We start from the raw sequence: 144,179 nt of genomic DNA, 5'->3' as shown, positions 1-144,179 counted from the left end.
TATGAGATATATTCTCTACTACATGAGAGATTATTATGTGATATACATAATGAGAGTGATATTCATTACAAGGTCATTCAATGACTCTTTTCCTTCTAGGATATGCTCTTCTTGAGACTTCAATATTCATACAGAAATATATATTCTACTTTAGACTTCCTAATACTTAGTATAAGATTGATTTTTATATGTTACGATTTCTTTTCTTTAGGAACTATATGGATTTTCTGAATCAACTTACTAACTGCATATTTCATATTTATTCATTTTATTTGTGAGAGATATTGCAGAACATTTATTTCTTCTTAGTAGGAGATTCATCCTCAATTGCTTTCTTTGTTGACCCGATATAATCGCTTCAAGCGACTTTGTCATGGACTTTGTTTTTTGGATCCTGGTTCTCATAAGAGAAATATTTACAATTATAGAGGCAGCATTGTCGACAACTATTATTTTCTCCCAATACTCTTACAATGTGAGATTATCCTATCTCTTTGTTATTTTCTAAACAGAAGATAATTTATTGTTTCGTATACCAACACTATGATACTCTTCATGAGGTGCCTAATCTTCTTCATGAGGTATTCTCTTGGTGAGAATGGAAGAGTTTATTCTAATTTTATTTAATAAGTATACACCAAACTAGAACCCACAAGCGTCCTTGTAGATTTTAGCTTCATAGTATACATACTTAGTTTACTACTATTAAACACAACTTCTTATTTATAACTTCAAATTACTCCTCTCATTTTCAAAAATATCTGGCATATACTCTGCTTCATGCTTCATAAGAGCATTAGTCAAACTATTGTTTGATTTAGTGCGTGATACTATCATGTGGAGTCCAACAAAATTGAATTTTCTATTTTATTATTTTTCTATGATTTATTATGTTTTTTCAAACATTTTGCAGAAATAAATAAAAAGATAAAACAACCGGTTTTGGAAAGTTTGAGGGGTAGAAAATCATGTTTTATAGTTCAAGGGGTAAGCTAGTGCAACATGTATAGTTGAGGGGGTTATGTAACTTTTTCCTATAGAATATATTCTAGAGAAATATCATATTAAGTCAATTTGTATTTTGAATTAGAAAACCAAGACAAACTAATTATATTTTATTTATAAATCTCATTGCATAAACATTAATCATATTAATATTTAACTTATAGAATTTATTCATAATATTTGACGTGTTATACATCGTTAGGATCATAGGGACACAAGAATCATGCAGAAAATAATTGCAATATTTGAACAGAGATTTAATTGTAAAGAAAATTAAACTGTGGCCTGATTAATTATTTTCTAATTAATAAAGCACTATGCCGACATGATATTTGAAGAGCTTTAGAATTATTAGACCAAGAAACGTTTATTTTATTCATACAAAACTAGACGCTGAATGACTACTTAAGAATGATGTATGCGTCACATCTGCAAAATATTTAGCCAATTGAATAATGTGTTATACCATTTATCATTGCAAGATGTGGCTAACTTGATCACGTACGTGCTTTCTCGGTCAACATCAATCCATCAGCCACAGAGGAAGAACGATGACATGCTCGATTTGCATTGGACAAGATATATGGTGCGTCACGTAGAATGGCTCCTCTCCTCTCCTGCCCGCCGATCAGTATCCGATTGAAGAGGACGGAGAGGCAGCAGACCATGAGCATGTTGCTCCAGGCTTCAGCAGAGAAAAATATTATTATTTACTAGCAAATATACTCGTGCGTTGTAACGAGAGAAAAATATCAAATAAATGTTACATATCTATTTATATTTATCCTTTTTATCAAATTTGAAGTCTATAATTTATTTTATTGATAACTATGACATCTATGGTATTAGATAGTTAATATTTAAAATAATAGGTAGCTCAGAGACATATTTATTTAATAATAATAATAATAATAATAATAATAATAGAAATTAATCAAACCTTATCTTACTCTAATATTACCTCTTAATATACCTTAGTATTATATTAAAACATAAGAAGTTTGTTGCTAGCTTTATTTTTTTGTTTAGATTAGGATTTCTATAAAATATGATATATCAGTTAAATGTATGTAGATTATGAACATATGAGCTTATGAAGTGTTCATATGACATAACAACACATCGTGCAAAGATAGTGGAAGCATCATCAAGTACAAATTTAGGTAAATTAGTAAATCAGTGAGATATGAAGGAATGGTGCTAAAACTTTTACCACAAATCAAGCATCACATTAAATAGGCTACCACAAAATTTTCGTAAAAATTAGAGCAAATAACTATAATTTCAGTTTTACACTAAAAAGCATAGGCAAACATCTCTAGTAAAAAAATATACTACAATTTATGATATTTTTTATTTACTGCATAGATCTACATATGTGGAGCTGAACAAAATTTGTTTTGTAACTTTTAGATTTTTCTATGAATTACTACGCATTTATCAATTTTGAACCGATCAATTTTACACTAAAAAACATAGGCAAGCATCTCCAGCAAAAAAATATACTAAAATTTGTGATATTTTTTTGTTTAGTGTGTTGGAAGTGGCTAGAACACCTCCGAGGGCGATGGTCAGTCGAGCCCGCTCGCTCGCTGCAGCGAGAGGCTTGAATATGACAGCAGTTAAGCTCGAAACCCTAGAACGAACAACATATCAATAAATTGATTTCAACTAACTCCCGAAAGAGCATTTACAGCCCCTTTTTTAAGGCGTGGATCCAAACCGGGGTCTGTTACAAAAATATCCTATGACGATGGAGGAATATTCCAGCATATTCTACCGCCATAGTCTACAACCCTCAGGGCTACTTGACTAGATTCGAACTGCAAGCTCTTAAAAAATATCTTGTAGCTTGAAGCTTCGCATATTCTTCGCCGAGGCTCATGGTTCCTCCGCGGCACGGCCGCCGAAAGATCCCCGATCGCCCCGCAAGGGTTCTTCGGCTCGCCCTTGGTCGTGGGCAGCACATCCTTTGTCAGGCGAGGGCCAAAGGATAGGCCCTTCCCAGTGATCCTCCGCTTGAAGTCGGTTCCTGCACACATGTCTCACTAAACCGTTCTGCATCAGTGTTTAAACTTTCTTGGAAACTTCATCCCTTAATGTCCAAAGGTTGGGAGCATGAAGGTTCAGTCGTCGCGGTCGAGTTACTTCCTTTCTCTCTGACGCGGCTAGGGGGAAGGCGTGATTGAGTTCCCAATAGTTTCCCCCCTTATGAGCATGGGGCCACATCTACGGCCATATGCTCAAAAGCTCGGACCTTTCCCCGTTGCTGTTGGTGCGGCGAAGGTCGCGCCTTCCCCCTGGTGCGCAGGATGTGGCTACTGGGATTTGACCATTTATCCGTTTCTTTGTTTCCTTAAAGATTAGTTGTGTTTTCACCGCTTATGACGCTGTTAAGCCTGGACGAAAAACTCGAAACTCGGTAGCTCGCTCGACTCGCTCGTTAATGGCTCGGCTCGAGCCGACTCGTTTCTTAACAAGCCAGCTTGTTTTATAATGAGCTAGCTCGTTTTATAACGAGCCAGCTCGAGCTAGCTCGCGAGCAGCTCGTTAGCTCGTATGAGCTAGTAAATTCACAAGCCAAAACTCAAATTAGCTTGGTCCATATGGCCATATGGTCGTGCATCCCATGCTCCATGCGGTGACCTTGGCTCAGCCCAATCTTTGATGAATTTTGTATGGATGATAAATTATGTAATGGTCTTGGACTTGTGGTGGGCAGTGGGCTGGCTTTAAACTTTACAAATTGTGGATCAATGGATGGTTTGATATATTCTTAGCTTGTTTGTTGTCTACCAGTTAAATTGTGGATCGTTTATTTTTTTCTTGGCTTGTTGCTCAGTTGCATCTTGCTGTAATGTGTTTTTGATGTTTGGCTCACGAGCCAAAACGAGCTGCTCGAGCTACTTAGCGAGCCGAGCCAAGCTGCTGTTCTAGCTCGTTAGTGTAACGAGCCGAGCCGAGCCAGAATACTAACGAGCCGAGCTATAACGAGCCGAGCTGTAACGAGCCGAGCTGGCTCGATATCCAGGCCTAGACGCTGTTGACACCGTTTTTGAGCACGTGTCCAGGATGGCAGGATAAGGTGGCAGTATACTATTTACAAAGATGAATTGCCGATGAGGATGGTTGCCGATGAAGGAGAGGTCGGATGTGACTAAGTCTGTAGGCAGTAGTGTGTTTATGTCGATGGCTATAATGGGGAAGTCTGCCGATGACCATGGCCAGAAATCTGGCGATGACCATGGCAAGGAGTCTGCCGATGATATGGAGGAGGAGTCCGGAAACCACTGATCGGTTTAATGGAAGAATTTTAGTTCGTTACGGAGGATAGCTTTGTTATTTCCTTATTTATTTAAGTCGTTTTGTATACGGATTCCGTGTAATTTGGAATTCGAATTCTAGTCGTGTTTAGTTGTAGCTCTTTGAGCAGGGTATAAATATGAACCCTAGGGCCTTGTAATGAGACATCTATCAATCAATCAAACACACGTTTTTACTCATATTCCAGCATCTACTTTTTGACGACTTCGTCATATTTTTTTTCTTTTACTACGAGTTCTTAGGAATTCGTCGACTTAAGCTCGGCGTATTCTCGAGTTCCGCGTGAGTACCTCTTAGCCGTGACATCCGGGCGCATCGCTGTTGTCAGGACTAAAGTATTCGAGTTATCACCTTTGCCGATAGCAAGGTCAAATCGGCTGGCACGCTTTAACGTTTAAATCGGGTATTAGCCCTTTGTGTTTGCAGATCAGACTTTGCATCAACACATCTTTTGGCACGCCCAGTGGGACCAGATTCAAGATCAAGATCAACATGTCGATCTCTGACCTCGATCAGGAGAACGTCATCCCCGTGACGGAGGCCAATCTCAAGGATGAGCAGAAGCAGGCTATTGCCCAAGCCATGGAAGAGTTCAAGCTGCAATGCCTGAGGTCTTTCAGCATAAGCAGGAGCGGCGAGGTAATCCAGAAAGATGCACTGCCGGCACCACGGAAGGTTACCTTCGAAGCCAATCCTGGCAAGCTTCAAGATATGGTTGACAGTGCTATCAACCGAGCTTTGATCAACCAAGCCGGTGTACTGTCTAATACGGTTTTTAATGCCGTGGCAAGAACTTTCAAGGAAGGACAAATCCCACCAGATTATGTGGGCCCCTCTCATCATCAGCCAACAGCACCAGAGGTCACGGCTCCATCGGCTACTTTGACGGTTGCAAGTGCACAATCTGTCGTCCCTCCAAGTACATCGAGAGCTACTGGTGCACTATCTGTGCCGATGACAACCAACCCACAGACTTCAAGTGGGCAGAATAAACTGACAACAGACATGTTGGCATCGGCAATGTCAGGGTTGACTCTTCCTCCTAATTGGTGGGGTTATGGTATGCCTCCAGAATTGACGCCAGGTACATCGCAGATAACCGACATGAGGGGCAAGACTCCTATGACATCGGCGCTTCCCAATGCGCCGTTGAACCAGAGTCCCCGGTATACGACAACTACTACTGCAAGGCCTCACACTGGGAATCCTCAAGATTCAATGTTCCAGATGCCTAATGCATCGGTAGATTCAATGCTGATGCAATAGAGGTCTATGGCCCAGTCAGGGTATGTCAATCCAATGATGGTACCCAATTACCAATCATCGGCAGCGCCTATGCCGATGAACGCTAATAATGGATGGCTTGGACAGCAAGTCTTTCCACAATCGCCCCAACAAAGTTACCAGGCTACGGGGTTCCAGCAAGGACAGATCTATCTCGGATTCCAAAGTCAGGGGATCTCCAGCCAGCCAATGAATATTGGACAGCAACTCGGAGCACAGCAAGTCGGTGGACAACAGTTTGGTGGTCCGCAGATTGGGGGACAGATGATTAATCCGTTGCTCCGTGCAGATCACGTCCCGAACAGACACGTGGAGGTTCGCCACCAAGTGCCGGACCCGCAGCCGCCTCATCGGCAGGATGCCGATGCATATTGGGCCGATAAAATTGCTGAAGTAATGAGGGAACAATTTGGGATAAAACCCAAAGTCAACACTTACTCTTATCGGACACCGTATCCTCCTGCATATGATTTGATCCCGCTTCCACATCGGTACAAGGTACCAGATTTTACCAAATTTTCCGGGCAGGACGACACGTCAACCATGGAACATGTCAACAGGTTCATCATTCAATGCGGAGAAGCTGGTAACAGGGACGAATTGAGGGTTCGTTTATTTTCATCATCATTGTCTGGATCGGCCTTTACCTGGTTCATATCATTACCTCCTAATTCAGTGATTACTTGGGCCGATCTAGAGAAACAATTCCACAAGTACTTCTTTTCTGGAGTTCACGAGAAAAAGATCACCAATTTGGTCAAATTGAGACAGCGCAATGATGAATCGGTTGAGGGTTTCGTACAGAGGATACAGGAGGTTAAGAATAAATGTTACAGTCTGGTTCTGGATGATCGGCAGCTAGCCGATTTGGCCTTCCAAGGTTTATTGCCACATATCAGGGATAAGTATGCCTCTCAGGAGTTTGAAAGTTTAAGTCATCTAGTGCAGAGAATTTCTGATCAAGACATCAAACCTTTCGATCCCAAAAGAGCATGGAATAAGAAAGTGTCATTTGTCGATGAAGCGTCAAGCTCAGATTCTGACGAGGAACCAGTCATCGGCTTAGCAGAATGGGTAAAAAACAAGAAGCCGATGTCTTGCCCTTTTGGGCAGAAGGAACCAGAGAAGTTTGCTTTTGACACCGCTAAGGCCGATAAGATATTTGATTTTCTACTCCAGGAAGGTCAGATCAAGTTGTCTCCTAATCACGTGATCCCATCGGCAGAGGAGTTGAAGAGGATGAGATATTGCAAGTGGCATAATGCAACTTCTCATGACACTAATGAATGCAAAGTTTTCAGACAGCAGCTGCAATCGGCAATAGAGTCTGGGAGGATTAAGTTTGACAGTTCCAAGACCCAGAAGCCGATGAAGATAGACCAACATCCTTTCCCGACAAACATGTTGGATGCCAAAGGGAAGGCCAAGGTCTTAACATCGGAAACAGCCGAGAAAAGTGCATCGGTAGATCCTCAGCATCAAGTTACTACTGCCGATGCAAAAAGTAAGGGTTTAGTCCACGAAGGAACCAGTTCGGGTAGGCCCCCTCGGTCTGGTATCGTTATAACTCATAGAAGACCTCGAGAGAACTGGCAGCAACGGGAAGATCGGTATCGGCGCCAGCAAGAAGATTATCGACGGGAGGAAGAAAGACGCCGACAGGAGTGGAATCGGCATAGAGATCATTGGAACTGCCCGTTCTTCATCCATTGTTGGGAGGAAAATATTAAGCTTCCTACTGTCAGAGACTGCCCTGAGTGCAATGGTTATGATCGGTACGACAGGACTGATCGGCGTTATCATGATGACAATCGGCGATTTGATGGGCCGATCAGAGGAAGAGCATCGGTTCATGATCAGCTGGGGGCAGGCTTAGCGTGCACGATAGGCTTGGTAATCATGTCCAATATTTTCCCAGGAACCAGGAAGAGCTCGAGGAAATGGCTAATGCGCGAGTTCCCGATGAGTTTATATTTTGCAGGGATGCTAACACGTATCGTATGGAGTCAGGGGAGAACCGACGCCCGGCAGTAAGGCAAAAGCCACTCCCTCCATGGTGTCCTGAAGGGTTGACCAAGACGCAGAAAAGGAGATTGCAGCGTGAAAGGCAAGAGGAGCTAAACAAGGGCGAAAATTCTGGTCAGCCTGGAGATCAGCAGCAATCAGATCCTAAGAAAGGAGGTCCATCGGCAGGAGTTAACATGGTCTTTATGTTACCGATGGAGTTTCTTGCACCATCCAGTGATGATGAGTTGGAATTTTCTGATCAGATAGCCCAGCTGGCTTTGGATCTGATGACGGCTATCTTTGAGAAACCTGCCGATGACGAGAGACAGCATCTCAAAGCTCTGTTCGTCAAAGGAAGGGTTGATGGGCAGCCAATGACCAAGATCCTAGTTGATGGTGGAGCTGCTATTAATATCATGCCGTATGCAGTATATCGGAAGCTTGGGAAAGGGGATCAGGATTTGACCAAGACCGACATGATGCTCAAAGACTTTGAAGGAAACGTGTCTCCAGTCAAGGGGGCAATATGTGTGGAATTGACCATCGGCAGTAAAACCTTGCCGACAACTTTTTTCGTGATCAGTGGAAAGGGTGCTTACAATTTATTGTTGGGAAGAGATTGGATTCATGCCAATTGTGGCATCCCGTCTACAATGCACCAATGCCTGGTTCAGTGGGTAGGCGACAAAATTGAGATTGTCCCAGGAGATTCTTCTTATGTTATTGCATCAGCAGAGGCGGATACCTATGAGAGGACTAGGTGCATTTCAAGGGAAGTTTGGGAGAAGGATTTTCTCAAAGTTGCCGATTACGAGATTCCACCGATCCAAGCAGTCGGTTCTGACGACGGTTTTTAATGGATAGGTTCGCCGATGATGGAAAATTGGGCCAGGGATTCACATCGGCCGATGATTTGGTAGAAGTAGATATAGGTAGTGTTGATAAGCCTAGACCTACTTTTATTAGTGCTAAATTAGATCCTGAGTGTAAGCAACAATTAACTGATTTGTTAAAGGAATATAAAGATTGCTTTACTTGGGATTACACAGAGATGCCTGGTTTAGACCGATCAATTGTTGAACATCGGTTACCCATCAAGTCTGGATTTCGGCCACATCAGCAACCAGCTCGCCGATGTAATCCTAACATTCTACCTGATGTTAAGGCCGAAATCACCAAACTCATTGAAGCTAAGTTTATTCGACAGTGTCGGTATGCCGAATGGATTTCCAATGTTGTTCCAGTTTACAAGAAAAACGGAAAGCTTCGGGTGTGCATTGATTTCAGGAATCTCAATAAAGCTACGCCGATGGATGGATACCCAATGCCTGTTGCCGATCTATTGGTTGACGTTGCGGCTGGTCATCGGGTCATCAGCTTTATGGACGGCAATGCAGGATACAATCAAATATTCATGGCAGAGGAAGATATTCCAAAAACCGCATTTAGGTGTCCTGGTCATGTTGGGTTATTTGAATGGATAGTTATGACCTTTGGGTTGAAGAATGCTGGTGCTACTTATCAAAGAGCCATGAATTTTATATTTCATGAGTTCATCGGCAAGCTGGTGGAGATCTATATTGATGATGTGGTGGTTAAGTCTGGGGATTTCTCAAAGCATCTTGCCGACTTACAAAAGGTGTTAGAGTGCACAAGGAAGCATGGGTTGAAGATGAATCCCAATAAGTGTGCATTTGGTGTATCGGCAGGGCAGTTTCTTGGTTTCATGGTACATCAAAGGGGGATTGAAATTAGTCGAAGATCTATTGATGCCATCAATAAAATAGTGGCCCCTACCAACAAGACTGAGCTCCAGTCCTTGATCGGCGAGGTAAATTTTATCAGGAGATTTATATCTAATCTGTCTGGTAAGATTCGTGCTTTCAGTCCTCTCCTTAAGTTGAAATCCGATCAAGAGTTTATTTGGGGAAAAGAGCAGCAATTGGCTTTGGATGAAATCAAGAAATATCTAGTGAATCCTCCAGTTCTAGTTCCACCTCAGCAGGGAAAGCCCTTCAGATTGTATGTGTCTACCGATGGGACGGTTATCGGTTCGGCTTTGATTCAAGAATTTGAAGGGAAAGAGCGTGTAATTTATTACTTAAGCAGGAGATTAATTGATGCTGAGACCAGGTATTCGGCCATTGAGAAGTTATGCTTATGCTTATATTTTTCGTGTATTAAATTGAGGCACTATTTATTATCGGCCGAATGCACTGTTGTTTGCAAAGATGATGTGGTCCGATACATGCTATCGATGCCGATTATGAGTGGCAGGATCGGTAAATGGATTTTAGCACTGTCAGAGTTCGATCTGCGTTACGAATCGGCTAAGACAGTTAAAGGACAGATTATGGCCGATTTTGTGACTCAGCATTGCGGTGTAGTGGAGGCCTTGGAAATTGTGCCCTGGACACTGTTCTTTGATGGATCTACATGTGACCGGGGGGCAGGAATCGGCATTGTATTAGTTTCCCCTAAGAGGAGGAAGTATGAGTTTTCCTTACCGATTGTTGCTACGTCAACAAATAATCAGGCTGAGTATCAAGCTCTGATCAAGGGATTGGAGTTGTTAAGAGAAGTTCGTGCTGATGCTGTTGAAATCTTCGGGGATTCTATGTTGGTCATAAATCAATTGGCCGGGAGCTATGAATGCCGAAGTGAAGTTCTCATAACTTATTTCGAGAAAAGCATGCAACTGTTAAAGGAATTCAAGGATTTCCGATTAGAGCATGTTCCCCGATTGCATAATGAAGACGCCAATCGGTTAGCTCAGCATGCCTCGGGATATCAGCCTATAATTAATGCAATATCGGCGATCGGTGCCGATGATTGGAGGAAAGAAATTATTGACTATCTAAAAGATCCATCCAAAAAAGTTGAAAGACGGGTTCAATTCCAAGCAACCAAGTATGTGCTCCTTGAGGATGAATTGTATTATCGAACTATTGACGGAATTCTTCTCGATGCTTGGGTGATGATGAGGCTAGAAGTTTGATGGGAGAGATCCATGAAGGAGTGTGCGGAGCGCAGCAGTCAGCTTTTAAGATGAAGTGGATGATTCGAAGGAATGGATATTTTTGGCCGACCATACTTGAAGATTGTTTTAAATATTTCAAGGGGTGTCAAGGTTGTCAAAAGTTTGGTAACATTCAAAGAGCACCCGCATCGGCTATGAATCCTATAATAAAGCCTTGGCCGTTCCGGGGATAGGCTATCGATCTGATCGGCCAGATTTATCCACCATCTAGCAAAGGGCATAAGTTCATTCTGGTTGCCACTGATTATTTCACTAAGTGGGTTGAAGCTATTCCTTTGAAGAAAGTCACATCGGCCACTATGATTGATTTTGTGAAGGAGCACATTATTTATCGATTTGGGATCCCTCAAACAATTACTACCGATCAGGGCACTATGTTTACATCGGGGGAGTTTGATGAATTCGCAATCGGTATGGGGATTAAAGTGTTGAATTCTTCTCCTTATTATGCTCAAGCCAATGGGCAGGCTGAGGCGTCTAACAAAGGAATTATCAAGCTTATTAAATGAAAGATTGAAGAAAATCCTAAGCGGTGGCATACATTATTAAATGAAGCATTGTGGTCTTATCGGATGGCTTGTCATGGATCAACCAAGGTGTCACCCTATCAATTGGTGTATGGAGATGATGCAGTGTTGCCTTGGGAAATTAAGGCTGGATCTAGGCGATTATCTTTTCAAGATCAATTAACTGCCGATGATTATGCCACTTTGATGACCGATGAATTGGATGATCTAGCAGTGCATCGGTTAAAAGCTTTAATGAGTATAGAAGAAAATAAGAAGAGAGTTGCTAGATGGTATGATAAGAAAGTGAAGGCTAAGGAGTTTGCCGATGGGGATTTGGTATGGAAATTAATTTTGCCAGTCGGGAATAAAAGTTCGAAGTTTGGAAAGTGGTCTCCTAATTGGGAAGGTCCTTATCGGATAAGTCGATCGGCTCCTGGTAATGCCTATATTCTAGAAACTCTCGAAGGAGTTGAATTTTCCAGAGCATTAAACGGCAAGTATTTAAAGAAGTACCACCCTAGCATATGGGTCGATGCATGAAAGTTTAAATGCCGATAACGTTCCTATCGGCTGGATTAAAGTGTATCTGGGGATGGATTTAATGTTTCAAAGGATGCCGATAACAATCCTATCGGCTAGACTAAAAGCTGAGGAAGCAGGAAAGTACAGATATAATACCGATGAAAACTTTATGTGTTAAGCAACGCCTGGATTGCTGATATAGCGCGTAGCCGAATTTGGTTGGCTGATTCTATCTCCTTGATGTCATCATCGGCAGAACCTTCTATCGGCTTCAGCTTCTTCTTCAGTTGAAGTGCCTTGCGACCATGAACATTTCGCTCGTGCTCAAGAAGCCTGATGGTCTCTGGCAGTTGGCTCTCTTCCTGTTGGGCTTGGGATAAGGCGTTCTCCACTTCCTTGAGTTCTGCCAACAGGGATTCTCTTCTTGCCGATAGATCAGATATCTTCTGCTTCAGCGCATCTCCTGAAGATTTCAGGATACCGATGTTCTTGTGCTTCTCATCGGTCAGGAGTTTCTCTTTCCTCATTTCATCGGAAAGCTGAGTATGAGCGGCTCTATCGGCAAGACGCCGAGAAGCTCTCTGGTACTGCAGCTGGCGACTCTCCAAATGAGCGGCTTGGAATAGAATTTCTTCGACGTCGGCTGGGATTTGGCCTCTGAGAGTTCTGAACAGAGTCTTAGTGGAGTCGGAGTCATCGACCAACTGCGCTGTGTCCTGGTGAAGGAGAGCTGACAATTCTTCCAGCCTGGCCTTGATCTCTGCCGATGTAATGCCAACTGTCTGAGAAGAGCTTGCTTCTTCGCCTTCTTCTTCAGAGAAATCGATGGCGAAGGAGAACAGGCTATCGGGAGAATCTTGTTCCTGGGAGGGAGAGCAAGGTTAGCTCATACTTAGAAAATTGGCAAATAATGCTGACAGTAAACGATGACTTACTTGCTTCAAGGCGAGCTCTTGCCTTTGACTGAGAGGTGCTGACGGAGCTGCAGATGCCGATGGAACTACAGGTTGATCGGCTAAGGTTGCCGATGGAACGATATCGACTGAAAGAAGACAAGAAGGGTTGTGAGACTAAATAAGAGTAAGTTCATCGGCAACGGTATTTTTAAAGTATGTTACCTGGAGGAGGAACAACAGTTGTTTGGATCGGGGGAACCGCCGATGATATAATTGGACCCACCGGACCAGTTGTTTGTTCACCCACATCAGCTGATGTACCTTCTGTTTGAGGTTCTTCCTGCTGGGGTTCTTCCATCTGTGGTGCTTCCTGCATTAGTTGGGGAGATGGTGCTTGCTGTGTCTGGACGTCTGGAGAAGAAGGGGAAGACTCCACCGGAATTGGAGATACCGGAGGAGGAGGGGGAGTTGCCACTTTCTGGCGTTTCGTTTCGGCCCTAGTACTCTTGGCGCCCTTCCTCTTTGGCTGGTTGGACTGGGGGGCATCGGCACCTTGGCGTGTGGCTTTTGCCGATGCACTGGTTTGCTGCAATGACAAGAAAAGTTTATGAGTATAAATGCAGTCGATATAAGAATGATCGGTATAAATAAAAATGGGTTGACAAATTGCCTTGAAAGCTTGTGCCAAAGTGGAAGCGGCTACCGTTGATGATGTTTGAGTCCTCTTGGTGGTAACTTTCTTGAGGCGCACACCCCGGTGCACGATGGCAGCCAGAGTGGGAGCGTTACGGCCGATTGAGGAAATTGGACCTGATGGAAACAGGTCAATCGGCTTACCACTTCTGCTGACCGATGGAGGGATGTCGTCGACCTGCAAAGGGGATACGAAGGTGAGTTACCGATAAAAAAAATGGAATATCGGTTTGGAATACTTACAGTGTCATCGGGAACTTGGTACTCAGGATCAATCATGCCGCGATACGAGGAGGCTGATTTGCAGAACAGATGCTCCTTCCATTCTGCCCACCACAGTTTGTACGCCTGGGTAATGAAGGCGGCCGGAACCCACTCTGACAAGTCTGCATCTGTATCGGCATTTGGTGGTAGATGGGCTACTCGGATCCACTCGAGAAAGTTGGCGATGGGCTCCCTGGGTTTTATCACATTGGCATAAGGAAGTGCAATCGGCAACTGGCCGAAAGCTAGCAGACGGGCTAAGGCCGATGGATTGTAAAATTCATAGGTTTGGGGAGAGGTTTTTGTGCTACCAAAGAAATTCACTGGTATGGCTCTGGGAGTCACAATTGCCATCATCACCTCATTATCCCTATCAAGGGCTTCATCGAATGGATTGAAGGTTAGAGGGAGCATGCTGTCTGGGTCATCATAAGCCAACCATGGTCGTTCATCTCTGGCTAAACCCTCATACAGAGTCTGGAAAAACTGGCCAATCTGATCCGGATTACTCCCTGAACCAGGTAGAACTATGGCAGCTTCGCCAAAGTTCAGGGGGGCACGTGTTGCCGATTCCTCTTCGCCCAACACGTGATTTTCGGCTATATCTCTTGGGAAATGCTGTGTGAACAAGTTGAAGTCAAGGCGCTTATGCAAGTGCAGATTAAGCCACATGTTAATAAACCACCAGGGACCTCCCAAGTTGCCGATAGACTGACCAAGCAGGAGTTTCTGAGCTACCTGATGGAGAAGATGGTAAGCAGCGCCAAGCAAGTATCGGCCAAGAGGAAATTGGCCACCGTTAGCCAGTCTCTCTGCTGCCGATAGATAGACAGAAGTCGGTCCTGCCGATCGACCACAGAATACGAACTTGTCCAGCCACATGTTCAGAAAGGTGGTTTGTTCCTTTATGGTGACAGGCCCCTTCCCACGGTACTTCTGAATGTACCCCGACCAACCGCCGATAGCGCGAGTCTCCACTTTGGCACTAGGGGCGGTATCAAAGAAGTGGGTGCTATCGGCAGAAGAGACGTCTAGACCAGTGAGCATAGCTACATCGGCAAGAGTGGGAGAAACAGGGCCGTGGCCAAAGACGAAAGCATTAAGGGTATCTGACCAAAAATAAGACGCAGCTATCAACAGTGACTCATTCTTGTGCATATTGGCAATAGATAGCCTGATGCATTGGGCTAGTTTCCTTTCACCCCACTGGACTTCATTCGAGTTGCTGACTCTCAAGAACCAGTCTTTCCACCCTACAGTAGGGCTGGGCCAAGAGCGAAAGGTGTCTTTCCACAGATCTAAAGAAAAATTTTCGGCTCTAAAGGAAATCCTGTTGGTTTCTGCATTGATAAGGTCAGTTGGATCTGGATCCCCTAGAGGGCCGAGACATTGGAGGTGTGGTTGATCGGTGGGGATGACAATTTTATTGGACAATTTTATATAACTTGTTGGAAACCTATCACATAAGATCGTTTAGCTATTGGCATGGACAAGATACATATATCAGATAAAGAAAACTAACAATTTTTTTTCTCGAAAACGCAGGAGAGCTCCGCTTCATTATATTAAGAAGAGAGTAAAGAGCAAGAGCCCAAACAACGCTACAACACACACACAAACTCTGACACACACACACACTCACACCCCACCTGTTTCTAGAAAACTAACAATTTTGTTCCATCCTAGTCAATCCATCACTATCCACATCAAACGAACAAGGCCTCAAAGGATACATATTCATCCTTTTGTACAATGATGTCTCTTTTTTCCCTTTATAAATTAGGCAGTTACTTAAGTATGTGCAATCTAGAATTTCAGCAAGAATGTGCGTATCTCCATGGGTCCGAGTTCAATGACAAGAGCTTGACTGTCAACTGGACCACCTTTCAGTGGAATGGGATCACTTTTATTGTTCTCGATTATTCTCCAGTTGAGTTTTTTCATCTCTGACTTCTTTTGATTGGCAGAAAGGTTAGTCTCAGCTAATTCCTTGATCTGTATATTGGAACAGCGTATAGTACTACTATATAATTATTTTGCACAAGAAATATGCATCCAAAGGAATGAACTGCAACAATAATTTTACTTACGGTTCTCTTTCCAAACACCTTTTTTAATTCCACTTTTGCTATCACTGAATACTCAGGGTCCTCTGTAGCCTGGAGGCTCGATAAAGATTAATTATGTACTCATTACATAGTAGAAATAAAAAGAAAACACTATTTTATAAAATACTAAGGCACCTGAAAGAGATGGGCCAAGCGGAGTAATGTGGTGCCATCATCTAGATTCTGAAAAGTTCAATTCTCTCTATTAATGTTTTTATGTCATTAATATGATGTATGGCAAAATCTACTCTATGAGTTAAGTGTGAATGAAGAGCATTATGATACCTGCAAGGTAATAATTGCAACATTATCAGGAAGACTGTAATTCTCATCCATCGTGCTTTCTTTGGCAACATTATAGGATTTCCATCTTGTCTCATCCTGTGATAACAAGAATGATTACCTGTGGAACAACATAAAAGCATCATATAGACATAGTAAAAGCCATATACCTCATGTGTAAAAGCAATAAGATAGGGTGAATAGACTTGTTGGCCATATGTTCTTCGCCAGTAAGCTCCATGCCCTAGCTTGTCAACTTTGACATAGTATGTTCCCCTCACCTGTCATTTTTTGAAATCAGATAGTTTCAGTAAGAATTGTCAAATAAATAGTTTGGTGTTAGTGGAAAATACAAAAGCAACATCAATATCATCACTAAATTTATACTGTGAGCCCCTTGCAACTTCCATCCATGCAAACAACTTCACCAAGTGGCTCATTAAGACCTTTGCCATCATCTCTCAGTATACGCCTGATATATATTGACAACATTCATGATTAGAGAGTTTCAAAATGTGCAAAAGATATGTAAAACATAATACACAAATTTAAGATTGAATTCAAGAGGTCGCAACCAATATGTTTGTAACACAGTTATGCTCCAAAATAAAGCAGTTTCAAAATTTCTTGGTCCATTTGACACAAAGGATCGTAAACCTTTCATTAGCCCTTTCTAAACCTTAACTTATGGCCTTCATCTACAAAACATATAACAACATCATATTAAGATAGAAACAAAATGCAATTATATTGTTATAGGGTTGATTTTGGATATTTATAATGTGTTAAAAAACTTGGTTCCAGGTAAGAGCTAACACCAAGTCCTATACTTGGAGAATGGCTCCAAGAAAAAAACCAAGAGATGAGGCCAGGCTTAAGATGCAATTATAGGAAATAATTACTAATAGTCTATTTAGACAGTTCAACTCTTCTACTTCTCTAGTGTCTACACATCATCTGCTAAAAAATGTTTACCATCACCCCTTTCTAAATACAATGCATCATCTACCAATAATGCACTACTACACAAATGATTTTACGAGGCGGTGCCCTTTTATTAACCAAGGTGTTTACAAAATCTTACCGCCTTGGTTAATGTCTGGTGATTAATGGAGGCGTTCATTTTAATTAAATGACGTGGTCACAATTAACCGCCTCACAAAATTAATTTACAAAGGCGTTCCTAAAATCTATTTACGGCCTCAGAAAATGCCTCCATTTTCGGAGGCGTGCCTCTTAAAAAAGCTCGCCCCTATGTGGCTGAGGCCCAGCCAAAGCCAATAACCACATCACCTAATAGGTGTATATAAATAGCAGAGTTAGGGCTCCCTCGACCACGCATTTCTCCCTTGGGCTCACCCTCCACACCAGCACTCTCTCCCTCCCTTCCTGAGCACGGTAGCCGATGATGGTGCCCCTCCCGTCTCTGTGATGCTGCACCCCTTCCTCCTTTGCCTCCCTCTCTCTCAGGCCGCTCCCAAATCCTGAATCTAGCTGGCGTGGGCGAGGAGGAGCCCGGTTCCGCTGGTGCAGGCGTGGGCAAGGCGGGCCAGGCGGTGCTCCTGCTCTGACATTAGCTCCCTAGGCGGCGGTGCTCCTCCACCTTGCGTCAACTCTAGCATTGGAAGGCCGGATTTGGTGGCGCGGAGCCCGGATCCAGCGGAGGTGGCCCATGGATGGGCTCGCTAGCCTTGTCCACGGGTTTTCTTATTTTGTTTTTATTTGATTTACTGAGACAGGCATTTAAACTGCCTCAGGAAAGATTGATTTAGCTTGCCCTTTGGACCGAGGCTGTTCTAATGCCCGCCTTAGTTAATTCATTATGCCTGCCTCCAAAAAAGTTTATGTAGCAGTATTGCTCAATTTTGACCCTCAACCTGTTTTTGTGGCTTTCAACTAATGTGCAGGCTTTTCCTGCAATAATGAACTCATCCTGTGAAATTCGTGTACAATTCCTACATTCTAAACATTGTCATCACTCTTTCTATTGTCCTTTCTTTATTCCATGGAAAAGCAAAGTGGCTAGCCATGGAAATATAGCAAAAAGATAATACAATGCTAGCCATGTTGGCAAAAACAAATCTAAGAACTTGGAGGATATACACTGTCATTTCACTCCAAAACAACAAAACATGAGCCCAATGGTCATTGTCACTAATTGTTGGACTGCTAGCTTTAGATGGTATTGGAGTTGAGGAATAAAAAATAGAATTATTTTCAACAAAAATACTTAGTTCCTTCTCCTCTTTCTTCTCTCTCTTGGACTAGATCCATTCTTAGAATCTCTCTAAAACCATGCCTGGTGTTTAACTTTTATAAGATCTAGTAGGGGTCTAGATTAGGACCAAGATTGATCCTATAAGAACTATCCAGATTTTTTGTATAGGATCATGGAGCCATTTCTTTTAGAAGACCAATAAACCTAGAACTGACTCAGGTGGCTCAGCTAGTACCTGTGTAGCATAATCTCTAGCTGACCATCCTGAATACTTGATGCTCCAACAGCGCGGTCCACAAGTACAGATAGCTCATATTTTCCATCAGCTACATACGTGCCTAGATTGACCTGAAAAGTTGATGTGCAAGAAATATGCTATAAAGTCATAATCCAGTAATAAAAGTAGAATTCTACTACCTTAATATTTCTGATCATCCCATTTTCATTTTGGATACATTGTTGCATGATACAAAAATACATCTATACATGGAAAAAATCATATAGATAGCATGCTATGAACTGAAATTCCATCATCATGTCTAACAACCCGAATATGGTTCACTTAGAAAAATGTGAATATTGTGATTACCGGGTAGTAATTTCCTGCAACTGGTTCTGTCACTTCAAGATCCCAATCTTCCCTATAGTTCCTAACCTGCAAATGAAATTCAATCCAAATGTGTATGTAAAAGGAGACTATATATGCAAACTAGCATACTCAATTTAGAAAGGCTCACAGTTTTGAAACAAAGTTGACCCATGGGGTAAAGCCCACCCCCACGGAATTACACTAATGGGACCGAGGGATGGACCATCAAGGAACATGGTAAAAGGAAATGTAATAATGGGAGACATCTCATTCTAGTGGCTTTGGGATATATGGAAAGATGTGAATGATTGTTTCTTTAATGGCACAAGCCTGAGTGTTATTGCTGCACTGCAGGCTATTATAAATAAATCCATCTTAATTATGGTGCTCCACTAGAGAAAAAGCACTCCAGGAGCTGCTGGTTAGGTCGTTTGCTGGGGGGTAATAGCTCGAACCTGTCAACTGATTCTTGAATATGACATTTTGTTTTTAGCTTTTCTCTATTTGTAGTGCGGTGGGCTAAGTGTGAGTTTTGGGTGTGTGTTTTCCGGAACTTAGTCCCTCTTGTATACTCTCTTCTATTTTGATGTCATGATACACATCTCTTGCTTCTGTACATATCTCTTGCTTGCTTCTACACCATCAGATCCACTTACCACCATTACTACTGGATGTAAAACATGCATCTGGACATAAAAGTTCAGGACCCCATGGACAGATGAGATCCCCTGCCACTTATAGTCCCTCGCCGATCCTTTATGTTACCGCTCATTTATTTCACCATTTGTATTCTCATTATGTACTCTCCGTGGGAGCAAACCATCCACATACACCTTCCATTCGTACTCAAAATGGTGCATGAGTTCATAAAGATGAAGCCATGCAGAAGGCAGGTCGTGCTAGAAGCAATGCTACTGGAGCAGTCTTGTCTTTACAAACTTTCTTCTAACACCTTCAAAATGCAGTTGCTCCTACACTAGGGATGCAGGGCTCCTTGCTAGGGATCATTAGGATGAAGAATGTAAGAATGTCCATTCCACTCTCCATATTATGCTCCACTAAAGCTGGCATAACCTATTTATTATAAGGTTGTGGTGGATGTAGTTGGATCCAACGAATAACTACTCATGAGTGTAGCATGGGTTGGTGCATCCAATGGTGCAAAAATTAAAACAAATATGTATATCATGCAAGACCACTGCCTGGTCATGGAAGAACTGACAATCATGCCTGCTCAACACTGTCGTGTCAAAGAATGACTCGGCAGTGATGCTCAAGCATCACAGCAAATTTCCATTTGAACCGGTAGTGATGCCTGTTTCACATTGTTGGGTTTTCTATTCACCCCAGCAGTGAAGCCCCTACCCTATATACTGAAAATATTTATTCCTCACTAGACATTTTCTACCATGAACCAACATCTAATCTCCAACATGTAGTTGCGCCACTGCCATTCTCTACCACCCCGGCCCATCCCAATCCATGTTGCCTCCTGCCTGAGGAGCGCTACCACCCCATCTTCATTGGCTTCGACCTGGAAGGATTGCCCCCAGCCTATCCCCTGTAGCCTAAGAACTGTCGCCTCGTGGAGTGCCCATCCCAGTCCCATGTGGCCCGTGAACCGCTGCCCTGAGGAGCACCTGCCCCCATCCCCTTCGACCTAATAAGTTGCACCCCCACCAGTCCCATACCATGTGGCCCCAAGGAGAGCCCACCTCCATTCTCGTCCCCTCTTTCCCGGGTTGCACTATCGCCCATCCAGCCTGTGGCCTACCCGAGGGGTGCCAACGCCACCATCCACATCCTCTCCTTCAACCCACAATGAGCCACCCAAACTACACTGTTAATCTATCGAAACAAGACTACTATTTTATCTTATCTGTTTAAACAGGACATCCTTCTTGCATACTGATGAATAATGCTTTGGTTTGTTGAAGAATTACAATACTTTAGTTTACCATCAAGAATGGAGATATATGGATATGTTTTTGTCTAAGGTTTCCTGAAGATATTTTTTTTGTAATTCATATGATATTTCCAATATTTCTTTTTAATGACAGTGATTCTTTGCAAATTAAGTGCAATAAAACTCTAAGCTTCAACTTGGGCATACAACAGTTATGCAAGTACCTCCACCTCGACCCGAGGCACCTTGATCTATGTTGTTTCGACCAACTTTGGAACGGGCACAATTTTAGATTATACTCGTAGTAAGGAATCTTATATTCAATTCAATTTATGTTTTTTAGACTTAGTTACATGTTACCATCCTGTTGAAATTTACTGTAGAAAATTAAGCTAATCTGATGGCTCGAAGATGCATTATGGTTCCTTGGAGTCCAGTGAATTAATAATGTGGCAACCAATTTCCATGATGGAGGGTCGTATCATTGTCATATCAATTTTATTATTTGTGCTATAGGCGCTAACCCTAGAGACATTGTACACACTTCTATAGCGCACCCTATCAAAGAACTAGCGAGAAAAATGTTGTGAAAGCATGTATGAAGGCACTTGCAGACAATGGATACAATATGACTTTCTTCCCATTTGTTTGGCTACAAGTTTTATATGAGGCAATGTGGTACCCACTAGTGAAGGGATTGCTTAACACAACCAGAATGACATGGTATAGTGAAAGTGGTGCTCACGATGTTTATATTTATTATGTTTGTATTCATGGTTCACATATTCCATTTGTTGACACCACTTACAGATTTCGTATCATGATTCGATGTATGTTTAGTGTACCTTCCATGCTTTTCTAAGTCAAGCAGTGGAGCATACTATGTAGGTTCAAGGCCCACATCGCTTAGATTGCAAGGTCATATGCATTTTGCTTTGCATTCTAGCCCATTTGCAATGTCTCCAATTTATTTAATCTTTCATAGAGCATACGTTCGTGAAGCAAAAGAGTGCTTAATTCATGCATTGATGTACTTAAATGACATGCTCGGTTATAGAATTGGGGATGTTCACTATACAGAAGATGTCATGGCACATAATAACGATTAGTGGTAGTAGTGGGTGTACTCCAATTCTTTTGTAATAATAAGACTTTGGTTTGTAATAATTACTTCATCTTTATCTATTAGGTATGTATATATGGTTTTGTAATTATGATCTATTCATTATCAAATCTTGTCAGAAATATGATGGCATCAGTAATATTGAATGTAAATCTTTTAGACAGAAAGCTCTATTTAAATGTAATAATAAATTACATAGAAAATAGGAAAATCATGGTCACTGCCGTTTGAAGCCACTGAAACAGTAGTGAACCAAGTATATCAATGTCAGGTAAGGCAGACTCGACAATGATCACTTATTCTGTTACTGCAGGGTCTATCCTTTGAACCGATAGTGATATGATACTATCGCTTTTGGGAGGAGAATCGGATCACTAATCATTGTCCTCTGCCGGACCCATTTCTGGCAGTGATGTTGCATTTCAAACAGACAATGAGTGCTAGATTTATAGTAGTGATCTATTAGGCCAATCTCAGTGGGAATTTCATGTCTTAATTTACAAGACTTCCATGGGGTAGAAACAATATAGATAAGTTTCATCTCTATGAAACTCATTTCATCCCATAAAACTTTTATCATCTTTCTCTTCATCTATATTATGTCATGTTAGCTTATTTAATATCCATGATACTTCCACTAAAACTTACTCCCTCCGTCCCAAAAAAGTGATGTTTTTGACTTTGAGACATCGTGTTTGACCGTTCATCTTATTCAAAAATTTTATATAAATTACAAAATAAATTAATCATGAGCAAAGTATCTCTAATGATAAAATAAGCCTTAACAAAATATATAATATTTATATCAAAATTTTGAATAAGACGAATGGTCAAATAAGATGTCTGAAGTTCTAAAACGACACTTTTTTTGGGATGGAGGGAGTACCTTACAATATATTATACACATGTCTCATATTGAAAGAAGTAACCATACTCCAACAAATCAATCATATCAAATATCCAAAGGAAACCTAGATTGATTGTTACCCTTTTGAGAAAATCTCTTCCATTAGAGTCCGTATAAAATGTACTATTTGTGACCATGTCTGTTGTCAACCGGGTGATGATCTCCTTCCCAACATCATCATCAATAGGGATTGGCCCAATCTTTTGCAAATTTTGGAACAAAAATCATTAGTTCAGTTTTGTATAATATTTTTCCTTGTACATGCTAGCATAGCAGGAATAGCATATTCTTCATAAACATAAATCCTATGGAAACATATTTTTCCAAAGTTGAAAGTAGTCACTAACCGTGTATTCAACTTCAGCATGCTCCTTGTTCTTGTAGAGTCGAGTAATCTATTTAATGAAGAGAGATCAGTGAAATGCTCATATTTTAGGCTCCACTAATCATGTAATATTTATTAAATTTAACTGTCATGGGTCCTCAAGTGGAATAAATTTAAATCTTACCTGATAAATCCAAGGGCCGAATTGTTGATGAACTTCATGAACCAGAGGTCCATGGATAACGCTGAGCAGCACCTAAAAGGAAATGAAAATGATCGACCCACTGAAAGAAAAACTGCACATGAAGTTCTTAATTACTAGATAATGGACAATCCATAGTTATTTTTAAAACAGCCATGACACAGAAGAACTTGTGGGCTGCTCTCTTTGATCTATAAAAGCTATTCGAGAGATACAACTATTTCCGTGAATATAACCAGAATATTACACTATGTTAACCTATGCCCTCTTTTATATTTAACATTTATAGAATGCATGAAATGAAATATTCAAGTCAAGAGTCTAACAACAAATTTCAAAGGAACTTTTGTTCAAAAACTAGAATTTACCATTCTGATATGAGATAGACAAACTACATCTGCCAGACCGTGAGGAATCAACTGTATTAAATAATGATAATAGAGGAGAATATACCTAATAATTCAAGTGATGAATTCCACATAGATGCCATAATTTCATAGAAACAGTTGAAAAGGATTTGAAAAAGAACACTATGCCATTTTAGTCGATATATTTTCAAGTCCTTTGGTGTTAGAATGCAATAAAAAATATTACACCAACTGTTAGGAAGAATGACCTCACACTCATCCAATGATTCTAGGGTTATAGTATATACAAGTATGGGCCAAAATGAGCCATAAGGCCTACATGGGCCAGAAAGAGAGAAGACAAAGAAAAGCACATATAACTATACTTCTTAACAACCCCCTTCAAACTAAAGGTGGTTGAGAATAATCTAAGTCAGGGGGAGTGTGTGTGTGTGTGTGTGTGTGTGTGTGTGTGTGTTGTAGCGTTGTTTGGGCTCTTTCCCTTTACTCTCTTCTTAATATAATGAAGCACAACTCTCCTGCGTTTTCGAGAAAAAAAAGAATAATCTAAGTCAGACACATTTAGTCTGAGTATATGAGATTGATGCTGAGCTCGAGTTTGGGCCTTGGTGAAGAAATCTCTGAAGTTTAGAAGTTGTGTACTAAAGATCAATAGCAGATGGTTGGCAATGGGAGCATATAAAGGAGGCATCAACGTCAATGTGCTTAGTGAGCTCATGCTTGACAAGATTGTTGGCAATTTGAATAGCACTAGTGTTGTAACAGCGGAGAATAGGTTGTTCAGCACAAGTAACCCCAAAATCAGCAAGCAGCCAGCGGAGCCAAATAATTTCTGTTGTTGTAGCAAGAGCTCTTAGTTCAGCTTCTGCACTAGATCGAGAAACTGCAAATTGCTGGTTAGACTTCCATGCAATGGGCGAGCCATCATGAAAGATACCATGTCCAATAATGCAAAGATGAGGCCCATGTAGCATCAGAATAAGCATGAAGCATCGGCTGACTAGATGTAGCATAAAAGAGTTATCATGAGATTGTCCCCCTCAAATAGTGCATAGTGAACTGTAGTGGGTGCATGAAAAGTTGACTGAGTATGAACTGCATAGGCAATTCCTAGTCTGGTACCAGTGAGATAGACAAGACTACAAACAAGATGGTACCATGTCGGATCCACAAGAGGAAGACCATCCATGGGCCTCGAGTGAAGATTAAGCTCCATATAGTGGTTGCGGCAGTCTGGGTGTTGGTGAGACCAGAATGAGCAATAAGTTCTTGAATATACTTTGAATCTTTAATTGAGAAATAATAGCCATAAACAATGGAGGCAATCTCCATGCCTAGAAGATAGCTTAAGGATCCCAAATCAGACATCATTAATTGTTCACAGCGGCGCTCTTTAACAAAGGTGCGACCATGTGAAAAGTTGTGAATAAACAGAAACCGAGCTTGGGGTGCTTGCATGAGGTCATAAAGAGCACGCCGAGGTTGGGCAAATATAGCTAGGTGGAACCTCAACTCCTGGCGGTGGGTGCAAACAAATGTCCTCTTTCAGATCACCATGCAAAAAAGCATTCTTAACATCCATTTGAGAGTAGTTAAAGAATGAATGGCAGCAACAACAATTAGAGGTCGGACTATGATCATGTGAGCAACAAGAGCAAAAGTATCCACATAATCATGACCATAGGATTGTCTGAAACCCCGAGCAACTAGAAAAGCTTTATACCTCTCAATAGAGCCATCAACTTTGGGTTTAACCTTGTACACTCACTTGCATGTGATGGGGACAACATCAGGCAATGGAACAACCTCTCAAGTACCAGTATGTCGTAAAGCATGTAGTTCACCTTACATGTCATCTTGCCAAACAGGAATGTTGACAGCTTCCTAATTAGAAGTGTAGAAAGGCATGGGAATCACACCACACCCAATGTGGGGGGTGCTTGTCATATATATAGTCATAGTCAAGTGGTATAAGGAAGGTACTACAACACAACGAAGCTAGGGTATGATTGTTTCTAATGGGTCCTATTCTAATATATGGATCCTTTCCTAATACAAGTGATCCCGATGGATCCTTTCTTCATACAAGTCATCCTAATGGATCCTTTCTTAATACAAGTCATCCTAATGGATCCTTTCCTAATACCTACCGACAGTCATAGAGGTAGGAGGATCAAGGATGCATAAGGCATATGCAGGACCAAAAGTCAGTGCACAACTATAGAGGGAGATCCTTGGTCGTGATGTCTGTGAATTGGTGTGCCCAAGGAACGTTGAGGATGGGAACCTATCCTAGGGCCACCTTCTCACGAATGAAGTTGATGTCGATCTTGATACGCTTGGTGCGACGGTGGTGGATTGAATTAGCAGTCATGTAGATGGTGCTAACATTGTCATAGTACACCACTACGGTATTCAGCCACAACACTAGAGCGGGAGACCATGGTCTAGTATTTGGAGTACCAAGACATCAGATTGTCACCAAGTAAGACACAAAAGTCAGAGGTGGAGCAGTGGGTGTACGAGCAGCCTACTCGGTCAACATCGGTGTAGGCAATGATCTTGTCAACGTGGCCGGTGCCCAGGTGAAAGCCAGCGAAGAGTGTGCCCTTCAAATAGTGCAAGATGCAGTTGGTCAGTGCTAAATGTGGTGCAGACAGTCATGCATGGCAAAGTCGGACGACGAGGTTCTGGTAGTCGAAGGGGTCGGTGACCGAGGCACAGCATGGTCTGTGCATCAGCTAGCATGGCAGTGGGGTGGCACTCTAACCTGCAAGCCCGCTAGAGGAGATTGATAGCATGCAGGCACTTGTTAAGGAATAGGCTGGAGTGGTCCCATATTAGAGCAATCTCGAAGAAATGGTGGAGGTTGCCGAGATCCATCATGGCAAGCTATGAGTGGAGGCATGCTATGATGTGCCGGAGCAACTCAGGAAGCAATGCCATGAGGATGATGTCATCGACGTAGAGGAGCAAGTAGGTGACGCGGTCGCCATTTTTGTACACAAAGAGAGAGGCATTGGACTTGGACCCAGTGAAGCCAATGATGCAGATGTATTTGGTGAACCGCTGGTTCCAAGCTCGGCTCACCTACTTGAGTCTATTCATGGACTTCTGCAGCTGGCAGACGTAGTCAGACGACATGTCCTGCTACTGCTGAAGATAGTGAAGATTCTGACAAATTGAATGGCAGACAGCTGAGATGCTTTGTTGGTAGCGAGCTTTCAAGTGATCCCGCATTTCCTTCGCGTACTGTGATCCTCAAGACGCACTAGAGCGCAAAGGAGAGCCGCACCAGAGCGCCACCTCAATCGACAATGCAGAGGAGTGGGGCCCCTACTCACCAGGAGGAGCAAGCTGCAGAGGGAGAAGAGGGGAGGGGCACGGAAGGAAGGTCGACGCTGCTGGATGAGGTCAGTCGCCTACATCCATCAGTGGAGGGGTGTTGGCTGCAGGGAGGCTGGGAGCAACTAGCTTTGTTACAATGTCAGGAAGAATGACTTGACACCCATCCATTAAGTGTAAGGTTCCAGTATATACAAGTATAGGCTAAAATGGGTCATAGGGCCTACATAGGCCAACAAGAGAGAAGACATAGGAAAGCACGTACAACAACTCTAGTTTGTGCAATATTATTATGGGGAAATACTAACAAATGAAGTTACCTTTAATACAAACATTACTATTACAAAATATAAAATAAAATCAAAAGTAAGAGACAATGGAATTATGAATCAGAAATAAATAAAGACAAGCTGCAGGGTATTACCGATGATGATACAGCAATTGGTGTAGTACCATTGGGTCTAAATATATACGCTCCAGATTCCTAGTACAAACCATTAAATAAACATATATATACACATCACAACCATCAAATATTTACTGGCCAGATTTTATCTAACTGAGAAAAATCTAAGTTCCTTAGTCAAACCTGTGAATCCACGATGTCACCTTCGTTTGAACTATACCAAAAAAAGTTTTGTTGAATTGGCAGATCCACCTGAAGCCATTTACGTACACAAATTTGGATACATCAGTATTACGCTGTATTAGTCAACATACATGGTAGGTTAGCGCTCCAAAAAATAGCAACACTTTAGACACGTGGTGATCTCTAACCATGGTGATCTAATGTCCAAAATTATTTCGTGAGAGCAATCATATACTTGACATGAAAAACTGTAGGTATGCATATCTTCTTCATGGAAACATTGTTATATACATCTATTTTTTCAAGATGTAATATTATGTTAAACAGAATGTTAACAACATGGTAATGACAAGATGGGAAATTATATACAAATTGAGTACCTACATGTGCATTACTCATATTGTGAAACTGAGAGATCAGTATCATACTTGCATGCACTTACGTCATCCTTTGTGGATGACACACTAGTATATAAATCGTGAGCAAAAGGATCGGAGTATAAGTATTATAATAAACATCATACTGTACATTAAGCCAAGTGTTGTGTCAACTACTAGGAATGTATAACCACTGACAAAACCATTTATTATGATACTTAGAAAATGCAGCTATCATGACACACTAGTATATAAATCATGAGCAAAAGGATCGGAGTATAAGTATCATAATAAACATCATACTATACATTAAGCCAAGTGTTGTGTCAACTACTAGGAATGCATAACCGCTGACAAAACCATTTATTATGATACTTACGGAATGCAGCTCTCATGCGTTTTCAAAAAAAAACTACTTCGAATGCATAATCAATTCTAAGATATTGCAGATCATCATATGATAGGTCAAATAGAAGCATGTATAAGTTGAAAAGGTGGTTTGTCCAATCCTATGTTACAGATATGTATTTTTGACAATTTTCAATTTAATTGTGTGAAATACATTTCTATCAACTCATTTTAACAAAAGAATAAAATTTTGTAGATCAACTCATTTGTAAAAGACTCACTCCTGAGACAGAATTGAATATTCTCTTCAGTTGTCCAGATGCTGATGAAAAGGAAAGTTTTAGAGATCCTGGTCCAACTTCAACCATGTCATTCCTTGGAGAAACCATGGTTGCAACATAGCCAGTGCTGTTGTATCCTACATAGATTTTAGGAAAACTGTCAATTTAAACATAAGAAACTCGATGAAACGAATAAATTAATAGGGTATTTTGGAATGGCCTAACAATGAATATTACTATTATTCCTAACCATACTGTATTTGCATGTGACTAAAGCAAACGTTGGTCAAAATAATTGCCATACAACAGGGTTTTGATATATCCCATTTATGTTTAATATTCACTAGTGAAGTAACTTTGAAACATGCTGTATGCCATTTCTTCATATCATAAAGAAAATAGTGAGGACATATGACCAGGCAAGCTGGCTTATTGTTTTCTTTTGTTATGTGATATCCTCCTACGCAATTTAGCAAACCCTCCCCCCCCCCCCCAAAAAAAAATAATGCTGCTCACCTATTTATGGATCAATATTTAAACATGGAAATGACAATTAACTAGGAATACAATCATGTTGCTGTTCAATTAGATTTTAGATGAGATAATTATTTACATATACCTATGGATCTCGAAATGTAGTAAGAATTCCATCCCATTGGCGGCACAGAAGCTTGAAAAACTAACCAATACATTGGTGGTTTGGTTGTCGTGATTCCAAGATAAGCTTTTACATAAACTTTCCTTAAATTTCTTGTCACATTATCAACCTCAACTAGTTGTGAATCAACGATAGTGCCATCAGAGCTTTTTACAACAAGATTTTCATCATTGACCTGAAAATGTTAAAAGAAATCATGTAACAGTAGGACTAAAAGAGGGACAGGACTCCACCAAATTTCTACCAGTATGGATGCAAATTTGGTGTGTAATAGAGCCATAATCTAAGATGTTCTTTTTGTTGGCAATGGATGAGGTAGGAAACACATACATACTAGAATTTCTAAGTTATTAAGCAGGCAAGGTGCCCATACTCTACAATTACTACATCAACTACTCTATTGTTGTTGCACTCGTACCTATATCAATTAAAAGAGAAAAGGAGTGACCTATATGAAAGCAACAACTACTAATCCTAGTGAGGATGGTGAACACAGGGACTACACATCTATCAATTCTCCATGTAATCCCTATGTCATTGGTTGGGACTAATCTTAACCATTTCAATCTTTGCACACGATTCTTGGAACTTGAATCACGCAGTGAGTTGGTTAGTATGCCAACAAAATTGGTCACTACTGATGTTGTAGCTGGCACTAGTGCTTCCTTCTTCCACGCAGTCCGTAATAAGGTGAGAATGTTGATCAATGAGCTTTCTTCTATAAAGGAAGGCTAGATTCCTTGCAAGTGCCATGGCAGACTTGATGTACACCTTGAAATCCACAACCTCAGGACATGAAGATTGCTTGAGCTGCAATGCGGTAGCTGCAACATACTATATGCTTCACATGAAGACAGAGCCACCACACACTACTTGAATGGTAAGTTGACTCATCAAGCAGTCATCAAGGAAGAATAGGATGGCACTGGTGCTCGTCCTCGTGTCGATGTGGCCAGCCAAATCACAGTCGTAGTAGCTGATTAGTCATGTCACTCCGGTCCACCAACCATAGCGCAGACCGAGATGGAAGGACCTGGAGATGTAGTACAAAATGTGCTTCACCGCCTGCAGGTGTTCCTATGTGGGGTTTTCCATGAAACAGCTTGCAAACCGGATGGTGAATGCTAGGTCCTGCCATGTATGGACGACATAGTGGAGGCTCCTGATGATCTGCTGGCAGTTTGTCGCATCAACCTCCTTAACCTTGCACTCCAAGCAAAACTTGAGCCTCTTCTCCATTGGTTTGTGAGCCAGGTTGTGGCTCGCCATGCCTACCAGTTCCAAGATGTGCTCAGGGTAGCATCTCTGGTACAATGTTATGCTGTCGTCACCTTGGCACACCTCAATGCTCTGTTAGAAGCAATCCAAGCCAATGTCACTCAAGTAAAATGGTGCCCTCATCTCGGCATTGAACTTCTCCACTCCTTTATCCAATGGGCCAGTGATGATAAGATCGTCGATGTATACAACAGCGAGGAGGACTGAATTGTCATTTTTATGCCAATACTTTGTGCTCTCATGTTCTCTTTAGTTGAAGCTGAGGTTTTTGATCTTGTAATTGAGCTTCATGTTCTAGGCATGGCATGCTTGAAACAGGCTGCAAAGTGCCTTGTGCATACAACATCCCTCCTTCATCTTCATCAATGATAAACCCTGGCGATACACCTCCTCCTACAGGTCCCCAATGAGGAACATGGACTTCATATTGATGTGGTGGACAGGTCAGCCCTACTAGGCAACCAAAATTAGTAGCAGCCTAGCAGATGTATAGACTCCATGTGGATGACCACTATGAACACTTATTCAAAGTTGACACTGGCCTGCTAGATGAAGCCACGAGCCACCAATCTCACCTTGTTCATATCAAGGTTGTTATACTGAGTGAAGTTGTCATGGGGTGTTGCGTTTTGTAAAGTTGCTAGACACTTACAGGAACCCGTATGAAGTCACTACGTTCCATTCCAAGAGGATTGTAAACAACTACAACCTGCAAAGGATCATGTTAGTATATAAAAAATTTAATTTGTATAAACATAGTTTAATAGATAATACTTACTAAATTCTTTGCCGCTGAAACTGTCTCCTCAGTTGAAGGGCAGTAGCTTATATTGAGAAGTGGGCACTTGAAATTGTCAATAAGAGAAACAGTATGGTCAGATAAATAAATCTGTTTAAGAACCATAAGGACCATTTAAAAGTCTATATCAAGTTAATATAGAGAGTATAAAACAGTAACGTTTCTATGCTCAAACATTGCCAAAACAATGATGGTCCCCTTTTCTCATTTTGGTAAGAATATTTTAATACCCATGGGCAAGAATATAAATGGATCAAGTGAACTAGGCTTGCACTACTACAACAAGACTACATTTCGAGGAAATTACACCACAAAGTAATTATATAATTTCTTGTTTCTTACCTGACTAAATTTTAGTACTGAAGGCACACATGTTCCATTGGAACTTAGTAAACAGGTCAGAGCAATATTAACACCTTTCTCAACCTGAAATATATAAAAATACTAGTGCATCATACTTTCATAGGGAAATGGAAGAAAATTGTAACATGAGTATTTTGAAGGGAAAAACATGTACCTTAGATGCTCCAAGAGCAAGGCGTTTCGAGTAGTCATCTGTTGTGTGTTGTTTCGCTGTACCTGAGACCGCATCATGATGCTGGGCAATTCCCATTGGGTCTTCCAAGCTGGTCGTGAACAGTCCTAAAGAACTCCTACCCACTAAAAATTCTATTTGACGTGCAGCCTGTAAACAAATACCAGTTTCCCAATTTTTTCCAAGTTTCTCCATATATAATATAATGTGTAAACATCATATGAATCATGTAGCTGTAGAGGGAATATCATACCAGGTAATAACCACTCTGCACTCGAACATATCGTTTGAAAGTTGGACGGCTTGTATAATACCCAGTCCAGTATGAATTTTTTGAATCAGCATAGCTGCAATTTGCAGTAGAGCAAGGGCATCATGTTTTTTAGCATAAAATTTTTCATGCTGTTTAAATTAAATGAATTCGAGGACTCACGGGAAATAATCATCATATTTTACTGGCCAAGATTCATTTGACAAATGTTTTGCATCTGTGTAAATAGATGGAGTAGAATACAGCGCATGCACTCGGCCATCCTGCAGCATTCTGGGCATTATTTTCTAATTTATTGGTTTGATGGTATGAATTAACCATGTCATATTACACATGACTAATATGATTGGGCAGCCTCTTACAGAAAAATGTCGTACATAGTAGTATCACTGCAGAAAGGTAAATTAAAATGATGGCAGAACATGAAAAATGTGTATCAAAACTTGAGAGATTCAAGTCATGCTTGCTAGATCAGCAATACCTTGTTCACGTGATAGATAAGTTTGTCCATATTCCGGAACCAAGATTCTGCATACTGATAACTAAAATCATCTCCCATGGTCCACATTATGTGGTTTGTACGCGTAACATTTGCCTGGTTAAATCCAAGTTTTTAGTTTGAAACGAAGCTAATTAATTGCTCTAGTGAACTAAGGCCTGTGGCACCAATATTGGAAGTTACCTGTGCTATGGCTGCAGCAACAAAATCATTAACTCGTTCTTCCACATTATAGTCAAACATCAGCATGTCATCCTAGAAATTTGAAACTCAGATATATGTAAGGTTCAAGGAGCAACAAAATGCTTGTGTACGTATACCTGGACAGGCAAGATATTTTCATCCAAAACTTCGAAGCCAAAGCCATTTGGAGGGCCATAATTGACAGGAAATACATTTGTAAATATCTGAAATTTAACCGTACAGTTAAATTCCCTTCACAAAAATCAAAATTTGATCCATTGTGCTAATATGGAATAGGCAAAACTAAATATAGGGAAAGAACAATAAGAACCTGTGAGGATGAACCAAAAGTTCTTGAGCCACGCCATATAACCTCTAAGCCTTTATCAGATTTACGCTTGTCCCTGTCTTGGTAATCTATTCTTGCAAAATGCAAAGAATCGAAGCCGAGCTGCAATTGCAATATTACTATGGAAATGCTATATTATATGCTTTGCACAGTAACATGTTGATTGTCAAGAAAAAAATGTATAGAGAGAATTAAACCCTCGAAAATCACTAAGGCATATCATTTGCATCCACCATACAAATATAACATTAATTAGTTACCTCTGCTCCAAGCAAATAAGCTTGAACTGCAGAATGTCCAAAAGGATCAATTTGCCAGCCAGCTCTTGGAGTCTTGTTGAATTGTTTCTTGATCATCCGGTGACCAAGCGTGGTCTGATCAATCATGTCAATATAATGGACAGCAGCTTCATCATGCATGCACCATCCACCGTTTCTGAATCATGTTATCCATCAGTTACTTTTGAAAGGAAAACAGTATGAAGACAAAGCAAAAGAGAATAAGGAAAATCACATTCCATACATGAAATCTAGCTGACCCGAATCAACCAGCTTGCGGACTATTGCCTGAATGTTTGGGTTTTTCTCTGCCCACCACCTTTGGAAGAAAGCCTGAAAGCTAAGAAAAAGTCTGAGTCCAAGGCTAATATGACACATCATTACTTAAAAAGCATCAAACAGAGAAAACCCCTTTTCTACGCCTGAAATATTTGGCCTGAACTTTGTGACTTTTTAGAGATCCATTTGAAGCCCTGAATTTGAGGTGCACATTCCAGGAGTTGTTTTTTGGTCCACTAACGGTATGACTCACAAGCAGTTTTGCCATTTGGCCTTTGATCAGGTTATAGAACCCTTTGACCACGATAGTCCCTGTTTCTTTTAATTCATATTTGTTTCCATTTTTGGCTTCTTTTCGTTATCATAATTATATAAATATGGATGGAATTATGGCCTACTAGACATGAGTTTGGCCTTTGTACCTTGATCATTTTCCTCTTTAATACAAAGATATTCAGCTCTCTTGAGTGTTTGAGCAAAAAGAAGTTTGAGTAACTGTCATGGACATTGTGTCCATGGGATAACTAGACCTAGGCTATGCTTTTCATGGCCGAGATCCGTCTTCTAGGGCAAGGTTTTACCCCTCTGCTGGCTAGGCTTGAGAGTACTGGAGAGAGAGATTAGAAGTTGTCATATTGTTCTTGCTTGCCTTTGAACATCCGGATTACAGAGATAAATAGGCACTCGGCCAAGACAGCTTGGAGCTAAGGATCTTGAATCCAAGGCCATGATCCTGAATCTAAGGCCATGACTAGCTCCTCTTTCCTTCTAGACGCAAGCCTAATCAACGCCTGCCTTCTAGCCATTCATCTTATCAGCATGCATGGTGTCCGGCTCCTCTTTTCTTCTATTCTTGGCGCCCTTCATCTGATCAGCATGCATCTGTTTCCTTCTATTTTTGGCGCCCATTGCTCCTCCAATTGCTCCATGGTGCTGGTTGCACCCACATGATAGTAACATTTTTGGCTGGTACTCAGTAGATGTTAGTGATTCAGAGGGTCCTTGTCATTAATATCTTTAATTTACTATTACAAAAGGGTATAAGCTCTAACAGGCAATCTTCAAATGATAACTCAAACATTCTGTATGATTAAAATACTGTATTCCTTCGACTTAAATGATAAAATGAACAATGTTTGAACCATGTTTGATATATTTTGATGCTAAATAGACAAGGAACACAACATAGTTGCTGCAAAGAGAAGGACATCACTATACCTGTATCCTCTTCTTCATGGATGACAATGGCAACCACTCACCGACTATATTAACTTCATCTTGACGAGTGCCTTATCCCACAAACAAAACTCTAGTTCATGTAGTCCCCTCATCGTTTTTCTTGTGCAAACCTTGTCATCACGTGCATGTACATGACCATGTGGAGGTGGTAATAGTGGTCGCAGCATGGCCATCACTTGATGCTCGCCACCTTTATCATCAGGTCATTTCATTGAGTTCAATGAATCATCACAGATCTGTAAAAGCTGCAGTGACTTGAAATCCATGCCACACAGTGCTAAATCTGGCAGACATCACCTCCAAGCTCCAACTCCGAAGATGTCCACAACCGACACTGCAACAAGGATGGAGGAAAGGAATGAACTATCCAGCAATGTTTGCCTAGAGTAGCAAATATGACCCTAATAAGCCATCATTTGTCTCTAGTGGCTAAGTCGCAACGTACTCATTATGTGTCACACGTCTGGTCCGGATCCCCCATGTCAGGCCAAACAGGCCAGGAGAAGCCCAGGACCGAGCCCTCACTGGCCCAAGGGCCACCCTGCACACGGCAAGGGAGGTGCGTGGCCAGGGGGAGGGCCGCCACCGCCCCCTTCAATCTCCCGACATTTGAGAGGATTCGTAATAAATGGAAGTCATGAAATTTGTCTTCACAAAGTCTGTGGGCTTTGTAACATGGCCTCATCTCATAAGAGACACTACCATGACTCAAAGGATGGACGGCCCCTATCAAAGATGAAGTCGAATTTCCATGTACGTATTTGGGGCTGCCACTTTCAAACAAGAAACTTCCGAAGTCTGATCTTTTGCCTTGGGATGGAAAAATTGCAGATAAGCTCCCAAGTTGGAAGGCGTCACTCTTGAATAGAGATGAAAACGGATCGGATATGGATGGATATCATCGATATCATATTTGTTTTCATATTTCTGGTCGAATTCGGATTCGGATGCGGATAATGTCAATCATGTCGGATAAGATATGATTGGATGTCGATATCATAAATATACGATTTAAGTATTCGAATATGGATACGGTATCGGATGTTGAATATTCGGACTCGGATACGGACAGATCTGAACCCCTCTAAACGAATTCGGTCTCGAATACGGTCGGAAAATATCCGTACCGTTTTCATCCCTACTCTTGAATAGGGTAGGGTGTGCCACCATGGTCCGCTTTCTCCTCTCTGTCATACCTGTGTATCTACTGATTGCTCTAAACGTCCCCAAATGGTTCATCAAGGCAATACATAAGTTCAGAAAGGGACTTATTTGGAAAGGACAAGCTCAAGCTAGTGGGGGATGTTGCCTAGTTGTCTGCATGAAGGTAACCAGACCATTGGATCATGGTGGACTTGGAATTCCTAACTTGGAGGTCATGGCCTGGGCATCGCAATTGAGGTGGCAGTGGTTTAAAAAGTCTAGAGCTGATCATCCGTTGACTGATTTGGAACTCCTGTCTCACCGGAATTCTTTAGTGCTCTTCACCATCGCGATTATCACAGAAGTGGGCAACAGGAACAACACACTTTTTTAGACTAATCGATGGTTGCACGGCTGCTCTATTGAGAACTTGGCACCACCAGTTTTTTTGCATGTGTACCTTCTAGTATTCGCAAGAAAATAACAGTGGCCGAGGCGCTTGACAACCTTAAATGCCTACAGGCTATTCGGGGTGTCCTATCCAGAAATGGCTTAATGGAATTTCTCTAGCTATGGGACTATCTTCGAGAGTTTCCATTGAGTGATCAAGATGATCGTAATGTCTGGAGATTTGATGCTTCTGGGGTTTTTTCTTTCAAGTCTGTGTACGAAGCTTATTTCTATGGATCAGTGACCTTTGAACCTTGGTGCCGGTTGTGGAAGTCTTTGGCCCCGACAAAATACAAAAAAATTCTCTAATTAGCGATCTACAATAGATGTTGGGCAGCAGACAGGCTTGCTAAGAGGGGACTCCCTCATCCAGATAAATGTCCTCTTTGCGATCAAGAAGATGAGTCAATACAACATCTCCTAACAACATGTGTAGTGGCAAGAGAATTCTTGTTCAGATTGTTTGCTCCAATTGGTCTAGCTGGCACTACGGGAAACAGTAGATTTGCCTAGAGCTTTAAAGTTTGCCGAGAGCATCCTATCGGGCTCTCGGCAAACACGAAATTTGCCAACAGTCACTCTCGGTGAACAAATACTCTCGGCAAACAGGTCTTTGCCGAGAGCACAACTCTCGGCATAGGCAGACGCTCGGCATAGTGGACTCTTTGCCGAGAGCCTGGTTAGAGCTCTCGGCAAAGAGCTTGACGGGGTTAACACCGTTCCTTCTGCCGAGAGCAACGTTAAACTCTCGGCAAACGTTTTGTCTTTGCCGAGAGCCAGGGCTCAGCTCTCGGCAAAGAGGTGAATTTGCCGAGAGCTAGGGCAAGGGCTCTCGGCAAACTTCCTTTTTTTTTGTTTTTGTCTACCAAACTTTTTCTCTGACCTTCTTACACTTAGTGTGACAACATGTCAAAGTATGGATTAGTTTGTACACATTTTGCTATATTTCTTGCTTTTTTTTTGTTTAAGTGAGTTTGTTGAAAAACATTGGTAAGAACTTCAAGTGCATGAAATCACGCGTTTCTATGCACGAAATATCGATATTCATGGTACTTACGCTAATTCAAGGCCGTGTGCACGAAGACACCCTAGCTCTCGCACGTTTCATTCGCGAACCCTGACTTTTGAGACGGTGCGGAATATGTTTTAAATTATAGAAAATCCAAACGAGTTCAAAAAATCACAAAACTTTATGAGGTGTCATCACATGTCATGTGTAGCTTGTGGTAAAATTTTGAGAAAGTTTCGTGCAAGGCGTCACATCGGACCCTCAGAAACCTGAACATCTCCACATGTGATGCGTCACATCGGACACGTTTGCTCACTACGCGGCCGCCACCGACACGCAAGAAGGCAATGTGGCCAATAAGGTTATCAAGGAGTTCTGGGTAAGTCTTCCTCGCACTACAAGTCTCAATACATTGCATCTTTGGTCTATCATTGCAATAATGCCATGCAGCGCCACTTCAAACTAGAGGATGGAATTGACCAGGACTATGCCGACACCGTGGTTGCCGCGTCTGCAAGGACGCGCGTCAGTGAGATGCACTACGACGTGCGCGTCCAGACCGTCATCAACTACTATGCGACGAGGCTTGGACAGAGGAAGACCAAGGCGGAGGCAAGGGAAATAGATTTGACCCGTGAGCAGTACATGGATGAAGAGGTAGATTCTCATATTGATTCCTTAGCCTTTTATCAGTGCATTGTTTCATATTCTTATATGTAACATACTTGATGTGAAGATGAGGGCCTGGTGGTGCGCTAACTGTCCTGACGCCTGGGAGGCGATGGTGGACAAGTGGCTGGACCCCGTGTTTCGTGAGGCGCACAGGGCGGCCCAGGAAAGGCGTCGACGTATGCCTGGTGTAGCACACCATCAGGGGAACCGCAGCCTCTCTGGATACGCACAAGCATGGGTACGTGGTAATGTTTCAATTCATTCAATTATGCCTCATTTGTAACCCTGTTGCTATCTTTCTCGCAGTCGGCGGCACACGGGGGACAGCCTTGCTCCTTGTTCGCCGCGTATGGCATGTCCCACAAGGGCCCGGCGTCGTCTGACGTCTCCTTCAGCGTGGACGACCCGCCCGAGGCGTACACCAACGCGGGCGTCTACGACAAGGTCACCGCCTATGCGCAGGCGGCAAGGCAGGTCCATGGCCCGGACTACGATCCATCCACCGATGACATTGATGGAGACCTTGTCATGAGGATAGGAGGCGGCAAGAAGCATGGGCGCTACTGGATTGGCAACAGCGTCATCGACAGGTCGACTACTCCCACCCTCTCCCAGATCCGAGCATCGACCACGAGCGTGAGCATCCGCCCACCCGTACGCCCACGGCCGGAGCCGGCACAGCACCGGGTCGACGCACTCCAGGTTGTTCATCATTTTTCAATAGTTCTACTTCGCGTTGCTTTTGTTACCTTTGCATTACTCTAACATTTGATTTCCAATGTTGTAGGCTGAGCTCGAAGCATCAAGGGCCGAGCAGCAAAGGATGGCTGAGCGGTTGGAGGCTCAAGAGCGCCAGCGAGAGGCCGACCAGCTTGCCCATCAGCAACAGATGGCAGATATGATAGCGTTCCTACAGTCGGTTGGGGCCCAAACGGGTGTAGCCCTTCCAGCTACGCTACTGGCTCCACGGCCACCCTCTCATGTATTTACTACTCCTATTAATACTCCTGTGAGGAAACTCAATGACACAAGTAAGTCCTAAACTAGTTATTGCCGTCATCTTGTCTAATAAACTATGTTGTCCTTTTGTGCAGCCTCCGTCAGCGGGTTCAAACGCGGCACCTGGCATTTCTCCAACACCTGCCATCTCGCCGACACCTCCAGATGATGGCTCTCCTGCGGTACGCGGCCAAGGTGTCCCTCGTATCAATTGGGGGCCTTCACAATGAGTCAGGTCGACTTAGCTTGAGATGCAGTTAGTTTGGAGTATGTGAACTATGTGGTGATGGATTTATTTTGTTTAAACATGTGAACTTTGTGGAATGTGATTATTGAACATGTTGGAGTTAGTTTGGATGTATGTGACTTTAGTTTGGAGTATTTGAACTTGTTACGATGGACAAAGTGATGGAAATAATCATTTATGTGGTATATATTGTCATCGATGTCGATTATGTGAGCTATAGGCTCCTGGATGTGAAATATATTATTTTCTGGAAATATATGTGTCATATGATCTTCTCAGTAGAAATTGGATGAAAAAATAGAAAAAAAATATTTTGGTCCATTTGCCGAGAGCATCTCTCGGCAAAGCTGAAAAAGTGGTCGATTTGCCGAGAGGGACTCTCGGCAAAGCTGAAAAATGGTCGATTTGCCGAGAACCGGCTCCAGGGCTCTCGGCAAAGAAGCCCACCTGCATGGCCAAAATAACCAGCTTTGCCGAGAGCCCTCGGCAAAGAGGTTTAAAAAAAAATTAAATACTTTGCCGAGAGCACTCCTGCCAGCTCTCGGCAAAGACCTTTCCCAGGAAAAAAAATTAAATTTCTTTGCCGAGAGCTTGGTCAGGTAGCTCTCGGCAAAGTTGTCGTCAACCGCCAACAGCCGTAACGGCTACTTTTCTTTGCCGAGAGCTCGGTTTGCCTCTCGGCAAACTCTTTGCCGAGAGCCCGATGAATGACTCTCGGCAAAGACCATTTTGCCGATAAGAGATGTGCCGATAGGGCTTTGCCGAGAGTCCCTCTCGGCAAAGGCTTTGCCGAGAGCAGGATTGCCTTTGCCGAGAGTCTGTGGCTCTCGGCAAAGCCTCCGTATGCAGTAGTGTGGTTGTGTTCCTAGACAAAACGAAGGTAACTTTGCCAACTGGTGGCACAAGACAATAAAAGGGTGGAGAAAGAGCATAGAAGGGGAGTGAATTCTCTAATAATCTGGGGCACTTGGATTATCTAGAAGCATAGAAATGCACGTGTCCTTGAGGGTACTGCTTCTTCAGTAACTTCAATTATAAGGGAATTCAAAGATAAACATAGTCTCTGGTGCCTAGCTGGAGCTAAGAAGCTGCAGGGTTTAGAGCTTGGTGTTAGAATCTAGTTTTTCTTGTAGCTTTGGACGGGTCATGTTGTTTTCTGGCACAAGTTTTTCGTCTTTATTTTGATGCTCAAACCACCTCTCATATTTGGTCCGTGTATGAGATAAGTGGGCTGTAGGACTGTTTTCTTCTCTAATACAATGAAGCCTAAGTGCACTATCGTTGTTTTAAAAAAAGATGAAGTTGTTTCTTTGCTTCCAAATCTGCCAAGCAACAGTGATGTAGATTTCCATGAAGGGTGTTGGAACTGTTGTTTTACTTGTTTCATCATTTGGAAAATAAATCTCTTGACTAAGTTCGAGTGAATGCCTAAGTGCTGCCAACAGGCTTTACTGAAGGGGCAGCTGACGAACAAGTAAAAGGCCATTTCTTCAACATTGTTGCTGCAGAGAACACAATTGTAGTTGTTTCCATCTAGATTATGCTTCTTTTTTAAGATGTCCCTTGTTTAGCCTATCCATAATGAGGCATGAGAAGACTCTGAGCATGTTGCAACATTTGGAGTCTCAAATCCAAATTAAGGGTGCTGGGAGTTGAATATTCTTATAGCGGAACTTGTACAATTTTGGGTATGTGTATATGTTGTTCCCGGATGTAGTGCCATTAGTCTTTTGTCTTTTGCGGAACTTGGATAGCCCTGAATGAATTTGTGGAGACTGTTTCTTGATAAACTTATTCTGATAATGGGAGGTGAAATTGAGAATCGAGACTGTTGTTGTTTGTGAGAATACCGTTTACATGCTAATGTGAACAAAACCTACGACCCCACTCCCATCATTCCATATGTCGAGATAGATGGGTGACCATAAGATGAAATTGATGACTTGGAAGTGGGGTTGTAGGTTTACATGGTCTAGCTTCTCTCTTTTTTGAGAATTTTTTTATTATTTTTTGAAGCGTGCATGTTTCATGACAAGTAACATATAGTCCAAATTGACCAGATGAAAGGCGAAATAACATCCGTGAGGTACATAAAAACAATTATGTAAATGGAAAATGACTATAGGATTGGTATGGTCGCTCAAGGTTCTGGACGGAAAGTAAAAGGTATTTTTCATTGGAAAACTATAATTCCAAATGACATTCCAGTTGATATAGGTACGTAAGTTCCTTTAAACCACCCCTATAGAGTGATATAATAACAATATTAATTTAATTATAACTTAATTTAATGAATAGCTAACAATTCATTTCTATTACAGAAGTTTGTCTGGCTTCCATGGTCTACAACTAATGGCGGCCTGGAATAATGGGCAAGTCACACGGATCAACATGGTGAGTGGAAACACTATTTGGTCATATATATGCTTTTTGATTTATTATAATTAGTTATAATAATGTTACTGATTGTGCTTTCTGGTTTTATATTTGACTATTCATAAGATGGTCAAAGAATACGAAATGACTTTGTGATCAAACTATTGACATACAGATGAAATTGAAGACATACTTTAATTTCTAAAGAAGTGCAAGCTTATCTTTCGCATATTGTAGGCATGAAGTGATACAATACGTTCTTAAATTATGAACAATATGGAGTTGATGTTTCAGTTTTGCATCAAAATTTAGAGTTGAAGACTTTATGTAATATTGTTCCACACATTATGATTACATCATCTATTTTATGTAACAGTATAACACATCATATATATGTTATCATGATAATTTTGTGTTCCCATTGAAATGCCGGCATGTTCGCTGGTCTGAAAAGCCATGGCTGAAAGTACTGTTTGCTGATTTATCGTGAGAGAAAAATACCGTTGATTTATCGTGAGAGAAAAATACTGTTGGTTGATAGAAAGAGTACAGCTTATAAGACAAGCGAACTTTGACTTATGCTGATGTTGAAATATTGCAAGAGAAAACACTGCTCCTTCACTGAAAAGTAGTGCACTGATGAACAGTGCGGTGAGACGTGCAGCCATGACAAGTTCGAGTATACTCCCTTCACCCCTAAATGTCTGTCGTTTTCGTTTCCCGATAAACAACTTTGACTAAATATATATTAAAAAAATATTAATATTAATGATACGCAATTAGTATTATTGATATATATTTAAATATAGTTTTTTAATAAATTTATTTAGAGAAAAAATATTGCATGTATAGAAAAATCGATTCAAAGTTTTCGATATGCAAATTATGGTGACAAACATTTAACGACATAGCGAGTGCTTTTATAAGTAGCAATAACCAAACTACTAGCATATTGTTGTCTGCAAGTATTCAGTCTAGCTAGGAAGATGACACGGCTGCTTTGCTTTGGTTCTGATCAAGGTAGTCTGTACTCGGCAAAATTTCAGTAGAATCTATCAATCGCGTTGATTTGGGTGCGCGTATTAGCTTGCGGATGGATAAGCAAGAGACACAGAAAGCGAGCACATCACTGGGTTCAATTTGTGTACCTGTTCGACGACGACAAACTTGCGGGCGGGATCCTTGGCGAGCGCGTCCACCACGGAGTCAAGGGTGTTCATCACGCACGCGCCCTGCCGCCGGCCTCCACGAGGTGAGACTGAAAAACCGAGAAGATCGAGAGGGCCGGAGCATGCATGATATATACCTGGATGCTGTTGTTGGATCCGACGTAGTACTGGTCGACGGTCTTGAGCCACCCGACGTCGTCGTGCGAGTGCGGCACCAGGTGCACGTTCAGCTTGTTCCCCACCGCCGCCGCCCCATGCGCCGTCGCGTTGGACGCCACGGCGAACGCCCTCGCCGCGGACGCCTCCCTTGCCGTCGTCGTCGCGATCACTGGCAGCAGTAGCAGCAACAGAAGCGCCGGCGCCATGGCTGGTGGGTGGCTTTCCCGGTCGCGCGCGGTACGCCCAGCCCCGACGAGCGGATCGATCGATCGATCGGCTAGGGTGATTGGGAATATAATGCGGATCACAGGCGTTTCGTTAATATATATAACTGCTGGTTCGCGTTGGCGATTTGTTTTCCGCCTCCGGGCGTACGTACGCGTGGTGGCGGCGCTCGCGGCTTCCCTCGTCACGGTGGCTCCGTCAAAATCAACGAATGGCTGTGGATCACCAGCCTTTATTTTGCAAAATGGACCTTTGAGATTGGGACGGAAGCTGAACCGCTGAGGGCTGCGTTTGGATGTGTGCAAAAATTATACATAGCAAGTTTAAGGCTAGTCTCAATAGAGAGTTTCATGTCTCAGTTTTCAATACATCAGATTTTGCAGAAAAGCTTCATAGGGATGAAACTCTCTTTACTCACATAAAACTCTTATCATTTTTTTTTATTAATACAGTGTCACATCAACATATTTAATGTGTATGAAACTCTAATAAAACTCCATTGAGACCGACCTAATAATACAGCCCACATACTCATCATACAATAGTTAGCTATTCACTATTAATCTTGCTCAAGAAAAAGCTATTCACTATTAATATATAACACACTTTACTCTCTCACAAAGTTTCTTGGTTTTTGTGTCTAAGTTAGCTGTAATCTTACACCCTACTTCTCCTCTCTCTCTTTCCTTCCTTCTATCCTCGACCTCAGCATTTAGTCGGCTTACGACCCACTATAATACTTGCTCTAACCTGGGCATGCCTACATACGTGGAGCTTTTAGAGCATCTTCAAGAGTTTTGCCAAATTATACTTGGCAAATCTTATAATTTACCAACTCCTAAAAACAAATGTCAAGTAAAAAATCAGCTTTATCTCCAAGAGTTTCGTATTTTTGACTTGGTAAAATTAAAAAAGATGACCCACAAACTAATTTCTTTGCATAGGATATCATTTCTTTTACAAGTATTATTTAGGCCTTGTTTAGTTCGCAAAATTTTTCGTTTTCGGGTACTGTAGCATTTCGCTTTTATTTGACAAACATTGTCCAATCACGGAGTAACTAAGCTCAAAAGATTCATCTCACAAATTACAGCTAAACTGTGCGGTTAGTTTTTATTTTCGTCTATATTTAATGCTCCATGCATACGATCAAAGATTCGATGTGACGGGAAATCTTAAAAATTTTTATGAACTAAACAAGGCCTCAATTGCAGCAGCCAGTTGAAAAGAAAGTGATCACAGTTCACGAGGCCAAGCAACTTTCATGTCCTTTCAGCAGAGGAACCGTAACAGGCGATACAGACCAGCAGCACCATGCGAGGCGACGCCCAACAGCAGCTTGTCAGGGCGACTGGCCTTGTCAATTGCTCAGACAGAGATTGCGCGCGGCGATACCAAAGAACGATAAGCGCGCATATTTATGCGCTTGGGAAAAAATATAGACTTTTTATTTTTGCCAAGTTAGGATGTTAAATTGTTGGAGGATGTTTTTTTATATTTTACCAAAATTTTATAAATGCTAGTTAAAATAGCAAACTCTTGTAGATGCTCTTACTTATTTGATTTGAAGAATATGGTGTGACCGAAAAGGTCAGTCTCAGTAGTGTTTCATCAGAGTTTAATAAACATTAAATATGTGTGCCAAACAGTACTGTCTACTCCACAAACTCTACGATGGAGCCGCTGTATGGTGAAGTTCGTGGAGCAGAGCTGGAAAAATGAGGGTGGAGCAGTGCCAAACATCCCCTAATAAAGAGAGATGATAAGAGTTTGATGAGAATAAAAAGAATTTTACAGGGGTAAAACTCTTTTACACTATTTTTAGAATATAAATATATTGCAAACTAAGCTATAAAACTCTTACCAAAATGATTGAAGCTTCACGCATGGATGGAGCAGAGCCTCTCGGCAGGTGGTAAGGAGGTGCTTAATAAATCAATTCGACAGGCCATTCCGACATATTCTATGTCATGTGTTAAACTGTCGAGGGGGTTGTGTAAGCATATTGATGGTGTCCTAAGTGACTTGTGGTGGAGAAGCAAGGAAGGCAATATCACACCCTAAAATTTTCAATTTTGGGTTATCCATAGAAAACACTAATTAAAATAAATATTTTGGTATTTGGATAAAATTTTCTAAATTTAGTTGAAAATAGTGTCAATTAGTTATAGGCAAAATGTGAATCTTTAAAATTTTTTGAACTAGTTTGATGGATTTTTGTTTGAAGTGATGTTTGCTTCTTGCTTCTTATGTGTTGATAATGAGAGAAATCTTTAAAATATGTTTAGTAGGTCAATCTTTCTTGTCCGATATGTCTTTACCTTTTTCTATAATCAAATTCCATGTTGCTCAACTCAAGCTTTCATTCGAAACTTCTTCAAATATTTTCTTTGTAACGCAAACCACTCCTTTTAGTTCCTCCTCCGTCAATCAATTTCTACAAACTTCTCAAAAATTTATCTGGCTTCTTCTAGAACTTGTTCCTACTTGCTTGTGAGCATAATTTTAGATGCTCCAAATTATCTTATCAAAAGCTTGAAATACTTTATTTAGGTTCCTCATATTCTATAATGTCTCTAAGATTTTTCTCTGGATTTTTTGAGCTTTGGGAGTACTTTTCGTAGATTAAATTCTAAACTTTTTTGAAATTATTTTATCCACGAAATAAATTAATTCTAAAAATAATAAAATATATTATTTTTCTACCGACCTCTAACCCTATAATTATATATATGCCCATCTTTCCCCCAACGTACTGGTTCCAGAAATAAAATTCTTTTTCCAAGCCGCCACTCATGACACGCTACATAAAGCATATCATCGCTCAGTTATATCATGGTGTTGATGGTACGAGGCATAGGACAGAGCACACTCGCTGTCGGTGTGTCGATGTTTATCGAAGATGACGAGTTGCTGTGGGTGGTACGCCCGGATGATAATCACGTACTAAAGATCTTCTTCCTCCAACTCATCATGTTAAAAACTTAAAAAATAAACAAAACTATGGAAATAGATTAGTAGAAAAAAATCAGCGGTTAGCTGTCCAGATGTCAGTCATTCTGGGGTAGTCGTCCGACAATTTCTCTTAGTAGGTTACTAAGTCAAGTTGGGCAGCACCTCCCCTAATTGTTTTTACTAAGTGGACAACATAACCGCTCTAAACTTAAACTCTCACACAACCTCACTACACATGAAACTACTTCTCACTTCTTACCTTCACACTATTCCTTACTATCACTCTATCTCTTGCTAGCAATTTGGAAATTCGAAGTTCTGGAGGCAGGTTGGTGTATGTGGAGTAGTGTGAGATATGAAGGAGCTAGAGCGGTGTATTTATAGGAGACGAGAGAGGCCAGGTCGGCCGCCGTAGGGGCTAGGGCGGTCGCCCTACCATGTGGGCCCCACCTGGGTGCTTCATCTCCTCTATTACTTTTGCATAAATTCTATTCTATCTGCAATGGTGATTCATGTGCAGGTTGCATGGGGCATAATTCTCATAATATTTTATGAATGGAGCTTATTAGAAGTTATGACATGTGGGTCCTAACCATGGAATCTACCCCTAGGTGAATGTAAAAATAGCTTCATACATGGCATAAGAAAATTACTTTTATGTAACTATGAAAAATAAGGAGACAGATGGTGTTTTTTGTTTTCATTTTTATGTCCTTGTCACGACGGTAACTCCATAGAAATTATTTAGGTGGGTCCTAAATTTTTACTATGCCATGATGAAAATGTTAATTTGATTTTTCTAATGCAAGGAAAAATGCTAAAGTAAAAAATTTAATGCAAAAAGTAAAGATGGGTAAATACTGATTTACCTCGCGGTGAGGTTTCAGAAATTTAAGTCCACCGAACCGGACCTCAAATATAATTAATCCTTAGTTGCATTTTCCAGTCCCGGAGATGGTGGTTCTGATAGTTGATCTTATTCTTGTAACACCACATTTGTAATGAGTTCTGGTCTTGGCTTGAAAGCAAACCACTTTTCCTTTCCATTTATGTTGAACTTGATTTCTCCTTCTCCAACATCAATATGTGTATTGGCGGTGCTCAAACAGGGTCTCCGAAGGATGAGTGACACTTTTGAGTCTATTTGCATGTCTAGTAACAAAAAGTTCACTAGTACAAAGAACTCTCTTATCTTGATTAGGCTATTCTCAGCTATTCCATTTGAGTAGCAGATCGACTTGTTGGCCAGCTATAGGCACATTAATGTTGGCTCCAATATTGAATACTTAAGTTTGTTGAAGACTGACTTGGGCATAACACTAGCACTTTCTACAAGGTCACATAATGCATTGTTCGAAATCTTGACTTTCAATTGAGCAATCACTAGTTGGGCATCCTAGATCTTTCCTCTTTGGTGGTGATGAATTAAGGATGGACTCACTATACTCATCTGTCAGCTTGATCACCTCAGTGGTGGGTAGTGGACTCTTTTTGTTCAAAATATCTCTAATATACTTTGCATACGTAGAAACATGTATGTCATCCAGCAGAGGTATGTTGACATATAATTTCTGAATAACCTCCACAAACTTACCAAATTTTTCATCCGCCTGAGGGTTAGTCCATTATCTCCTTCTTGTAAATGGTATGAAGCTGGTGTCATGGAAATCTTGTCTTAACTCTTGATCTTGTGGCTCTTGTGGAGTAACATCGTCAACTTCATCTTCCTTCTCTTCTTTCAGTATCACTGGTACTACTTTAATCCTTCTTGACATCCCTTTTCAATACAGGGGATCCTTTATAAGACCTTCCACCTTTTGTAGTTATCTCATTTATCTGAACATGGTTAGTCGAAACAAGCAGCGCAACAGAAAATCTTGCAACTTGAATTTCTATCTTTTTATTAAGCTAAGTTGTTATTTTATGGTAGAAGAAAAGTATCCATATTAGCACTTATTTTTTCTAGGATTTTATCATTAGCAACAATTTTTTTAATAAATCATCATTAATTCTACCTTATTCTGCAATGAATTCTCTTAAGGTGGTAACTTAGTATTAGGAGAATTATAGTTATTACCTTGATACTTACCTTGGTAGTTGGACTATTGTTGATTCCATCTTTGTCTTGACTGTGCTGGAATTGAATTGTTGACAGCGAGAGTTCCATCTTTATAAGTAGCTTCAATAGCTCTCTAATCTTCTTTGTACTTGGCTCTCTCATTAAGACAGTTCAATAATACGCCCATCTTGGTTGATAGCGCACACAATTTCTCTCGTGCTTCTTCACTTTGGTGGCATGCTTGAATATTATCTGGTGACCAACTTTGGTTTTCTTCAATTCTTTCCATAAGGATTTCAGCTTTTCCACCAGTGAGTGCTGTAAATGATCCACTAGCATTCGCACCCAGTTGATCACAAGATTTCTAAATTAATCCATTATAAATGTATTGCATAAGCAACCATCACTCTATTTCCTGATGGGGACAATGTGAAATGTATTCTTGGTAACACTCCCATGCGTCTAGAATGGTTTCTCCTTTTTATTGTTGAAAATTGGTAATCTTTCCTCTTAAGGAATTGGTCCTGCCCACTAGGAAGAACTTCTCTAGAAAGGCTTTTGAACACTTCTCACATGTGTTGATGTCTTCTTTATTGGAATAAAACCACTACTTCGCTCTTCCCAAGAGTGAGAATGGGAATAAACAGAGTAGTATGGTGTCTTGATCAATGTCTTTGACGACGATGGTGCTTGCAATCTCTAGAAAATTCTATGGATGTGTAGTTGCATCTTCATGTTTCTTTCCACTAAATGGTGTAGCTTGTACCATGTTGATGAGACTTGGCCTAAGCTTAAATTCTGAATCATTGGTGTCGAATGTGGGTCCAGTGCGGATATTCTCGGTGCTTGGAATAGATAATTCTCATAGAGCTTTGTTAGCCATAACTCTCAAGAAATAATGTGAGGTTCCTATTTGATTAATTTGATTCTGATTGGAGTGTGGTGAGTCTTGAAATACCCTGTATAAGATACAAAACAAAGAAAAACAATGCTAAACCTAAAAAGACAGATGTACCTAGTTATGAATTCTATCATAAGCTACAGTGCCCAATGATATGGTTAGAGACGGTTTCCTATGTGAACCGTCTCTGATGAAAATGAGAGGCGTTACTGAAATTGATTTCTATACTAGTGCATTTAAAACAATGTTATTTTAGCTATTATTTACTTTTGGCCTTTGTATAAAGTTCCAGCCGCCCTTTATGAAATAAGAAAAACATGTTAACTACTGATTTTTATTTATGCTAAATAAAAGGACTGTACCCCTTGGTATTGGGCTAGTCTACCAGATTAATTTTAAAGTTCCAATCTAGCAGATTGATTATAAAAGGACAGTTTTGTTTGATCGTAATATAGATTATAATTGGGTGAACTAAAAAATAATAGATTGATTTCTTTGGCAAATGATAAATTTATTATTTATCTGTTGGTATAAATTAACTGCACTCTAATAATGATTATAATCAGATTATCTGCAAGCGCATAGATATATACTGATCAACACTTCACCAAGATCAACGCAGTTTTAATATCGAACCCAAAGGAACAGTAGGTGATTTATGACCTAGCCTATAATTTCTTAATCTATGGGGGTACAATCAATCCAGAAGACTCTTGATGATGAGCAAATACTAATGTACTATGGTTCCAATGAAAGGTAAACTTTATATAGTATCATCTTACTGGGCAAGTAACCCAAACAGGGGAAGAATCAAAGTAATCCCCTATGAGGCACCTATAAGCCTATCAATCCTATCAAAATGATTGTTGACACTTGCTAACACCACTTGAATACTAGGTTGTCATCCCCAGCATGGCACTAGAGTGTACTATGGTATTTATACGCACACAGATAATCCGCAAGCGCACGGATACCGTTGAAGCTTTTACCCGGTTAAAGTTTTATCGTATCCACAGGGAAACGGGAGAACCAACTACGCTCTAACTTAACCAAGATAAGTAAATAGGTGTAAATAGGAAAGATGATAGAATTAAATAAGAACAATATTAAAGGTAAGATAACAATAGGTGGTAATATGGGAATAGAAAGTAGAGCAATTCTAGTATATGGGCGATGGTAGCAGAATAGAGAGTATAACTATGGTTTCTCTACTTCAAAGGGGTATGTCAATGTCTGGGACGAACCACGTGATAAGAGTACACCACAAAGGATGCTTATCCTTAGGCCGATAAACCCTACCCGTCCTGCTAACGAGAGGTGGACTACAGAGGACCAACGTAACTATCACCTACGCGGCCTACCACACGATCCAGCTAGACAGGGGATATCCACAAGTAATCTAGGTCTAAGCACCACGCTTACACCTATACTACAACTCTCACCTATAGCGTCCTATAGATTAAAGTACTCAAAAGAGTTGTGAACCAGAACATACGTAATTAGTAATTGCATAATGAATTAGAAATAGATTACCAGAGTCATCCCATGAGCAAGCTTGATTAGAGCTTGATCATGACGAAGTACAACCGGAGGATGAACCGACAGGCCGGCCTCTCCTCTAATCCTCCTTCGCTCTCCATCTTGCTACTATCTAGATCTACTCTAGTTTAGAGAAGAGAGGAGAGCTCTCATCTCTAAACCCTAGCTTTTGCTCTGTCTATGAATAATGAATAATGATCAAGGGGTGCCTCCTCCAGGGGCCAGGGGGTCTGGTTATATAGTCCCCTCAAGTGAACCTAGGCCGTCGGATCAAACCGACATTGATTGAACAGTTATTCTTGATCCTTTAGGTCGGTGGAGATCTCCCGAGAGAAAGAGTCCTCATTGGGCTCCAAGTCAGGGCGGGCGCCCAGGGCAGGAGGGCGGGCGCCCTGCCTTTGGCCCCGTTCGGCCTCCGCTTCCTTCCCGTAGCTTCTGGAGTCTTCTAGATGTAAGATAATTGCGCGGCACGTTAATATCTCTATGTAATCCCGACGTGTGGGCCTTTCTTCCGTATTTCCTGATAACCCCCTGCAGAAATAGACAAACACCAAAACTCATGGAATTCTGTCAGATAAAACCCTAAGTCTAGATGTTGATTTCATTTGGATCCTTTTCTTTGTTTATTTGATAATTGAATTTGATACTTAAGGACCGTCAACAAACTCCCCCAAGCTTACCTCTTGCTCGTCCCTGAGCAAGGATAGACTCAGCAATGGATCAGAACTTGTTGCAATATCTTAAAAATTTGCTGGTACACATGCTTTTAAATAAGATCTCATCTCTGAGTTAGAGTAAACTGTCAAAAACTAAAACTTACTTACTTTACCTTTCACCATGGGACTTGTAACCGTCACTTCTGTCTTGAGTAGTTAAAAGATAGAACAGTCTAGCCAAGTGCCATGTCTCTTATTCTTGATCAGCTATAGCTCTGGAGTTTTTGCAGATTTTCAAATAAAACTCAGAGATTCCTTGTATGACTCTCTAAATCTCTCTTTTGTGGTATTTCTGGATCCTTACCAAGGCAGTGATGGTATATGCCTTCTCTCAAGATATGTGGTATTTGTGGTATAAGGCATAGTGACATTGCCTTCTCTCTCACCCTACTCTAATACGGCTTTAATATCTGGAGCTCATAGGTGGGAGATAAAGTATACATACTTACAAGACATTTATTGTATAGTCAAACCATGGATCCAAAGAAACAAATCAATAAGCCAAATCAAGATGTGCATGTGTGGCGAATGAATGGTGTATGGTGATGATGGTGATAACAATGGTGAAAGTCTAATTCTACTTTTGCTCTTTTAAGGGGATACATACCTTCCTTGCTTTTTGAAACTTTATGAGGAGAATGAGATGCTCTATCTTTCATTTTTTTCTTTCCTCTCAGGTGGGTATCCTGTACCTCTAATTCTACTGTTGGACACTTTTTTCTTTCTTTCGAGGTTCCGGGCACTTGTCTCTTTTTATTTCCTCGTTTATTATTTTTTTTCTTTTTTTTCAGAGCACTCATCTCTTGAGATAATATAGCAAGTGGTAGTAGCAAGATAACTTGAGCATTTATTTCACAAGGGAAAACAGAAATATGTTTGGCTATTCTCTCCCGGATTAGGAGTAGAATATTTTTGAGTGGTTCTGGAGATGGACATGGATGGATATATGTGGATGGTACTTCCGGAGTAGAAGTAACATATATGAGTGAACGTGCAAGTGAATCTTGATTTAACCACATGACAAGATTCCTAAGGGTCTACACAGCTTGACCACACTCAATGCTCATAAGCAGTAAATAATAAATGTGTGGCTCAAAGTCTAGCAAGCATGTATATATGGCTGTGGTAGGAATTTAAACTCTTATCATATAGGAACTCATCATGCAATATTTTAATGATTTTTCAAAGATAAAATTCTCCAGAATTCTAGCATCTCTAGGAACAGATAAACAACAGCTCAACCTTCCCATATCATATCCGTTAACAACTTATTTCAGATCAAGGTTTCATCCCACAAGTTTAGATCTAGAGCAAGCTTTAAATTATAACAGTTATGTCTAAACTTGAGAGAGAACTTCAAATTTGCAAATTAGGCAGAGCAACTATTCATCATATCCATGCTAGAGTTTTATTATTAAGATTCAGATTAGCAAAGCCACTTTATTTATTTATTAAACACACTAAGCAAAAGATATATATAAGCACAAAATCTTTATTTGGTTTTTCATAGTTTATGTATTTTAATATTCTAATATAATATAAGTATAAAGATAGGTAGAAATACTTAGCGAGATAAATGGGGGTGCTCTCCCCCAAGCTGGATTTTGACGTAATTTCTCTTGATGTAGCTAGCAGGTGGCAGAGGTGTATTTGAAAGTCAGCAGCATTCTGACAGCGATTAGAATGTCCTCCGTCTGCTAGTCTTCTTGATTCTTAAATTCTGTGGAGCTCAAATAGACAACAAAGCTTGTGGAACTAATTAAGTGTTAGCATAAATATCTAGCCTTCATCATGTTGAGCTTCCTCAATAAATATTACTCCCTGTTTTTATATTTTTATTTTATAAAGCAGAAAAGAAATATTTATTTTATTTTTATGCCACCACAGTGAAGGTATTTATGGGTTTTATGCCACTCGTATACTCACATGGGGCTTAGTATTTTTTAACATTTTTATTTTCTTTTCAAGATAGCATGATTAACTAATAATCTATTTAAGGAAAGTAAATGATTAAAGGAAAAATGGAATGCAGAAAGGATAAATATGGATAACTATCGATCTTACCTTTCGACGAGAGTTCAATGTTTTAAGTCTTCTTAACAAGACTTCTCACCGTGTTCATTCTTCAGGTGCGTCATTTGATTCAGGTGTGGACCTTGACGTCTGCACCTCTTAATACGGTGTCACCCATGTTCTTCGTTTGCCCAGCAGTTCGAAGTGCGGCGTTGGCAGTATCCTGCTCAGTGTGTTTGTGCTCGTAGATCTAGGTCCTTCACTTGTTAGAGTCTGAGAGTTATAAAACTCCTCCGTGTTTTGCTCGAAGTGTACCTGCTCATAGAGACAAGGCAGAGATCAAGTGCATGGGTCCTGTTGGTGGAAAACACCAACAGAACCTAAAGTGTATTTGTTCTTCTCTAACCCTAAGCATAGTGAGCAAGACAAAGTTGATGGATGAAAAGTTCATGAGTGTAGCACTTATAACATTTGTCAGATCAGATCGCTCAACCTTATGGAAAGATAATCTATCTATGTATATGTCTTTTTCTTTATATCTCTCAAAGATTGAATGTGTAACATTTTAGCTCATGTGGGATCATGGAGGTAGTACTAAGAACAAGGATTAAAGGACTAAACATGTTGAATCGGTTGGGTTGGTTAATCTAGAGTTGTAAATCATACATGTTTGTCTCTTTTATTTATATGAACGCTAGAACCAAGAAGAAGCTTATAAAAATGATAGTCAAGTACCTTAAGATGTTACCTTGCTTGAAGAGTGATTGTACAGTATCACCTTGTGGAAGCTTTCCTTTCTTAGCGGTTGTGCATCGTGTTTGTGGCACCCTCCATGGATCATCTCTCTATGATGAATGAGCTATGTCCTTCTTGTGCAAATTGTTAAACTTCATGTGTCACTCTCTTCGTCTTTGATGTGAGTTTATCTCAGGACTTCCCAAATCGATATTGAAAGTTTTTCTGCAGGGGTTAGTTTGACAAAAATATACCAATGTCTACACAAGCAGTTTTTAGTTCAATAACCGAACTAGACTCCATGTCTAATCAGATTAAGGAAGGCTGTTTAACCTAAGCACCATGCTTAATTTAAAAGCCAATAGATGTATGTGCAGTACTTCCAAACTAACACTTACTAGTAAATAGACAAAGGTAACATGACAGCATTTATAGAGATCTACTCAAGTGGAGATGAAGTAGTGTGATTAGTATTTAACAAATTGAGCATGTCTTAAAGGTAGGGACAACCAACATAGCAACATGGCAAAGGATGTTTTTATGTAAAGTACTCCCCCAAGCTTGAATTTTGCAGAATTCAAGTTTGGATGAATTTAATTCAGTGTTGCATGATGATTGGTTGGACATACCTTGTGCTTGTCATTCATCCGATCTTCTTGCTCCAATCCTGTAAAGGTTAGTGACAAGAATACCCGAAGGAATATTTTTACAATTATCCTTATATGCTCAATACACAAGGTAATGTTGCAAATAATTAAAAACTCTTGTTACGATCTGATCAGTGCTTATTTTAGGACACTAAGCTTGTCCTTGGGAAACCATCAATTTATGTCGGCGAAGTGGTTTCCCTTCCAACACTGACCTATATCAAGATCAACTCAACGAGATCTGCAATATTTATTATAGACATATGCATCGACAACCGCCCTTTTAAAGTTTTTATAAATAGAAAGGAAGAGGGGATTGGAGATCTCAAATGTGGTGATGTTGGAGAGACCAATAGATTGGGAAGGTGTTACATATGAGCATGGAGTAAACAAAGTGGCTATGAAATAAATTCCATGCTCATTAATGTTATCTTCGTCTCCAATCTGAATGTTCAGAGTTTCTCTTGGATTGGTCTCACCTATGTCCTCTCCTATAGTTGGATGAATCCCATCTTCAAAGGGAGTCAAGAACTCACCATTTGAAATTGAACCAAAGTCAGAATTCATTAAGGCTTCTTCCTTATCCATCCATTCTACACATTCTAGCCATTTAGAACTTGTGATCAGGAAAGGGGAGGTGTTAGAATTTTCAATATGGCTTAGCTCTCCTTTACTTGATGTGTCATCCTCGACTTCTTCATAATAGGAACCAGGACATTCTCTAAGAGAACCATTATTGCGAGGATTTGAATTATCCCTGCTTGAAGGTCTCTTATGGAACCAGAAGTCTAAACCATCAGCATCTGAAAGATTTAAGGTCGGAATTCCTTCCTCTCTTGAAGAATTTTGGGGTATTGATGGTTTAGGATCGATAGCTAAAGTTTGGAATTGAAGTGGTTGTGATCTGGCTATCGAAACTTCTTCTTCTTGTCTAGGAACTGGTTCTGTCTCTTTCTGAGGGATATAAAATCTAGGAGACTTTCCACTTAATAAATCAATCAAATTCCAAGCTTCACTAGCAGTAGGTGATAGAAGGATCCTCTAGAGGCTGTATTCAAGGTTTGCTTATTTTCCCCACTAAGGCCCTCAAAAAAGTGAATTAGAAGAACTTCTTCTGGAATAGAAAGCTTTGGGCCAGTGAGAGTAAGGTTAATAAAGCGGTCCCATGATTTCCTAAGAGATTCCTCTTCCAGTTGCTTAAAAGAAATAATCTCACGCCGAAGTTCTGCCACTTTGGAGATTGGAAAATATTTAGAAAGAAAACTACTATATAACTCCTTCCAATCTCCATGAACACTCCCTACTTTGAGTTTGTACCAATTTCTAGCTTTTCCCGTTAAAGAGAACGGAAAGAGCTTCCATTTGAGGGTCTCATCGGACATTCCTTCTATCCTCCTTCGCTCTCCATCTTGCTACTATCTAGATCTACTCTAGTTTAGAGAAGAGAGGAGAGCTCTCATCTCTAAACCCTAGCTTTTGCTCTGTCTATGAATAATGAATAATGATCAAGGGATGCCTCCTCCAGGGGCCAGGGGGTCTGGTTATATAGTCCCCTCAAGTGAACCTGGGCCGTCGGATCAAACCGACATTGATTGAACGGTTATTCTTGATCCTTTAGTTCGGTGGAGATCTCCCGAGAGAAAGAGTCCTGATTGGGCTCCAAGTCAGGGCGGGCGCCCAGGGCAGGAGGGCGGGCGCCCTGCCTCTGGCCCCGTTCGGCCTCCGCTTCCTTCCCGTGGCTTCTAGAGTCTTCTAGATGTAAGATAATTGCACGGCACGTTAATATCTCTATGTAATCCCGACGTGTGGGCCTTTCTTCCGTATTTCCTGATAACCCCCTGCAGAAATAGACAAACACCAAAACTCGTGGAATTCTATCAGATAAAACTCTAAGTCTAGATGTTGATTTCATTTGGATCCTTTTCTTTGTTTATTTGATAATTAAATTTGATACTCAAGGACCGTCAACACGCACACAATTTCTCTCGTGCTTCTTCACTTTGGTGGCATGCTTGAATATTATCTGGTGACCAACTTTGGTTTTCTTCAATTCTTTCCATAAGGATTTCAGCTTTTCCACCAGTGAGTGCTGTAAATGATCCACTAGCATTCGCACCCAGTTGATCACAAGATTTCTAAATTAATCCATTACAAATGCATTGCATAAGCAACCATCACTCTATTTCCTGATGGGGACAATGTGAAATGTGTTCTTGGTAACACTCCCATGCATCTAGAATGGTTTCTCCATTTTATGGTTGAAAATTGGTAATCTTTCCTCTTAAGGAATTGGTCCTGCCCACTAGGAAGAACTTCTCTAGAAAGGCTTTTGAACACTTCTCACATGTGTTGATGTCTTATTTATTGGAATAAAACCACTACTTCGCTCTTCCCAAGAGTGAGAATGGGAATAAACAGAGTAGTATGGTGTCTTGATCAATGTCTTTGACAACGATGATGCTTGCAATCTCTAGAAAATTCTATAGATGTGTAGTTGCATCTTCATGTTTCTTTCCACTAAATGGTGTAGCTTGTACCATGTTGATGAGACTTGGCCTAAGCTTAAATTCTGAATCATTGGTGTCGAATGTGGGTCCAGTGCGGATATTCTCGGTGCTTGGAATAGATAATTCTCATAGAGCTTTGTTAGCCATAACTCTCAAGAAATAATGTGAGGTTCCTATTTGATTAATTTGATTCTGATTGGAGTGTGGTGAGTCTTGAAATACCCTGTATAAGATACAAAACAAAGAAAAACAATGCTAAACCTAAAAAGACAGATGTACCTAGTTATGAATTCTATCATAAGCTACAGTGCCCAATGATATGGTTAGAGACGGTTTCCTATGTGAACCATCTCTGATGAAAATGAGAGGCGTTACTGAAATTGATTTCTATACTAGTGCATTTAAAACAATGTTATTTTAGCTATTATTTACTTTTGGCCTTTGTATAAAGTTCCAGCCGCCCTTTATGAAATAAGAAAAACATGTTAACTACTGATTTTTATTTATGCTAAATAAAAGGACTGTACCCCTTGGTATTGGGCTAGTCTACCAGATTAATTTTAAAGTTCCAATCTAGCAGATTGATTATAAAAGGACAGTTTTGTTTGATCGTAATATAGATTATAATTGGGTGAACTAAAAAATAATAGATTGATTTCTTTGGCAAATGATAAATTTATTATTTATCTGTTGGTATAAATTAACTGCACCCTAATAATGATTATAATCAGATTATCTGCAAGCGCATAGATATATACTGATCAACACTTCACCAAGATCAACCCAGTTTTAATATCGAACCCAAAGGAACAGTAGGTGATTTATGACCTAGCCTATAATTTCTTAATCTAAGGGGGGTACAATCAATCCAGAAGACTATTGATGATGAGCAAATACTAATATACTATGGTTCCAATGACAGGTAAACTTTATATAGTATCATCTTATTGGGCAAGTAACCCGAACAGGGGAAGAATCAAAGTAATCCCCTATGAGGCACCTATAAGCCTATCAATCCTATCAACGGGAAGTGGACTACAGAGGAATCAACGCAGCTATAAAGTCACCTACGCGAACTACCACTGTCTGGCTACGAATCACTACTCCGACCTAGGAGCTACCCAAATCAAAGTACTCAATATAATATGAGTTGCAAACCAAAGAACGAATACAAACAAGTTGCTTACTTGAATCAGAAGGGTAAATACAAAAGTTCCTCAGAACGCGGTTCCGGGTGAGGGAGCCAAATTCAGATGAATACAGCTCCTGAGGAAGCTCCGACAGGCCGGGACTCCTCTAAATCTCTACTCCTCTACTCTATCTCTCTAATCTCTATCTTGATTGCTAGCCTAGATCTAGTGGATCTCTATCTAATGCTCTGGCTCTTCATATCGTGATCTGGCATCCTCTAGGGGGGCTAGCCTTCTATTTATAGCGTAGTGTGATGGACATGCGCCGTTGGATCAAACTGACTTAACAAGCGGCCGAGATGGCTCCTCAGAGGTGGTGGAGGAAGCTTCCGGAAGGGGGGAGCAAACCCTAACCATAGGGGGCCGGTCGGCGCTAGGGTGGGGCAGGCCGACCCCACCTGGCAGCTGCTGGCTCCCCCCTCGCGCCGGGTGTCTTCTAGAGTGTTCCTGAATCCTCTGGTGTCATCCTTCCGTCGTGGTTAAGTTTCGTGGCCAATTAGCACTTAAATCACTCTTTTCAGCACTTTCTGAAATAATCCTTGGAAAACACAGAATATACAAAACTTGTGGAAATTGTGAGTGATAACCCTATTCTAGTAGATATTCATTTCTGGTGGAGAAATAAATGCTAACAAATTTTATAAGTTAACGGGTGTCAACAATTACCCCCACACTTTGGCTTTTACTCATCCCGAGAAAAAGGTTGGTTTTATCATGATGAGTAAATATTTAATGCAAAACTTGGAAATTAAATTATATAAAACTGATCTAGTCATCACGCAATGTGGAAATTTAAAGTTCTTATCATAAATTCTATAGTGATTGCAGAGTAGGATAGCTTAAAATATATTACTCTCTTCCTTAAATTTTGTCTACTAGAGAGTAAGTGAAGTTCGCAAATAAAATATAGCTTCAACCTTCTCTTAATTGTAGTGGCATCAATGGTTGTGATATTAATTTGATGTTCATAACCAGGGAGAGAAATATCATATTCCTGGATGAGACAAATCATCCACTTCCTTAGCATATTATGTAGGAAGGACCATGAGCTCTCTTTTTTCTTCTTCTTTTTTCACATCGAGGTTCCGGACACTTGTCCCTTTTTATTTCCTTGTGATCTATTTTTTAGGTTTCGAACACTTGTCCCTTTTTATTTCCTCAGATTTCTTTATGAAGAGCTCATGTCTCCTAAATAATAGTGCTTCAAGAGAGTGTATTATGTTTTTATTTCATTTTTATGATACTAGGAATATGATAAATCTCTCAACCAAAGTCATAATAATAGAATGATATGATTATTATTTGATTCCAATACAAAGAGAGGTGAAGCTAATTGTTTTTACCTTTTTGAAAGAAAATCTCCAAAGACAAATTATCAGGAGTTGAGTGATTGTTATTTTGCTATCTCTCTTTCCACAATAACTTAAGCAAACATGAAATACTATAAATTTCACAACCATGACTCTAGGAAAGTGTTATACAATTTATTTTCGAGTCATGGATTAAACGGTGGTTATTATTTCTTACAAATATGTAATATAAAAATTTTCGATTCGGATGACAATTCAAAGATGAAATACATGAAATTATAATTTAAATAGCTCAAACCTCACCGTGACCAAAGCGAGATCGGGGACGAGCGAACAGGGCACCGGCTGGCCCCACCTTTGGGCAGTGTGGGCCCCGCTTTGCTGTGCGCGATCTTGGTTCGATTGTATTGCAAATTACTCTATTTTCCGACTGAATTTCTGTTTCGTGATTGAGATGTGCCTCCCCCATACTTATTTTCATGTATACTTTCTTGCACAATATGTGGAGACAAACACATACAAAAAATAGAGAATAGAGTAGACAAAAGATAAGGCACTTTATTTATTCATGGTGGTGATATAATTTGATAGACGCTTTAACAACTGAGCTAACGACTGCCCTAGCTCAATAGGCTTTGTCCTAATAAAATTCTTTATGACTCGATTGAGTCTCAGTGGGGGTTTCACCAGGATGTCATGCACATTTATTAGAGCATCATGTCAGCAAAACTGCACTTTTTGTATGAAACGAAGAGGAGAGAGAAGGAAGTAGTTTCACCATGGTGAAACCCCATGGGTGTTGTTTCCCACGCGGTGAAACACGATGAAATCCCCACAGAGGGCTAAATTGTTTCACCATGTTGCATGTGATCCAATCATTTTGCAGTACTTAAATGCTTTACCCAGCCTAGGAAACATCAAAGTGAAACTCATGCATTGTGGAGGTTGTTTCATTATTCATTTAATTGATGTCCTGTCAGCGAATTTGTTTTGGAAACAGTGCATTGAAACGGGCCACTAAGACTGGCCTAACTGGGCAACTATGGTTGCCCTTTATTGTTGAGGCCCTAAATTTCTTCATGAAGGGCTGCAATCTCTGCTTCAAGCTTATCTTTATCGCTCTTGAGGCTGCGGATCAATTTGAAGCTGATCCCTAACTGCTTGTCCATGCCTTCTATGAGTTTCTCCCTTAGACAGTTGGACTTCTCCATCCCCCTGACAATTTCAGAGAGGCCTTCAAGCTTCTCGTTGATGGTGCGTAAGGTAGGGGCTGGCTGCTTAGGAACTTTCTCCAGTGCTAATGCTGATGTTGCTCTCTTCCTCTTGGGATTAGGTGTCGGTGCGATATGCTCAACATAGTATACTTCATTAGCGTTAGCATGAACCCCTTGGATAACCGGACGAGCGGTGGTGTATTTGGCATAGATCAGCTTCCCATTCTTGTCGGTTTGGACCGACAAGAGCCGTTCATTCTCCCTAGGTTGAAGAAGCGAAGTACCCTTGGGGATAGCAACCTGCTTCCCATTAGCAATTTCTTGCAGCAATCGCCTTGTAGGAGAAGGATCAGATGGTTCTTGTATACATTAGGCTTGCTCATAACGCTGGGGTACTGTAGCGACATGCTTCGGTGGCACAACGGCGAGAGGCTTCGGTTGTGCGAGGATGAGGGCCTTTGAGTCATTGCTAGGGATGTTGTTGAAGTCCGCGCCGTGGGAGACGACTACCTTGTCCGCCATTGCTAATAGATCTAGATTGGAGAGCTTCTCTGGGAAAGAGGTGGATGGTTATGGGATACTATTGAGGAGGATCTAGATACATATTTATATGGGTTTTCAGGAGACAGGATGAGGATAGATTCTAAGCTCTATGGGATCCGTACTAAAGAATATCCGATTACAAGTGGATTATGTGCGAATATCTGTAGGAAGGGTGTAGAAGGATAGGGAACGAATGTCGGGACGAGAGGCGGTAAGGGGGCGCCGACCAGCCCCACATAGGCACCGACCGGCCCCACCAGGGGCCCGCTTAGGGTGCCCTTATGCGTGGTGCCTTTAGACTCTTCCTATTTTTTGTTAGATGTGTTTTCGAATAAATTTTAGTATTGGAATAAATAGAGCTTAATATGGTGGTAATTGGATAAATTCTATCTCATCAATTACTCTTTAATCAAATGGTTCTAAATAAAGTTTAAGTCAGTGTCCATTTACCTTGAATAACGTACCTTCGCTTGATTGTAGAGTTACTACTCCGTGTGGTGATGAATTCACGACGGTGAAGGGTCCTTCCCATTTGCTCCTCAATTTTCCAAGCCTAAATAATTTGAATCTGGAATTAAAAAGTAATACGTTATCTCTGGGTGCAAATTCCTTCTTCTTGATCCTCTTGTCATGCCATCTCTTTGTTTGCTCTTTGTAGATCTTCGAATTGTGATACGCCTTTTCTCTCCATTCTTCTAGTTCTGATAATTGCATTTTTCTTTTCTCTCCAGCGGCTTCAAAATCCATATTCCATCTTTTGATAGCCCAATGAGCTTTATGTTCTAGTTCGACTGGCAAGTGACAGGTCTTACCATATACCAATTGATATGGTGACATACGCAAAGGTGTTTTATAAGCTATCCGGTATGCCCATAATGCATTTGGTAACTGATCCTTCCATAAAGTTCCCATTTTATTTACTGTTTTCTAGAGAATGTTTTTGATTTGTTTATTTGATGTATCTGCCTAGCCACTTGTCTGAGGATGATATGGAGTAGCGATATTATGTCGTAGGTATAAGTGAAACTTTTTATCAGTGAAATGTGTTCCTCCATCACTTATAACCATCCTAGGTGTTCCAAACCTCAGAAATATATCCTCTTCAAACATCCTCTTTGAGTGTCTTGCGTCAGCCTTTTTGCATGGCATGGCTTCTATCCACTTGGATACATAGTCAACTGCCACCAAAATATACTCATAATTCCGTGATTTCACAAATGGTCCCATGTAATCAATTCCCCAAACATCAAAGAGCTCTATCTGAAGATTGTTGGTGAGTGGCATAACATCTCTAGTAGTGATATTTCCGTACCTCTGATATGGCCTATGTTCGCCTAAACGGCCGATTAAACGGTCATTAAATGGTAACCGGTGGCAAAACTGTTTTGTTTAGCGGTAAATAGGAAATTAAACGGTTGACCGTTTAAACGGTCAAAAAACGAGAAAAACAGTCTAAACGTTCTAAACGGAACGGTTGTAAACGGTATTAAACGTGCTAAACGGTTGTTTAAGCGGCCGTTTAGGAAAGCACTAGGTGAATCTAGTTGAATTTTAGATCAACAATTTGTATACTTAAATTAATTATATTTATAAATATGAAATTGATTTTTTACGTGCATAAATATGTATATTTGATTCTTCTAACATGCATAAACATATATACATAATAAAATAAATGGTTTTTTAGTTGCATAAATATGTATAAATGGTAGAATGATTGATTTTATATTAAAAATATGCATATTTTTGTAATATTGTGTAAAACCGTTTAGACCGTTTTAATCCATTTAAACACCGTCTAAACAGTTTAAACGCTAAACGAAGGGGTGACCGACAGTTTACCGTTTAGCGTTTAGGATAACATTAGATATGGCCCACATCTTCGGATAAAATCTTTGGTGTCTTCGCACATGGTTGGCCAGAAGAAACTACTCTGCCAAATTTTTGCATGAGTACGGAATACCCCATAATGACCTCCATATGGTGATGAATGACATTTCTAAATGATCTGCATGCCCTCCTCCACTGGTACACATATTCTAAGCAACCCATGTGAGCATACCCGAAAGAGATAGGGTGGATCCCATATGTGGAGACGACTTTCATAAATGAGCTTCCTCTTATTTTCTCCTGGTGATACGAATCTTGCAACCATAAAGTTGACAATATTCGCGTACCAAGGATCTATTTTGGTCACTTTAAACAACATGTCATCTCTTAATGAGTCATTAATAGGTAACTCGTTCTTTAAAATACATCCTAGACAAATGATCAGCAACAAGATTTTCTACACCTTTTCTATCTTTAATTTCCAAATCAAATTCTTGAAGTAATAAGATCCATCTTATTAATCGTGGTTTAGCATCTTTCTTAGTGAGCAAATATTAAGAACAGCATGGTCAGAATAAACAATTATTTTAGCTCCAACTACATAAGACCTAAATTTATCAATAGCAAAAACAATAGGTAAAAGTTCTTTTTTAGTGGTTGCATAATTTAATTATCCTTCTGCCATTGTTTTGCTAGTATAAGCAATTGCATGATGCATTTTATCTTTTGTTTTCCCTAAGACTGCGCCTACAGCATAATCACTAGCATCACACATAATTTCAAAAGGTAAAGACCAATGAGGGGGTTGAATGATTGGTGCTGATGTGAGTGCTTCCTTAAGAATATTAAATGATTCTAAGCATTCGTCATCAAATTCAAAAGGTACATCCTTAGCTAACAATCTAGTCATTGGCCTAGCAATTTGTGAGAAATTTCTTATAAATCTACGATAAAAACCACAATGACCAAGAAAGCTTCAGATTCCTTTTATATTAACAGATGGAGGTAGCTGTTTGATCACTTCAATTTTAGCTTTATCTACCTCTATACCTCTTTCTACCACAAAGTGTCCTAACACTATTCCCTCTCTAACCATAAAATGACATTTCTCCTAATTGAAGACTAAGTGTTTTTCTTCACGTCTTTGTAAAACCTTATCTAAATTTTCTAAACAATCATCAAAAGTTTTCCCATAAACTGAAAAGTCATCCATAAAAACTTTCATGATCTTTTCTATCATATCAGAAAATATTGACATCATGCATCTTTGGAAATAAGTGGGTGCATTACATAATCCAAAAGGCATTCTACGATAAGCATAAGTTCCATAGGGACATGTAATTGTGGTTTTGCTTTGATCATCAGGGTGGATAGAGATTTGGTGATATCCTGAATAACCATCAAGAAAACAAAAGAAAGAATGATTGGCTAAACGATCTAGCATCTCATCAATGAAAGGTAGAGGAAAATGATCTTTCTTTGTTGCCTTGTTGAGTTTCCTATAATCTATGCACATTCGCCATCTGGTAACAGTTCTTTGAGGTATTAATTCATTTTTATAATTTTGGACAACTGTTATTCCTCTCTTTTTAGGTACAACTTGCACAAGACTTACCCACTCACTGTGCGGTACAGGATATATAATCCTTGCATGCAAAAGTTTTAAGACCTCTTTCTTTACTACTTCTCTCATCGTATTCTTGAGTCTACGCTGAGGCTCTCTCGAAGGTGTAATCTCCGGATTGGTTGGTATGCGATGAGTGCAAAGAACAGGGCTAATGCCTTTTAGGTCTTGGAGTGAATAACCAAAGGCAGCACAGTCATTAGTTTATAATTTTCTTCTGAGAGTTTATCACTTATAATCACATGATATTTTTTATCATTATTTAGAAAAACATATTTAAGTCCAGAAGGTAGTGGTTTGAGCTCAATAGGAGGTGTAAGTGGCTCTAGTGATTCATCAAAAGGTTCAGAATTAATAGGATCCTCTTCCTCTTCTTCGATGAAGAACTGGGTATCATTTTCTAAATCAGATTGACTAAAATTATCGAATTCGGATGACTTAACCTCTTCTATTTGATCTAATTCAGGAAGGGGTTCTACTTTAACTTTTACTGTATGAGTTAGGCATTGAAAAACTAAATCATTTCCCAAATTTAATGTCTAATTTACCATTACAACCTTCTTGAAGTTTATTATGGGTACTCCAATCATTACATTAAAATCCCACACATCAAATATATAAAAATTTAGCAAAATATGGAAATAATTGATAACAATAGGAAGTGCACTCAAAACTCCTAAGCTAGGAATAATGTGTCATGAACAATTCTTTAATAATTGATTTGTAGGAATTAATGGCATGTTTCTCAAAAATTCTTTAGCAAAAGTATATCACATAATGTTGACTCCTACAACTGGATTGTATAAAGCTTCGAAAGGATGTGAATCTACTTGCAACTTTATAATAACCGAGGGTGAATTAAAGCGAATTACTTCACCCATGATAAAGATTAATTCTCTTATAACTTCTCTAAGAAATTTTAAATCATCAGAAATTAGGATTAAAATCCCTAGATTGTTGGGGTTGAATAATCTTATGATAAAATGTAGTATTACCAAAATCATCAAAGAAATCATCCTCAATTTCAAACATCCATTCAGAATTTGGAGTTATCTCTGTCTCATTAGCTAATTCAACTATAGATTGAGATGAATCAAGTAAAACTTTATTTTCAGCTAACTGAGATTCTTCTTCTAACAACTCTACCTTTTCTTTGGGGAGATCATTTAAAATATTAGTAAGAATAGTTTTAGCATGATTAACAGTAATATGCATAAATGCTCCTCCCGAGGCCAAATTAAGGTATTCTTGATTTTTATCATTAAGGCCTAAAAAGAAATGTTGCAAAAGCATAGGTTCTCGTAAAGCAAGATTAGGTCCAGAATTTACAAAGCAATCAAAACGATCCCAAGCCTTGCCTAGCGATTCATTGTCTAATTGTTTGAATTATATAATTTCAAACCAAAGTTTAGCGACCTTTTCTACTAGAATAATATTTAAGGCAAAAGTCTTTTCATAATATATCCCAGTCTCCTTGACTATTTCCAACATGGCGATTATACCATTTCTTAGCTCGACCCGTTAATGAAAATGGAAAGAGTTTCTACCTTAGAGTTTCACCGGCCATGCCCTTAATATTTAGACGTGAACATGTCTGCTCAAAATCAGCTAAATGGGAATAGGGTTTTTCACTAGAATTACCAGAAAAAATATGTTCTTGAACTAATTTGAGTAGTCCCGGGCGTAGCTCATAGCCAGATGATGTAATAGGTTTACAAGATTCTTTTGGCTGGAGGTACGATCCCGATGGTGCCCCATATTGATATAAAAGTTGAGATTCAATTTCCATATTTATATTATATATATTTATAATTATTTTTTTTATAAAAGGATAACTATAGACTAAGATAGACTAATGTCAAAAATCAGCAAACCGTTTCCCAGCAATGGCGCCAAAAATGCTTGTTGGTATAAATTAACTGCACCCTAATAATGATTATAATCAGATTATCCGCAAGCGCACAGATATATACTGATCAACACTTCACCACGATCAACCCAGTTTTAATATTGAACCCAAAGGAACAGTAGGTGATTTATGACCTAGCCTGTAATTTCTTAATCTAAGGGGGTACAATCAATCCAGAAGACTATTGATGATGAGGAAATACTAATGTACTCTGGTTCCAATAACCGGTAAACTTTGTATAGTATCGTCTTATTGGGCAAGTAACCCGAATAGGGAAAGAATCAGAGTAATCCCCTATTAGGCACCTATAATCCTATCAATCCTATCAACGGAAAGTGGACTACAGAGGAATCAACGCAGCTATAAAGTCACCTACGCGAACTACCATTGTCCGGCTGATTAGGGGACATTCACAAGCAACAATAGCCCAGACACCACGTCTACGCTATGAATCACTACTCCGACCTAGGAGCTACCGAAATCGTAGTACTCAATATAATATGAGTTGCAAACCAAAGAACGAATACAAACAAGTTGTTTACTTAAATCAAAAGGGTAAATACAAAAGTACACAAGTTGGTTCTAGGCGAGGGAGCCGAATACAGCTCCTGAGGAAGCTCTGACAGGCTGGGACTCCTCCGAATCTCTACTCCTCTATTCTATCTCTCTAATCTCTATCTTGATTGCTAGCCTAGATCTAGTGGACCTTTATCTAGTGCTCTGGCTCTTCATCTCTTGATCTGGCCTCCTCCAGGGGGTCCAGCCTTCTATTTATAGCCTGGTGGGATGGACACGCGCCGTTGGATCAAACCGACTTAACAAGCAGCCGAAATGGCTCCTTAGAGGCGGTGGAGGAAGCTTCCGGAAGGTGGGAGCAAACCCTAACCAAAGGGGGTCGGCCGGTGCTAGGGTGGGGCCGGCCGCCCCCACCTGGCGGTTGCTCGCTCCCCCCTCGCGTCGGGTGTCTTCTAGAGTGTGCCTGAATCCTCTGGTGTCATCCTTCCGTCACGGTTAAGTTTCGTGGCCGATTAGCACTTAAATCCCTCTTTTTAGCACTTTTTGAAATAATCCCTAGAAAACACAGAATATACAAAACTCGTGGATATTGTCAGTGATAACGCTATTCTAGTAGATATTAATTTCTGGTAGATAAATAAATGCTAACAAATTTTGTAAGTTAACGGGTGTCAACATTATCAAAGACTTACAATAATTGTATAGTTAATTAATTAGTTTTTGCACAATCGTCGCGAAATATCAGGGTTTGGACAAGATCCACGATGTTGTGGCATAATTGGCAAGGTATATTATGGGAAATTAAGAAAAGTACTTGAGTGGTGGCCAGACATGGAGTACAAAATTAAAGATTATAACAATGTAAGTTATGTTATGTGTACTATTATACAAAATTAATTTATTTTGTTTAGCACTTATATTCTCATATAACAATGTAAGTTATGTTATGTGTACTATATGTTTGTTTTTAGATTCGACTACTATAATGGACATAATGGACATGGTAAAATCATAGTGTACATTATAGACCCCCTTAAAGATGATGTATGTTTCAAGGGTTATGATCAAAGAATGGCATATGTACCTACATTTCACACTATTGCTAGAATGTTTGGGCTCGTCATGGGGCTATCTAATTCTAAGTGGAATGACAATATTTATAATTGGAAGAAAGAATGCCCTACATGTGTAACAAAGGTTACACATAATAAACACCGGTAACAGTACATGTCACTATTAAATTACAAAAGCTATTTCATTTATGTACATCAAATAAACAACAGATCTTGTCCATGAAACTAGGAGGCTTTCTTGTATACAGTTTCATAAAGTTGTGGGAAGGCGAAAGATTGTCGCCGATCAACACTGTAAGCATATATAGTCTCTAGCTATATATAGTACACTACACAGAAAAATAATAACTTATTATTATATTATCTATACCATGCTCAAATCTCAACTTCATTGAGGATGGAATTCTTGGCGGATGTTTTGATGAATCATGCGTGCAATGAATGTTTCGACAACATCCTTGAAGATCTCCAATACATGATTAAAGAGTTAGGTAGAATATAACTTAGATGGTTATAATATTAGAAATAACTTTACTATGCATTCTTATATGCAAAACTATCTTTAAATTATAAATAGACTCAAATACAATTGTATAAAAATTAGACTATACAAAAACAATTTTGTTGTTTTAAGAGAAATTCTCAAGATAAAGTCGTAGTGTCAGCACAGGCATTATACTAGTAGAGGTAAAAGTGTCCCAGGGTCTACAATCAATCCAAAACACAATCAAGTCAAAATAATATTTATTCTAATTATTTAAGCATTTAAAACAATTATTTAAAAGCATATAATTAAGTATAATATCAAAATTTATCAAAACAGTACCAAAATTTTTGTGAATGTAGATCAGAACATATGAAACATTGTCAAAAAAATTCAGAATAAAAATTTATTTATTTTTGCCTATAAAAATCATGGATGTTACATTTATTAATTCAAAGAGGTATTTTTAGATTATAGAAAAAGTATTAAAATTTCTTAATTCATATTTTTCCTAGGTAGAGTACATCATGTAAAGCATACACAAAACTTTTCATAATTTTTGTCGTAGTCCTGTGAATTTATATAATTAAAACAAAACAAAATCATATTAAGCATTTTTTCGAAAAAGAAAAGGATGCCCACCGAGCCCTTCTCTACCCTCTCTCTCTCTCTGGCCACTATGCCTGGGGCGAGCCCTCGCTGACCATGGTGTGGCAGAAGTTGACCCAGCGGGTCCAGAAAGTTGGTGAGATCTCCAGCGTCATGGCTAGCGCACCTATGAGCTCAGAAGAACTAATTAAGCAGATCTATCCACGGTGTAAATGGAGCAGCTAGAACTATGGGGCAGGCCAGACGCCGGCCGGCCATGGCGGCCACGGCCAGCGGCACACACCGGCCCCAACGAGCTGTTATGAAATAGAGAAGGTAGGGAGCATCGGGAGCTCACCGTGGACCCGTTGGGTCAGTTAAAAGAAGCAGAGGCGCTACGGATCGGAGGCAGTTGCCATAGATGGAGATGACCACGGCGGCAAGGACACGGCAGCGAGACTACGCTCTGGTGTGTCTAGTCTAGACCGGTAGAGCTGAAAAGAGAGAGCCGATCATGAGCACGGCGTCAACGCGGAGCTAGTAGCACGCTAACTACCTTGGCGAGGGAGATACCACTTCGACCTGGGCACGAGGACGGCGGTCGTGGCGGCGCTCTGGACGTGGACCTTGGGCTTGCGCCTTTACGAGTCCGTACTGGTTGGGGGCAGTGCGGGTCCCCATGAGGCCTATGCGCTACCTTGTTTAGTTCGCGAAAATTTTTAGCTTTGGCTACTGTAGCACTTTCGTTTGTTTGTGACAATTATTATCTAATTATGGAGTAACTAGGCTCAAAAGATTCGTCTCGCAAATTACAGACAAACTGTGTAATTAGTTTTTATTTTCGTCCATATTTAATGCTTCATGCATGTGTACAAAGATTCGATGTGATGGGGAATCTTGAAAATTTTTGGAAAGTAAACAAGGCCTTAGGGTCGAGCCAGGCAGAATTCCTCCCTCTCGAGTGGTTGGACGAGATGGAATATGTGCCCTCGGGGTCCTAGATCCCTTCCTCCGAGTGTCCCTGATATTAATACCCGACACCACCATCAACACCGTAATTGTCGTATGAGGAACCAAAGGAAAGTGTTTGGAGCGATGAAAAGGGTTTGTAAAATTAAAGGTTCCAAGAAGAAGTATAAAAAACCATATGCAAACGACTCCTAAACTTGTTTTTGAAAGTATAAAAACGACTCCTAAACTTGTTTTGAAAGTTATTATCAGAATATATATATATATATATATATATATATATATATATATATATATATATATATATATAAAACCATATGCAAACGCCATGGATGCAACAGATCATTACATTAAGTTGTTAAATTATTATAAATTCACATGTTCCATGCTATAAATTGGCAAAACATAAATAAATCTTGGACAATTAATTGTACATAAATAATTAAATCTCTTGTTTTATTTTAATGTTTTCTAATCACAACCAAAAATGAAAATTTTGGGGTGTGACGAGTCGCCACATGGACAAAGCTCATTGTTCAATTTTTGACGAAAACAGTGGTTTATCACAAAAAATTTTTCATCACTGATGAATTCACTTATATGACTAAAAAATCAGGTTTATCACTGTGCATCAAATGTGACAGTTGGTTTTTGACGAACCAAAATTCATCACTAATTCATCACAAAAAGGTTTTTTTTTTGATGAATTTCTCTTCTACCAATGACGAAAGTTGTTCATCTTGTATGTGCACATTCCTAGCTGTGAAGGGAGCAGCAAAAGTTTGATTCTCAAAAAAAAGTTGGTGGATTGGATTGTACCCTTAACTCGTGATGGCAAGTATAAAGACCGAAGAAGTTGGGAGTACAAGTGAACTACACAAATCAAGTAATGTACAACAACTCTCTCTCTCTCTCTCATACCATCTCCTTTCTTTCTTTCTCATGGCAGCAAAGATGCAACAGGTTGTTTCATCAGAGTTTAGGACTTTAGGGTGAACTAGGGCCCATGCTTGTCTGCCTAGAGGTGCACATTACACCAGCGACCAGGGGATATTGGAAACGACATTGTTTGGGTCTCACAAAGATGAATGATGCTGCGGGATTCTAAGAGGCAGTGGGGCCGTCACGACGATGCTGGTAGACAACCACACATCATAGATGGTATGGTGGAGGCGGTGTCATTGTCATGGAGGTGTGGCGGAGGTGAGGGAATTCCAACTACTGCACAAGGCAAGCTTGCAGTAGGTATCAGTATTGCTCAATGCAGCCAAGTGTGTGCTTTGAGGACTGTGCAAACTCACATGGCATCCAACGTAGCATGGTTATCCTGCATCTCATAAGCCCAGATGCAATCTAATGTAAGGAACCAAATAAAAAGTACTTGAACTAGTTTGGTGTGGGTGTGTATTTCCATCACGCAAGTTTAACTTCTATTTGAACTCAGATTTTGTGTACTTTATCTATTTTTTTACATGTGGAAATAATTGTAGCAACTTCTCCATTTATTGTTCTTTTTTCTTTACAAACATGGTAAATGCAATTAAAATCTCAGCAAGAAGGTGCGTATCTCCATGGGTCCCAGCGCAACAACTAGAGCTCGACAATCAACCGGGCCACCTTTTACTGAGGTAGTACCATTTTCCATATCCCCAATAACCCTCCACTTGAGCTTCTTCATCTCTGACTTCTTTTGATTTGCGGAAAGGTTAGTCTCGGTCAATTCCTTGATCTGCACATGCATTGAATAAGCATTAACATTTAATGGAATTGGGACATCTAAGTTCTGATAAAAAATACTAGAAGAGCTGCAGCAAAATTTCTACTTACAGTTCTCCTTCCGAAGACCTTTTTCAGATCAACCTTTGCTACCACTGAATATTTCGGGTCCTCACCAGCCTGCAGATCCACAAATATTGATCAGTATCAATGATTAATTATGAAGGAGAAATTTTAAGTAAACTACAAACATACTTGAAAAAGATGGGCCAAGCGGAGTAGTGTGGTACCATCATCAAGATTCTGAAATGTTAAGACATGCTCCATTACGGAAAATATATAGGTAATCAGATGCATGGGTAATGGGTGGAATGAGAAATACAGTGACACCTGCAAAGTGATAATTGCAACATTATCAGGAAGACTGTAATTCACATCCATCATAGTAGCTTTGGCCACATTGTAAGATTTCGCGCTTGTCGCGTCCTGTAACAAGAATAATTGTTAAATTTGACAGCATGAAAACGCACAACAGAAAGGTTCAGAGGGTAAGCTAATGTACCTCATGAGTAAAAGCAAGGAGAAAAGGAGAATAGACTTGCTGGCCATATGTACGACGCCAGTGAGCTCCATGCCCTAGCTTTTCGACATTGATATAGTAAGTGCCTCTGGCCTGTGATTTTTTGAGGAAGAATTACAGTAGCTATTAGTAGCTGGATAGCCAAATAATACCGGAGAATATAGAGACCGCTTGAATATTGTAACTAAATGTGTACGGTGTACCGTAAGCCCTTCGCAATGTTGATCCACGCAAACCACTTCATCAAGTGGCTCTGCAACACCTCTGCCATCATCATTAAGTAAACGCCTGAAATTGATAACATTTGCGGTTAGAGAGAGTTTCAGTGTGCAAGGAATTCATAGAACACGGTATGCAGATTTGTGGTGAACATCAAGAGGGTTGCTTCAAATTAATGTTCTCTCAAAAGGAAAAAGAGGCTACAAATTAAACTGGAAATGCTTGGAAAGTGTGCAAGAATTTGATAAACCACTGATTTTAATAGTATGCGTGGCTAGCCGCTAAAGGGAGCCACAGTTACAGAATTGCACTTCTAGATTGGAATCTGACAAGGCACAGTTTCTATCACTGAGTAAATGAGCCTCCCTTATCAGATTTAGACACAGAAAACAAACTGGAACTACCATAGTGTGTGGCAGTGATGGAATGGAGCTTTTTGTTAAGATAACCAAGGTCTTGGAACGAGCACAAGCCACTTTACCTGTGTAGCATAATCTCTAGCTGACCATCCTGAATGCTTGATGCTCCGATAGCACGGTCCACAAGTACAGATAACTCATATTTGTTATCTGCTATATACACTCCGAGATTGACCTAGAGAGTCAACATGTCAGAAACCTGGGAGGCTATAATATTGCGTATTATAATCAAGAAGTTGGAGTCATTATACAAAAGAGACGGAATCAATTGTCCTAAAAGAAGGAAACCTGCTAAAAAAAGCCCAAAAAAGTAGGGCCACAAAACTTTTTATACATGCATAATAAAATTGCCCTCATCCTGAAACATTAAAGACATGGTTCCTCCCGGCACCTCCGCCTCCACCAGCCCCACATCGGCCTCCACCCAGGACCCGGCGGCTACCTCCAAGGCCACGCGCAGCCTCCCGGGCGGTGGTCTCTTCTTCCTCGGCGCCAAGAGATCCTTCCCCAACCCCTTCCCACACCACTGCGGGCCATTCCAAAGCCCAGCGCTGGGGCAACGACTCTCCTCCCTCCAGGAAGTCTGGCGGCGGTGCCCCTCCATCACTCATGGAGGTCCTCATATCGGACGCTCAACTAGTGACGGCCTTGCAGGAGTCTGGTGTTGTCCATCGGATGGCCTCAACTGCTGCCTGCCACACTCCTCAAGTGCCGCCCCGCATCGTACTGTGGCAGGATACACGCGGCCAACAGAGAGCGCCATGGGATCCTGATGCAGATGGCTGGTCAAATGTGGGGAGTCGTAGGGCGTGTTTGTGAGGGTGCATCTGCCCAGCCTGGCCGGCTGGCCATGGCATGGCTGACTAGAGTATGGTTCAAATGGTGCAACTGCTCATGTTTGACAACGTGGCCCAATAGAATCGAGCTCTATTTAGATCGTGTTTGTGTTGCCTGTACATATAAATACGGTGACCCTAGATTCAGGATGTGGTAACATTACCACCCTTTCATTCCTTATTGGCATTTCATCAAACACCCAAGTGGTGTATTTCACCATGGCCATGGCTGCCACCAAGCTCGACCTTGAGCTCGTGCCACATCTGCAGGAGTGAGGATGGTGCGGCGGTGGAGGGCGCCTAAGGACGTGGCGGTGGTGGCGCTGCAGGGGAGGAGAGGAGGAAGGAGGGGACGAGCGTGCAGACCGGGTGGAGGCGCATGAGCGCGAGGAGCTCGGCCTCGTGGTTGCGGCGCTCGATCTCGGCCTCCAAGCAGGAGGCCCTGCTGCTCAGCGGGCATGGCGCCGGCATCGTTGCAGTGCTGTTGGACGTCGTGGTGGCGTGCGAAGGCCTCCTGCGAGTCGTCACCGTTGCCGACAACAGCGCCGGCAGACAAGCTGACACCGGTGACGTCCATGCTCGCTTGTGGTTGTCTTCCTCGTCCTGACAGCATGGCTTGGTTGTAGCAGCGGCGACGAGCACAAACGGCGTTCACAGCTGCGGGGTTGACCGGAGGTTACTCGACCATGCCTCCAACACTCCAGCGTGCTGCTCCATCGCTCAAGCGAGCCAGGCCGTCAAGAAACGAACCTCCACCTCGTTTTCTGGGAGCCAAGAGAGAGAAGGTGATTTGTGTGCCGATAGCCATGCTTGATGGTGGGTCCAAGAAGACAAACACCGGCAGTTGCACGCGGAGGGCACAGCTGGGCCGATTGGCCATGGTCGCAAACGCGCCCGTAGTGCATGTAAGGAGTGCATGCGTCTTGTGCAGCACCCCCCTCATCATCTGATCTCGGCGGCTGTTGGCTGTCACATAGATTTGTCGGTTTTGCTTAGTCAAGAACGTTTCTTTTGTTTCCATAGTCATGTGAACGGTTGTGTGCTCAAATTTGGACTTTGTAATAATTGATCTGATTCTACTTTTGGTAGATGAAGCTAGATATTTTATCCATTATCTAAAAAAAACTCTGATCTCGGCGGACCTCCAGGGGAAATGCTTCAACTGCTTCTCTCCTGGTCACCGTGCGGTGAGCCGCCGGGGACTTGGGCGTCGTTCATCTGGCTGTCCACGACAACTAGTGGCTCTCGCCCTGAAGTGCCTCGACTCTAACGTCTAGTCTAACGCCCAAAGTCTGTGGCGGCCGGGCATGGGGTTTTCCTCCGTTAATCTCGGCTGCCCACGGTAAGGTGCCGGAAGGCTCGTAAGGCCAGAAGCTGCAGCATAGGACACAGAAGAAAGGTCACTCTGGTCCTCAGAGACTGTCGAAAGATGATCATCAGAACTTACGTGAAGATGCTGATCATTGCCCCAACCATGGGTTGTCCAGTGGGGATGGTGGAGATGCCATGGATGCTAGTTATTCTCGTCCCCACCGCATGAGTGGCTAGGGCCACGACCTATGGGGGATGGCCACATGGAGCCGCGGGGCTCTGCCAGCCTGGAGTCGTGGGACTCTGCCGCCGAGGAGCCATGGCACTCTGCCACCGTAGAGCCGTGGGACTCTGCCGCCATGGAAAAGCGGGATTTTGTTGTCCCTTCCTTGGAGCCCACCCCACATGTTACACCTCCCCTATGCAGCGACATTAACAACCTAGCGGCTGCCCCAGCCATCTACCAATATGGCTTCTACATTGGCTGGCTTGGGCACGTGCCCGGCTTGCAAGGAGTCCTTGTGCGTACTGGCCCGTTCTTCAAGGGGGCCAACTTCGTGTTTGATGCTTCTTGCTGTGTGCCCGATGCTACTACAGTAATGGGGGAGCTTCAGCTTGATGGTGAAGATGGGCCGTCTATTGATGGTGATGGCCCTGATAGATCTATTGAAGGCGACAGTAGGCCAGCACACCTTGTATTGTATCTGCGAGCACACTGCCGCGCTTCCCAGCAAGCGCTCAAATTTCATGGCGAAGATCTCGAAGAAGACATCCAAGATCCTTCCCACCTTGCGCACCAACAGAATTCGTCAGCGTGGCTGCATCCCAGGAGCCCCTCCTCGACAAAGTGGCCGCATCTCTGGAGTTCAACCTGAGGAGGTGGGTGCCACGACCACAACCCACAGCAAGAAGAGAGTGATGCGCGCTGGAAATTCTTGAAGAGTCTGAAGGCATCAGCCAGGAGGCACTTGATCATTACATACAGCTATTTACGCAGTCCTCTTTGTTGACCAACTCTCAGACACAAGCACTTGCTGCTTTGTTAAGCTGGAGGATTCCGAATGAGGAAATGGTGGAGCATGAGTTGATTTCCTAGCTTTGCTGTTTGATTGTGACTTGGGTCGTTTTGATATTCCTGCATCAATGAATCTGTCTAATATATTGTGTTGGAATGTGTGGGGGCTCAATTCTAAGGTACCACAGGACTCTGTGCGCACTCTGATTTTTTCATCAAGGGTGGATATAGTCTGTTTTCAGGAAACCAAGATGGCTAGGATTTCTCGTGGTGTAATTCTGGCTATGTTTGGCTCCAATTTTTCTTACTCTGTTGAATTGCCGTCAAATGGCACGAGTGGAGGGATTTTCATTATCTGGAATCATAACCTTGGTCTTGCCACTGTGGTTCGGACAGATAATCATTGCATCTCGGTTCAGTTCTGTCTGGCTAATGGTCAAGCCTGGTGGTTTACTGGCATGTGTGGACCTCAAGGTGGTGATGATAACAAGCTGATGTTCTTGCAAGAACTGAGGGATGTTCCAGCTGCATGTCAGGGTCCTTGGTTTGTAATGGAGAACTACAAAGGTTTTGTCGCCTAATCAATGATCTTGGTCTACTGGATATGCCCATGTGTGGACGTAAGTTCACTTGATCGAACCAGTAGGACTCACCTACATTGGTTAGATTGGACAGAGCCTTGTGTTCCACAAACTAGGATCAAATTTACCGAAATAATTTGTTGCAAAGTGCCTCTACAAATGGCGTTGATGACTGACCTCTCCTTCTCAGTCTAAATGCAGTCAAACCTGAAAAGGCCAGATTTTCTTTCAAAGCCTTCTAGACAAAACTTGATGGGTTTGCAGAGGCAGTGGAACAAGCCTGGTCTTTGGTTCCAGCATCTATATGTCCTTTCGACACTCTGGCCCAAAAATTCAGAACGACAGTTAGGGGTCTTTAGAGTTGGAGCCACAGGAAGGTTGGTCAAGTAAACTCTCAGCTTGGACTTGCTAGAGAAGTCCTTCATCAGCTAGAAATTGCCCACGATAATTGAAGTTTGTCCAATCAGGAAATATGGCTGCGGAATCAGCTTAAAAGACACTCACTGGCCTTGTCCTCCGTGCAGCGCACAATAGCACGTAGTCGTTCCTGCATCTCTTGGCTAGACGAAGGAGACGTCAATACTTCCTTGTTCCACTCTTTTGCTAGACACCGCAAACGGAAGAATTTCATATGCAAGCTCACCTCAGATGACGGATAAGTACTCACTAGCCATGAGGAGGAGGAGAATATTTTTTATTTCTATAATAGTCTCCTTGGGGAAGCCCCGGATCATGATGAAACCTTCAACCTGGAGGCATTGGCCATTCCACAGCATGATTTGTCAGAGCTAGAGGCTCCGTTTTCTGAGGTGGAAGTTTGGCAGACAATTTGCTCGCTCCCTCCTGACAAATCCCCAGGGCCGGATGGATTTACTGGCAAAGTTACAAGGCGTGTTGGCCTGTAATCAAAGTGGAGGTGATGGCAGCTATTTGGTGCAGAAAATTTTGCAATTTTGAGCAATTGAACTCGGCTTATATCACACTTCTCCCAAAGAAAGCTGAGGCCTTGAATATTAAGATTTCAGGCCTATCAGCTTGGTTCACTCCTTTGCTAAGCTTATCATAAAAATTCTAGCTAATCGTTTGGCTAGACGACTTAATGAATTGGTCTCTCCAATTCAAAGTGCATTTATCAAGTTTCATTCAGGATAACATCATGATGGTACAGCAAGCAGCTCGCTACCTCCATCAGCAAAAGCAAGCCAGGATTCTGCTGAAGTTAGATATCACAAAGGCCTTTGATTTCGTCTCATGGCTGTTCCTGCTGGAAGTTCCGAGAAACTTGGGTTTTGGACAGATTTGGTGTGATTTTATTAGTGGTCTCCTCGCTTCTTCTTCCAACAGGCGATGCTCAATGGCTCCCTAGTGGAAAAAAAAAATACAAAAGGGGTTTGAGGCAAGGTGATCCATTATCGCTGATGTTATTTAATTATTTTAGTCATGGATGTATTTGGCTTCATGATAAAATGGCAATGGAAGAGGATCTTTGCAGCTGCTCGCTAGAAGGGCATTGCAGCACCTGATTTCTATTTATGCAGATGATGTGGTAACCTTCCTAAGGCCTTCTGTTTATGACATCGACATTATTTTGGACATGTTGCACTTGTTCGAAAGGGCTAGTGGGTTAAAAACCAACATGGAGAAGAGTAGTGTGATGTCCATCCAGTGTCAGGAGGAGGACAGACAATTATTACAAGCTCACCTTCCCTGTCAGTTGCTTGAATTCCCCTGTAAGTATCTCGGAGTGCCTTTATCTCTCAAAAAGCTAACTAGGGCCCAAATCCAACCAACAATAGACAAAGTAGCTGACCAACTACCTGGATGGAAGGCTGATTTGCTAACAAGGGCATGAAGAAAAGTACTACCTATCTATGGCTATGGATCTCCCACCATGGGCCATCAAGGCCATTGATAAGATCAGATGAGGTTTCCACTGGAAAGGTAGAAGAGATGTGAAAGTTGGACATTGCTTGGTGGCTTGGCCCAAGGTTACTCGACCACCAAAGTTGGGGGGCTTGGTATTTCACAGTGGCAACAATTAGGATGGGCCCTCAGAATGAGATGGCTCTGGTTACAGAAAACTGAGCCAAAAGAGCCATGGGCTTTTTTCCCCATCCAGGTGCATCATTCGGTCAAAGCCTTTTTCTCATTAGCCATAGTTTCTGAAGTCGGCAATGGTAGGAACACCCTCTTTTGGACGGACAGATGGCTGCATGGACAGAGCCTTGATAAGCTTGTGCCACATCTTTTTGGTTTAATTTCTAGTCGGGCAAAGGAAAGAACAATCTATGAGGCACTTACTGATGGGAGATGGGTGGCTGACAATAGAGGAGTTCATACCGTGGCATTTTTGACTGAATACCTCAATCTGTGGCAGCTATTGACTGAGGTGTTGTTGCAGCCTGATGTGGATGACTCTCACATCTGGAATTCTTATGTATAGGAAAATATTCAGCTAAGTCAGCTTATGACGCAATGTTTATTGGTGCCATCAAATTTTATCCTTGCAAAATAATATGGAGAAGTTGGGCATCTAGCAAGTGCCAATTTTTCATGTGGCTGGTCGCACACAATAAGTGTTGGACGGCTGATAGGCTGCCGCATCCTGAGCACTGTGTTCTGTGTGAGCAACAGGAGAAGACGATTAACCACTTGCTGGCATCTCAGTTTGCAAGGCTTAGCCCCATAGTCGGATGATTATTCCTTCGAAGATTGGTGGGATCAGGTGACCACAAGGGTGGCTGATCATGCAAAGCATGGGCTGAATTCTGTTATAATCCTGGTGGCTTGGTCTTTCTGGAATCACAGGAATCGCTGCGTCTTTGATGGAAGGCAGCCCGATCTGAATGAGCTTCTCTCCTCCAGTAGGGATGAGATGTTTATGTGGGAGTTGGCTGGGGCTCAAGAAATTTCTCATCTTCTTGCCCTGCAGCCGTCCAGTTAGACTGATAGGTCTCTCTGGTCTTGGGTTGTTTAATTTGGTAACAGGTGATCTAGTGTGTGTGTGTATGTGTGGGGGGTATAAAACCCCCTTTGTATTTTTGACTGGGTGCTACACCCTTCTTTCTTCTTAATATATTGACACACAGCTGCCCTGCATGTTCGAGGAAAAAGAAAAATCCTGAAACATTAAATAAAATCAACCCAAGCGCAAGCATGGTGCAAAACTAATCAGCCTTTCATTCAGCCTGGCCTGGCCCTGTGCCCAAACAATGCTCGGCTTCCATGAAAAGCAATGGAAATGCTATATAATTGGTTCAGTTATTTTTCAGCTACAGTACCAGAGAGCCATGGCTAAAATCAACACTGCCCTCTGTGTTGTTCACCAGTGATTCTGTCCATTGCAAAAATATTTAACAAGGAGAACAAGTTGTTGTGATGTTACTGGCAATCTGCCAATTAATGACAGCACTCTGTTAGTCTGTTTATGTGAACTTTCACTTACCGGGTAGTAATTTCCTGCAACTGGTTGAGTCACTTGAAGATTCCAATCCTTCCTGTAGTTTCTCACCTGCAATGAAAATCTTAGTGAATGTGCAGGTAAAAGAAAACTAGACAAATATTTCAGATGGGCTCCCACATTTGCCTAAAAGCTGGGAATGATCTATTCAACAGTATACCAATGATGTGATTCTTAAACAAGTAATAATAGCAAATATCCAAAGAATATATTATATACCATTACCCTTTTGAGGAAATCCCTTCCATTGGAATCTGTATAAAATGTACTGTTTGTACTCATATTTGCAGTCAACTGTGTGATAACCTCCTTTCCTACGTCATCATCAACAGGGATTGGACCAATCTTTGTGACAAACCAGAGCAACAAAATAGTAAGTTTGACTTTGAATAGTAGATGTCCCAAAAACATCACTGTAATATTATATTGTCCAAAGCCGAAGTAGTTACTAACCGTGTATTCAACTTCAGCATGCTCCTTGTTCTTGTAGAGTCGTGTAATCTATATAGAGAAATGTTAATCACAGCTTCACTGCTGATATAAGTCTTCCTGTATCTTTTTAAGTGCAGAGTGTAGTAGAAAACTACTCTCTCAGCTCTGTCCCAAAATAAATAGGTTTCTAAGGTTTAAAGTTTGTCCCAGACAAAATAACATTCTACAAGGTGCATGCAAATGGTAACTGCCAAATCTAGGAGATATTCTCCGAGAAAGGAAAGGAAATGAGGGTACATACTTTTTTGCCAGCATCCTTAGTCTGTCCAAAAGTTTCTAGAAAATTATTACTTTGGAATGGAGCATATATTCAAATGACGCATTGACAACCACTTGCCAAGAAATGATATCATTAGACCATACATATTCCAAATTTATAATTTAGTTGAAAGTCTGATGATAGAAAATACAACATTATCCTAGTACTAAGGTATAGAATAAAAGAACCAAATCATGAGGGTGATTGGAAACTAAACAATTAGGCAACTCCCTTTAGACAAAGCTCCTTGGCCAGAAGGGTTTACGGGTTATTTTTACAAATTCTGCAGGTCAATAATCAAGTCTGATATCATGGCTGCTGTTTCAGCGATTTGGAGCAGAAAATTCATGAATTTTGGGATTCTCAATATGGCCCACTCTCCTCCCCAAAAAGAGAGCTACTGATGAACCCAAGGACTTACAGACAATAAGTTTAGTCCACAGTTTTGCGAAGGAATTACTAAATTACTAGCGAATCGTCTTGCAGGCTATCTGCACCAAATGGTGTCAGCAAACCAAAGTGTGTTCGTAAAAGGCCGTTTCATTCAAGATAATTTTATGATGGTACAACAGGCAACAAGATTCCTTCATCAACAGAAGCAACCGCGTGTCCTCCTCAAGCTGGATATTTCTAAAGCTTTTGACTTGATTTCTTAACCCTTTGTTCTTGAGGTGTTGTAATCCTTGGATTTCGGGCAGATCCGGAGGGACATAATTAGTGGGTTACTATATACTTCTTCTACTCAAGTGCTTCTGAATGCGGTTCCCGGGGAGCATATCCCCCATCGGCATGAGTTAAAGCAATTGGATCCACTATCCCCAAAGCTATTCATCTTGGTGATGGATGTTCTGGGACAAATGATTTCTAAAGCTATCAATGAAGGCTTGCTGCAGCCACTTTTGACACAACCATTACAACACAGGATTTCACTGTATGCAAACCATATGGTTCTATTTCTTTGACCTGAAACCAGTGATATTGCCATCATAATGGATTTGATAAATCTTTTTGGAGATGCTTCTGGTCTTAGAACCAATCTTCAAAAGAGTAATGTTCTGCCCATCAGGTGTGGTTAACAGGAACTTACTGTCCGGCAGAATGTACTTCCATGTGCGCTTGCTGAATTCCTTTGCAAATATTTGGGTTTGCCCCTTTCGCTAAGAAAGCTCACAAAAGCACAAGTCCAACCAATTATTGACAGAATTGCAGACCAGCTACCTAGGTGGAAGGCAGACCTAATGACATGTGCTGGTCGAAAAGTGCAAGTTCAGTTCATGCTAACAGCTATGCTTGTTTATCTCTTAATGGCCATTGACTTCCGGCCATGGGCTATCAAAGTTGTGGACAAAACATGGCGGGGCTTTCTTTGGCATGGTCGAAAAGATGTACAGGGCAGGCACTGTCTAGTTGCATAGGAGAAAGTTTGCCGCCCCCCCGAGTTGGGTGGACTGGTAATTTCAGACCTCAGGACCCTTGGATGGCCTCTGCGCATGAGGTTGATTTGGCTCCAAAAAACAGAACCCAATTGTCTCTAGGCGAAATTACCAATTCAAGTCCCTGACCATGTGCCCTCTTTTTTCTTGGTGGCCATCGTATCTGAAGTTGGTAATGGCTCGCATACCCTCTTTTGGTCAGACCGGTGGCTCCATAGACAATGCATTGCAGACCTTGCACAAGAGAAGAATTAAAAAGCGCACTGTTCAGGAAGCTCTCACTGGTTGGACTTGGGTTAAAGATGTACAAGGTGCCCTTACAGTTAGGGATATAGTGATTTTCTACAACTTTGGGCCCTCCTATCTGGTTTTGAGCTACATCCTGAGGTTGAGGACTCACATATTTGGCAACTCTCCTCCAGTGAGCAATACATGGCAAAATCTGCATATGAGGGTTTTTTTTTTGACTCCACACTTTTTGGCCCCTATGAACGGATCTGGAAAACATGGGGACAACCCAAGTGCTGTTTCTTTTTGTGACTGGTTGCACATAATAAGTGCTGGACTGTAAATCGTCTTGCGCGACCAGGATTGCCTCATGCTGAACAATGTCCTCTATGTGATCAGCATGATGGCCATCAACCATATCCTAGTATCATGCGTTTTCGCAAGACAATTCTGGTACTTTCACCTTTGGCAAGTCAGGCTCCATGTTCTAGCTCCACAACCTTGAGACAGTTCCTTTGATGTGTGGGGGTAGAAGACAAGTTCTGCTGTGAATGGTGAGACAAAGAAAGGGCTAAATTCACTAATAATCCTTGAGGCCTGGACATTGTGGAATTATGGAAACTAGTGTGTTTCTAAGGGATAATGCCTAGCATCGCTAGGGCCTTGGTTGCTATAGGGGAGGAGCGCTAGTTATGGTGCATGGCAGGTGCTCAGGGGTTGTCCTTCCCACTCTCTGATCGATAGTATGTTTGGTATTGGTCGTCTCGACAACTAGTACATGGGCGTGATTGTAATCAGTCAAACAGTGTGGTGTGTGGTGTGTATTGTAAAGGGTTCTTAACCCATCTTTCTTCTTAATATAATGAAGTGTAGCTCTCTTTGGTTTTTTTTTTGAGAAAAAAGTAATGAATTATTGAAATTGTAGGATGTGCAAATCTTGCAACAGAGTACTACAATTTAATGCTTTAAATAAAATTCAAGAATCCCATGATTTCCTCCTATGATTCCTATAAAAGAGATGTCTTGTACTACTATAAATAAATAATTTTTAGTGACCCCACTTCTATGTATGTTAGTATATCAACAAAATATTCTTATGTAATGCTCCATGAATTATGTAAGATATATTACATTTTAATTATAATTTGGTTCTGAGCTGCAGTAAATATTTGATCTGACCTGATAAATCCAAGAGCTGAATTGTTGATGCACTTCATCAAATAGAGGTCCACGGATAACTTTGAGAGTCACCTAAAAGGAATAAAATTTAATCAGTTCATTGTCATTCAAACATGACTTTTAAAGTTTTGCTTAGTTTAGTTATCCCTTTTTATTGCGTAATGATATTTGTAAAATGAAGAAGACTATGTTTGGCCATTAAACTATTAACTGTGTCTGATTTTTTTAGTTAATTTACATGTAAGACTTCTGCTCTCTTTTAATTAATGAAAATTTGAATACTGTGGGGACCTCCCCTGCAGTTATTTTTGGTCAAAAAAAAACTGTGTCTGATTTTAGCCATAAAACTCTAAAACTGGATATCATTAGGGCATCAAACTATTAAAATCGAACAACTTCGTAGAAATATCAATTTCCAAAAAATAATATGGTGAAATCTTTAAAAGTTCATAACTAATTCATTTTAAACCTTAGAACACACTACACCACAACCAATCGATTTGTAGCGACTCCATATTGGTTACTATAAGTCGTTATAGCGACAGATGTAAAAGTTGCGGCAAGTGGCGTCGCTATAAGTCTATAGCGACCGATAGGGTTTATAGCGACTGATGTACATACTTGAAAAAATGCTCTAGGAGTTTCTCCCCTTTTGTGGCTTGTTTACTTATGGCCAAGGATTTCATGTCATTGAGAGTACTGCAGCTGACCAAAGAGTTAAGTATATCACTAATATAACTCTGATCACTATTACTTCTAGAGAGGCTTTTGCTAGACAGTTGGAAAATGAATTCAAAGTGAAAGCTAGCTAGACCAATAATCTCAACCTGGACGTAGTTTACCAAAAGGATAAGTAATAACATGTTTCAAATGAAGGTTCCCCAATGCAAAACCATAGCTTCACTAAAATGAGAAACAGAACTTTAACTATATATTGTGTCCTAGTTGTGGCATGGATTTGGATTGTAATGACCCGAAATTCCCAACAACCAATAGACCCTTAGCTTTAGACAATCAGCGACACCTTTGCACAAGCCAAAAGAGTATGAAGCCAACAGTAGTCGGCGCATCAATGAGAATGGCATTCAACCGAAGCATAAGTTGTCGAGATCAGGCTGTCAACCCTTAGAACAAGCAAGTCATTCCCGTGGATCAACCATGCAAACTGGATTAAGATCACAGACTCAGAGGACACTAGATCATCCGTTGGTGTAATTGTAACACCCTAAAATTTGCCTCTTTTGAAATAGAGTTAAAATGATTTAATTTTGTATTTTTGGTCCTCATAAAGACCTAGGAAAACAATATTTTCCATTAAATAAAAATTTACCATAGGAGTTAGAAACATGGTTGAGCATACATGTCTTTGCATTTGGTTTACTTGGGTGAGTGGTTTTGACCAAACTTCAAACTGATTTTAAATGCTTTTCAAAATGATCCAAATTGCTTTGGTAATGATTTTCAAATGGTTTGAAATAAAAAAAAAGAAGAAAACTTTCTTCCTCTCCTTTTTGGCCTCAGGGGCCCAATTTCCTCTCCCTCTCCAGCTATCTAGCCCACTCGGCTATTTAGCGCAGCAGGCTGCCATGGCCCGTCCCGACCCAAGCCATCGCGAGGCGCCCCATCTCCCTTCTCTCTCTGCCACCCGACCCCACTTCTCGTGTTGCTGACCAGAGGGACCTGTTCGTCAACGCCTCCTCCTTCATCCCATCACCGTCTAGAGACCGGACTCCGTCCAGGGTAAAAAAATCTGCCCAATTTCTTCATGATTGGCGTTTTCCGCATGCAAGACCCCTATATAAGATGGAACCGCATGCGTTGCTACCCTTTTCCCGAGTCTTAGCATGTTGTTTTGCCTTTCCAAATCAAGCTCGCAAACGCCGCTGCCATCCTAGATTGACGCCGAGCACAGGTCGTTGTTCCATCGCACCTTCGCCTCCTTAAGATTGATGTCGGGCTTCATAGCGTGAGATTGATAGATTGACGCCGAGCATAGATTGATGTCAGCCCTAGGTGAGATCGCCTTGAGCCCCTCGCTTCCCTGCTTTTGGTTCATCGAATCATGGACTAAATCACCAAAACAATGAACTCCGGTGAGGTCTTTCCTGTTTTGGCGATGCGCCTCCATCTGCCCTCTCCCTCCCCAGCTATTAATCTGTGCCGTCCAATCTAGATCCGACGGCCAAAATCATAAGATACTTGTTCGGTTGACGTTTTTGTTAAAAAGACCCTGCACTTTTTCATAATCAAACCCATGGTCCAAGGTGACATCTTGATTTACGCTTTCCATTTTTGAAAACGTAAAACACCATGGTTTGATTCAAAATACGCTTTTCAGTATTTACAAAATTGCCGGTGGGATTCTTTTGCTCATAAAAATATTCATTTTAACTCCGATTTGACCCATTTGAATTGCATTAGATTCGTATTCATGAGAACTACATGTTAGTAACCTAGGTTCACCAGTTTGCAACTTTTCAATTTCGACCCTATTTAAATAATTTCTTTCCTATAGGAAATCTTAGGAAAATTCATATCTTCTCTGTTTTAGCTCCGATTTTCGTGATCTTTACGTTTGTGTGTTCGTAGTGATGCGTAGAATGTTTTTATAAACTTTTCATATTGTTTTGCTATTGTTGTACTATTCTAACTATAGCTTTATCTTGCTTCATGTATGTTTGGCTCTAATTGTTTGTGTGTTGATGATTGGTGATCGAGTATAGACGGTGAGCAGTACTTTGGTGATCAAGATCAGTACCTTGATGACCAATAGAATCAGCAAGAGCAGCAGAGAAACTTAGATCTAGGCAAGTATAGCATTTGGGTTTTCTTTTTGTGACCATAATCTTATGACTTGACTAATGTTTAAGTAACAAACGATAATTTATCTGTAAGTGGTCACCGGGATTGATAGTGCAACGATGACGGCTATAAATGGCTCTAGCTTTAGCTCAGTATGAATACCTTTTCTAGATTGTTAGATGTTACCCATAAGCGTGCTAGAGGGGCTTGCCGATTTGGGTATAGTGTGGCCTGTGTCCTTATGTGTATATGTTGCACATCATTGTGCTATTCGGAAGGGGGCTCTATATCTGCTCGCTAATTGGAAACTTTGTGGCCCTAATTTGTTAGGCGAACTTTTGAAAGGCTTCATAGTGAACCCTGCCGACCTCCCTAGGAAGGGGGTTAAGAGATTAGCTACCTCGGGCGAAAGGGTAAATCATGACTCAAAGATGTACGACCTATATAGAGTGTTTAATAAACTAGTGTACTAGCCAAGCTCGCGGACACGAGAAGCCTTGGGGACTCTTACATCAAGGGTGATGGTTCTTGTTATCTTAAGATACTAATTTTTTATTGTTTATGCTCTATATTATTTATGTCACATTGATCATAAGTTTGTGGGATTGTTGACGGTCCTTTAAGTATCAAATATAATCATCAAATAAATAAAGAAAAGGATCCAAATGCGACCAACACCCAGACTTAGGGTTTTATCTGACAGAATTCCATGAGTTTTGGTGTTTGTCTATTTCTGTAGGGGGTTATCAGAGAATATAGAGGAAAGGTCCACACGTCGGGTTTACATAGAGATATTAACGTGCACCGTAATTATCCAACATCTAGAAGAGTCCAGAAGCCACGTGAACGAGTGGGAGGCCGAGCGGGCCCGGGGGCTGGGCGCCCACCCTCCCCCCTTGGGCGCCCGCCCAAGGTTCTCAGCCAATCAGGCTCCGTCTCACGGATAATGCTCCACCGACCTAAAGGATTATGGAAAACCGTGCGATTAAGGTCGGTTTGATCCGACGGCCTATATTCATTTGGAGGGGCTATATAAGCAGGCCCTCTGGCCCCTGGAGGAGGCACTCATTCTCATTCCTCAAACCCTAATTCATTCATCAAGAGGAGAGTCTCTGATCAAGCCCTAGAGCCACCACATCAACTAGATCTCTAGTTTAGCATAGCTACATAGGATTAGAACTAGAAGGAGTCAATCTTCGATTGGTTTTCGGATATGTCAAGAGGATTCTTGGTAATTTCTCCATAGTTTTTCATTTGTTCATCATTGTTCTTCAATATTATGAATACAACTTTGTTCTATTTCTATATATTTATTATGACTTTGCTCTACTTGTTTACATTTGCAATTATATCGTTCTTAGTTTATCATAGTTATATGCTTGGCTTAGTTTGATTGGAATTATATACATGTTTAGGATCGTATAGCGTTTATCCATCGGATCCATGGGTAAATGATAGATATTGTGTAGGCATGGTGTCTATAACGTATTTATCTGCGATTGTACCCTATATGCCGGATCGCGGGGTAGTTCGTGGTGGTGATAGCTCCATTGATTCTTATATAGTCCCCCTCCCGTGTACAGGGCAGTCAAAACAATATTATTACAGGGGAGTCATTGCTATGTTTCTCATCTTCCTTGATAATATCACTATGCATGAGCGTAGTCCTTTCTCGCAATGATTGCCAAGTATGATTGCACTAACTATGATATGCTAGACTTTATAGTTAAGAATAACTTAGGAAATATTCTTGTAGTTCATCCTAATCCCATGCTAATGACTTGCTAGAATATCTGTTGAGGTGCTTATCATTATTATATGTGGCTAGTTATGCTGATCAGTTATCACCATTCATACTTTATCTATATTTTATGTGACATTTATCCCTGTATGCAAGAGATAGATGAATGCTCTCTATTACACATGCAATGATAGATACTCAGTTCCATATTTCATTCCATAATCAACACTGATGTTAGTAATCCCTTCCCAGTGGTAAAAATATAAATAACGATACCTGGAATACTTCCCAGTTAAAATGCTACATCGGTATTAATCTGTGCGCTTACAGATCTCATTTATTATTTATTCAGAAGCGCAATTGCATATTTCAATACTACGTCTCTCATGTCATGCTGGGGATGACAACTTGGATTAAGTGGCATGAGGGATAGGTTTGGCATTTTTGGCGCCGTTATCAGAAATAGAAAACTAAGTCTACTTTTGGTAATGACGTTAAGAATGCCCAATAGGGATCTAAGACCTTCTTGCTATATTTGTGGAGTTAGACATGGACTCACTCTTGCTATTTTCCCCACACCGTTCATGAAAAGTTTTGGGCTTGTGATCAACCAGTTAGTTTGGATCATATAGAGTGGAGTTAATACCCAAAGTTTGGAGTATCTTTTGTTGTTTCTTGCCTAAGGTTATCTCGGATTTATTAAGTATGTTATATAATTTATGCATTGTCTTTTGATATTACCCCTTATTTGTAGCTATAGGCGAGATTTAGCTTTTAAGACTCACATATGTTGTATATCTAGTTTTGTCCTTAAAATCGAGTATTACAGTAATCAGATCATCCACTGGTGACAAAACTACATGTAGTGAATGGACGATGAGTTGTCATCAGCTTAGCCATGGACCCATATGTCACATGCACGAAGTGGAAATATCTAGCACCAACTGAATGTAGCTCCAACTCACTCACTCTCCCATTTGTCACCCTCTCCCTCTCTCTCTAGAAGAACAAGAGTGAGGATGAACTAGAGAGAATATGGAGTTGGAGTTGAAGATGAAGGTGAAGGTGGAGATGAAGTGGAGGAATGCAATCCAAGATCATCATCTCATTGGCCAAGTCATCCTTGCCTAGTGATCATGGTTAGCTCAAGACCTCTCGTCTCTTTGGTTGTGGATTTCTATCGAACCCTTATCCCAATCTCTCTTGCATGAATGGATCATGGAGTGTAGTTATATCTCACTCACCACAAAAGGCAAGATGAGCTCAATCCATTATCATAGAGATTAACATCTTGTGGATCTTGATGTTGTTGTAAGCCTTCTTACCCAATCTCATGAATTGGTCACTATTAGTTCATGGGATGAGATTTAGGTAAACCAATAGGTGCACCTATTAGCTAAAGAGTCGACTAGCCATATCCTAGAGAATCCCTAAGAATGCCCTAGAAAACTAGTACACATGCACGAATGTTTTTCACCTCGAATAAGCAATCAACCAGTCCTAGAACATGGAGCATAGATTTTTGTTGCCTAGTTGGTGGAGAACCCATCAATGAGACGGAACGTCCGATAGGTTCCCGTGAACCTAATAAATCCCGTGCTAGAGGCACCCAAACCCTAAAAGCAAGAGCAACATAGTGTCCAACCTAAGATTGGAGTGTCACTGAATTATAAACCCTCACATCTAGTAAACCAGAGAGCGCGTAGTTCCTACCAAATCATCCACTATGCACTTTGGTACATCTGATGAGTCAAAACACTAGAGTAAACTAGTAACTCAAATGTAAGGATCCTACTAGAGTATCCATGAACCCACGGTACATCCACCAGAGCCGAACCAAGTCATCTAGAGACCACCCACCCTATTAGCCGATATAGAGGAACATGTGTCAGTCAGTATGGAGTATCTAACAACCACACAAAAACGATACCCAACTAGCAACCACCCAGTAGCTAGCCTAGTTAGCTGATAACCTGAGTTAGCAACCCCAAGGCAGAGTCACCAATAGAATCTATAGTGTGTTACACTTAACTCCTTATCATCTTTCTGAATCTTGGTGAATCTCTTCAATCTGACGTCTCTCCCCCTTGTAGGAGTTGTCTTAGTGCGAGCGTGTGTAGACCAGTTTTCCTAGTCCAAGTCTGGTTTGAGTTCAACTTGGTTCTGGCTCGTGTTTTGATGTGACAGACTTGCAAATTACATCTTGGATATGTTTCCTGCCAGGATAAGACCAACCCCTCTATATATATCGAGGACCATAGCCGATTGAGAGATCCAACATTTAATTGATCAAAAAATAGATCTATTATCTCTTTTACCCCAACTTTTGCAACCCCTACTGTTTGGCACATCTCTCAATGAGATTCAGAGGTATTCTAGTTTTGGTCAAGGTGGAAACCTAGAGTATTTCTTTGAACTTTGTTGGTTTGTGGTTGCCCTTAGCCTATGATTAAGGCAAAGTTGGTCCTTTGTTTTGTTCTTTCATGCAAACATATGAACTATGCAAATTCATTGCTTTAGTAATGAAAATCGGGTACCCTATTGTGGGAAAAAACTCTAGTTCCAATCTATATTTTTTTATGTCCTTGACGCTAAAATGCAACAAAACCTATACTACCGTTAATAACAATAGTGTCCATGTTTTTTTAAGCCACTTTTTTGTGCAATATTACTGTGTAAAATACATCAAGAACCAACAAATTGAGTTACCATTAACAGAAAATTTATTCTTATACATTTTAAAAATAGGACAATGGGAAGATAGATCAATTGAAATAGTAACATAGGTAGCCTGTAAGGTCTTACCGATGATGAAACAATAGTTGGTGTATTACCATCTGGTCTAAATATATAAGCTCCAGATGCCTAGCATAAAAACACATTAGTGCTGTCAAAATATATGTCTTAACTGAGAAAAGTCCATGCGTTAGTAAAACCTGTGGGTCCAAGGAATCTCCTTTACTCGATCTATACCAAAGGAAGCTTTGTTGAACCGGTAAGTCCACCTGAAACAATTTGTCAAAGAATAAATGTATTGATGTTTCCCAATAGACAAATGGTATGCATTGTTTAGGAGAATAGTGGTAGACAATTTTTTTTTGTTTAAAAATACTGGTCCTGCAGACATAGCAAACCGAAAAATTAAGTAATATTTAGGAGAACCATGTCATACTTGCACTAGTTTGATAGAAAAATAGTGCCTATATATGATTATATCTAATAGTGGCATCAACAATAATCTAGTTTTACTATATTATATACAATTTGCACTTCCTAATGCGCACAAGACTAACAATGTGCAACTGAATGAATATCATGGAAAAAGAGAACTTTGATGCATGTCAATCATCCTTGGATAACATAGGTAGATATAAACCATAAGAAAGAGTATAATTACTAAGTAGTATAATAATTATTCTATTCTTCATTATATTACAGTTTAAATAAAACTAATATGACAAGTTTCCAACTAGTACAAATGCATCAAAAGTTAAAGGTCAAATCCATTGCAAATAACAATATATGGATCATTTATGAGCTAGCCTTCATAAGTTCGGAATGTGGATAAGATACATCTATTGATAAATGGCAGTTGAAAGTTTATTTGTATTGATAGATATGTAGGACTAATTTAAAATAAGAGATTTATTTTGAGACTCACTCCTGAGGCCGAATTGATTATCCTCTCTAGTTGTCCAGATGCTGAAGAAAAGGACATCTTTAGATGCCCTGGTCCAACTTCAATTGTGCGGTTACTTGGAGAAACCACGGCTGGGACATACTCAGTATTGTTGTATCCTAGACAGGTGGTAGGAAAAAAATTATGTATCTTAACTTAAAAAATGATCGAATTTAAAATCTATCATCTTAATCAAATATTACTATAACCAATCCTGCTGGGTAAGGACTTATTTTTTTCAATTTTACATAGTGATAAGTGTTGAAGTTGGTGTAAATAGCCAAAATAAAGTTTGGAAGCCCTTGTGGTAAGTAATTATTTGATGTAACAACTTAAGCTAGTTATGAGACATGTGAATATGTGATACACCATGCCTTACTCTGTTATATCATAACTCCACTATTGATTAAGCAGTTTCATGCGTCAAAAAGAATTATATTATTTGCTGGCATAAAAAAATAATATTTTCACATGGACTTGCAGTTTGATGAAAATAAAATATTAAAATGAAGTCATTCACCAGCTCCAGTTGATTTCAGAATGAAGTAAGAATTCCATCCCATTGGTGGCACAGAAGCTTGAAATGTTAGCCAATACTTAGGGGCCTTGTCTGTTGCGACTCCAAGAAAAGCCTTCACATATAACTTTCTTAAATTGCCTGTCACATTATCAACCTCAACTATTTGTGACACAACAATATTTCCATCAAAGCTTTTGACAACAAGGTTTTCATCATTGACCTGAAAATGTTTAAAGGACATGTAACTGCACAAGTAGAGATGCTCAAAAAGCAAGGAATAAAAGGAGTTGCACAGCAAATTTATCCTGGTATTTTTACAAATTTAGGGTATATATTTCCTCTATAAATGACCTTGATCCTTGATCCAAATGTTATTTTGGTCAGTGATTTCTGAAGAAGTGTTGAGTGATGTTTTTAGTCACTTACGGGAAGCCTTATGAAGTCACTACGTTCCCATCCAAGAGGATTGTAAGCAACTACAACCTGCAATAACTGACCATGTAAATATCTAAAATATTAATTGCTATAAAAATGACAAAACATGTAGTACTCACTAAATGCTTTGTTGCTGAAATTGCTTCCTCAGTCGAAGGGCAGTAGCTTATATTTAGAAGTGGACACTATATGTTCAATTACCAAGGGAGACAGCTTCATTAGGTAATCAAGCTCTTTAAGAATTACAGATGAAAAACTTGTAACAATTTATAAAGAGCTAATATAGTATAAAATAGTGTATGATATAATACCAAACAGTTAAAGTAACTAGAGGCTATCAGGTTCCTTTTGGTAAGAAAATTTACTGCCCACGGCAAAAATATGGAAGAAGCATAAAAAATTCTGAAATAATGGGCCACAAAATATAGATCACACATTTTCTCACCTGACTAAATTTTACTGTAGAGGATGCACATGTTTTGTTGGAGTTGGTAAGACAAGTCAGAGCAATGTTTACACCTTTTTCGACCTGAATGAGAAGAGTAGCTAATATATCAACGTTTCTTTGAAAAACATAATGACATTTTAACAAAAAAGTGTCTGCAAGGGAAATTGTGAACCTTTGATGCGCCAATAGCAATCCGTTTCGAGTAGTCATCAGTTGTGTGCTGTTTTGCAGTACCTGAGATTGCATCATGATGCTGGGCAATACCCATTGCATCTTCCAAGCTGGAAGTGAACAATCCTAAGGAACTCCTACCGATTAAAAATTCTATTTGACGTGCAGCCTGCCAAGAGCCATTTTCCAAGGTTATTCAAAAATTTCTTGATACATCATATACATAGGAGCACAATTCATGTAGTAGTTTTTGAATAATTATTATACCAGGTAATATCCACTGTACACTCGAATGTATCGCTTGAATGTTGGACGGCTTGTAAAATACCCAGTCCAGTATGCATTTGTTGAATCAGCGTAGCTGCAATTTGCAGTATAACAATAGCATCAAATTTATTTTATTTAATTAGCATAAGATTTATTTAGCATAAGAATTTTCATGTTGTACTACTAGGTTTGAGAACTCACGGGAAATAATCATCATATTTTACTGGCCAAGATTCATTTGATGCATGTTTAGCATCTGTGTAGATGGACGGAGTAGAATATAATGCATGCACTCGGCCATCCTGCAGTATTCATGACATTGTTATCTTACTGTTCAAATGCTGTTGAGATAATATATAGTTTACGATAGCAGGCATGTTGGAACTATGTTTAAATTCACATTTATCAATGTGTTTAGGCAGATGTTAAAGCTTCATCACATATATCGATTTGCTTTCGTAGGATGCTAAACACGGTAAATAATTAAGGTGTCACTTTGAAATAGTTATTGGTGTAGGATTCTTGGGTTGTTTCACCGGAGCTTAGAGGCACTCCACTAGCGCGTTGAATAACTATTCAATATGCTGGCTGTTGAAAGTTTGTATATATGTGTGTGTTGTCCGAATGAGATGCTGCATGTCTGTAATCAGCAGAATTAAATCATATCTTTTAGAAAATTAAAATATATCATTTTAGCAATAAAGTTGCAAAAATAACAAACACGAGTCTAGTACATGAAAACTATGCATTCAAACTTGTCATGGTTGGATAAGACTAGCAATACCTTGTTCACATATTGAATAAGTTTGTCCATATTCCGAAACCAAGATTCAGCATACTGGTAGTTAAAATCATCCCCCATGGTCCACATTATATGGTTTGTACGTGTAACATTTGCCTGATTATCAAAACATCTCATCATAAGTGAGTTGCAGTTTTTAGTTGGAAACATAAATTCAAATCGCTCTAGCCGACCAAGAGTCGTCGGAAGTTGGAGGTTTACCTGTGCTATGGCTGTAGCAACAAAATCATTTACACGTTCTTGGACGTTATAGTCAAAGAGTGACATGTCATCCTAGAAATGGTTTATTGATTGAAATAAATGTAAGGTTTCATAAGTAACATCAGTAAACTTCATGACCATGAAACTTGCTATGTATAAATATTTACCTGAACGGGTATGACATTTTCAGCCAAAACTTCGAAGCTGAAGCCATCTGGTGCATTATAATGGTCAGGAAATACATTCGTGAAGATCTGCAATTTAATTGTATAGTTAAATGGATTTTTATGAAATTCAAATTAGTCATTCATGCTATTGAATACTATATAGTGATGTACAAAAATATATGTAGATTAAACAACCTGTGAAGATGAACCAAAAGTTCTTGAGCCACGCCATATAACCTCTAGGCCCTTATTTGCTTTTCGCGTTGCCCTATCTTGGTAATCAATTCTTGCGAAATGTACAGAATCGAAACCAAGCTAAAATTGCATTAAAGCAAACATTGTTAAATGTAAAATGGTTCACCTTTTGTTTTATTGAATAAGAAGGCAAGAACAGTTACAATGCTTTTGTAGATTTCTATCTTCTAGATTCATCCAAGTTTTTTTTTTTACTTTAGTTCCTTCACGAACTTTTACGTCATCCCAAATGTGATTTTTACAGTTACCTCTGCTCCAAGCAAGTAAGCTTGAACTGCAGAATGACCAAAAGGATCAATTTGCCAGCCAGCTCTTGGAATCTTTTTGAACTGTTTCTTGATCATCCGATGACCAAGTGTGGTCTGATCAATCATGTCTATGTAATGCACAACAGCTTCATCATGCATACACCACCCACCATTTCTGAACATAACATTCATGAGAAATTTTTGAGATGAGAAAAAAAATCTGAAGCCAAGATCAAAGGGAAGAAGGACAACCACATTCCATACATGAACTCTAGCTGACCGGAATCAACCAGTTTGTGGACTATGGCCTTGATTGTCAGGCTTTTCTGGGCCCACCACCTTTGGAAGAAAGCCTGACAGCAAAAGGACAAGTAAATTACCTGAAAAACAAGAGATACTGCGAAAGTTCCATTCCACACATGAAATTTTGGGCGATATACTCTTACTCCCTTGCGTCCCAAAAGGAAAGTCACATGAGGTTTGGTGCTGATCAAACTTTATTAAGTTTCATTAGATCTATAAAAAATATTAGCAACATTTGTATCTCCAAATAAGTTTGTTACATAAATATATTGAATGATTAACCTAATGTTACTTATTATATACCTCAGTTATTAATAATATCTTGTATATATTTGGTTAAAGTTAAAAATGTTTAACTTCTTGGAAGTGAGAATGAGACGCTTTGCGAGATGGAGGGAATACTTTTCAACTTTTTTGGTACCACCTGTCTGCTCGTCACAGAGATTAGTAACTTCAAATGTAGTTGGACTTGTGGTCCGCATCTTAACTAAGGCCATTTCGGCGGGATTCGACGCTTTTGAGAAAATGAAATGCATATTTTCTATTGCGCCGATGGAAAGTTTGGAGAAGTCGTCGGAGTGTTTCTCACTGAAAAACACTCACTGGACGCTCTGACCGCAGGCACCGAACGCTGAGCCTACGCGTCCGGTTAATTTTTAAATAGGCTATTCACCACCCTCTAGCCATATTAGGACCTTTCAACACCCTAAGTGAAATCAAACTTCATAGAGAGAGTGTTGACACCGTTTTTGGACACGTATCTTTTGACGCGTACCTGGGGTTAGTAAAGTATAGATCGGCAGATGAAGCAACGGTAACTAGTCTACAGGGAAGTTGCCAATGAAGGTGGTTGCCGATGGGGAAACAACTGAATGTGATTAAGTCCAGAGGTGGTGACGTGTTCGTGCCGATGACCAGTATCAATGTTTGTCAATGGCCACAACAAGAGGTCTGCCGATGGCTCTGAAGAAAAGCGTGGAGGTTGCCGATTGATCTGTGGCGGTGCCCCGGTCGGCACAAGAGGGTCGTTTTATGTTTTCCTTAGTTATTAGAATTCGTTTTGTGTACGAGTTCCGTTTAGTTTGGAATTCGAGTCCTAGTCGTGTCTGGTTGTAGCTCTTTGGATAGGGTATAAATGTAGACCCTAGGGCCATGTAAAAATCTATCAATCAATCAAACACAAGTTTTTACTTATATTCCAGCATCTACTTTTTCGACGACTTCGTCATATTTTCTTTTTACTACGAGTACTTAGGAATTCGTCGAGTCAAACTCGGCGTGTTCTCAAGTTCCGCGTGAGCACCTCTTGGCCGTGACATCCGGGCGCATCGCTGTTGTCGGGACCAAAGTGTTCGAGTTACCATCTTTGTCGATTGTAAGGTCAAATCGGCTGTCACGCCTTAACGTTTGAATCGGGTATTAGCCCTTTATGTTTACAGATCAGCTTTTGCACCAAACAGAGAGATCATTTAGAATTTGCTTTTCCGTGAGCACCGACCAGAGGGAGAAGATTCACGTGCCTCCTCTACCTCCAAATCTCACATCCTGTATGAGATGGGACCTCCATGACCTCTCCGATGTTGTGTACCACCACCACACTACTCCCTATGTCATCTGTTTGGTTCGGTCAAGCAAGATTTTTGAATTTGGCTTGGGACACTCCCTAGTGAAATGACTGAGCCCAACACAATTGTCACAAATGCCATTCTTTTTTCGCAAGTTAACTCATGATGTCTCCCTTAACAATATCGACACCAAACTATCTTGTATTTCACAACACTAGAATTTTGCTTAGCTGGATATGTTGAAGGCGGGGAATTCATTGACTAACTTGGCCGTGATTGATGATCCATCAACTCTGATGCATAGTTTCATTTCACACATTTTATAGATCTATGCATTTAAATTTAATAATATATATTTCATAGTGTTATAAAATGAAATGCTCATAGTGAAGATTCACTCAGTTCCAACATGTGGGGATGAAACATAATGCTCGTAGTAGAGTTCACCTAGTTTCACGTTGGAAATGATGTGCACTAGTCTTCATCTAGATGAAGCTCACCTACTCTTTGTCCTCATAATTCATGTGCCACACTTTTTTGCTATTGTGTCATCTTATTTAATTGGCATGAATTTCACACGAAAACTGGCCTAATAAGGCCATTCTTAGTGGAGAGTTTCACATAGTTGTTTTTAGTAACACATTTTAGAATGTAACGAAACATGGAAAACAATCACTCTCAATCAAAAGTTCCATTCTTTTGTTTTGTATGGACATTTCATTCATAAAATGGAACCAGGTATATTGGGACATCCATATCTATGAGCATATTCATAGTTGTTGGTATTTGCTGGTAGTTATTCAGGTTGTTTCCATTTCTGAAACAATGCCAATTCCTTTGCATCTATGAATTTTGTAGCAATGTTAATATGTTGTAGGGAAATGATATATATGAGGGAGACAACCCATTTGGCTATTAATTATTTCCTCTAGTTTGTGTTCAACTTTCTCTTATTTTGCAGCAGAGACCGAAACTATTTCTTTTTTCTGTGGCCATATATATCACTGTCATGTATAAGTGTAACACCCTAAAATTTGCTCATCTTAAAAATAGGTGAAAAAATGATTTATTTATGAATTTTGGTCCTCATGAAACATAGAAAAATAATATTTTTCATTTAATTAAAATTTACCATAGGTTTAGCAACATGGTTGTGCATTCATATTGGAGCATATGTTTTATTCAATGTGTGGTTATGATCAAAGTCAAAATATTTTCAAATTGATTTTTAAACTGCCTTGAAAAGACTTCGAAATAAAAAGAAACAAAAGAAAACAAAACAAAAAAATGGAAAAAAAAAAATCTCCCCTTCCGCTTTTGGCCCGAAGGCCCACTCTCCTCGCTTTTGACCAGGCAGCCTGTGCGCCTCCTTCCCTCTCCCTCTTCTCGCTGACGCCTAGGCCCCACCTCTTTGTTTCACCGACAGGTGGGCCAGCCTAGTCATCCCCTCCACCGAGTGTCCCGGACTCGGCCGGGAGCTTCTCCGCCGAATCGATCCCCGGGGAAACCGCGATTTCGTTTCCTTTTCTGCCAACCGAGATCTTATAAAGTGTTTTCTCCAACTCCGCAGTTTTCTTTTGCTTCTAAACCGTGAATCAAAGCCCCAGCCGCCCTAAACCTCGCGTTTTGGATCCCGCCGTGGCCGCGCATCTTCTCCACCACGGCGCGAGTTCTCTGCTCCTTCTCCGGCCAAACCGACCCTCTAGGTGAGCTCGCAACATCTCTCTCCACCGGCCTGTGCTCTCGGTTTAATTTTTGGTGCACCAAAGTGCGAGAACGGACGACGCCGGCGAGCTTCGCGGCTCCGGCCATGGCGCCGCCGCGTCGGGTCAGTCCTCCGGCGGTCGGCCGTCGCCCGACACTTCCCTGGCGCGCTGGGAGCCGTTAGATCGAGATCCAGCGGCCAGGAATAGAAGGTAACGGTTCGATGTAAATCTTGCTAAAGAGTCCCTGCTGTGTTTAGAAATAGAACCCGCAGTCCAAAGCACGTTTTGTGAAATACGCTTTCTCAGTTTTAAAAACGTATTCCGCGCCGGTTTGAACTAAAATACGTTTCTGGTATTTACAAGTTTGCCACTGAGTTGTTTTGGCTGTAAAATATTCATTTTAATTCCGTTTTAACCCATTCAAATTACGTTAGGTTCATAATCATGAGCTCTACATGTTAGTAAAATTATTTACTCAGTTTGAAACTTTTTATTTTCGTGAAGCTAATTAATTAAATAGTTTTCTATATAAAATCTTAGAAAATTCATATTTTCTACGTTTTAACCCCGATTTTCGTGATATTTACGTCTATGAAATCGTAGCGATGCGTAGAGTCATTTTATGAACTTTTCATACTGTTTTTATATGATTGGTATACTGTTCTAATTATAGCCTTGTTTGCTTCGTGTATGTTTTCTCCGATTGTTTGTGTGATCGTTGATCGAGTTTAGACGGTGAGTCGTACGTTGGTGAGCAAGACCAAGCTTTTGAAGACCAGCAGGCTCAGGAGAGCTTTGATCAAGACAAGTATAACTGGGGATTATCCTTGTTACCTATACACAATTAATACAATATATATATCATATGCATGTGTCCACCTTGATGACCTTAGCAAAATCATAGATGATTGTTATCCTGAATTCCTTGTTACCTATTTTGGATATGCATTTAGGTAGTTCTTGCTAGTGCTTGATTATAATCCATGATCTTGTAACATGAATGTTTGATATACAATAAACAATAAAATAAGCTTTCTGGCAACTTGAACATAAAGGTGCAAAGAACTCTGGCTTTTGACAGATTGATCTTGACCCTCCATAAGGACTTATCCATTGGCAAAAGCTGGGAAAACTCGTACAACCATGAGGGCTATATGGCTCTGGCTTTAGCTCAGTATGAAGACCTTTTCTTGCTTGTTAGAGGTTACCCGAAAGGGCGGAGGGGCTGAACCGTTTTGGGTATAGTGTGGCCTCTGTCTGTATGTGTATAGGCTGCGAGTCATTGTGCCATCGGAAGGGGGCTCTATATCTGCGCGCAAAGGAAACCTTGCGGTCCTAACATGTTAGACGAACTTTTGAAAGGCTTCATAGTGATCCCTGCCGACCTCCCTAGGAAGGGGGTTAAGAGACTTGCAACCTCGGGCGAAAGGGTAAATCATGACTCATGGGTAAAGATGTACAACCTCTGCAGAGTGTTAAATCTGGTATACTAGCCGTGCCCACGGATACGGGCGGCCCGGAAAACTGACGGAATAGATGGACACTGATGAACTTGATTAATGATGATAAATGATGGTTTATTATATTGTTTAAATGTGTTATTCATAATTCCTATATACAATTGATCATGTGGTTATGGGATTAATTATGCTACCTTGATATTTTCTATCCAATGATTAATATGCTATCTACATATAAAAGCTAAATGCAGTCAAACCAGTGTCAACTTATTGAGCCTCATGAACCCCTGGTTATACTTGTTGAGTACGATATTGTCGACGAAAGCTAGTCGGCAGTCTACCTTAGGGTATACCCACGGTAGTAGTTTATCGGTAGACGGTGCGCAAACTACGAACTCGATGGTGACGCAAGACACGGACAAGCTTTTTATCCAGGTTCGGCCGCCGAGTTGGCGTAATACCTACGTCCTGCGTCTGGTTGTATTGGATTGTGTTGAGAGAATATTCTGTCCTAGAGGGGTCCCTTGCCCCTCCTTATATAGTCCGGAGGGCAAGGTTACAGATCTGGAAACTAATCCTAGTCGGTTACAATTGCCATAGATAGTTCGATATCAATTCCTATTCTAACCGACTAGAATCCTGCTTGATTTTCACGGCTTGTTCCCTTGCACTAAACTCCAAGCTGTCAGATCAAGCTTTGAGCTTGTCTCGTAATGGGCCAAGTCTCCTGGCCCAAGTCTAGCCGTAAGGGTATAGGGGTTTATACCCCCACAGCTAGTCCCCGAGCACCATGTATTGTGAAGTAACACGCCATCTTGAGCTTCTTCGACCAATGAAATTTTGGCATCTTCAATCAGCATGAAATTCACCCATACAGTTGTGACGGTATTTCGACCAACTTAAAAGACAGTTGATCAACATTGACATCGAAGAAGCAGGTTGTTCGAAGAATGCATGGTGCTCTTAATTTAAAAAAGATTTCTTTCCTGGTGAAGTGTGCCCACTTTACTTTTCTGATAAATATAGACCTCAGAAAAGCAAACATATTCACCGCAAGGTGAAGTGTGCCCACTTAGTCCCCGAGCCTGGTAGTAGGTGACGTAGGCACGTGGTGCCAGGGTCTAAAAAGAAAAGTCATCAAAGAAATTCTGAAACTGAGATGCATCGCCAGATGCATCGTACCGATGTAGTCCCCGAGCTTGCTGGAAGGCGAAGCATGAGCCTTGTAGCAAGGTCTAAAAAATTGAATTTACCAGTTCCCGAGCATATCATGCTCGTATGCAATTGAATAGACTAATCGACCAGTCCCCGAGCATATAACGCTCGATGGTCGGTACAGTCCCCGAGTTCTTAAATTGGTGAGCTGGTCGACCAGTCCCCGAGCGTCAAGCGTTCATTGGACGCCGGAATTTTCGAAATTCCAGGCTGATAGACTGGGCGACCAGTTCCCGAGCATCAAGTGCTCGGTAGTCGGTGCAGTCCTTCAGATCCGAGTTAATAGACTGGGCGACCAGTCCCCGAGCATCAAGTGCTCGGTGGTCGATGCAGTCCCCAGATTGTTGACTCTCTGCCACATTTGTCTTCTTATTTTTGAAAAGATCTTTCTAGTTAAAGTTGACGTGACGAGGCCTCCTGACGGGGTGTCAGATGGATGCATGAAAAGTTGTGCCTGGCAACTGTGCGGCCATCCTTTGCATGGTTTGAGAAAGGGAACCATCAATTGGTACGAAAACTCCGCCGCATTAACTGTTTATAATCATTGAAAACCGAAACGCCGCATCCGCCGCATGGCCCGCCCACTTCCCGAGAATACGGGAAGTGGGGGAGGTGGAGTTGCGGGTTATAAGGGCTCGACAGATCCGCCTGTACTACTTACCCTGCCATTGCCTTCAAGCCTTCCACCTTTGCCTCCTTCAATCACCCATATCTTCATAACTCAAGCCCACTTCCTCACCTCCAATGGCGAAGAGCGATTCCAAGAAGAGGGCCGAACTGATGGCCAAGGAATGGAAGAAGTCCCGCAGCACCGCCAAGTCCCTCGGTGACCTCGTCGACATGGGGCTCCTGCACAGCTCGGAACTCGGCGGCTGGAGAGCGCCGGAAGGAGAAAGCTTCCCCGACCCCCGTGCCGGTGAGATCGTCGTGTTCGAAGATTTCATTAAAAGGGGCTTTGGGGTTCCTGTTCATCCTTTTCTTCAAGGTCTCCTTTTGTATTATGAGATCGGGATTTGGAATCTGCACCCGAACTCAATTCTCCTCATCTCCAGTTTTATCCATCTGTGCGAGGCCTATGTTGGCATAGAGCCGCACTTCGATGTCTTTCGTTATCTTTTCTGCTTAAGGAAGAAGGGAGCAGTTGGAGGCTCCAAGATTGCAGGTGGAGTATACCTCAATCTTCGGGACGGGATGAAGAACCGGTACCTGAGCTGCCCATGGAATACCTCTCTTACCGAGTGGTATAAGAATTGGTTCTACATTAGGGAAGAGCCGGGCAGCGCCACGTTCTGTGACGTAGGGTACATCCCCGAGAAGAGGATCAGTTGGACCGACCGCCCAGAATTCGACGGACAAGTAGCAAGCTTGATGAAGCTGATCGACTGGTCGCGCTTGGACGGGCTAGGGGTGGTCGGCAACTTTGTTTGCCGCCGGGTGATGCCCTGCCAGAAGAGGGTGCACTCGGCGTACGAGTACGCCGGAAGCCAGGACCCGACCAGGATGAGGCCTGAGGTCCTGGAGAAGGAAGAGGTGCAGCAGTTGTTGAACGAATTGTTCAACTTTGCTGACGGGGGCTTCATCCGTGGTAGTGATCGGGTGCAAGCTTTCAAGCTGGGACGACCGGCCCCTAAGGTGATGTCCTTTACTTGACTGTGACTCCTTAGCATTAGTTATATCATCGGATGCTGACTTGTCCGTATTTCTCTTTGTAGATCGGAGATGTAGACAGGTACGCAGTGTATGTATCACTAGCGCCTGGGATGGAGGATCCCGCAAGGGAGGATCCGCCGATAGAGGATGCTGCACGGTGTGATCGGTACACCAGCAGTGAAGAGGACCAGGCCCGTCCCATCCCGACCACCGAGGAGAGGGTGGCGGGGAAAAGGCCAATGGCGATAGATCCTTCGCCTGCGGCGACGCTGCCAGCGGAGAGCAGCCAAGCACCGAAGCACCGTCGGCTCGTCCGGATTACCGACGACGACGACGAGGAGGAGGAAGCCGCACCGTCGCTAGTCCGACGGCCTCGTAGCCGTCCAGACAGTGCGCCGACCACCACTGGTCGGGTGGCCAGCGATCCTCCTTCGCCGCGCGTTACAGAGACGGGAACCCAAGCACCAACCGCCCGGGCTCGGAGGAGGTTCACCACGACCCACCGTCGATCGGATCTGTAAGTGTTCGACTTACGTATTTTGGCGTTTTTTTTTGCTGAAAATGCTGCTTTGATTTTTAGCGCGGCGTCGGATGTCAACCCCGACCACGCCGCCGGACAAAAGGCGGCCGAGCCTGCTTATGCTGCTGGAGACGCGGCGCCGCAGACAACGGATCAGCCTGCGGCGGCAGCTGCTGCTACAGGCATCGAGGGAGAGTCTGCTCCGGCGAGTGCCGCGGCGAGCATTCCGCCGAGGGATGGGGAGGCAGGAAGGACCCCTCCCCCGAGTACTATTGCGGAGGAGGGGAGCAGAGTCCCGACTCCTCCGGCCGAAGAAGGGGGATGCCGACACCGCACCGAGCAGGGGCTTCTTCACCCGTGGGCTCCCCTGGCCCATACCAGGGACCAGTGATGCCCTCGACCGCAGCCGGAGGCAGTGCGGCGAACGAGGAGCCCCAGGAGGCCTCCGATGACGACGTGGAGGAGGTACAGGGTCGTCCCCGTGATGGTCGCCAGCACATCTATGTGTGGCGCCAGCGCGGGGACCACTTTATTGGTCACGAGGAGCTCGCGGAGACGGAGGAGGCCGCGAGGGTAGAGCGCGCGGCTAAGCGCCTCGTGGACGAGGTTAAGGTAGGTAATCCTGTGTGTTGCTTGGATAATGTTTGTGCAGTGTTCCCGTATTCGACATGTGTTCTTCTTTGTTTTGTAGGGCGCAATGAAAACGGCGAAGTACCGGAAACGGTGCTTTGACCAGATCGAAGGGATCATGGCCGAGAATAAGGCCTTGTCCGCGGGGGTAGACCGGCTGCGGTCGGAGGTTGGGGAGAAGGTAGCCGAGAAGAGCGCTCAGGAAGAGCGCTGTCTCGAGCTTACCCGATGCTTAGCCGACCAGTATCGGCTGTGAGAAGGTTAGTCTCGAACATTTGGGCGGCTGTGTGCGACCGCGTTATTTGAATTTGCTAATCTGGGAATTATTCGTGCAGACATGGAGGAGGAGGTCGCGCGCCTTCGGTAGGAGAAAGAGCAGCTCAGCCAAGAGCTTGCCGGGGCGCTGGAGGCCGGACGCCGAGTAGGGGAGGAGCTGAGCCGAAAGGACCAGGAGTTGTCTGGTAATACGCACTGCCTCCGTTAGTCGTTGTTTATCATTTTTTTATTTTTGACACACTGAATCTAACATCTTGCTTGTCTTGCAGTGCTCAAGGTGAACGCCAAGAAGCACCTAGACGAGCTGGTCAGGGACCGGGACTCCTGGAAGGTCAACTGTTGTAAGCTCTGGAAAGGAGTGTCCCCGGTCCTGGACTTGATCAGCCCCGAGCTCCCGGAGAGCCAGCCCCGCGTGCCGAAATTCACGCCAGTTGAAAAGGTGCAACGGGCGTGGGACTGGCTTCAACAGTTCGTGAAGGACGCTGGGGAGTTTGCTGGTGCGCACATCCTTAGCATGGTGCGCGCCCACTACCCCCTGGTTTTTTACCAGGCTGGAGAAGGGGTACCCCAAGGAGGTCGGCCCGCAGGAGGCGGACGAGCTTCGGGGTGGTTTGCTGGGCTTGTCGTCGACGGTGATCGGCGACATCAACCTGTGCGGAACGGCCACTCCCCCCGACCAGCCAGGTTCAGACAGGTCGGCCAGGGAGCTGTCGGGCGCGTCTATTGCAGGAGATGGGCGGTCGACGCCTGTGGTCTCGACCAGCCAGGCGCCGGTGGCCCCGACCCCTTCGTCCGGGCAGCAAGGCCAGGCGGGTGATCAGCCCGAGCAGTAGGCCAGTAGGATAGTCTGTAGGAGTAGACTAGTGTCCGCCCGTCAGGATGTTTATTGTAAACTTTGTATGTAAAGTTTGTAATAAAGTTTTGAATTTGTCATGACTACTATTTTGAGCGCTGTGAAGTTGTCGGAGTGACGTGTCACTGTGCTTGTTTCATGGTCGTTAAGATTTTCCGTCGCAGAGGATATTGTTGTTCTTCGTCGAAAACTCTGCGTGTAAACAAAGTATAGCCAAAAAAGAAAAACTTTTATTACTGCCAACTATAAGAGACTTACAAGCAAAAGTTACTGGAATTTATGGATAAAATCGGCGCAGTTTGTCTATGTGCCAGGAGTTAGGCACACGTGTTCCGTCTGGATGCGCCAATCTGTAGGATGTAGGTCGTGTGACTTCGGCGACCATAAAGGGTCCTTCCCAGGGAGTGGATAGCTTGTGCATTCCTTCTTGGTTTGTTTTCCACCTAAGTACCAGATCGCCGACCACGAAGGAACGGTCCTTGACGTTCCTGTTGTGGTATCGCCTGACGGCCGCGAGATACTTTGCTGTTCGGAGACAAGAATTCAAACGCTTTTCCTCCATGCAGTTGATTTCGAGCTCTCTGGCGCTGTCGGCTGTTAACTGGTTGAAGTTTTCGATCCTAGGAGAACCGAAGGTTATGTCAGACGGCAGGACTGCCTCAGTGCCGTAAACCATGAAGTAGGGAGACACCCCTGTGTTCCGACTGGTCTGAGTTCGGAGGCCCCAGACCACAGCCGGTAACTCTTTCATCCATCGACCGGGTGCTCTGTCGTTCTCGGCATACAGCCGTTTCTTTAGTGCGTCAATGATCATTCCGTTTGCGCGCTCAACTTGACCATTTGCCCGTGGGTGAGCTACTGATACATATTTTATGACTATGCCCCTGTCATCGCAGAAGTCCCAAAAAGTGGTGCCAGTGAACTGAGTACCCAGGTCGGTGATTATGCTGTTCGGGATGCCGAATCTATGTATGATTTGACTGAGAAACTCCACAGCCTTCTTGGAGGTTGCTTTGACCAGAGGCATGTATTCGATCCACTTGGAGAACTTGTCGATTAACACGAAAACAAACTTGAAGTTGCCGGGAGCTGGTTTAAAAGGCCCAATCATGTCAAGCCCCCAGCAGGCAAAGGGCCAGGATGACGGAATGGTTTGAATTTCATGAGCAGGTACGTGTGTCCTTTTAGCGAAGAACTGACATCCCTCGCAGTGTCGGACCAGTTTTTCTGCGTCACATACCACGGTTGGCCAATAAAAACCTGCTCGGAAGGCTTTCCCGACCAGCGTTCTGGATGCGGCGTGATTGCCGCAAGATCCGGCATGTATGTCTTCTAGGAGCTTGATACCATCATCTTGGGATATGCATTTGAGCAGTACTTCGGAACTTGCGTTTTTTCGCATGAGTTTGCCGTCGACCAGGATGTAGTTTTTTGACCGTCGAATGAGGCGCTCGTTCTCTGTTTTGTCCTGAAAGCCTGACCCGTCCAATATATACTTGATGAACGGGGTACGCCAATCACGACCACTGGTTGTCGGATCGACATCGTCTATGAGCATTGCCTTAGCGAGTTGCTTTTCGACTAGGCCGGAACCTACGCTTGGCTCGTGGATGTCCTGGACGAAAATACCCCGCGGTATCTGGGCCCGAGATGACCCTAACTTTGACAACGCATCTGCTGCCTGGTTCTTATCCCGGACCACGTGGATGTACTCTATGCCGTAGAAGTTGGTTTCCCATTTGCGAATTTCTTTGCAGTAGAGATCCATCTTCTCGTGGGTTGCGTCCCACTCCTTGTTGAGCTGGTTGATAACCAAAGCAGAGTCGCCATAGACGTAGAGGCGCTTGACTCCCAGCTCGACGGCTAGCCTTATGCCATGCAGGCATGCTTCATATTCGGCGACGTTGTTTGACGCCGGAAAGAGGATCCTAAGGACGTAACGTAGTTTGTCCTTGTTAGGCGACACGAACAGTATCCCAGCGCCGGCACCGTTGATGTTCAAGGATCCGTCAAAGAACATTGACCAGTGGTCGGAGACATCGGGAACGGGAGGTTCGTTAAGATCCGTCCACTCAGCAATGAAATCGACCAAGGCCTGAGACTTAACTGTGGTGCGGCTCTGGAACTCCAGGGAAAATGGGCATAACTCCATCGCCCATTTTACGATTCTGCCGTTGGCATCTTTATTGCGCAGAATGTCCCCGAGAGGGAAACTGGTGGTCACCAAGACTCGATGGCGTCGAAGTAGTGTTTCAGCTTTCTTGACGTTATTAGGATGGCGTATATGAGCTTCTGTATTTGTGGGTACCTGGCCTTGGACTCGTTTAAGACCTCACTTATGAAGTAAACGGGTCTCTGGACCTTATAGGCATGACCTGGTTCATCTCGCTCGACCACTATTGCTGTGGAAACAACCCTGTCGGTTGCAGCAATGTAAAGGATTAGGTCTTCATCGGGCTGAGGCGCTGTAAGGACAGGTGGCGAAGTGAGAAAAGTCATGAGCTGAGTGAATGCGGCGTCGGCTTCCTCTGTCCAAGAAAATTTTTCCGACGCTTTCAAGAGTTTGAAGAAGGGGAGGCCTTTTTCCCCTAGTCTTGAGATGAAGCGACTGAGGGCGGCCATACATCCGGTGAGCTTCTGAATATCCTTGTCATTCTTGGGTGGCCGCATGTCGAGTACTGCTTTTACTTTTGAAGGGTTTGGTCGTATGCCATCACGACTGACAACGTTGCCGAGCAGTAGACCAGAAGGAACACCAAAGATGCACTTTTTGGGGTTAAGCTTCCACTTGAACCTATTAAGCGCTTTGAAGGTTCGGTCTAAGTTGTTGATTAGGGTGCTCGCGTCCCTTGTTTTTACGACCACGTCGTCGACATAGGCCTCGACGAGGTCGTCACGAATCTCATCGTGGAGGCACTTCTGGATAGCCCGTTGATAAGTGGCTCCGGCGTTTTTGAGTCCGAAGGACATGGTCGTGTAACAGTATGCGCCAAAAGGAGTAATGAAGGATGTTTTTATCTGATCGTCTTCCTTTAGCGAGATCTGGTGATAACCAGAGTAGCAATCCAGAAAAGAGAGGAGTTTGCATCCGGCCGTTGAGTCGACCACCTCGTCAATGCGAGGGAGACCAAAAGGATCTTTAGGGCAGTGTTTATTGAGATCAGTGTAATCAACGCACATTCTCCATTCATTATTCTTTTTGCGTACAAGAACCGGATTGGCGAGCCAATCGGGATGATACACTTCTTTTATGAATCCGGCTGCTAGAAGCCGTGTTATTTCTGTCCTGATAGCCTCCATTTTGTCACGAGCGAACCGTCGCAGCTTTTGCTTGATTGGTCTTGCGGTCTTCGAGACATTTAAGGAGTGCTCGATCAGGTTTCGTGGGACGCCGGGCATGTCTACGGGTTTCCATGCGAAAATGCTCATGTTGTCCCTTAGAAACCTGACGAGCGCGTCTTCCTATTTTGGATCCAGATTGGCCCCGATGAGGGCCGTCTTCTCGGGGCTGCCGTCGACCAGCTGTACTTCTTTGTGCTCCTTGGATTTTGAATTCTTCCTGGCTGTCTCCTGCTCGGGTAATTGGAGCTGGTCGGGGGGCAGCTGCGCGGTTTGGGTCGCTGTTTCTACCATGCGGATTGAGAGGTCTATTGCTTCGGTGATCTTGAAGCTCTCTTCTTCGCAGGTATACGCGGTGTAGACATTGCCTCTGACGGTTAGGACGCCCTTCTCCGTAGGCATCTTAAGGACCAGGTATGAGTAGTGCGGGACTGCCATGAACCTTGTCAGCGATGGTCGGCCTAGTATAGCGTGGTAGGTCCCGTCGAAGTCCGCGACCACGAAGTTGATGAATTCTGTCCGAAAGTGGTCGGGTGTGCCGAATTGGACAGGCAATGTTATCTGTCCGAGGGGCACTGAACTCTGTCCTAGCAAAACCCCCTAGAATTGGGCATCGTAGGGTTTTAGCTGTGCAGGAGATATCTTGAGAGCGGGCAGGCTGTTGCGGAAGAGGATGTCGATGGAGCTTCCCCCGTCCACGAGCACGCGCTCGAATCTGATGCTGTTGATGCAAGGGTCCAGGATTAGAGGGAAACGACCTAGCTCTGGGATAGCGGCCCACTGGTCCTTCCTGCTGAATGAGATCTCCCTGTGCGACCACGAGGGGAATTTTGGGTCTGCGATCAGCCCGTCCGTGCTGTCTATGTTAAGGCAGGCTCTCTTTAAAAGCTTTCTTTCTCGCTTAGATTCGATGGAGACCTTGCCCCCAAAGATGGAGTGGACCACGTCAGTGGGGCTGACGTATTGGTGTCGGGGGTCCCTATCTTGGTCTTCATCCTCGTCTTCGTGGTGGTGCTCGTCTCGCTTGCCATTTTTCTTAGCGGAGTTGTCTTGGGCGGCCTGCCGTGTATAGATGCTTTTGAGGACGCGACACTCTTCCATGGTATGATTAGACTTTGGATGTAGTTGGCACGGTCCCTTCAACGTTTTGTTGTAGTCTTCTTGGCAGTCCCGCCGCCCGTTGGGACGCTTTACCGTATTTACTTCGTGATCGTAGTCGCGGGGGCGCTTTCCTCTGAAATCGTCGCGGTTGTCGCGTCGCCGATCCCAACCTTCTCTGTGATCGCGGTTGTCGGGGCGGCGGTGGTTCCTGTTGTCGTAGCGACCGCGACCGTCATCTCGCCGGGGAGGCTGGTCGGGACCTCTCGCATCGTCTCGGATTAGTTTTTCTGCGTCGTCGGCGTCGGCGTAATTTTTGGCTGTGGCGAGGAGCTCTGCCACCGTTGTTGGCCGTTTACGCAACAACTTGTTCCTTAGCGCCTCATGGAAACGCAGGCCCTTGATAAAGGCAGAGATGGCCTCGTCGTGGGAAATCTTCGGGATCTTAAGGCGCATATCCGAGAATCGTCGGATGTAATCGCGAAGAGGTTCGTTCTTCCTGTCCCTTATCCTTTCGAGGTCATACTTGTTTCCAGGCTGCTCGCATGTGGCGATGAAGTTGTCGATGAAAGCCTGGCGTAGCTCTCCCCAAGAGTCGAAAGAGTCCTCGGGTAAGCCAAGAAGCCACTGATGACCAGCCTGGTCGAGTACTACGGGGAAGTAGTTGGCCATGACGTGCTCATCTCCCGCTGCTGATCGGACGGCGATTTCATAGAGAGTGATCCAGTTCGCTGGATTTTCCTTGCCATCGTATTTTTTAAGTTTTTCGAGCTTGAAATTGCGGGGCCATACGACCTGGCGGAGGTGTGAGGAGAACTGTCTTAGGCCCGGAGGGCCGTGCGTTGCATCGTACTCGATACGGCGCAGGTTTTCGTGGACTGCTCTCTCTGTGGCGCGCCTGTTGATGCGGTCCCGGGCATCTTTGGGAGGGATGTTGTGTCGGAGATCCCTGTGCTGGTTTACTTCTTGACCGCGTCTGCGGTTCTGCTCGCGGTGACCGTCAGTGTCCCGACCACCATCGTCACGCCGTGAATCTTTTCGACGGTTGTCGGGAGAGCGGCTGCGGTGACACCTGCTGGGAGGCGGTGAAGTCCGGCTACGATTAGTCTGGTCGGAGGTGGCTTCCGTGTAAGAGACGTCCTGGACTCTCTTGAGCAGAGTGGCTGTCTGTCCCATTGCGGCGATCAGGTGTGCTCGGATGCTGGTCCGGACTCCCTGGCACTCAGGGGTATCAGGGAGCCGGTCTAGGTTAGCCATGGCGACAGCCACGTTAGCACTTGGCGTCTTGTAGACTGGCTGATCCCCGACCATGTCAAAAGCGTCGTTAAGATTATGCGGTGGAATTTGCTGTTGCTCGTCTGCACGTCGACGGGCGCGATCGGCGTTGCGCTGCTCGCGGAGTTGCCTCTGCTCATCTGTTTCTCCATCTACGACCGGCTCGTCGGCGCTGACGTTGAAAACAATATCTCCTCGCCGGGGGGGAATACCGGAAAACGAGGGAAACCCGGAGGGTGTGAAGACAAATCCAGGTCGTAGTCCTCGTCTTCGGTGTTTATAACTTCGGTGGGGACGGAACCGATGCTAGAGTTGGTGCTGGAAGCCTGGCCGTCCCGTAGTTCTTGGACTGTCACCATGTTGACGTAGTGACGACCGTTCCTTTTTGGCGGCCAACCCGCTTTGCTGAAAACGGATTGGATGTGCCGCGAGTAGAGAGAGGCCGAGTTGTTCAGGCCGCAAGGATAGTCTCCCTTCTTGAGCTTGACAGATCGTCCTGAGGGAGTTGAGGTTATCGTCAGAGACGTGCCCAGCCGTTCGTGTGTAACGACACGAGTTGGCCGACGGGATTTGAAAAAACCCGTTGGAGCAGCTTGATCAGGCTGACGCAGGATTCCGTCCACTAGTTGGGAAGCTTCGAGTAGCTTGGAATCAGCGCGATCGAGCGCGTGGAGAAGGTCCGAGCAGTTGATCTTCTTTCCCTTGTAGAGCGGGAGCGGTGGTCGGGCGCTCGGTTCCGCCACGCGAGTGGTCGGAGACAACGTGTTCTCAGATTGGATCTGAGTTTCTTTCGGAGCCGTGGTCGTGAGGCCGCCGCTGCGCGTCGTCCACGTGATCTGGCCGACGGTGAACGTGAGGCCTTCAGGCACGGCCGCGGAAGCTGGGATCGTGACCATCTTGTTCGCCGAAGAAGTTGCACGCACACCCCCTACCTGGCGCGCCACTGTCGACGAAAGCTAGTCGGCAGTCTACCTTGGGGTATACCCACGGTAGTAGTTTATCGGTAGACGGTGCGCAAACTACGAATTCGATGGTGACGCAAGACACGGACAAGCTTTTTATCCAGGTTCGGCCGCCGAGTTGGCGTAATACCTACGTCCTGCGTCTGGTTGTATTGGATTGTGTTGAGAGAATATTCTGTCCTAGAGGGGTCCCTTGCCCCTCCTTATATAGTCCGGAGGGCAAGGTTACAGATCTGAAAACTAATCCTAGTCGGTTACAATTGCCATAGATAGTTCGATATCAATTCCTATTCTAACCGACTAGAATCCTGCTTGATTTTCACGGCTTGCTCCCTTGCACTAAACTCCAAGCTGTCACATCAAGCTTTGAGCTTGTCTCGTAATGGGCCAAGTCTCCTGGCCCAAGTCTAGCCGTAAGGGTATAGGGGTTTATACCCCACAGATATTTGCTCACTCTTGCAATTTCCCCCACACCTCAGAAGAAGTTTTGGGCTTGTGATCAACCAGTCAGTTGGATCCTGTGGAGAGAAGTTAATACCCGAAGTTTAGAGTTGTCTATTCGCTGTTTGATACTAAAGGTTATCTCTTTTATTCTAAGTACGTTATATATTTTATTTTATGCATTGTCTTTTGATATTACCCTTTATTTGTATCTATATGTGAGATTTGACTTTTAATACTCGCATATGGTGCATATCTGGTTTTGTCTTTAAAATCGGATATTACAATAAAGAGTCTTACTAGTAATTTAGCCAAGAGATGGCTAGGCAGTATGGGCTGGCCTTTTGGCTTGTATAGTGAAGACAGGTACAAGCTACTAGGCTACAAGCCTACTTTTGTAAGATAAAGAGGAGAAGGACATGGAGGAGAGAGACATCATCGGACAACACAACGAACAATCAATGCTCTTGCCATGTTCCTCCACGTCGGCTCCTTCATTGATTCCCTCCCTTCTCCCTATCCTCATCGTCCTTTCTATCCTCAGAATCCTCCAAAGCTTATCTACATTATCTTGTGCGGATATCCTTGTGTCCAGTACTCGTAATTTGGGAGACAAGTTGTACCAGTTGTGTCAAGCTTTGAGTGATTATGACATGTTGGTTTTGTTTTGTAACAGCTTAGTCCGCATGTGCTCCTTGTTTGCTACTGCTTATGCTGATTTGTTGCGAGACAAAAACACTGTTCGCCTCAAAAATTGGGTGATTATATAAGGTAACTATATATTACAGGGCAAATAATGTACCATGTGTTTGGTTTGAGGAAGATGTGGGATGCGTTAGTTTTTTAGGCTGTGTTGGAGGTCTGTTTGGTTTCAAGGTTAATGGATGTGGGATGAGATAGCTTACATGTAGGCCCCACCTGTCATCCTCCCCAATTATTCTCTACACTTTTCCTCTGTCGTCTTTTCTCCATGGCTGCTGCAGGCGTCTCCTCCGGCAGGCCTGCTAGCTGCTCCTTCAACCGGCCGCGACCTGCTCTGCTATGCTCCTCCAGTCGGTCATGCCCTGCCAACCACCCGCCTGCTTTGATCCACCGGCTGGCTGCGCCCTGCTCGACTGCTCCTCTGCCCGCCGCGCCTCGCCTTGGCCGGTGTGCTGCTCCTCCGGCTGCGTGCGCTATGCCTCCTCGGCCCCGCGCGGCACCCCTGCAACTGCTCCCAGGCCACATGCGCCGCTGGTTGCCGGCTCGCTCTGCGCACGCCCTCGCTTGTCCAACCCACAAAGCATGGGAACTGGGTGAAATCGGATGAATCTGCATATAGCAGAAATATTCCCATCTGGGATAAATCCAACCCATATGTACTCCAGACTGAAATCCCCTAAAAGGAGATCCTGGCCAACCCAATCTACTTCATCCCGCCATCCAAACACTCGCATATTAGCTCATTTTCTGTACTCACTAATTACTCACATTTTCAATAAACTACATTAAGTATGTATTCATATTTGTTTATCGGTTTGAGTATGTTCATATACTTATATTAAGATACTCTAGATCTTACCATGCGAAATTTTTCAAAGGAATTCAAAATTCATACATTTTAATATATTACTAAAATACCACTACTGTACATATGCATGCATACTTAACGTACATACGACCTTAGATGGTTTAGTATGACCATATACTTTGTCTACATACACTTCATCGGATCATATAGACCCTAAATCTAGAGATATACGGGCTTCTGTAACATCAAATTGGTGCGGAATAATGCATAGCATCTCATAGCAGTTTGTACACTTCTGGAAACTAATCAATCTTTTATTGATGATGGAGGTGACTATTGTGGACCTGAGATAGGCAGTAAAAAAATTTCAGTTGAGCTTATCAATCTTTGATGTGTTCAGGTTGCAGGGTGAAGTGGCCCACGTGTTGAATTGAGGGCAAAACAAAAAACCAGAGGGAGAATGTACAGTCAGCAGATAGCACTCAACGGGTGGTTATACTAGTGGTGTCCCCCTTCTGTGTCTTTTTGTACCTGTCAGTATCCTAACATCCAATTGGCGTTCAATAACGTACACTGTTTGTCGTGCTCTTAACTACGACTACAGCGATGGCAAAACTTCGCAACTTTCAGTGGCACACAAAGACAAGAACGACAAGGACGAGCAGAAAGCAGACGAGGATCCGAGGCGATGGAACACGTACGGTACGCGAGCAGGAAGTGGTGCTTCTTACCTGCTCAACGATGATGAACTTGCGTGCAGGATCCTTGGCGAGCGCGTCCACCACAGAGTCGAGCGTGTTCATCACACACGCGCCCTGCCATGCATATCACCCAGGAGCGAGAGCTGGTGAGTATAGATGTACAACGGGCCGGGCCACCACCGTGCTGCGGGCCGAGGGTGCGGCCCATGGTCCGGTCCGCGGGCCATTTTTCCGGGCCGTGCCGCCCGTTCAGCCCGGTCGGGCCGGGCCGGCCCACAGCCCGACAAGCATATCATGTCTCAATTTACCATTTTTTTTAAACAAAGGTCAATTTTTTCACAAATCACAGAAGAAGCAGCATACAATTTCATTGTTATATCAAAGAGAAAGAGCACAAAATCACAACATATAGAACAAAATGAGCGGGCCGTGTCGGGCCACGGGCCGACCGGGCTGGGCCACCATCGTGCTGTGGGCCGAGGGTGCGGCCCATGGCCCGCAAGCACCGGACCGGGCCGTGCCACGGACCGGGCCAAATTTAACGGGCCAAATGTACATGTATACTGGTGAGTGAGAGAATGAACTGACAAGCAGGAAGGAAGGAAGGAAGGAAGGAAGGAAGGAAGGAAGGAAGGCGGCATGGTGTATTATATTGTGTTACAATAATTACAGTATATATACCTGGATGCTGTTGTTGGATCCGACGTAGTACTGGTCGATGGTCATGAGCCACCCGACGTCGTCGTGCGAGTGCGGCACCAGATGCACGTTGAGCTTGTTCCCCACCACCGTGCCGCCTCCACCACCTGGCGTGCTCCTGTTGTTGCACCCCACCGCGAACGCCGAGGCCTCCATGACTGCAGTCGCCGATGCTGCCACTGCGAGCGCTACAAGAGCTACCAGCACAAGCGCAGGCGCCATGGTCGATGGCTTCTTGTCTGATGGATGGATGCCGCACCGTCCAGCAGCCCCGACCACGACGAGCGCACAAACGGTCACTGGAGTGGAGTGGGTGGGAGTTCGCCTACAGCGTGGAGCCGTGGACGCGCCCTTGGGTGTTGGTTACATGGAGTTGGCGTTTGTTTTGTGATGAGTACAGGGCGTCAGGGCCCTATACCCTCACGGTCAGTGGGCTCCTTCAGAACCAGCTGTGACCATCCTGCTTTCAGCCAAACGGCTGTGCTATATATCTTGGACCTCTTCGATAATATAGGCTGATTATGATCAGAATAATAAGCTAAAATTAAAAGCCAAATGTTGCACTGTTTAGCAGCTTTATGTGGCCACACTTCTTCCCAAACGGCTTTATTTGTGTTAAACTATAAAATTTAGGTCAGAAAGTCGGTTCCAGAAACTTTTGTGATTCTCTTTCAGAAGATCAAAAGAGTTTTGTTAGAGCTAATTGATTTGGGCACACCTATCTGTTTTCTCAGCCTCTATTCCTTTGCTTGAATGAGTTATGAGAAATTTTCAAGTTGGTGTTACATAATTTTATTATGGGGGTAAGCGTATCGGATTTTTCAAAGCAATACTTCAACAAGTTTTTGGTTTCATTTCTAGTGATATTCCGGTTCATTTGAACAATATTTTTGCTGAGTTCACTCCTAGGAATTTACACTTTTATGACAAACAACTTTCATCACTGAAGTAGACAAATTCGTCATAGTTTCAGATTTATGGTGAATTTATGATAAAAAATGGCTCGTCATAAAAGTCACGGTACACTTGAACTTCCTTGAAGAATCCAAAAGCTTTGAGAAGTGGCTTGCTCTGTGACGAAAAACACACTATTATAAAACCATTTTGGCATGCGTGGCCGCTAGTGGGTGCTTCCGTTGAAGATGCTTTCTATGTATACATGCTATAGCTGGTTGTATTGGAGATAGTTCGGGTACGTATCGCTTTCTTATTGCACAACATGCCTATCTCTGGTTCTTGCACGTTTCAGGTTCTTACTGGGCCACATGTCGTGCTGTAGTTAGACCACATGTCACTTCTTCATTAGACCAAGTGTCATATTTCTATTGGTCACGTGGTCATGTCTTATTCGCATAGGCGGATCCAGTGGGTAGCACGGGTATGGCATGGCATACCCTAGGCCCAGCCCAAAAAACATATATATAAGTTTCACGCTCAATAATTTTTTACCCATCACATCGAATCTTTGGATATATGCAGATAAAAATAAAAACTAATTGCATAATTTGGTTGTAAATCACGAGACGAATCTTTTAAACATAATTAATCCATGATTGGACACTAATTATCCAGTAAAACAAAAATGTTACAGTAGCCAAATCCAAAAACTTTTCAGAACTAAACAAGGCCTCGATGAAAAAAACTCGATTCTCTTTCGTCTCGCACCTGCTCTCGGTAGCTCATTCCAAACGCACTATGGACGCGCGACTTATGCCATTTAGGTCTTGTTTACTTCCTAAAAATTTTACATTTTTTTCAAAATTTCCTATCACATCGAATCTTGCGGCACATGCATGTAGCATTAAATATAGATAAAAAATAACTAATTGTACAGTTTGCCTGTAATTTACGAGACAAATCTTTTGCGCCTAGTTAGTCTATGATTGAAAATATTTATCAAATACAAACGAAAATGCTACAATGTCCATTTTACAAAAAAAAAATTGCAACTAAACAAGGCCTTAATAGTTATGTACCGAATTGGTGGACATTTTTTATGAAATTCTATCGAATTGATAAATATATTTTACCGGTTTGTATATGAAGATTTTTTTGTTCGGCATACTCTAAGCAAAAATCCTGGCTCCGCCACTGCTTATTCGAGCATATGTTATGGCGTTGTCCGTCCATGTTTTGTATTTTTATTCCGCCACATGGCATGATAACTTCCTTCCACGTGTCGGATTTTTAATAGCCCATGTGCAGTGTCATGCACTGGTTCATCTACATGTTACATTTTTATTTGATCATGTGGCCTGCTCAGTTCAACCATGTGCTCAACAATCAATTCATCATAAAGTAATTCAAGATTGTCACTCCTGCAAAGATTGACTACATGACTATTCAGCCTGCCAATCAAATACGATTAATATTTCACATATCAGTAGCTAGCCACTGATAGAGTATCACCATATCAAACCGACACATGAGTCCACACATCAAAACGACGTACAAGTCCACACATCAAACCGCAAATGTTCACTGCATCAAGCCGCAAGAGTTGATGACTAAATTATCAGAAGAGCTAAACCACGTGTATAGCTCATGGATATTATTGTACTCCTGTTCATGTTTCTTGTATTCCTCAAACTCTCATTCAGTCTTTTCCGTCTTCCTCTTCAATTAATCTAGTTGATCGATGAGGCCAGCGAAACTTTCCTATTCAATAATATCCATGAGTGATGCATAGGTCTTCCTCAGCCTACTGCTAATAGATATTACATAAGCTTCGGTCAATTTTAGTAGATTTCCATAACACTAGGCTCCTACTATGTTTTCTTCTTTTATGGCAATGGCTTTGTAGATTTCAAGGAAAGCAAACGAACATACTTACAACTACTACTCATGAAGCATTGCCTAGGCCCTTTTTACTACTGGTATGAAAGTCCCTAAAGACTTCCACAACATTAACATCTTCATCAGTGGACCATGTTGTTCTTCAAGTTCTTCATCGTGTTCTGCTGTCTTTCTCTTGTTCTCCTTCTATTCACATTGCATATGAGTTTTAGTTTATATTTATACAAAGGCTAGGGTAACAATAAAACACAACCATCACTTACAGTTTTTTGCAACTAGACAACATAGAAGTGAGATCTTATAGCCTAGTGGTACTTCACTTTTGCATGGTTTCGCTTGTTCCTCTCAGATGTTTTCTACAACTTCATTGTGTTAGACTACAACACAAGTAGACCATAGCAAGACGAGACACAAAATCGATGGGTTCAAACAACTTGTTCTTAGTACTAGACCAAATCTCGACAAGTCCACACCATTATGCATCAATAGGGACACCATTGAAGTATTTTTTCTTCAACCTATAGTGTGTTTGTTGCACTGTAGACTACATTACATTCCAACAGGTGTCGATGAAATATGGTCAGCAGTCTACCTAGGGGTATGCCTATGGTAGTAGATTGTCGACAGAAAGGTGTGCAAGCAATGAACTAGATGGTGACGCAAGACAACACGCAAGGATATATCCAGGTTCGGCCACCGTAAGGGTGTAATACCTACGTCCTGCTCTAATTGTATTATTCTATATGATGAGAGATGATTTGAGGGGGTCCCTGCCTACCTTTATATAGTCCAAGAGGTAGGGTTACAAATCTGGAATCTAATCCTAGCTGATTACAATTGCCATAAGTAGTCGGATAATGATTCCTATCTAACTGACCAAGATCTTGCTTGATCTTCAAGTCTGCCTTCCTTCCTTGTGCGGGACACTGAGCAGATCGAGTAGGCCATGCATTGCCTTCTGGTTGGCTAATACCTCTGGTATAGATCAGCCCAACCCTACCCAAAAGGGCATAGGGGTTTATACCCCCATAGCTAGTCCTTAAGCTCCATGTATTATGATATGACATGCCATTTTGAGCTTCTTTGACCAGTGAAACTTAAGTTCTTGTTATCTTCGACCAGCAAGAACGTTACCCGAACAGTTGCGGGAGCATTCTGACCAGTTCTAACATTAGTTGATCACTGTTAACACCGAAGAAGCAGGTTGTCTGAATAATGCATGGTGCTCTTCAAAAAAGTAATAGTATGAGTTTAAATCATCACAAGCATAGGGGTCGAAAGATGCAAACATATTCACCGCAAGATGAAGTGTGCCCACTTAGTCCTCGAGCCTAGTAGTAGGTGACATAGACTATAATACCCGATTTTAAGAATAAAACTAGATATGGACCATATGTGAGTCTTAGAAGTCAAATCTCACATAGAGCTACAAATAAGGGGTAATATCAAAAGACAATACATAAATATATAATATACTTAGTATAAAAGAGATAACCTTTGATAGCAAACAGCAGATAGACAACTCCATCCTTCGAGTATTAACTTCACTCTACAGGATCCAACTGACTAGTTGATCACAAGCCTAAACTTCTCCTGAGGTTTGTGGGAAATAGCAAGAGTGAGTCCATGTCGAACTCCACAAGTATAACCAGGGGTTTATGAGGCTCAATTAGCTGACACTGGTTTGACTGCATTTAGCTTTTATTTGTAGATAGCATATTTGATCATTGGATAGCAAATATCAAGGTAGCATAATTAATCCCATAACCACATGATCAATGTATACAAGAATTAAGAATAACACATATAAACAACATAATAAATCATCATTTATCATCATTAATCATGTTCAAAAGTGTCCATCTATTTCGTCAGTTTTCTAGACCGCCCGTATCCATGGGCACGGCTAGTATACCAGATTTAACACTCTGCAGAGGTTGTACATCTTTACCTATCGACGAAAGCTAGTCGGCAGTCTACCTTGGGGTATACCCACAGTAGTAGTTTATCGGCAGACAGGTGCGCAAGCTACGAACTCGATGGTGACGCAAGACACGGACAAGGTTTTTATCCAGGTTCGGCTACCGTGTGGGCGTAATACCTACGTCCTGCGTCTGGTTGTATTGGATTGTGTTGAGTTGAGATGAATTGTCCAAGGGGGGTCCCTTGCCTCTCCTTATATAGTCCAGAGGGCAGGGTTACAGATTTGGAAACTAATCCTAGTCGGTTACAATTGCCATAGATAGTACGATATCAATTCCTATTCCAACCGACTAGAATCCTGCTTGATCTCCACGTCTTGTTTCCTTGCGCGAAACTCCGAGCAGTTAGATCAAGCCTCGAACTGTCTCGTGATGGGCCAAGCCTTCTGGCCCAAGTCTAGCCGTAAGGGTATAGGGGTTTATAACCCCACAGCTAGTCCCCGAGCACCATGTATTATGATGTAACACGCCGTCTTGAGCTTCTTCGACAAGTGAGGGAAACTCCCGAACAGCTGCAACGGTATTTTGACCATTTTAAAAACCAGTTGTTCAACATCAACATTGAAGAATTAGGTTGTTCGAAGAATGCATGGTGCTCTTAATCAAAAAACATTTCTTTCCTGATGAAGTGTGCCCACTTTACTTTTCTGAAAAGTATAAACTTTCAAAAAGCAAGCAAATTCACTGCAAAGTGAAGTGTGCCCACTAAGTCCCCGAGCCTGGTAATAGGTGACGTAGTCACATGATGCCAGGGTCTAAAAAGGAAATCGTTCATAGAAAAAAGAAAACTGAGATGCATCGCCAGATGCATCGTACCGATGTAGTCCCCGAGCTTGTTGGAAGGCGAAGTATGAGCCTTGTAACAAGGTCTAAAAAATTAGAATTATCCGAGCAGCTGTTATGCATTTGATTTTTCAATGCCAAGATCGTGTTGCACTTTTTTATGTTCGAGAGGACCGATTAACCAATCCCTGAGTACGTCATGCTCGAGGTTGGGCACAGTCCCTAGACTTGCAAAAGAGGAGACTAATCAGCCAGTCCCCGAGTATGGCGTGCTCGGTGGTCGGTGCAGTCAATAGGTTATCAAGTAGGCAGACCCGTCGACCAGTCCCCGACCATACCATGCTCGATGGTCGGTACAGTCCCCGAGTATATCAAATGGGAAGACCGGTCGACCAGTCCCCGAGCATGTCATGCTAGGTGGTCGGTGCAGTCCCCGAGATGTCGAATGGGCAGACTAGTCGACTAGTCCCCGAGCATGTCATGCTCGGTGGTCGGTACAGTCCCCAAGTATATCATGTCTGTCTGACCAAAAGCCCTACTTTTCTTTTTGAAAAAATCGTATCGCCATATTAATGTGCGATGTGATGGAGTATCCTACCACAATGTCAGGCTGTTGCGTGAAAAGGTGCACCTGGTAACTGTGCAGCCGCTCTTTGCGCGGTCCAAGAAAAGGAAATGATCAATTATGCAGAAAAGCCACCAAATTAACTGCGATAATTATTGAAAACCAAAACGCCGCAGCTGCCGCAAGATCCACCCACTTCCCCAGAATACGGGAAGTGGTAGAGGTGGGGCTGTTGTTATAAAAAGCCCAAGTACGCACCCTTGTTCTTTACCCAGCAGTCACATACCATTGCCCAGCCTTCATCTTCCTCAGCACCTTCAAACCCCAAATCCGAGCTCGAAGCTTTCCACACGAAGGAAATGGCGAAGAGCGACGCCAAGAAGAGGGCCGAGATGATGGCCAAGGAATGGAAGAAGTCCTGGAGGAACACAAGATCCCTCAACGACCTCGTCGAGATGGGACTCCTGCACAATCAGGAGCTCGGCGGCTAGAGAGCGCCAGAAGGGGAAAGCTACCCCGACCCTCGCACCGGTGAGATCGTAGTTTTTGAAGATTTTTTCAGGAGGGGGTTTGGGATTCCAGTTCACCCTTTCCTTCAAGGCCTTCTGCTTTACTATGAAATCGGGATCTGCAACCTGCACCCAAACTCCATTCTTCTCGTTTCTACTTTTATTCACTTGTGCGAGGCCTATGTCGGGATCACTACAAGAAATTCCCTTATACGTGACGGTTTGATTGTGACCTTCTAACAAATCATCACAGAATGTAGTCATCCATGACGGTCCAAATCCCAGGTGATGATGCATGACGATTGGTTGAATTACCACCATAAGTGGAATGTCACGAATCATGCAAAATCATTTTACGGATCAATGATTTCATTAGGGAAGGTAAATGCAAAAAAAGTGGATTTAAATAGGGAAGGTAAATGCAAAAAAGGTGCCATAGGTGGGATTTGAACCGTGGCTGGCCACAATGGTCCCAACCGCAAGGAGCTAACCAGTTGGTCATCGGTTGTATTGTGCATAATCCTAACTTGTTTCTTCTTTTGAACTTCCCGGCGTCGCCCCCTGAGACCTTATCCTCGGCTCCTCTAAACACATAGCGGCATCTCACCAGTCACCACTCGAAGCCGCAGCCGCCACCACTACTATCATCCGCATCGGGACCCCTGTCTCCATCCCGGCCATCGACGTCCATCGCATGGCGACTCCTGCCCTTTGCCGCAGCCGCCGATGCCCTCCACAGGAACCTGGCCGCCTCCCCTGAGGAAATCTGGAGCCGGTGAATCCTGCATCGACCCCAACACCCCTCCCGCATCGGCCGCAAGCAGGAGCCGCCGACAGCACCCTCTAGCGTCGACCGCAAGAAGCACAAGCAAAAGTTGTGTGGTGCTGCCTCTCCCATCTCATGCACGAGGATTATTTATAGGGACTAGACTGGATCTACTATCTCGATCTGAATACCTTCTCTATTCTAGTGCTAGCTTATTCTCAATACCTTCTCTGATCTAGTGCTAGCTGATGATTGAGAGCATAGTTGCTTGGATTTTTCATAGGCACAGATCTGGTGGTACCTTGTGGCTGGACTTGAGAGAAGTGCTAGAACGTGTGACTGGGAGAAGCAGGACAGCATGGATTTTTAGATCCCGTTGAACAAATGCTTGTATAATCTCCACTACTATCGATAGAGCAGCACTTTGATCTCTTCCGTTATTTATTCTGCTTGAGGAAGAAGGGAGCAGTTGGAAGCTCCAAGATTGCAGGTGGAGTATACATCAATCTTCGTGACGGGATAAAAAACCGTTACCTCAGTTGCCCGTGAAACACCTCCCTCACCGAATGGTACAAGAGGTGGTTCTACATTAGGGAAGAACCGAGCAGCGCCACTTTTTGCGACGTTGGATATATTCCCGAGAAGAGGGTCAGTTGGACAGATCGGCCCGAGTACACCGTTCAGGTGTCGGAGTTGATGACCCTGATCGACTGGTCCCACCTGGACGAACCAGGAGTGGTCGGGAACTTCCTCGTACGACGAGTAATGCCCTGCCAGAGGAGGGTGCACTCGGCGTACGAGTACGCAGGAAGCCAAGACCCGACCAGGATGCACCGGGACGGTTTGGAGAAGGCGGAGGTCCAGCGGTTGATGAACGAGTTATTCAACCTTACAGATGATAATTTCGTTCGAAGTGATGATCGAATGCTTGCCTTCACGCTGGGCCGACCAGCTCCTAAGGTAAATGAATACCTTTGTTTATTTGTATTGCTATGTGAATACTGTATCCCTTTGACTGATGACTTGTCGCTGTTGTATTGCAGATAGGAGATATCGACCAGTGCTCGTTGTACGTGTCGCTAGCACCTGGTATGGACCATCCCATTGGGGTGGACCCGCCGCCAAGCAATGCTGCTCGGTGCCTCCAATACACCAGCAGCGATGAAGACCAGCGCCGACCAGCACCGACCATCGAGGACAGAGTGGCAGAGAAGAGGCCAATGACTGTGGAGCCATCCCCCACGGAAGCAAACCCAGCGGGGACGGCTGTAGATCCTTTGATGGGGCAAGGCTCGACCAGCCAAGGCCCAAAACGCCGCCGGTTCGTGAGGATCGTCGACGACGGCGATGAAAAGGATGAGACTGCTCCGTCCTTGGTCAGGAGACCATGGAGCCGCCCCAACGTCACGTCGATCGACACTGGTCGGGTAGCCAGTGACCCGCCTGCCGCACACGTCGAGCCAGTGCGTCTCGGAGGAGCAGAAGCAACGGCTGCAGCTGGGAGGACCAGGAGAAGGTTCTTCACAGCGACGCACCGGAGCTCCGACCTGTGAGTTCAAGACCATGTCTTCTGCGCTATCTTTTTTTATGCAATTTTGATGTCGGCATTATCTCTTCTTTTGTTAGTGCAGCATCGGATGTTGATCCGGGCAACGTCACCGGCCAGAGAGCAGCCAAGCCGGCGGTTGTCGATGAAAACGCCGCTGAGCAGACCGCCCACGAGCAACCCGAGGAGCAGCCCGCGGTTGTGACCGTGGCGGAGACTGCTGAGGAGAACCCGGCTCAAGTAAAGACCCGAGCGAGTACCCTGACAAGGGACTACGAGGCCGCAAGGACACCTCCCCCGAGCAGCGTCGTAGAGGAGGGAGAAAAAGTCCCGACTCCCCCTCTAGCTGAAGAAGAGAGGGCCCCAACTCCAGTCCCAGCGGAGGCTTCTACACCGAAGGGCTCCCCTAGCCGGGGTAAGGGTCCTCTGATACCCGTTACCACGGCTGGGGTAGCGCGGAGAGCGAGGAGGCGCAGGCAGCCTCCGATGACGAAGTGGAGGGGATCCAGGGGCGCCCCCATGATGGTTGCCAACATGTTTTCGTGTGGCGCCAGCGTGGGGACCACTGGGCCGGTCACGAGGAGCTCGCCGAGACCGAGGAGGCGGCGAGGGTAGAGCGCGCTGCCAAGTGGCTCGTTGATGAAGTCAAGGTAAGTGGTCTTGTATTCTACCAGAATGTGTATATATTGTTGCTTATTCACTACGCAATACATATAATTCTTGCAAGGCGCAATGAAAACGGCGAAGTACCAAAAAAGGTGCTTCGACCAAATTGAAGGCATAGTCACCGAGAACAAGGCCCTGACCGCGAAGGTGGACCGCCTTCGGTTGGAGGCCGAGAGGGAGGTGGCCGAGAAGGCGGCTCAGGAGGAGCGCCTGCTGGATCTGAATCAGCGATTAGCCGATAAGGATCGTGAGAAGAAGGGTAAGTCGAATGTTCCGAGAAGTTGTGGTTTAACTTCGGGGTCGGTTTTGATGACCAGCAATTGTTGCTTCAGGTCTGGAGGAGGAAATTGGGCGCCTCCGAGAAGAGAGGGACCGGCTTGACCAGGAGCGTGCCGGCGTTGGAGACCGGGCGCAAGGCTGGCGAGGAGCTGAAGAACAAGAGTCGGGAGTTGGCTGGTAAGAGCCGTTTCACCCTTTTCGACCATGCAGTTTTCTTTTCCTCTTGTTTATACTGACTGTTTGCTTGGTTTTCTTGAAAACTTTGTCATAGTGCTTAAAGTAAACAATAAGAAGCACCTCGACGAGCTGGTCAAGGAACGGGACTCCTGGAAGACCAACTGCATCAAGATCTGGAAAGGAGTAGCCCCGGTACTTGACCTGATCAGTCCCGAGCTCCCCGAGGACCAGCCCTATGCACCGAAGCTAACCCCGGTCGAAAAGGCACAGCAAGCGTGGGGCTGGCTTCAGCAGTTTGTTAAGGATGCCGTGGAGTTTGTCGGAGCGCACGTCCTCAGCATGGTGCGCGCCCACTACCCCCTGGTCGACTTGTCCCGGCTTGAGAGGGGATATCCGAAGGAGGTTGGTCCGAGGGAGGCGGATGACCTTGGCGTCAATCTGCTGGACCTATCGCCGACAGTGATTGGCGATATAAATCTCTGCGGGACATCAACTCCCCCCGATCAGCCAGGATCCGACAGGTCGGCCAGGGAGTTGTCGGGGGCGTCGATTGCAGGAGATGGGCGGTCGGCGCCTGCGGTCTCGACCAGCCAGGTGCCGGTGGCCCTGACCCCTTCGGCGGGACAGAAGAGCCGTGCGGGTGATCAGCCCGAGCAGTAGGTCTGTACAGTAGTTTGTAGGAGTAGACTAGAAGCTGCCCAGAGGGGTGTTTATTGTAAACTTTGTGTATAAAGTTTGTAATAAAGTTTGATTTATATGAACCATGGTTTTGAGCGCTGTAAATTTGTTTAAGTGATGTATCACTGAGTCATGTTGATTGCCCTTGAGGAGCTTGTCCTGGAAAGCAATTGTGGCACTTGTCGAGTATTCTATGTATGTGAAAGCATGTAGCAAAAAGGCAAATTTTATTATTATTTATCAAGATTTACAAATGAAATGTACTGAAAGTTAGGGATAAAAGCGGCACAGTTTGCCTATGTGCCAAGAGTTGGGCAAGCGTGTTCCATCTGGGTACGCCAGTCTGTAAGATGTAGGGCGTGTAACTTCGGCGACCACAAAAGGTCCTTCCCAAGGTGTAGATAACTTGTGCATTCCCTCCTGTCTTGTTTTCCATTTGAGTAGTAGATCGCCGACCACAAAGGAGCGGTCTTTGACGTTCCTATTGTGGTATCGTCTAATGGACTCGAGATACTTTGCTGTTCGAAGATAGGAAGTCAGGCGCCTCTCTTCTGTGCAGTTGATGTCGAGCTCTCTGGCGAGGTCGGCTGAAGACTGGTCAAAATGTTCGACTCTTGGAGATCGAAAGCTACGTCCGAGGGGAGCACTGCCTCGGCCCCATAAACCATGAAATAGGGCGATACACCCGTGTTCCGACTAGGCTGTGTTCGAAGACCCCAGACCACGGCTGGTAACTCTTTCATCCACCGCCCTGGTACCTTGTCATTTTTGGTATACAATCTTTTTTTTAAAGCATCAATAATCATTCCATTTGCTCGTTCGACTTGGCCGTTGGCTCGCGGATGGGCTACTGACACGTACTTTATGACTACGCCTTTGTCATCGCAGAAGTCCCAGAATGTTGTGCCGGTGAACTGAGTGCCTAGGTCAGTGATTATGTTGTTGGGAACCCCGAATCTATGTATGATTTGATTGAGGAATTCCACGGCCTTCTTGGAAGTCGCTTTGACCAATGACATGTACTCGATCCACTTTGAGAACTTGTCGATTAGTACGAACACGAATTTGAAATTGCCGGGAGCCGGTTTAAATGGCCCGATCATGTCGAGACCCCAACATGCAAATGGCCAGGATGACAGAATCGTCTAGATTTCATGAGCAGGTACGTGGGTTCGCTTGGCGAAGAACTAGCATCCTTCACAATGCTGGACCAGTTTCTCGGCGTCGGCGACTGCGGTTGGCTAGTAAAAACCTACTCCGAAGGCCTTCCCGACCAGTGTTCTAGAGGCAGCGTGGTTACCACAAGATCCAGCATGTATGTCTTCTAGTAACTTGATGCCATCGTCTTGTGATATACACTTCAGCAAGACTTCTGAACTTACGTTCTTACGCATAAGTTTGCCATCGACCAGTATGTAATTTTTTGATCGCCGGATGAGGCGCTCGTTCTCCGTTTTGTCTTGAAATCCTGAACCGTTCGAGAGATGCTTGATGAAAGGAGTGCGCCAGTCGTTGCTGCTGGTTGTCGGAGTGGTGTCGTCTACGATCATTGTTTCGTTGGGTGGTTCGTCGATCAGGTCCGTGTCGACACTTGGCGTGTGAATGTCCTGAACGAAAACGCCTTGCGGAATCTGGGCCCGGGATGATCCTATCTTCGACAACGCATGTGCTGCTTGATTCCTGTCCCGGACCACGTGGATGTATTCTATGCCGTAAAAATTGGATTCCCACTTCCAGATTTCTTTGCAGTAGAGGTCCATCTTCTCATGAGTTGTGTCCCACTCCTTATTTAGCTGGTTGATGACTAGGGTAGAGTCACCGTGGACGTAAAGGCGTTTGACTCCCAGTTCGACAGCGAATCGGATGCCATGCAAGCATGCTTCGTATTCGGCGACGTTGTTGGATGCTGTAAAAAGGATCCTAAGGACGTAACGGAGTTTGTCCTTGTTTGGTGAAACAAAAAGTATTCCGACACCGGCTCCATTGATGTTCAAGGATCCGTCAAAGAACATTGACCAGTGGTTGGAGACATCTGGGGAGGGGGCTCGTTGAGATCCGTCCATTCTACGATGAAGTTGACCAGGGCCTGAGATTTGACGGTAGTGTGACTCTGGAAATCTAAAGAAAATGGACATAACTCCATTGCCCATTTTACAATTCTTCCGTTGGCGTCCTTGTTGCGCAAGATGTCTCCCAATGGAAAACTGGTAGTAACTAAAACCCGATGGCCGTCGAAGTAGTGCTTCAGCTTTCTTGAGGTGATTAAGATGGCATAGATTAGTTTTTGTATCTGAGGATACCTGGTCTTGGATTCGTTTAGGACTTCGCTTATGAAGTATACAGGTCTCTGGACATCGTAAACATGGCCTGGTTCATCCCGTTCAACCACAAGTGATGTGGAGACGACTCGATCAGTTGCTGCTATATAAAGGAGCAGGTTCTCGTTAGGTTGAGGTGCGGTGAGGACGGGTGGTGAGGTAAGGAAAGTTTTGAGCTGGGTGAACGCAGCGTTGGCTTCTTCTGTCCAGGAGAATTTTTCTGATGCTTTTAGCAGTTTGAAAAAGGGGAGGCCTTTTTCCCCCAGCCTAGAGATGAACCGGCTGAGAGCAGCCATGCATCCGGTGAGCTTTTGAATGTCTTTGACATTCTTGGGTGGTCGCATATCGAGCACCGCCTTAATTTTTGAAGAGTTCGGCTGTATGCCATCGCGGCTGACAACGTTGCCGAGCAGTAGACCAGAGGGGACCCCAAAGATACACTTTTTGGGATTGAGCTTCCACTTGTATTTATTTAGCGCCTTAAAAGTGTGGTCCAAGTTGTCGATCAGGGTGCTCGCGTCCCTGGTTTTGACGACAACGTCGTTAACGTAAGCCTTGATAGGTGGTCGCGTATCTCGTCACGGAGGCATTGCTGAATAGCGCGTTGATAGGTGGCCCTAGCGTTTTTCAGTCCAAAGGACATGGTGGTGTAACAATATGTGCCAAAAGGAGTGATGAAGCAAGTTTTGATCTGGTCGTCTTCCTTTAGCGAGATCTGGTGGTAACCAGAGTAACAGTCGAGAAAAGAGAGGAGTTCACATCCGGCCGTTGAATCGACCACCTTGTCGATGCGAGGGAGACCAAAAGGATCTTTAGGACAGTGTTTATTGAGATCAGTGTAATCAACGCATATTCTCCATTCATTATTCTTTTTTCTTACAAGGACCGGATTGGCGAGGCAATCGGGATGATACACTTCTTTAATAAATCCGGCTGCTAAAAGCCGTGTAATTTCTATCCTAATAGCCTCCTTTTTGTCACGAGCGAATCGTCGTAGCTTCTGCTTGATAGGTCTTGCAGTCTTCGAGACATTTAAGGAGTGCTCGATTAGGTTTCATGGGACACCGGGCATGTCTGCGGGTTTCCATGCGAAAACGCTTACGTTGTCCCTTAGAAACCCGACGAGCGCGTCTTCCTATTTGGGGTCCAGGTTGGCCCCGATAAGAGCCGTCTTTTCAGGGCTGCCGTCGACCAGCTGTACTTCCTTGTGCTCTTTGGACTTGGAGCTTTTCCTTCGAGTCTCCTGCTCGGGTAGTTGGAGTTGGTCGTATGGAATTTGGGTGGCTTGCGCTATAGTTTCTGCCATGCGAATCGAGAGATCGATTGCCTCGGTAACCTTGAAGCTTTCTTCTTCGCAAGTGTATGTGGTGTAAATGTTGCCTCTGTTGGTTAAGACGCCCTTCTTGGTTGGCATCTTGAGGACCAATTACGAGTAGTGTGGAACTGGCATGAACTTGGTGAGTGAAGGACGGCCTAGAATTGCGTGGTAGGTCCCGTCGAAGTCGGCGACCACGAAGTTGACGAACTCCGTGCGGAAGTGGTCTGGCGTTCTGAACTGGACGGGTAGCGTTATCTGACCAAGGGGTACTGAACTTTGGCCTGGTAAGACGCCCCAGAACTGGGCATCATACGGCTTCAACTACGCCGGAGTTAGCTTGAGGACAGGCAGGCTGTTGCGGAAAAGGATATCGATGGAGCTACCTCCGTCGACGAGCACGCGCTCGAACCTGACGCTGTTGATGCATGGGTCTAGGATTAGAGGAAAACGCCCTGGTTCTAGGATGGCAGCCCACTGGTCCTGCCTGTTGAAGGAGATTTCTCGGTGCGACCAGGGAGGGAATTTAGGATCGGCGATCAGACCATCGGTGCTGTCCACATTAAGGTAGGCTCTTTTTAAGAGCATTCTTTCCTGTTTTGACTCGATGGAGACTTTTCCTCCAAAGATGGAGTGTACCACGTCGGTAGGACTGACATATTGGTGTCATGGGTCTCTATCCTGGTCATCGCTTCATCTTCCTGACCGTGTCTGTCCTGCTTCCCGTTTTTCTTGGTGGTATCCCCCTGGGCGGCCCGTTGTGTGTAGATGCTTTTAAGGACACGACATTCTCCCATCGTATGGTTAGACTTGGGATGGAGTTGGCATGGCCCTTTCAGTGTCTTGTTGTAGTCTTCCTGGTAGTCCCGCCGTCCAATGGGACGCTTGAGTGTGTTTACCTCATGGTCGTTGTGACGAGGTCGCTTGCCTCTGAAATCGTTGCGGTTGTCGCGACGCCTGTCCCACCCTTCTCGGTGGTCGCGGTTGTCGCCGCGGTGAGAATTCTAGTTGTCAAAGTGTCCACGACTGTCATCTCGTCGGGGAGGCTGGTCGGCTCCTCTCACATCTTCTCGGATGAGTTTTTCAGCATCGTCGGCATCGGCGTAGTTTTTGGCCGTGGCGAGGAGCTCGGCGATCGTGGTCGGTCTTTTGCGCAGTAGCTTACTTTTTAATGCTTCATGGAAGCGTAGGCCCTTGATGAAGGCCGATATGGCCTCGTCGTGAGAAATCTTTGGAATCTTAAGACGCATATCCGAGAATCGTCGGATGTAATCGCGCAAGGGCTCGTTCTTCCTGTCCCTTATCCTCTCGAGATCGTATTTGTTTGCAGGCTGCTCGCAAGTAGCAATGAAATTGTCAATAAATGCCTGGCGTAGTTCCTCCCAAGAATCAAAGGAGTCCTCGGGTAGGCCGAGGAGCCATTGATGGCCAGCTTGGTCGAGGACGACTGGGAAGTAATTTGCCATGACGTGCTCGTCTCTTGCTCCTGATCGAACTGTGATCTCGTAAAGAGTGATCCAGTTTTCAGGGTTCTCCATGCCATCATATTTTTTAAGCTTCTCGAGCTTAAAGTTGCGGGGCCATACGACTTGGCGGAGGTGCGAGGAGAACTGTCTTAAGCCGGGGGGCCATGTGCTGCATTGTACTCAATGCGTCGCATGTTTTCGTGTGCCGCTCGTTCCGTAGCGTGCCTGTTGATGCATTCGCGGGCATCCTTATGAGGGATGTTGTAGCGTAGATCCCTATATTAGATTACTTCCTGACCACGTGCGCGCCTCTACTCGCGGTAACCGCCCGTGTCCTGACCACGGTTGTCGCGTCCAGTGTCCTTCCTGCGATCGTTGGGGGAGCAACTATGATGGCGCCCGCTGGGTCGAGGTGAGGTCCGGCTGCGATGAGTCTGGTTAGAGGAAACCTCCGTGTAGGAGACGGCTTGGACCCTTTTGAGCAAAGTAGCGGTCTACCCCATCGCGGCGATCAGATGCGCTCGTATATTGGATCAGATGCCCTGGTACTCTAGAGTATCGGGGAGTCGGTCCAGATTTGCCATGGCGACAGCCACGTTGGCGCGTGGCGTCTTGTAGACTTGATGATTCCCGACCATGTCGAAAGCATCACTGAGGTTGTGTGGTGCTAGTTGCCGCTCCTCATCCGCTCACCGCTGAGCGCGATCGGCGTTGCGCTGCTCACGGAGTTGTCTTTGCTCGTCGGTTTTGCCATCGGCAACTGGTTCGTCATTGCTGACGTTGAAGATTAGATCTCCTCGCCGGGGTGGAAAGACTGGAAAACAAGAAAACCCTAGGGGGTAGGGTGGTAGATCCAGGTCGTAATCTTTGTCCTCGGGTTGTAAAACCTCGGTATGGACAGATCGTGTGCTGGAGTTCGTACTGGTAACCTTATCGTCTGGTAGAACCCAGATGGATACCATGTTGACGAAGTGACGAGCTGCTCGACTGTTCTGGCTCAGCGACAAGCCCGCCTTGCCAAATAGAAATTGAGTATGCCGCGAAAACTGGTCGGCCGCGTTGTTCAGACCATAAAGGCAGTTCTGGTCTAGGGAGGCTGTCTTGAGCTTGACGGTCCCTCCCGTGGGGGTCGACGTTATCGTCAGGGACGTCTCCAGTTGTTCGTGCGTGGTGACACGAGTTGATCGACGGGAGTCAAAAAAACTTATTGTTGCCGCCTGATCAGGTTTGCACGAGATCGAATCCACCAGGTTGGAGGCTTCAAGGAGCTTGTGGTCAGCGCGATCGAGGGCTTGAAGAATGTCTGAGTTGTCGACTCGCTTTGCCCTGTAGCGAGGGAGCGGAGGTCGGGTCCTCGGAGTCGGCGTGATCGGAGTTGACGCCTCTGCTGTCCCAGATCGGATCTAGGTTTCTCCCGAGGTCGTTGTCGTATGGCCGCCGCCACGAGTTGTCCAAGTGATCTGCCCAACGGTGAACGTGAGGCCTTCGACCACGACCGCGGAAGCTGGAACGATAACCATCTTGTTTGTCGGGAGAGCTGTACGCACACCCCCTACCTGGCGCGCCACTGTCAACGAAAGCTAGTCGACAGTCTACCTTGGGGTATACCCATGGTAGTAGTTTATCGGCAGACAGGTGCGCAAGCTGCGAACTCGATGGTGACGCAAGACACGGACAACGTTTTTATCCAGGTTCGGCCGTCGTGTGGGCGTAATACCTACGTCCTGCGTCTGATTGTATTGGATTGTGTTGAGTTGAGATGAATTGTCCAAGGGGGTCCCTTGCCTCTCCTTATATAGTCCAGAGGGCAGGGCTACAGATCTAGAAACTAATCCTAGTCGGTTACAATTGCCATAGATAGTACGATATCAATTCCTATTCCAACCGACTAGAATCCTGCTTGATCTCCACGTCTTGTTTCCTTGCGCGAAACTCCGAGCAGTTGGATCAAGCCTCGAACTGTCTCGTGATGGGCCAAGCCTCCTGGCCCAAGTCTAGCCGTAAGGGTATAGGGGTTTATACCCCCACATTACCCATGAGTCGTGATTTACCCTTTCGCCCGAGGCCCGTCGACCTCTTAGCTCACTTCCAAGGAAAGCCAGCAGGGTTCACTATGAAGCCTTTCAAAGGTTTCGTCTAACAAGTTAGGGCCATTAGATTCACTCGGCAGGCAGATATAGAGCCTCTCTTCCATGGCACATAACACGCAGCCTTTACACACGGACAGAGGCCGCACTATACCAAACGTGTCTAGCCATTCTTACGTCATTTAAGGTAACCACTAACAAGCTAGAAAAAGGTCCTCATACTAAGCTAAAACCAGAGCCATATAGCCCTCATGGTTGTACGAGTTGTCCTAGCTTTTGCAAAGGGATAAGTCCTTATGGACGGTCAAGATCAATCCAGCAAAAGCCAGAGTTCTTTCCACCCTTTATGTTCAAATTGCTAGAAAGCTTATTTTATTATTTATTGTATATTCAAATATTCATGTTACAAGATCATGGATTATAATCAAGCACTAGCAAGAACTACCCAAAAATGCATATCCAAATAGGTAACAAGGAATTCAGGGTAACAATCATCTATGATTTTGCTAAGGTCTTCAAGGTGGACACATGGATATGATATATGTTATATTAATTGTGTATAGGTAACAAGAATAGTCCCAAGTTATACTTGCCTCGATCAAAGCTCTCCTAAGCCTGCTGGTCTTCAAAGGCTTGGTCTTGCTCACCAACGTACGACTCACCGTCTAATCCCAATCATCAATCAACAACACGCAATCCAATGTAGACAATCATACATGAAGTAACAAGGTATAATTAGAACAATACACCAAACAGTGGTAAAACAAATATAAAAGTTTCTCGAAATATTCTACACAGCGCTACGATCACATAAACGTAAAGTTCACAAAAATCAGAATTAAAACGTTGAAGTAATTAATTAAATGCTACTACAAAAATAAAAAGTTTCCAAACAGAGAATTAATACCTCTAACATGTAGAGCTCATAATTACGAACCTAACGCAATTTAAATGGACCACATTGGATTTAAAATGAATATTTTATGGCCAAAACAAATTCGGTGGCAAACTTATAATTACAGAAAGCGTATTTTCGGAGTCAACCCGGTGCTTTTCCATTTTCTGAAAGAGAAAACACATTTTTGAAATCCGCTTTGGACTGCGGGTTTACTCTTAAAAAGAGCAGGGGCTCTTTAGCAAGATTCGCAGGCGAAGGGGTACGGGCTAATCTTAGCCATTGGATCTAAAACGAATGGCTCCGATTTTATGAGAGAGGGAGAGAAGGAGACCGGTCACCGGAGCAGTACTCCGGCCGGCGGCGCCATGGCTGGTGAGGAACACAGCTCGCCGGAGTTGATGTATTCGTGATTCAGAGCGCTAGGAATTGAAAGAAGTTCACCAATCGGAGGAGGAGCTTACTACGAACCCGCCTAGGGACTTCACTTGGGCCGAGAGGGAGCAGGGAGCATGCACGACGGTGGCGGCTCGATTCGAAGCTCGGCGAGATCCGAAAATGTTGATAAAGGTGGCTAGGGCACGGTTTTAGTTGGTTTGGATGCGAAAGGAACATGCGGGGGCGCTACGGGATGCTTTATAAGGGTCAAATTGGGGCTCCCTACAACAAATCCCGTGAATACCGGGGTTGGGGCTCGGTCCCGAGCAGAGTCCCTGCTACTCGCGAGTTGGGGAAGAAGGAAAGGAGATTGTGACACTGACACACGGGCCCAGAGTGGCAGTGAGAGGAAGGGAGAGGGAATTGCGCTGCTGGGCTAGGAGGTGGGTAGCGGCTTTTGCTCGGCTTCTGCTGACTTGGGCCGAGGCCGAGAGGGGAGGAGAGGGCGCTGGGCCACGCAGAAGGGGAAGAGCTGGGCTCCAGAGTAGCCAAGGATGAGGTTCTCTTTTTTTTCTTTTGTTTTTCTTTTATTCAAAAGCTATTTCAAGTCCCTTTTTAAAATCAGTTTTGAAATACTTTTGAACTTTAGTCAAAGTCACACAGTACAAAAATATAAATGCTCCAGCATGAGTGCACATACATGTTACTAAATCCTATAATGAAATTTAATTTAATGAAAATATTATTTTTCCTATATTTTCATAAGCACAAACATACCCAATTAAATCATTTTTCACCTAATTTAAAAAGAGCAAATTTTTAGGGTGTTACATAGACACGTTGTGTCATGGTCTTAAAAGTCTATTTAGGAATTCTGATACTAAGATGCATCGCCAGATGTATTGTACCGATGTAGTCCCGAGATTGCTAGAAGGTGAAGTATGAGCCTTGTAGCAAGGTCTAAAATAAAATCGCCTCTCAGTTGTATATGAGTTTAATCATATATAACCAAGGAGAGCAGTCCCTGAGTCATGGTTAGAGAGTGATTGGGGTAGTCCCCGAGCACTGTGTAGGGAGTGGTTGACGAGTCCCCGAGCGCGATCGAGATCAGAAACATGCTCAGTGGCTAGGAAAGTCCCCTAGTACGCACAAGAAGTGGTCGAGGAAATCTCTGATCACCATACATGGATTAGTCCTTCAAGATGCTGAGTGTAACTTTCACCTTTATCCTCAATATTCATCTTGTTGCTTCTGACATGGGGCCAGAAAATGTCAAATAGTACAATACTTTTGCCATCTTTTGTCTTGTCAAACAAAAAGTTGTGACAATAGCATGATCCCTCATATACTTGAATTAAGAGGAAGTGGGCCCTCCAGTGCTTGAACCAATGTAAAATGGGCCTTCCTATGCTTGAACCGAGATGAAATGGGCCCTCCTGCACTAGATACAAGGAAAGAAAACTGCTAACACAGTTAATGGGGTGTCATGGGGAACTGTGGAGGCGTCGTCCGTGTTAATCACGCACGTTACCTGAGGGTTTCGGGGAGATGGGTCAGTGCAGTGTATGAGATAAATATCCTATGTGGAACTACACTCATTCCACGCCCAATCGGTGTCATTTCCTAAAAGTCGTCTTCTTCCTTCAGCCACCGAGCATCTCCTTCCTGAAATCCAGCCACTGTTGATATTTGGTAACGCAATAAGGAAATGATCCGCAAGCGCACGGATATCGGTGAGCATTTCACCCGGGAGGTTTTCTAGAGTATCGTATTTATATTTTTACCACTGGGAGAAAGGGTGCATCTGACTAACTAAATCTATTGCTACTATCCCTTTAGGCTACAAAGAATGTTTCTCGATGTGAGTGATGTATAGAGAAGACTGCAACCGTAGTCTCGTTTTAACCTTGGTAAGGATGATCTACTGTTCTATTGGGGAGGCTCACGGAATCTAGACAACACAAAGGATGTTCGACCCGCACCTATAAACCTACCCGTCCTGTTAACAAGATATGGGATACAAAGGTAACTCAGAAATATCACGTTCCTCGCTACTACCACGGTCCAGCTAGTCAGGGGATATCTATGAGTACCCTAGCCTAAACACCACGTTTACGCTAGCAATGATTACTCTAATACTCAACCGGAAGAGGATTAAAGTAAACTCATAAACCAAAGAACAATAAAACAAGAACTTACTAGAAGTAGAAGTCGAATTACTGAAGAATCTTAGAAGCAAGCCTCGGGTTAGAAGACTTGATCCCACAGGTACAACTCGGAGTAGACACCGACAGGCCGGCCTTCCTCCGATCTACACCTCCACTCTATCTCTCTCAATCTAGTAGAAACTAAAAGATCTATTTCTACTTTACATTGGATGCTAAGCCTAAAAAGAAATATTATTTAGAGAAGAGGTTTTCCTTCGAGGGCACCCCTCAATCTCTATGATAACTTCTTGTCTTCTCCAGGGGCCAAGGGGTCTCCTTATATAGTCCTCCTCCTCTATGCGTTTTTGGGTCGGTAGGCGATGTGGTATTACGTTATCCTTGATCCTTTAGGTCGGTGGAACATCATGTGCGAAGAGAGTCCCGAACGGAGTCCAAGACAGGGCGGGCGCCCAGGGAAAGAGGGCGGGCGCCCTGGGCCTGGCCCCTTTCGGCCTCTGCTTTCTTCCCATGGCTTCTGGAGTCTTCTAGATGGTAGAAAATTGCGCGGTGCGTTGATATCTCTATGTAATCCCGACATGTGGGCCTTTCTTCCGTATTTCCTGATAACCCCTTGCAGAAATAGACAAACACCAAAACTCGTGGAATTCTATCAGATAAAACCCTAAGTCTAGGTGTTTGGTTGCATTTGGATCCTTTTATTTATTTATTTGATGATTATATTTGGTACTTAAGGACCGTCAATAACTCCCCCAATCTTACCTCTTGCTCGTCCCTGAGCGAGGACGAACTTAAGAGTTTCTACAGTGGTTCATGCCTTAAAAGTACACACGCATTCAAGCAAGATCTCATCTCTGAGTTAGAATAAACTGTTAAGACTTAAAACTTACTCATTTTACCTTTCACTATGGGGCTTGTAACCGTCACTTGTGTCTTGAGCAGTTAAAAGATAGAACGGTCAAGTCAAGCGCCATGTCTCTTATTCTTGATCAGCTATAGCTCTAGAGTTTTTGCAGATTTTCAAATAAAACTCAGAGATTCCTTGTATGATTCTCTCAAATCTCTCTTTTGTGGTATTTCTGGATCCTTACCAAGGCATTAATGGTATATGCCTTTTCTCAAAGTATGTGGTATTTTTGGTATAATGCATAGTGGTATTGCCTTCTCTCTCACCCTACTCTAATAAGGTTTTAATATCTGGAGCTCATAGGTGGGAGACAGCTAATACATACTTACAAGACATTTATTGCATAGTCAAACCATGGATCCAGAGAAACAAGTCAATAAGTCAAATCAAGATGTGCATGTGTGGCAAATGAATGATGTATGGTGATGATGGTGATAACAATGGTGAAAGCCTAATTCTACTTTTGCTCTTTGAGGGGATACATACCTTTCTTGCTTTTTGAAATTTTATGAGGAGAATGAGATGCTCTTTATTTTTTTTCTTTTCTCTCAGGTGGGTATCTTGTACCCCTAATTCTACTGTCGGACACTTGTCCATTTTTACCTCTCGTCTTACTTTTTCTTTTCTTTCGAGGTTCCGAGCACTTGCTCCTTTTTATTTCCTCGTATCTTCTCTTTTTTTTAGAGCACTCATCTCTTGAGATAATATAGCAAGTGGTAGTAACCAAAATAACAGGAGCATTTATTTCACAGGGAATAACAGGGATAGGAAAATGTTTTTGGCTATTCTCTCCCGGATTAGGAGTAGAATAATTTTGGGTGAATCTGGAGATGGAATTGAGTGGATGTATGTGGATGCGTACTTCCAGAGTAGAAGTAGCATGTATGAGTGAACGTGCAAGTGAATCTTGATTTTAACCACATGACAAGCTCCTAAGGGTCTACACAGCTTGACCACAATCAATGCTCATAAGCAGTAAAAAGTAAATGTGTGGCTCAAAGTCTAATAAGCATGTATATATGGCTGTGGTAGGATTTTAAACTCTCATCATACAGGAACTCATCATGTGATATTTTAAAGATTTTTCAAAGATAAAATTCTCCAGAATTCTAGCATCTCTAGGAACAGATAAACAGCAGCTCAACCTTCCCATATCATATCCGTTAACAACTTAGACTTTAGATCAAGTACTCTTCCCACAAGTTTAGGTTTAGAGCAGGTTCAAATTATAACAATTATGCCTTAACTTGAGAGAGATTTCAATTTTAAGAACTAGTCATGGCAGAGCAACTATTCATCATTTCCATGTGAGAGTTTATCATGAGGGTTGATAGCAAACTTTATTTATTTTTAGCAAACTAAGCAAAGATATATATATATATAAGCATAAAATCTTTATTTGGGTTTTCATGATTATGCATCTTTTATTATTTTAGTAAAGTATAAACGCGAGTAGAAACACTTAGCTGGATAAGTGGGGGTGCTCTCCCCCAAGCTGAATTTTGACGTAATTTCTTCTGATGTAGCTAGCAGGTGATGGAGGTGTATTTGAATGTCGGCAGCACCTTGACAGCGATTAGGATGTCCTCTGTCTGCTAGTCTTTTTTGATCCTTGAATCCTGTGGAGGTCAAATAGACAACAAAGCTTTGTGGAACTGGTTAAGTGTTAGCACAAATATCTAGCCTTTATCATGTTGAGCCTTCTCAATAAATATTACTTATTTAGCAGGATCATGCACTTATTATTTTTATATTTTTATTGTAAGATGAAAACTTATTTATTTTATTTTTATACCACCACAGTGAATGTACTTATGGGTTTTATGCCATGAGCATACTCACATGGGGCTTACTATTTTTTTAACATTTTTTTTTCTTTTCAAGATAGCATGAACCTGATTAACTAAGCAAACTATTGAATGGAAAAGGATAACTACCAAGTTTACCTCTTGGCAAGGCGTTCGGTATTTTTAAGTCCTCCGAACGGGACTCCTTGTGTTTTCAGTCGCCCTGGGATTCGCTAGGTGGCGTAGTCGGTGATTCCGGTGGTGCCTCCTCTTCGTGTATAACTATCTTCTTCTCTCCACACCTGACTCGGTGCTACGGTCTCCTCAGGATAGTTCTGTTCAAGCTGTATGTCTTCAGACCTTATCACTTCTCCTTCGTAGTCTACCCATCCGTCCTTGATGATTTGCCTCCTCTGGTTGCGGTTGCGTTGTCTTCTTCTTGTCCTGACCTGCTTAGAGTCTTCAACTATATAGTTAGGGTCAGTAAAATAGCGGCGTACCTTCTCAGAGGGGAAGTACACGTGGACTTCTCTGATTCCAATGTAGATGATAACTTTGATAGTGTTGAGGAATGGTCTTCCAAGGATGATGGGTGGATCGTACTCGTCTTCTCCCATGTCAATAATCTGAAAATCATCTGGAGCTGAATATATATTGGTTGTAGGGGCATGGTTCCTTGCAGGAGCTGATAAGTGACTGCGGCCATTATGTTGTCATCAGATCCGGTGTCGTAGAGAGTCTTCTAAAAAGAGTATCTGTTGATTGTGCACTCAATGCTTGGAACACCAGGGTCGTCCTTCTTAATGAGGAAAGGCGACTTGAGTCGACGATCTTGACCTCTTTGACTTGCAGTGACCATCTTAGCTGACTCGGTCCATATTTGCTTGTTCCTGTTCCTCCTGTTGGTCTTCTTCCTTGGTTCGTGTCGGGATTGCTCTGAAATTTGTATAGTCTTGTTCTTGAAGGAAAGTCTCCTTCTTCCCCTTGATGTAGAAACTGATCTTGGCAGCATTAACGTAGATGACAGCTCTGGTGTTTAGGAATGGCCTCCCTAAGATGATGGGTGCCCTCTCCTCAGTACCAGTCTCTATCACCACGACGTCTGCTAGAGCGTACAAGGTACCAACTCGGACTCAGAGGTTCTTCAATATTTCCTTTGGGAAACTGAGTGTCCGATCTGCAACCCTGGGCATAATGTTGATGCTGGAGCCAAAGTCGCAGAGTGCTTCTGGGAAGTCCACCATGCCGATGGAGATCGGGATGACGGGGCGTCCTGGATCAGCTCTCTGAGTAATTAGGCCTCTGTTGATTCCAACCTTGATTTTGTTGAGGACGGTTGTAGTAATAGTTGTTATTGTTGTTGATGTAGTTCACGTCCTCAAGCATCTCAGGGCAGTGATTGCTTGAGTGTCCAGTATCTCCAGTGTGTTTGTGCTCGTAGATCCTGGTTCTTCACTTGGTGGAATGTGGGAGTTGTAAAACTCCTCCATGTTTTGCTTGAAGTGTACCTGCTCATAGAGACAAGGCAGAGATCAAGTGCATGGGCCCTGTTGGTGGAAAACACTAATAGAACCAAAAAGTGTGTTTCTCTAACCTTAAGCATAGTGAGCAAGACAAAGTTGATGGATCATGAGTGTAGCATTTGTCAGATCAGATGGCTCATCCTAATGGAAAGATAATCTATCTATATTTATGTTTTGTTTATATCTTCCAAAGATTGAATGTGCAACATATTAGCTTATATGATTAGGACTGTGAGATCATGAAGGTAGTACTAATAACAAAGATTAAAGAGCTAAACATGTTGAATTAATTAGGTTGGTTAATTTAGAGTTATAAATCATACATGTTTGTCTCTTTATTTATGTGAATGCCAGAACCAAGGAGAAGCTTTTAAAAGCGATAGTCACATACCTTAAGATGTTACCTTACTTGAAGAGTGATGGTATAGTATCACCTTGTGGAAGCTTTCCTTTCTGAGCGGTTGTGCATCGTGTTTGTGGCACCCTCCATGAATCATCTCTTATGATGAATGAGCTATGTCTTCCTTGTGCAAATCGTTAAACTTTATGTGTCTCCTTTGTCTCCAATGTGAGTTTGTATCTCAGGACTTCCCATGTTGATATTGAAAGTTTTCCTGCAGGGGTTAGTCCGACAAAATATACCAATGCCTACTCAAGCAGTTTTTAGTTCAGTAACCAAACTAGACTCCATGTCTAATCAGATTAAGGAAGGCTATTTAACCTAAGCACCATGCTTAATTTAAATGCCAATGGAAGTATGTTGAGTACTTCCAAACCAACACTTAAGATAAACATAGGTAGCATGATGGCATTTATAGAGATCTACTCAAGTGGAGATGAAGTAGTGTGATTAGTATTTAACAAATTGAGCATGTCTTAAAGGTAAGGACAACCAACATAACAACATGGCAAATGATGTTTTTATGTAAAGTACTCCCCCAAGCTTGAATTTTGCAAAATTCAAGATTGGATGAATTTAATTCAATGTTGTATGATGGTTGGTTGGACATACCTTGTGCTTGTCATTCATCCGATCTTCTTGCTCCAATCCTGGAAAGGTTAATGACAACAATACCCGACGGAATATTTTTACAATTATCCTTATATGCTCAATACACAAGGTAATGTTGCAAATAGTTAGAAGTTCATGTTATGATGTGATAAGTGCTTGTTTTAGGACACTAAGCTTGTCCTTGGGAAACCATCAATTTATGACGGCGAAGTGGTTTCCCCTCCAACGCTGACCTATATCAAGATCAACGAGATCTGCAATATTTATCATAGACATATGCATCGACAACCGCCCTTTTAAAGTTTTTATAAATAGAAAAGAAGAGGGGGTTGGAGATCTCAAATGTGGTGATGTTGGAGAGACCAATTGATTGGGGAGATGTTTTATATGAGCAAGGACTTGGCAAGGTGTGGGGGTATAAACTCCTATACCCTCATGGGCCTATATGGGCCGCACCATCAGAGATGGCTCGGCCCACAGGATGAAGACGTGCGGCGCACGATTGGTCGGCGTGCACCGCAAGGCTACAAGATATTGTACCAAATAGGATACTTTGCTTGTAACTCTGTCCCTTCAGGATATATAAGGAGGGGCAGGGGTCCCCTAGAGGACAGATCATACACATCATATTCTCTCAGCACAAATCGATACAATCAGACGCAGGACGTAGGTATTACGCCAACTCGGCGGCCGAACCTGGATAAAAAGCTTGTCCGTGTCTTGCGTCACCATCGAGTTCGTAGTTTGCGCACTGTCTACCGATAAACTACTACCGTGGGCATACCCCAAGGTAGACTGCCGACCAGCTTTCGTCGACAGTGGCGTGCCAGGTAGGGGGTGTGCGTACAGCTCTCCTAGACGAACAAGATGGCCATCATCCCCGACTTCGCGGCCATGGCAGGCGGCTTCACGTTCATCGTTAGCTTCCACAGCTTCACCGCCACGACCATGGAGGTGGCGTAGATCCGATCTGCGCCAATCACTTCTTCATCGACGTCGGTCGCGACTCCAACCACGCTGGCTACGACTCCGACTACTCCAGCAACATTTCCGACCACGCCGACAACGCGTCACCCGCTTCCCTGCTACAAAGGGAGGCAGATCGACGACACCGACCTGCTCAGGCTATCGACCAAGTTGTTTGGCCTACTTGCTCTGACCACGAATCGCAATAATAATCGCCGCGAAGAACGGCGCTACGACAACCGCGACCACCGTCATGACAGCAAGTCAAAAAGCTCGAGGGCCAGACAATTCTGTC

The 144,179-nt window shown here is 42.9% G+C and overlaps 4 protein-coding genes across 5 annotated transcripts; 2 read left to right on the top strand and 2 right to left on the bottom strand.

Moving 5' to 3' along the window:
* On the bottom strand, positions 15,075-43,407 carry LOC8083572 (alpha-mannosidase). The gene is made up of 29 exons (XM_021450303.1): positions 43,083-43,407; positions 42,925-43,008; positions 33,607-33,695; positions 33,345-33,519; positions 33,067-33,186; positions 32,873-32,959; positions 32,736-32,807; positions 32,535-32,648; positions 32,216-32,316; positions 32,036-32,129; positions 31,765-31,932; positions 31,590-31,673; positions 31,227-31,292; positions 31,101-31,157; positions 29,132-29,345; positions 28,513-28,649; positions 27,507-27,575; positions 27,342-27,401; positions 23,187-23,258; positions 23,025-23,072; positions 22,758-22,877; positions 18,742-18,807; positions 18,388-18,500; positions 16,322-16,406; positions 16,105-16,215; positions 15,938-16,033; positions 15,788-15,835; positions 15,635-15,703; positions 15,075-15,539 (listed from the first exon to the last, which is right to left on the bottom strand). The coding sequence occupies exons 1-29, from the start codon at positions 43,308-43,310 to the stop codon at positions 15,351-15,353; spliced, it is 3,036 nt and encodes a 1,011-aa protein (XP_021305978.1). The 5' UTR covers positions 43,311-43,407; the 3' UTR covers positions 15,075-15,350.
* Positions 72,015-116,690, bottom strand: LOC8083570 (alpha-mannosidase). Of its 2 annotated transcripts, XM_002464709.2 has the most exons (29): positions 116,301-116,690; positions 115,650-115,733; positions 96,380-96,468; positions 96,116-96,290; positions 95,808-95,927; positions 95,613-95,699; positions 95,446-95,517; positions 95,227-95,340; positions 94,644-94,744; positions 94,443-94,536; positions 94,177-94,344; positions 94,002-94,085; positions 93,676-93,741; positions 93,548-93,604; positions 93,122-93,341; positions 92,584-92,720; positions 91,859-91,927; positions 91,728-91,787; positions 84,380-84,451; positions 81,242-81,289; positions 81,014-81,133; positions 80,774-80,839; positions 73,648-73,760; positions 73,151-73,235; positions 72,930-73,040; positions 72,758-72,853; positions 72,623-72,670; positions 72,479-72,547; positions 72,015-72,380 (listed from the first exon to the last, which is right to left on the bottom strand). In XM_002464709.2, the coding sequence occupies exons 1-29, from the start codon at positions 116,538-116,540 to the stop codon at positions 72,192-72,194; spliced, it is 3,054 nt and encodes a 1,017-aa protein (XP_002464754.2). In that variant the 5' UTR covers positions 116,541-116,690; the 3' UTR covers positions 72,015-72,191. The 2 variants fall into 2 exon arrangements, with proteins under 2 accessions (XP_002464754.2, XP_021305971.1); XM_021450296.1 differs by lacking the exon at positions 84,380-84,451.
* Positions 123,576-125,908, top strand: LOC110431898. The gene is made up of 3 exons (XM_021451671.1): positions 123,576-124,679; positions 124,763-125,268; positions 125,351-125,908. The coding sequence occupies exons 1-3, from the start codon at positions 124,416-124,418 to the stop codon at positions 125,361-125,363; spliced, it is 783 nt and encodes a 260-aa protein (XP_021307346.1). The 5' UTR covers positions 123,576-124,415; the 3' UTR covers positions 125,364-125,908.
* On the top strand, positions 125,915-127,048 carry LOC110431899. The gene is made up of 3 exons (XM_021451672.1): positions 125,915-126,190; positions 126,264-126,387; positions 126,482-127,048. The coding sequence occupies exons 1-3, from the start codon at positions 125,998-126,000 to the stop codon at positions 126,486-126,488; spliced, it is 324 nt and encodes a 107-aa protein (XP_021307347.1). The 5' UTR covers positions 125,915-125,997; the 3' UTR covers positions 126,489-127,048.

This window comes from Sorghum bicolor, chromosome 1, assembly GCF_000003195.3.
Source record: "Sorghum bicolor cultivar BTx623 chromosome 1, Sorghum_bicolor_NCBIv3, whole genome shotgun sequence".
In the NCBI taxonomy this organism is placed as follows: Eukaryota; Viridiplantae; Streptophyta; class Magnoliopsida; order Poales; family Poaceae; genus Sorghum; species Sorghum bicolor.
This window is presented reverse-complemented; position numbering and strand designations above follow the sequence as displayed.

What these genes read in the sequence shown, in the direction of transcription:
- LOC8083572 (XM_021450303.1), bottom strand. Translation starts at nt 43,310, where the DNA reads ATGGCGCCGGCGCTTCTGTTGCTGCTACTGCTGCCAGTGATCGCGACG. An exon ending in TTATCTATCACGTGAACAAG is followed by an intron (nt 32,317 to 32,534) that starts GTATTGCTGATC and finishes AGAATGCTGCAG; the next exon opens with GATGGCCGAGTGCATGCGCT. An exon ending in CAGTACTAAAATTTAGTCAG is followed by an intron (nt 31,293 to 31,589) that starts GTAAGAAACAAG and finishes GACAATTTCAAG; the next exon opens with TGCCCACTTCTCAATATAAG.
- LOC8083570 (XM_002464709.2), bottom strand. Translation starts at nt 116,540, where the DNA reads ATGGCGCCTGCGCTTGTGCTGGTAGCTCTTGTAGCGCTCGCAGTGGCA. An exon ending in CTTTTGGTTCATCTTCACAG is followed by an intron (nt 95,700 to 95,807) that starts GTTGTTTAATCT and finishes ATTAAATTGCAG; the next exon opens with ATCTTCACGAATGTATTTCC. An exon ending in AAAATGTCATACCCGTTCAG is followed by an intron (nt 95,518 to 95,612) that starts GTAAATATTTAT and finishes AACCATTTCTAG; the next exon opens with GATGACATGTCACTCTTTGA.
- LOC110431898 (XM_021451671.1), top strand. Translation starts at nt 124,416, where the DNA reads ATGACCCTGATCGACTGGTCCCACCTGGACGAACCAGGAGTGGTCGGG. An exon ending in TGGGCCGACCAGCTCCTAAG is followed by an intron (nt 124,680 to 124,762) that starts GTAAATGAATAC and finishes GTTGTATTGCAG; the next exon opens with ATAGGAGATATCGACCAGTG.
- LOC110431899 (XM_021451672.1), top strand. Translation starts at nt 125,998, where the DNA reads ATGAAAACGGCGAAGTACCAAAAAAGGTGCTTCGACCAAATTGAAGGC. An exon ending in TAAGGATCGTGAGAAGAAGG is followed by an intron (nt 126,191 to 126,263) that starts GTAAGTCGAATG and finishes TTGTTGCTTCAG; the next exon opens with GTCTGGAGGAGGAAATTGGG.